Source organism: Giraffa tippelskirchi, chromosome 11, assembly GCF_054371585.1.
Source record: "Giraffa tippelskirchi isolate mGirTip1 chromosome 11, T2T-mGirTip1v1.2.pri, whole genome shotgun sequence".
Classification (NCBI taxonomy): Eukaryota; Metazoa; Chordata; class Mammalia; order Artiodactyla; family Giraffidae; genus Giraffa; species Giraffa tippelskirchi.
In genome coordinates this window covers 50,077,897-50,183,210 of record NC_137285.1, presented here as the reverse complement: position 1 = coordinate 50,183,210, position 105,314 = coordinate 50,077,897, and the positions used below count along the sequence as shown (strand labels likewise).

General features: G+C 36.9%; 3 protein-coding genes across 16 annotated transcripts; 2 read left to right on the top strand and 1 right to left on the bottom strand.

Annotated features, from left to right (window-relative positions):
* Window positions 1–4,221: 4,221 nt before the first annotated feature.
* On the bottom strand, window positions 4,222–69,856 carry NAA15 (N-alpha-acetyltransferase 15, NatA auxiliary subunit). 11 transcript variants are annotated; one of them, XR_014068627.1, is made up of 21 exons: window positions 69,778–69,856; window positions 46,166–46,250; window positions 43,919–44,023; window positions 41,461–41,618; window positions 40,079–40,213; window positions 38,696–38,849; window positions 35,477–35,596; window positions 33,858–33,953; window positions 33,594–33,700; window positions 31,291–31,363; window positions 29,519–29,613; window positions 28,538–28,707; window positions 27,296–27,452; window positions 26,295–26,423; window positions 24,861–25,074; window positions 19,955–20,148; window positions 15,063–15,171; window positions 12,946–13,044; window positions 7,713–7,859; window positions 6,682–6,779; window positions 4,222–5,668 (listed from the first exon to the last, which is right to left on the bottom strand). XR_014068627.1 is itself a non-coding variant. In XM_081540599.1 (20 exons), the coding sequence occupies exons 1-20, from the start codon at window positions 69,829–69,831 to the stop codon at window positions 5,468–5,470; spliced, it is 2,601 nt and encodes an 866-aa protein (XP_081396725.1). In that variant the 5' UTR covers window positions 69,832–69,856; the 3' UTR covers window positions 4,222–5,467. The 11 variants fall into 11 exon arrangements, 3 of the variants coding, with proteins under 3 accessions (XP_081396725.1, XP_081396726.1, XP_081396727.1); XR_014068626.1 differs by having other exon boundaries at window positions 7,713–7,900; window positions 12,907–13,044; window positions 27,300–27,452; XR_014068625.1 differs by having other exon boundaries at window positions 27,300–27,452.
* Window positions 69,857–77,965: 8,109 nt separating this feature from the next.
* Window positions 77,966–82,078, top strand: NDUFC1 (NADH:ubiquinone oxidoreductase subunit C1). The gene is made up of 4 exons (XM_081540606.1): window positions 77,966–78,054; window positions 78,587–78,690; window positions 80,657–80,736; window positions 81,930–82,078. The coding sequence occupies exons 1-3, from the start codon at window positions 77,988–77,990 to the stop codon at window positions 80,714–80,716; spliced, it is 231 nt and encodes a 76-aa protein (XP_081396732.1). The 5' UTR covers window positions 77,966–77,987; the 3' UTR covers window positions 80,717–80,736; window positions 81,930–82,078.
* A 3,332-nt stretch (window positions 82,079–85,410) lies between these two features.
* MGARP (mitochondria localized glutamic acid rich protein) lies at window positions 85,411–99,825 on the top strand. 4 transcript variants are annotated; one of them, XM_081540604.1, is made up of 5 exons: window positions 85,411–85,688; window positions 85,794–86,212; window positions 92,524–92,627; window positions 97,430–97,523; window positions 98,968–99,825. In XM_081540604.1, exons 3-5 carry the CDS (start codon window positions 92,577–92,579, stop codon window positions 99,417–99,419), a joined length of 597 nt encoding a protein of 198 aa, XP_081396730.1. In that variant the 5' UTR covers window positions 85,411–85,688; window positions 85,794–86,212; window positions 92,524–92,576; the 3' UTR covers window positions 99,420–99,825. The 4 variants fall into 4 exon arrangements, with proteins under 4 accessions (XP_081396730.1, XP_081396731.1, XP_081396728.1 ...); XM_081540605.1 differs by lacking the exons at window positions 85,411–85,688; window positions 85,794–86,212 and adding an exon at window positions 88,144–88,240; XM_081540602.1 differs by lacking the exons at window positions 85,411–85,688; window positions 85,794–86,212 and adding an exon at window positions 88,575–88,695.
* Window positions 99,826–105,314: the final 5,489 nt, after the last annotated feature.

Below are 105,314 nucleotides of genomic sequence, written 5' to 3'. Positions count from 1 at the left end.
CTTGAAAGAAAGAAAAATAAAAGACCAATGTCCAGGCCTGGCTCCAGGTAATTTAAATCAGAGCTCTGCAGGTAGGCCTGGGCACTGGGGTTTGTGACTTTTAAATAATCCCCCTGGGATTCTAATATACAACCAGGATTAAGTTTTAAAAGATTCAATTGCCAGTCCTAAGTAGGTTAAGATCAACTAGACCACAATTCCAGTTGTGATGAACACTGGCTATCTATAGGTCAAATGTCTAGAAATAATCACTGCACATCTCCACCTAGTGTCTCCTTACTTGTAATGACTAAAAGTGGAGATACTACGATCCATGGGGTCGCAGAGTCAGACACAACTGAGCAACTGAACTACCTACGATGCAGAAAACAGAGCCTTAAAGGTTAAGTGGTTTGTGTTACCAGTCTCCCTATACTGTTTGAAAGAAAAGAAAAACTACTGAGTGACAATCTTTGAAGTAACTTAATTCCACTGGACGTGACTGTTACCTGGCTGGTTGGTTGCTAAAGACATGAAGGATGAGAAGATTCACTGCCAACTAATGCCACAATGAACAGGCAATTGAGAAAGAGGATGGTCCTTCAGTCATCTGCTTCCAACAAGGCCAGTCACAACCACTCCTCTGACAAACTATAGGAAGAAAACCAAAAATCAGATGTGAGAAATTCATTCAACATAAAAATAAAATAAAATGGATCTGCGGTATTCTGAGGAAATCTCTGAAGACCAATAGAGAGGGCTAAAGGGAAGAAAAATGGGAATATTCTAAATCAATAGATTAAAGAAAATCTTTAAGCCTTTGCAAATGACCTGAAAGTTAATAGTGCTTTATTGCTATTTTCTACCATCTGTAGGCCAATATTCATAGCAAATTTCACAAAGATTTGAATATCAACTATGTACTTGCGTAGTCACTACCCTAAAATGTACCCAGTGTAGATTTCATACATCACATTAAAAATGGCTTTACATGAGTTTGAACCAAAGTATTAATCATTTGACACTGCAATTAGATATTTCTCTAACAAACAAGCATCCTAGCAGGTCACTGAAAAATACTATGAGAAATGGAATGCATCAGCCAACAGTAGGACTATTCAAAGGCAAATATTAACAGTTCAAAAGAAAGATGAGAGGTGGTTAGCTTAGTTATCCACTATTAAGAAACACCAAGAGTTTTAGAAGAATACTTTACAAAACCCAGTACCTAGACCAGATGTGATAAGGCATCAGGCACTAGACAATGGACTTGATAAACTTGCAGATCAAAGTAAACAAATGGCAGGTTTATCAAAGCTCAATGCTAGACAACTAGGGTAGACTGCAGACAGCCAAGAAATGGTGTGGAGACTTGGACAATTCACAGGTAACTAAATATAGAAGGCAAATTCAATTATTAGCCGAAAGCAGTCCATGGGATCCAGAATATATTCAAAAAATCTCTTCACTCCTATGTTGTTTCTGAAACTTTATACTTATTGAGGCCAAGTTGAGGATTTAAGCAACAGCACAATTCTTTATAATACAGATTGGAAATTTCCCATCTTTTCATCACTATCAATTTTTTTTTTCAGTTAAGGAGAACTGTACCAGTTGTATGAAATAAAACGGACCCTTTAGACACCAAAAAATGTGTATTAAAAAATGTAAGAACTATATTACAGTCTTATTAGATTGCAAAGTATCACCTCTGTTACAAGAAGCCTTGAAACAAGGTGTATTCTATTTCTTGCACATAGAACCCTTACAAATAGCACTGAGGATTAAAATTCCAAGTTTATCTATAGTTGACAGTTCAGTAAGTTCTAATTTAAATAGTACCAATTTTTCTTTCTTTGGCTATAATCCCAAGATGGCATCACTTCAAAGGCCAACTGGGTAAACCAAGAGGCTGGAAAACTCTCTCCTACAACACACTGCTTCCCTTTCCTTCTGCCCATTTTTCCATCACCATAAGGGAGGGTATGTCCTGATGGAGGCAGAAGTGTTAAATAGGCTGTGTAACCTAAAGTATGTACCCAATAATCTGTTTTATCAAAGTGAGAGCATTCTTTTCTCCAGAACCTCCTGCACACTACCAATATCCCTCTAGTAGGAGCATACTGAAAGGTGAAAGTGCAATTCAACAAAGAATAACCTTTTCCAAAAATGTTTTATTGCTACAAGTTGTGAGATTTCCAACCATCAAAATTGGAACAAAACTTGAAAGGTTCAGCCCCCAATGGGGCAGCATGGCCACTTCATGGGAGTTTTTCATGTAGATTTGGCAGTGGATTTAGCAAAGTTCAGATGTCAGCAGGATGGTATCAAGAAACCTTGCCTGTAACTTAAGAGGTGGAGCACAAAGTAGAACAAGACTACCTTCCATCAGAAAGGTCAGTCTTTCTTTGAATTCTCTTAGTAAGAGTAATTTCAAAGTTTAAGGCTGGTAATTAGTAAGACAAATATATACATATCTTGTAAGAAAATCCAACACTTCACTTTCAAACTTTTCCCAAACAGATGCTACACATGGTAGCTGAAATATTCCTAGAAATGGTGTACAAGAGACTTCCCTGAATTTATCACAACCTACCTGATCTAGACCACATTTTTTTGGCCTCTTCTTACAGCCACAGCTTTCATTTCACAGCTCTAGCAGCAATATATCGTGGAGTACAAACAACACTGTGAAAAACAAGGGAGTGATAAAACCCACAGGAAAGCTATCCACTAGTATCGGGACTACTTTTAGTCATGCCATTAGATCACCTTTATTCTTCTGCATAATAAATAGGTACAGAAAAATGTTGAAAATGCTAAAGACTCAACTATCGAATTAAAGCTGAGGAAAACTAACCTGATAGTCAGATTTTAGTTTTTAAATGAGAAATGACAGGAGTAGTAAATATAAAGAAAAACAAAAAGAACTTTACTTCTCCTATGTTAATACAGGTCAAGGGACCCTTTCTTTTCAAAAGGGTTGATAACACCAGTTCTTAGCAATAAACATAAGGCACTTGTTTAGATTACAACATCACTGCATTTTTCCTCCCACTTTTTTCCTAACCCTGTTTTCCCCCACAGCATCATTTGGAATAGAGTGAATGAGGCAAATGTGAGATGATCCAGTTCACACTATCCAGGGTAAGATAGCACAGTACAATGTTTTAGGGGTGATGTCTGGACATAAAATGAACCTCTGTCAATATCCTCCGAGACCAGACAATGTATCCACTATCAAGTAAACCTGAAAGAAAATAAAATATTTATTTAATAGTTCCAGTAAAATTGGGTTGGAATACAATATACATGTTAGGAATTCAGCTCCTCACGGGTGGCCTCTGCATCAAGAGTTCTTAGTACTTATGAATATTCATTCTAAGACAATCTACATCATTTGAACATTGTCAAGACAAATATAAGAATTTCATTTCAATATACAGTAGAGTTTAAACATAATTCACACATACACCCCCTATTTTATGGCTGGTGCCTCTTCCAAACACCTCATTAGTGGCAGAGGTAGCACTAGTGTTCTTTACCAACAATAAGAACTTCAGTTGCCACTCATAAGAGAAGTTGAAAAAAGTTTTGTTTTTTTTTTGCCATCTGTTAAGATGTTCCTGAGACAGGGCCAGTTGATAAACATAACAAAGCACTAGAGTCCAGTCTGTACTTGTCTTTACACCACTAAATTACTAGACTGGGATGTGGAATGCAGGTCATGTACTATGAAATGTTGAGTTTAGCACAACTGTTCAATCAGTAAAAGGATCATGTCTCCTGAAAATTCCCTTTAGAATATACTTTCTATAAACTAAAAGTACCACAAAAAGGTCAATTATATATACAATCGATTCATTTTACTTAATATCCTTATTTGCTGAGATCTTGCAAATGCAATGAGAATACAGAGCCTCTGGCTAGTTCTCAGTGTTTGGGTTTAAAATTTTAAGGCTCATTTTCTCAAACAAAATAGCAGTTCTCCCTTTTCCTTTCAAATTACTAATTGTATTCATAGTACCTGCTGCCATCCTAGCTCTCAAGGAAATCTTAATGCAGGAACAGCACTATGCTTGCTTAATGGAATTTCCCTGACACCAACACTAAGTCCATTCCAAAAAGTTCCCATCTGAACCAGCCTTACAACACATTACACTGCCTCTGGCTTGCACCTCTGTTTCCACCTGTGTATTTTCACAGAAGCCCAACACATATTAGTTGAAATATTCACACAACTGTTTTTCAAAACAATTTATTGCATCATATTTGGTACCTTATGTTTGACAACAAAAAGGAAATTACATCTGTAACTGCAGGAAAAAGAAGCTGGTCTGTTATTGAAAAAAAAAAAAAAAGAAAGAAATCTTGGGCCCTTTAAAAATTACAAAGTCTTGGGCTTGCCTGAAACAACTGAGCAAGAAATATATTCTTAGAAATGTAGGGCTTCAAGTATTACAAACCTGTGACACTGTGGAAAAATTCCAGAGGTATCTAAACTGCAGCACATTTTTTTCTGCATATCGTGAACAAGGCCTGCTGAGGTTTTTAACTATTAGTCTCTTGATCAGTCATAGAATGGTAGTCAGGAGTTCTGCTCTTTAACTTCAAGCCATGGTAGATTTTCTTTTTTCACTCTTGGGTGAAAAGTTCATGCTTGCTAATTAGTTGGTGCCACATCACAGTGCATTTGGTTCTTGCATTACAGTTTTAACAAGTTTGGCCAAAACAATGCTGAAAGGTTTGCATTGTTATTTTAGTTCTTCAAGTTTTAGTTAGAATTGAGATTGTTCCAACTGGTTCCTTCAGTTAAAAACTGTGGTACAAGAACACCAAACTGATCATGTACAGTGAATTTTGGAAACACAACAAGCGTATTGAACACCCTCTAGGTTTTCTTATAATTCTGCTTGGTATCTATATGTCCCAGCTTCTACAACATCAAGCATCTGTTGTAGGTTTCTCTGTAAATAGTGATTCACATTGCATACTTCCTATGGTCATAATCAACCCCGTAACAAAATCAGTTAGATGCTAAAGCCCCAACAACTCTTTGTGCTCAGTGAAAGAATCCAGTGCTAAAACAGCATTTATGCTGTCTGAGATATAGTAAAATCTCACAAGACAAATTTAAAGTAATATTTCTGCCACACACCTGCTTTGTTAGCTGTTAACAGCCTCCAGATTTTATATAAATTAGTTTAAAAACATGGGTGGGTAGGTAGGAATAGGATAAGGTATCTTTTTTTAACCCCTCAATTTTAGCAGCTTTTAATTTTTTAAGAAACTGAACCTATATCCTGTAATATGTTAGATATTTTATATATACTTTTTCAGCAGGATAAAAAACGTAAAACACTATTTGAAGGCAAGAACATTTACTCTTCTCATTCTGTGTAAGTTAGAGCAATGCAGCAGGTGCGTGACAAAAATATTATACACTAGATATGGTCCAAAGTCATTCCGTTTGCTTGTTTAATGATGTTCAAATTTCATTGGCCAGTTCTTCAGTTTCTGCAGAACTATCTCCATTAACTGTGATCTTCATATCCTCTTCATATCCAGGAGGCATGAAAGCCAAAGCGTAAGGGAAAAGCTTATGACAATTTGCTCTATAAACTTCAGCAGCTTCTTTACAGTCTCCTAGGCTACCATCACACAAGGCTTCTAATACCTCCATACATGTCTAGAGAAAGAAAAAAGGTCACATTATAATTTGCTGAAAAGAAAAAAAAATTTACTGTGAATTTATTGGACATTTCATTATCAAAAGGTTTCCAAAATGAGAGGCAAAATGTACATATTTAAGATATGGAAAAGTATTTACTCCCACTATGCATTACATTAGAATTAGTTTCCTCAGAACTGCAAGGTTTACACAAAAGGATGGATATACAAACAGGGTCAGGACTAAGGTGAGACAAGCAAGGTGTGGGGTGCTACATCCAAAGACACTCACTCTCAGCAAGTAACCTCTGGCAATGTTGCCTCAGCCTACCTGGCCCTGTGCGTAAGTGTTGAAATTTACATGCCACTGTCAATGACTACACCTACGTCTTTAAATTTTTTGGAGGCTCAGAGCCAGATGGCAAAATCAAACATTATTTTTTAACCTTCTATTCAAATTAAAAAGAACCTTTACAGTATGTCCACTGATACAGAAGGAAAGAGTCTCAGAAACACAAAGGATATACACCCAAGAAAAAATTTTCATGAATACTAATAATTCTTTCAATCAAACCCTTAAGTCAGTCTGCTTATACTTTTAAATGACTCATGGTGACTTGCATTTTTCATTGTTTTCTTTCTTCACCTTTTCACTTGGAAAATATTACAAAGTTTCCAGATATACAGTACCCCACAAACTTTGACTGTCTACGAGGTTCTAATCTAACTGAAAGTGGAAGTGTTAGTTGCTCTGTCCTATGTGACCCCATGGACTGTAGCCCACCAGGCTTCTCCGTGGAATTTTCCAGGCAATAATACTGGAGTGGATAGTAGCCATTCCCTTCTCTAGGGGATCTTGCTGTATATGTGTGCACACATATACAATCTTAAATAAATTTAAAATAAGTTTCTGAGATGGAGTCATAATAGTTTGGAGAAGAGTATGCATAAATAACAAAAAAATTAATTGGTGAAAATAGAAACAAAAAGAGTCAAGTAACTCTTACAAAGAAATAATGAAAAACTCTTTACCTGGAGGTTTCTGTTAGTGAGGGATTCATCAAGTGTTGTTGCCAACTCTATAGCTCGCTTCTGACTAGAAGGATCTAAATAATATACCATTTTGGCAGCTAAATGAGAGGGAAAACGGACATGTTTTATTTCAAGGTAAAACCAGCATTTTATCTTCTATCCATATAAAAAGCAATATCTATGTGCACACAGTGTGGCACTTTGACTAGAAAAATGGGAACAGCCATCTGAAATACTGTTATTTGAAAAAACAAAAAACAAAAACCTGAGAGAGTAGACCAGAAACAGTCTAACTGTCCAAACTAAGAGAATGATTAAGGTAAGAGGGACGATGAAAAAACACCAATATTTCTAATAATATTTGTCTCTGTGTGGTGGGACCATGGAAAGCTTTCTTCTTTCTAAAATGAACATAATTTGGGATTAAGGAGAACACTTGTGTGTGTTGACGGGTAGAGGGGTGTGTGTGTGTGTGAGTCTGGTGTGACGGAGAGGGGTGTGGAAGATACCCAACCTTGACAGGTATGAGCACACTGCTAAAGCACTACCCATAGGTCCCATCAAGTCTAGACTTGGGCTCATTAGCACAGACTCTTGCCAGATGATCTCTGCTTGTGAGATGGTTTTCAGGTGTTCAGCACTGTCAAGTTTGACAGCTTACATAAGCATGAGAAATGAAAGATGATGGTTGCATCTAAGTGAATTTTAAGAGCATGCTAATAAGAGAAAAAAAATAAAAAGAAAGATTCTCCTTCAGTGTATGTAATAGATAGCTAAATTCAGTTACACTTGCTTCTTTGTAATGCCTATGCAGAACCAGGAGAAACTACTAACCTTGATTCATAGTAATGATTTTATCTAAAACATTTAAAAACGTACAGGAGGTTAAGCTGCCTGTTTCACAGGATTAAAATGTGACATATACACATTTGCCTCTGCCATACAAAAAGTGTGTAACCTGTCAATGACCTACTACAGTAAAAACTGAAGCTGTTTTAGAGGCTGAGATAAGGACAAAATAAACTGATTACCTGATAATCTGTGTGGCAATGAATCAGAATTCCTTTTCAGAAAAGTTTCATTAAAGTTCTTTGGATTCGTTGCTCCAAAAAGACGATTCATTTCTTGTTTTAATACTGTTCTAACTGCATCAGGTAAATCTTTACTTTCACACACTGCTGAACAAATTAAAAACAAACTCTTATTAGCAGGTAAGATACTGATACAATTTGTGGGATTAAGAAATTATCTACCTGATGAGGTCAATGAAACAAAGCAATTTTATATACAAAGACTGGATAAACTTACTAATAATCCAACATTTAAAAGAAGAGCTAATCTATATAAATTTAAAGAATGTGTATCAGCAGAATAATCTAATAATTTTCTAAAGGCTACCAAATATAGTGCAGAAGATTAACAGAATTTTCCTCACCCTATCCCATCTTCTTCTATAACCAAGTAAACCATTAAAAATTTATCAGTTAAAAAAAAAGCCATGGATCTTTATATTCAGTGATTATGTGAACTGAGCTATCACTACACAATAATTTCCAAACGACCACCAAAGCATTTTCCTGTAAGGAATACACTGTTGTCATCATATGTTTTGGCATTTGGAGATGGAAAAACTGACTCTCAACCTCTCTGGGCTGAATCCTAGTTTGGTATAGACAGACAGTCTGGAGCTTTGAGCCAGACAGACCTGAGTATGATTTGAGCGTGGACAAATCATAACCTTCCTGAACCTATTCCTTGATCTGTAAAATTGAGATGATATCTAACCCAGAAGGATCACAGTAAGAAAAAGCTACAAATAAAATGTTATTGTTTAGTCGCCAAGTCATGGCTGGCTAGCCAGGCTCCTCTCTCCATGGAATTTTCCAGGCAAGAATACGGGAGTGGATAGCCATTTCCTGTTCCAGGGGATGTTTCCGACAAAGGGATCAAACTATATCAAACCCATGTCTCCTGCATTGGCAGGTGGATTCTTAAAGCTGAGTCATCTGGGAAGTCCCACAAATAAAATTGCTAATGACATAACAGATATTCCATATACTGTAGGTACTGTTTTTGTCACAGACTGAAGAAAACATAAATAGATTTTCCTTATGATTAGAACTAGTGTTGTGGCTTTCAAACTCCTGACTACAACCAAGTATCTGTACTCTGATGAGCACGTTTCCTATATACATAACTTATTAAGGGAAACAGAAGTTTCACAGAACACTGACCCTTACATTGTGCAGCACATTCTTGTATCTTATACTCTAATTTATTTCTATTTTAAGTTTTCAAGTGCTTTCAAATGCTTTCAAATGATAATGATCCACTCAACTTTTTTCATTTTCTCACTAACAGATCACTACCCTAAGTTTAAAAAACACTGAACTTTTGAATAGCAAACATTCAAGTGAAATATTCTACATGTAGTTAGTAACTAAATAATTGATTGATACGTGCCCTTTGTTGGTTGAACAGCATTTCTTCTATCATTCTTAGAACTGGTTAACTCAAATAAATGAGCTACTAATTAAAGAATTTAGCTTAATCTCCATTATGCCTGTATTTTCAACTTGGATTTGGCAGATTTATCAGTATTTGTCTTGGGGGTGGGGAATGGGCTTAGGAGTACAGAGAGAACTGGAAGGAGAAAATCTGTTAAAATAGGTTATAGCCAATTACAATGAACAAAAAATTACAATGTCAACAAACAGGTATCTATAAAATTGGTTACTTCTTATGGGCCTCACTGGTTTGCCTGAAATGCTTTCAGGACCCTTTATATATGCAGATAGGAAAGTAATTTTATGGTTCATAGTTGGAAACCATACTTTTCATGTTTTTCATCACTTTTATTAACTTGTTTTCCTCAGATTAAAAAATCTCAGAAAAATCAAAACTGCTATTAAAAAAGCCCATACAGTTAAAAATACACATATATAAATATGTATGTCTTGTGTTCAGGATATGTCAAAGAGGGAATATTTAAATAACTCCCAACATCGACTAATAGCTATTTCCCTCTTTTTTGTATTAATAGTTTATATTAATAAAGCATTCATTTATTTAACAGATTAAAAAAAGAATGTTTCCAAAAACACTTCCTTACTAGTTCACAAATTGTTCCTGGTAAACTCACTCAGTTTTCTCCTCTAATCACTAACCATGTAAACTGGAACTGCAATTTCCAGGAAGATATTAACTACATCAATCAACCAATCAATTCTACTGTAGCAAAATTTAGAATGTCCTATGGAAGGCGCAGCCTCAAATGTCCCAGATTTATTAAATAATCTTTTATGGGTGAATACTATTGGAGGCACAGGGAGTCTATCTAAATATTTTGTAACATTGACAAAAAACTAACCAAAAATTACCGACGTCTCAAGAAAGTCAAGAATCTCAGACTATCTAATAGTCTTCCATGATACATTAAACCTTTTCCAAGGGGCATATGAGTTGAGTCCTGAGATACCCTAAAATTAAAACAATGTTTGGTTCATGTTATTAGCAGACTGAATAAATTTAGTTATTACCAACAGTTAAAAGTCATATTAAAGAGAGGGCTGATTTTTAGCAAAAGGAGTTTCCCTGGGTTCCCAGACTAGCCAGCATTTTTTTGTTAATATTTCCGTAGAAAAGGATATTTTGTGTGAGATAATGATTACTCACTACTGGTTACAGTACAACCTACTAAGTGATTACTACTCAAAACAGCAAAATAAATAAATGACCATATTAATTAAGCAAGGTTTTTTTTTGAGGAAATACTTAAGTACAGATGAGAAATAATCTGCAGAGAAAAGGAAAAAATGAGTTGTACAAATGAGAGAGGAAAATAATGTAAGATTCATTATAGATTAAGGTGACCAAAAACTACTAATTTTAAAAACATTTAAGGGAATATAAACATGTAAGCGGAGAAGGCAACGGCACCCCGCTCCAGTACTCTTGCCTGGAAATTCCCATGGACGGAGGAGCCTGGTAGGCTGCAGTCCATGGGGTCGCTAAGAGTCAGACACGACTGAGCGACTTCACTTTCACTTTTCGCTTTCCTGCACTGGAGAAGGAAATGGCAACCCACTCCAGTGTTCTTGCCTGGAGAATCCCAGGGACTGGGGAGCCTGGTGGGCTGCCGTCTATGGGGTCGCACAGAGTCGGACATGACTGAAGCGAGTTAGCAGCAGCAAACATGTAAGCAAGTATCAAAACAAATGAATACCTAAGGTCCTATTTCTACTTAGAACTGACCAGAGATATAATTAAAATTGCCATAAGTTCTACAACTTTAAAAAAAAAAAGTGAAAAACTTGGAAGAGATTCTATCAATCTCATAATTAAAGGGGGAAAGGGACCTCCTATATAGTAAGTGACTTCATGGAGCAATTACTACTTACACTGGTAGTGTAACATTCTGGAGATTTGGAAGATGCTCATAACCATGCTAAAGTGAACATGAACTTAGAGAAGCTTCTACAACTGATTTCAGTATGGAGCCATTGTTTTTTCTTTTTCCTCCCTAATTTCTGGATAGGTGTTATTGTAAGGATTTCTTGTAAAGAAATTACTACAATGTAACTTAACATGACAAATGTGTTCCTGAAAGGTTACTTCAAAATCAAGTATTTTTCTCAAGAACCCAATATATTAATTAGTAAAAGGAACTCAGCAGGTTTACAGTAACAAAGATGCCTAAATTTAGTCAAACTAAGGATTACTTTGTAAATCTCTTCCTGACAATGATGTCATATAAATACCTGAAGCAGTAACAATAGCTAACATTAACTCCACTCAATTAATTTTGAATTTTAATGTTAGGACCATTCTTTGTTCTTCTAAAGTTCATAAGCATTTTAATTTTCTGAAACAACTGTTGCAAGAAGATGGTTATATGTTCATCAAGCCACACACTCATTAGAAGTATTTGCTTGTCACTTCCAATTTATATTTCAAAGGAATATAATTCTAACTCCATAAACTTTATATGTACTGTCTTATTATCTTTTAGGAAAGAACTGACTGTATAAAAATGCAGTGTGTATATATTGAAAATAGCTTGAATGCATTTCATCCTAACCGAAAATGATTTATGGCTGTTATTTCCAGCCTTAATTTTTTGATTCATAATTTCAAAATTTTTTTCTTTAATACCAAAAAAAAGACTAAAAAGAAACTTCCTTATTTTCACTAAATACAGCAATTACTTCTACTTTCTATAATATGACTACATTATTACTTTCAGAATTTTTAAAAATTGGGGGGAAAATCTCTATGATTTAGTTTCTGTAACAGGAAATCACTTTTTTGACAAGCATAAATATGATCTAAATAAGGCTTTACCTTTTCTTATAAGTCAAAACAATATTAACTGGGACAATTTAGAATTTTCAAAAGAATAATTGGGATACCTGGTTTAATCCCATTATTTTTATATAATGCATGGATTCACATGGGACTGAGTACTTAGCAATGAGACAGCTAATAGTATTTTCAAATTCTGCAGACTGTTCTACTAAACATTCAATTTCTCCTTATCCAGTTACTTAAAAACCAAAACAAAAATACACTACTTGACTACAGAAGTACTTTATTCTAAATTTAAAGCTCTGGTAGTAGAAAGAACACATGAAGATCTGGGCTCTCATTTCTGTTTCATTACTAATTATTGGTGTTATCTTAAATAAGTGATTTAATGTTTTAGCATCCTAGATTTCTCAACGATGAGAGATAATTGGCATAATATTCCACCTTTCATTTTCTAAAATTCTGTAGCTTTACTTCACATTAAAACTTACACATGGATCTTACTGACTAAACATTTGAAAAGGACAATTTGTTTTAAAGTTACTTTTACTATACATTTACTGACAAAAATTTTATGATTCAAATCATTATGCTAGAGACAGGTAAACAAGGAGATAATTTGTCAATTTCAAAGAGATTTTAAATTTTAGAACAATTAACTACGTCACATAATGAAATATGATTCAAAATTTCAACTTATTAACCTTTAAGAAACAGAAATAAAGATGATTCTCAAACATCTGGACTGAATGATTCTGTGTAAAAATCAGGTAACATTTCTAGCCTTAAAATAAAGACCTTCACCACAAAGAAAAGACTTTGTTTTTTCCCCAGGCTAACTTAATACACAACAGCTTTAAAATGGTTTGAGTTTATGATAAACTTGTATAAATCACTTATTCAGTCACTATCAGCTACTGTAGTCAAATACTTAAGTAGCAGAAAATTAAAACATACCAGTACTAAAGAGTCGAATCATACATTCATGAAGCCAAGGATGACTAGAATCAATAGCAAATGCTCTCTTTACTGATTGTAGCATCAAAAGAAACTTTTCTATTAAAAAAAAAAGATATATTTTGATCATTTAATAAAAAGAGATACTCTCCTTTATAGGACTAATAGTATCTTACAAAGAGAAAAACTCATTTAGAGGCGATCACATCTGGACAGCAATGTATGACTGAAGCAATTGACTTCCTCAGGTTAGCAATATTAGCTAATATTTTCTACACAACGTTAAGAAAAATGGTTTTATTAAGTATAACAAATTTAGATAGCATTCAACATTATTTGGACTAATGCCACATTAACAAAAAAATTTTGAAGCCATTTCACTTCTTAATCTCCTTTATGTAGTCAAATAAACAAATTTTTCCTATTACTTAGAAAATTTCATTGTTTACACTTGAAAGTAACATTGTTTACACCTTTCTTGTGTTCTGCGACATGTGAAATCATTTCCCTTCCACCTCACTGTTCCTCTCCAGTCAATCCCTGGCTTCTTTTCCCCATCAAAGGTAGAGTATTGACCAAGGTTATGTTTTTAATCACTTCCTAATCTTTCCCAATGCTATCTCTTCCCACCCCATCCCCCATGTTTCCCAAGCTTTAGTAGTGTCTCCACCTGATGGATGGAAAAGTGCACCCAAATACTCACCACAATTCCAAGTCTCATCCACAGCTGTCTTTGTTAAGACTTCTCTAATCGGGGACAATTCTCCAAATATCAAACTTTGAAACCCTAGGCTCTTCTGACAATTCCTTTTCCCTTAACCCCACACTCAGAAAGCTAACAACACGGCTGTGCCCTTTATCATTGCCCATTTCACGCTGTAGCAACGGCCCCCAAATGCTGGAGCGTGACTGAGAGATAGCACATAGCAAAGAAGCCAGCTCGGTAGGATTCAGACTGCCTTTCGCTACTTAAAGCAGAATAGCTTTTGTATTTTATACTTCGGGCTTTCATGCAAAAACATTTGTTTAAAAAATATTTGCTTAAAAGAGAGTTGTGTTAACTATTAACAAAACTTTAAAATTACTGGACTATTTATTAAACTAATTTTCCAAATTACTACAGGAGCACTGTGGAAAATAGAAAATATCGAAGAAAGCATTTTAATCACTCAGAAAGCATTTTAATCACTCAAACTCCATCAAGAGACAATCTCTTATGTTTTGATCTATTTTCTTAGCTAGTGTTCTATTTTACATATTCATATAAATATCTTCATAGAGATTAAAATAAACTATAGTTAGTTCTGAACCTTATTTTGAAACAATGTTATACAGTAACCTTCCCCCGGCATTTGATAATCATGATTTTTTGATGGATACTCTACAGAGGTATCATTTTATTCTATCTCTTTTAGCAGGACAGTTTTTGGAGCAGTAACTTTTGTCAGATGTTACTAACCAGTTTCTCTTTCCTTGAATACGTATCACCTTAGTGATAAAATTTTTTTCAATGAACCATTTGGATTACATCAATTCAATACCATAAAATCTTCTTAGTATCTATTACATATAGCTTATAACAATTCTAAATCTAGCAACCAAAATCCTCCATCTAACCTTTACCTGGCTTAGGCAACAAAGGCAACCTCAACATTATTTACACACACTTGTTTCCTCTTAATAGATATTCTTCCGTTCTGTGCATCTTTTCTTTTAGAGGTATGGTCTGTTCTTCAAGATACACCTGAAACATCGTGTCTTCTATCTGTAACAATGGCTAATAGTTGACATTATTTACTGCTTATCATGTACCAGACACTATTCTAAGATCTATGTATATTAGTTACTAAATTTTATCCACAAATGAGCATGATAATCACTATATTTCACCTTAATTTTAGTTATATATTGTACATCTGTTTTTGATTCTAATGCCCTAGGAGAGAGAATCACATCAGTGTACTTCCCCATAACATATTGTAAAAAGCAGGCCTTTCTTTTTGAGGAAGCTGCACTTGCCAAAATATCCTACACTGGCGAGGCCATCAGAATTGGCAACAATATTCTGAGAATAAAGTGATCAATTTTATCAGAGCCACTATTCCCTAATTGCCTACCTTTCCTAAAGTAAATCTCAAAGGCAAAAAGATGAGTTTCTATCTTGTTCTTCACCAAGTTCTTCAATGGCGTTAAAAATTTAATAGCTTCTTCCAATGGAGTTTCAACCTAACAAAAATAAGAGATGTTACACAAATGGAAGCAAGATTTGGGGGGGGTGTCAATTTACTCTTTCTACTTATTAAAAACATTTTTTCGGTAAAAACCACTTACCGGTCACCCAGAAATACACTGCCATATTTTACCCTCCCACAATCTAAAGGAAGGGGATTCTGAACTCCTCATTCACTGAGATTATACATTATCTGTAGACAGAAACAATCCAACAAGTAAAGAAGAAGATAAAATAGAACCAGAACCAGGAAAAGAAAGACAGTAAGAGAAACAGGTAAGGTAGCCAAGGGGGGGTAAAAAAAGAGAAGGGATGTGGAACAGGATGACAAGGGCTAAGAACTGTAGAGAATATTAAAGAATGAGTGAAAGTTGAGTATAATAAAGCTATTAAAAAACCGTACAATATCCATTCTGTGTTGCTTTGTTCCACTCCGAATTCTACAGAAATCCGTATTTATTCAAATGCCATACTATAGGTGCGGTGTCATTTGAAAAGTTGTATATTCATAGACTGCTGTTTCTGTCACCCTTTGAGTACTGAGACAGGACTAGCCTCTGTAGACTGGGGCCGGGATAGGGCACAACACAACACTATATTCGCACTCAGCACCTGGATCCTTATATTTGCCCTCTCTCATCATTGAGGCAATAACAATGTACCCTCAGTGGAATTCAGGTGTGCCATTCAGGTGGAATTCATCTGTCCAACATGATTCTGCCCATACAGTAATTTGTGGTTTCACCAACACAGATTTAGGCCAAGGAAATTATTATTAACAGTATTAAAAACAAAATCAAGTTAAACAGTAAGTGGTGTCTATAGGATTTACCTTGTACTAGTATGTAAAGCACCTAGTCATTATTCAAGGATATAAGCTCTAAACCAGAAATCAGTATGTGGCAATATCACTACTGTAATAGTTGTAGATATCAAGAGCAGAGGAGAAAATAGGGGCCCTCATAAGTACACCTTTCTCACACTGGTGAATATTCTGCTTCTTATTCCTATGACTCTTTTTTAATTAATTTATTTTTTATTGAAGGATAATTACTTTGCAGAATTTTGCTTTTTTCTGTCAAACCTCAACAACTCTATGTATTAATGAGTTAGAATTTGTGGTATACAGGGGAGAAATGGTTACCAGGGAAAGTAGAGAACTGGAAACTGAAATTACCACCTAGCTATAGCAAGCTTTTCATTCCTCAAGAAGTACAGACTGAAGTGAAGGTCACTGCATTGACCACGATAATTTACTGGAGAGAGACATGGCTGCTATCATTATAAAACAGAAACAAAAAAGGATATTGTGAAGTTGAATCATTACAAGCATTGGTGGTGGTAGTGAAAGTCACTCAGTCATGTCCGACTCTTTTCAACCCCATGAACTATACAGTCCATGGAATTCTCCCGGCCAGAATACTGGAGTGGGTAGCCTTTGTCCTCTCCAGGGGATCTGCCCAACCCAGGGATCGAACCCAGGTCTCTCACATTGCAGATGGATTCCTTACCAGCTGAGCCACAAGAGAAGCCCATTACAAGCACTACTGTGACTGAAATTGAGTATTTGAATTTAAAAAGAGAAAAGAGAGAAATTAATTCTGTCTGCAACTCTAGTAAATGAAAACATATGCCCTCAAAGGAGATGTGGATTTCTTGTCCCCACATGCTTCTGTGGGCCTCTCAAAGGTAAGACTTTGTCAAGTTAAATCTACATGATAAAATATTATGTACATAACCAAGACAAAGCTAACTACATTCTACAGCTACATATATATAATGCAGTAGAGAGTGATACAAACAAAAGCATATAAATAGGGATGATGTTCTACAACCAGTGCTTTAAGATAAAACTACCCTTGAAAATACCTGAAGTTAAGACACATAAATATAGCTATGAATATAAAATATCATTAGTTTGTGTTGTATGTATGAAAACCATATATTTAAGTATCAAAATCATAATCACTGTAGTAAGATAGTCACACTATGACAGGCATATAAGAACTGAGATGGCAGTCAAACCTCCCACATCTCAAACTCAAGTGGGGTCCTAATGTTCACTGAGATAATACTGGGTGGAACTGCCAGCATTATGTATACTCTTTCCTGCTCCTCTCTCAAAAAAAAATTACATCCAACCTTGAAGATCTGAATTTACGTAACTTAAATAGATGTAGAAAAGGACTATACTGTGTTGATGGCACTTAATGCCATTTAAGACATTTATGAGGGCATTTTCTTCATATGCAATTTTTTAATTTATAAACTGACCTGAAATTTAATCCAAGTGTTAAAATATGTGGTATAAGGGTTTATCTCCTTATATTCCCAACATAGCAATAAAAAGTTTAAAACTAGTTTAAAATTCAAAGTTTCAAAACTAAACACTACACAGGGACTTCCCTGGCAGTTCAGTGGTTAGACTTTGCTTTCCAATGCAGGGGATGCAGATTCAATCTCTGGTCAGAGTTAAGATCCCACAAGCCTTGCAGCCAAAATCCCAAAACATAAAACAGAACCAATAATGTAACAAATGCAATAAAGACTTTAAAAAATGGTCCACATCAAAAAAAAAAAAAAAATCTTTAAAAACAAAAAAACCCTAAACATCCTACAGACAGAATACTAAAGACTTATTACCTTGGATAAGGAATATGTGTGTGTGCATAATAGGAAAAAAAAAAAAATCCAGTTGAGATGAATGCCAGCCAAAGGCAAGGAGGAACAAAGGATGGATGGCGTGTGAGAGAACTCATAAATACCAACTAAAAACTACTGCCTCATGGTAAGCTGGATAAGCAAGCAATACATTCCATCAACCTTTCAGATTTACAATCAGTTAACTCAATATTAAGCTAATAAACCTCTTATTTTCCTTCTCTCTTTCTTAACTAGAGTAACTGCTAATTTAACAATGCTTTTATTTTATTTAAATTATCTTGATCTGGTGAACTAAATTTATCATTTACTACCTGGAAGAATGATGAAATATAAGATCACCAAAACAAAAAGAAACAAACAAAAAAAGCAACTATAGATTACAGACCCAGAATTGGCAGGCAGTTTTTAAAACAGCCTGCGATCCCCCTCCCGATTATGAGAGCTTGGTGTAAAATCTGGCCTTGCCACCACTTTGGAGTACAGGTGAGTGTGGATTCTATTAGATGCAGACATCTTGGATGCAGTCATCCTAGAAAGAGAAAGGTGTTACATGCCTAACAGGTAAGAACAGTATATACTGAAGAGGAGTCCATGAAACTGGGTGCCTTCCAACAGGCTCCTTCCAAATGGAGTCAAAAGTACTTTCTGAGTGCTTTTGCTATGCGACTTTACAGCCCTCTAGCTACAAATGACTAGACTATAACCTGACATCTGGCCCCAAAGCAGCTATCATAGGATAAACAAAGAAAATGGAACGGTGTATAAGGAGACCAAGTGCAAGAAATCTGCTATGCAGAGTACTCCTTATTAGACAGTAACTAAATACAAACAGATCCCCTCTTTAAACTATAAAGACAGACATAAAAAGTTACAAGAAAAAAAGTCATTAAGTCACGAGACAGAGAGAAAAATGGAAAGAATGATAGCAGCAGGCAGTCAGTGATGGTGGTAAAAGTGGTAGTAAGAAAAAACAGAGGCATAAAGATGGAAGGCCCCGTAAAGTTGGTATTATCCCTAAGAACTCTGTAGTTCTCCATGGGGCCTGAAAGGTCAATTTTCCGTGCTTCTTCACATCCCTGTATAGTCTTTCAATAAACTCCCAACAACAATAAAAGGGCAGTATCTTTGTTTCTAGAAAGCACAAAATTATTTGTCAATACAGCTTCGTGAAATCCAAGCTACATTTATCAATGGTTCTTAAATAGCAATACTGCTATGAGATATTACTGTCCATCTGCTAGGATATAATTCTAAAAGTATTTTCGAACTCTATTTGTTAGGTATTACAATTTTCCTTAGTTATAAAGCAATCAATGACTTTGAATTTTTATTTACTAATAAGGCTAAAACTCAACTCTAGGGTTATTGTTTACTCTATTTCTTAAACATAGGTAAGCATGCAGTTACTCGCACATGAAGTAGGAGGGTGTCAAGGGTCAGAAGAAAAGTGCATAAGTACGTCACTGATCAAAATGATTTACATGACAATGAATGCCTTGGTTTCAGTCTAACAGTTAAAAATGTCAGATATGCTTTTTGGCTTGGGGAAAATATTTGAGGACTTTAAAGATATTAGGTACAAATAGTTAAGTACAATATACTGTAAGTTGAAAACACAAATGAGACATATAGAACTCACTTTTGAGAAACTCAATTTAGACTATATAAAAACTTAAATGCTACCACTTATAACAGACACTACATTCTTTACACATATATTTTCTCTAGTGCTAACATCTTGCCTAGTAACTATTTTTCCTAGTCCCATTCTATAGTTAAGAAAACCATCAGAGAAGTTAGACAAAGTGTCTAAGATACACAGTGACATGTAAGAGCTAATTATGTGGTCCCAGACCAAAATGACTCAAAAGCCAAAACTTTCCAATATACCATACACAGTACTCAGAATCATTATTTCAAGTTTTAAATGTGACGTACAATCAGAAAAGAGAGGAGATAGAAGAGAAAGAGTAAAGAAAGAGAGGAAAGAAGGAAATCTAAAAATAAATCTCTTACTCTAAATTCTATCATTCAAACTGGCTGAAAAAGACTCTATAAAGACAATAGCTGGTCATGAAATTTCACTTAGTTGTGCTAAATACTATTTTTAAGTACCTTGGCCAGTTTCTCTGGAATAAGTTCTTCTTTTGGACCTCCAATTTCCTCATCATCATCATCCTTCTTCTTTTTCTGATTTCTCTGCTGCTTTTCTTTTTCTGCATTCTTTTTCTCTTCCTCTATCTGGGCTTTCTTTTGAGCTCTTCTTTGTTTATTACGTAGCTTCTTTAGCTCTTTATCAGACATGTTTGCTGTAAGCAGTGTTAACAAAACCATCAACGTGTTACTCAGATTTATAATGATCAATTACTACTATGTATTACTAATATTCATAAACTCCCATTAAAAATGTTTCATATTACACATGTTCATGTGCCTTTAAGAAGGCTGTATTTGCTAAAGAACATAAACATCTTCAAAAACTTTGTGAAACCAAGAGGAAACCTATTGTGACAACCACAGCAAAGCACAAAAGCAAGAGCTCCTCCAGCAAAATTAAACTACTTGCAGTTCTAAGAATGTAACAAGCAGTTTCAGATCCCTATGGCACTGTTATTACGCTTTAGTTATGCCTTCTCTAATCCTGTCAAACAGTGCTGCCACCATGCCTTACGTATTCTGCTCATCACAATACTTTGTCTATACATCTGTTTCTCTTTTAGACTGTGAGTTCCTTGGTGGAAGACACTTTGTTTTACTCAAAATCTGTGCTGTCAAGGCCTAGCAGCATACCAAAACACGCCGAAAACATTCAAATATTTGTTGAAGGAAGAATGAATAACTGTATACTAAATTAAAATGTGACATTAAAAATTAACAATTATTCTTTGGGGTACAAACCACAGAATGTCTTAAAAAAAGACTAGAAATCTCTGATAAACATGCTGTAATACAGTGGGAAAATTGTATTGTGTAGACTCAAAGCAATAAATCTGAAAGCCACGTATTCAATAGGTATTTGAAAAACACTTGTTAATAATGAGAAATGAAAAAATTCATTCTAAAATACTCTACCACTATGGTGACTTTTAAATATGCCCACAAATTCTTCCCTTCAAAAAGTAAAGCCTATTTCCCCTTCCCTTGAATGTGAGCTATACTTAGTGACTGACTAGATTCTAACTAATAGAATGTACTAGAAGTGAATATGTATGACATTCAAGATTAGGAAATACAAGCACTGTGGATTCCTCTTTGCTTTCCCTTGGATCACTCAGAGGAAGCCAGTTGTCATGTTGTGAAGAAACCCAAACCTCCTCATGCAAATAACCATGTGGCCAAGAACAGGACTCTGGCCATGAGTAAGCCATCCTGGAAGTAAATTCTCCAACCCAGGCCAATCCTTTGATGCCTTGGCTGACATCTTGACGTCAAGAAAAGAAAAATGGGTAATAGAAACCTGTGTACCGATGTCAATACAACATAGCTTTCAGTATGACTTTATAATAAGCTTTGGGCTTCCCTGGTAGCTCAGGAATAAAGAGTCCACCTGCCAAAGCAGGAGATGCGGGTTCAATTCTGGGATGGGAAGATACCCTGGAGAAGAAAATGGCAACCCACTCCAGTATTCTTGCCTGGAAAATCCCATGGACAGAGGAGCTTGGCAGGCTACAGTACATGCGGTTGCAAAGAGTCAGACACAACTTAGCAACTAAACAACAACAACAATAATAAATTTTAATATATGTGAGAACAAGACACCATGCCCACAACCCACCAAAATATTTTTTCAGAGCTTAGATCATGATATAAGTGACATTTTAAACATATGGATGACCTATTCAAATAAGTACTATTTCAAAGTCAGCAGTGTTTTATTTGGGGATAAAAAAGCCACCCTTCACCTCCCATCACATATAAAAATTATCTCCAGATAATCAAACAGCCAAATGTAAAAATAACAAAGAAAACATTATGAGAAAACAAAGAAGACATTTATAAATACATTATACATTTTGAAGGAGAAAAGCCTTTCTAAGCCAAGACCTAGAAGCCATAAAACACTAAAATAGTTTTGTCTTAGAAAAATTAAAACTTTTACATAATGAAAGACACCCATCATAAAGAAAAGTAAGACCTAAGCAACAAGAAGAAAACATCTGCAATACATAAATAAGGATTAAGATCCAGAACACATACAGATCTCCTACAAACCAAGAAGTTTCAAAATAAAATAGGTAAAAGATATGAACAGGTGATTCATGTAAGAAACCCAAAAGCAGGACTTCCCTGGTGGTCCAGTGATGAAGACTCTGCCTTGCAATGCAAGGGATTCGGGTTACGGGGAACTAAGATCGCACATGCGTCAGAGCAACTAGGCCTGCAAGCCACAGCTACTAAGCTCTGTGTCACAACTACTGAACCCGTGCGCTGCAACAAAAGACCCGCATTATGCAACGAAGATCCTGTGCGTAACAACTAAGACCCAAAGCAGCCAAATAAATAAATGATTATAAATTAGATGTTTTCCCCTGAAGTAACAAAAATGTAATGGATGAACCATTTTCAATGTTAGCAATAAAATAAAAGACAATCTCAATACACTGTTGGTGGCAACAAAAACTTTTATGGAAGGCTACACAATTCTCATAATCTTTGACCTAGTAATTTCCTCTTCTAACAATCCCTGCTAAATAAATATTGCACAATGATGACTTACAGGATGTTTACTTTAGCACTGTAATGGGGACAAGGGAACCCTCGTTCCAATTAACAAAATTTAAAATGTTGTACATTTTAGAACATTGTGAATGATATCATCCCATTTATGGGTTAAAAAAATAAAACAAGCAAAACCACCACAAGAACCACCCTGAAACTGTGCAGAACATATGTGCATATGAAACTGAAAATGGTAATTGTACACAAAAGAAATTGAATGCTTAACAGGGATAGCCCTTTGAAAGGAGAAAATCTTCAGGTAGGAGAAAAGTGAAGAGGGATTTTCACATTTGCTAGGTGTTTTTCTGAGTTGCTTTAACTTGTATATTCCAGAGTTAATTGCGTATTGGGACTTCCCTGGTGGTCCAGTGGTTAGTACTACACACTACCACTACAGGGGGTATGGGTTCAATCCCTGGTTCGGGAGCTAAGATCTTTGCATGCCACATGCGTGGCAAAAAAAAAAAAAGAGTTAACTGTATATTATTTGCAGAATTCGAAGAAGATGTGGAAGGCAGTTAGAGTAAATAGGAAAGTAAATAAGCAAAGCCAGAGGATCACTGATATCATCTTCAATTATACATTGTCCTATAGATTCTCACTAGCATTTTCTTTGCAGCTGAAGCAGTAACAACAGAGATTTAAGTGAAATCGGTGCAAGGGTTTCAATATGTGACCTTAGAATCTTATAAATTGTTTTTAGGTACTGTATAATAACAAATTAACAAAAGGATCCAAAGGTCTTTAGCAGGAGGAAAAATACAGAAAGTAACCAACCATAACCTTAGAAGAGGAAGAAACTCAGGACTGAGGAAAAAAATTCTCACACAGTTTTTATGCCCCAACTCCCGTAACATATTTGCCCTGAATAAAGTCACAAAATTGTTGGACAATTAATTTTTTTATTTTTTACATGCATAGGTCACGTTTATTCTGAGATCCTTTCCCAAATAATTTTTTTAAGGAAGACTTCTTCCTACACATCCTGACATCTTACTAGTAAAATGGCATGTTAAAAATGGTCAAGTTGGGAGAATAGCATTGAAACATGTATATTATCATATGTGAAACAGAACACCATTCCAGGTTCAATGCATGAGACAAATGCTCAGGGCTGGGGCAAAGGGATGACCCAGAGGGATGGGATGGGGAGGGAGGTGGGAGGGGGGTTCAAGATAGGGAACACATGTAAACCCATGGCTGATTCATGTCAATGTATGGCAAAAACCACTACAATATTGTAAAGTAATTACCCCCAACTAAAATAAATAAATTTATTAAAAAAAAAAAAGGTCAAGTGATAAATCACTGAGCAATGTTACTGGCTTAATTTTAATTCTAACCTGGGTACTAATGTTCAAGCAATATTTATCTTTTAGTATGTCATGGCTTGTGCTCAGTCGTGCCTCACTGTATTTGCGATCCCATGAACTGTAGCCCACCAAGCTCCTCTGTCTATGGGATTTTCCCAGCAAGAATATTGGAGTGGGTTGCCATTTCCTCCTCCAGGGGATCTTCTCAACCCAGGGATCAAACCCATGTCTCCTGCATTGGCAGGCAGATTCTTTACCACAGAGCCACCATATTAAGTTAAAGTTGATGAAATTCAACTCCTTAAAAGCTAATGATCTATGGCTGATTCATGTTGCTATTTGGCTGATGTAACAAAATTCTGTAAAGCAATCATCCTTCCATTAAAAAATAAATTAATTAATATTAAAAAAATCTAACAATCAGTTACAAATTCTTGCTTAACTTTTCAAGACTATAGTCAATAGTATTTTTCTTTTGTTGCTAAGAGAAATTCACAGAACAGCCATCACCATTTTCTAAAGCATGGATAACACTGTCCCACAATGTGCAAACAGAAAGCTCAGGAAAGAGGCTTCCCTGGTGGCTCAGTGGTAAAGAATCTGCCTGCCAATGCAGGAGACACAGGTTCGATCCCTGATCTGAGATGATTCCACATGCCATGAAGTGGCCAGGCCCTTGTGCCACAATCACTGGGCTTGTGCTCTACAGCCCACATGCCGTAACTACTGAAACCTGTGAGCCCCAGAGCCCTGCTCCACAACAAGAGAAGCCACCCCAACAAGAAGCCCATGCAAAGCAACTAGAGTAGCCCCTCCTCTTCATAACTAGAGAAAAGCTCTTGCAGCAATGAAGATCCAGCACAGCCAAAAATAAAATTATTTTTTTTAAAAATCATCTTTAAAAAAAACTCAGGAAAAATCTATGTTACACAAAAACGTAAATATACATATACACACCACAGAAAAAAATAACTCTTTGAATATTATACCTGTATCAGCTTCATGTTCTTTATTCTCATCTGTAAGAGGGCTGTCATGAAGCTTCAAATAGATCTCTATAGCAATTCTTGCAGCCTTGAAGTAAAATGGATGCTGTCGAAGTACATCTTCTAGCTTTAATAAGTCCACATATGATCTAAGGGTAATCTTCCTCATACAGTATGTATGAAAGTCAAACTGGTCATCAGTGATTTCTATAAAATGCTAACAAAATTATCTTTTTTATTATAGTGAAGTATAGCAACAGCAAAGAAGCTACAAAAATGAAAGCCTTGGAATTACTTGTTTCCAGGGCATGAAAATAAAAATCAGTAAAATTTTAAAATATTAAAAATTACAATAATTCGATTTAAATACTTTACATATCAATTAAGCAAATACAATAGGCCATTACCTAGCATAGTTTGTGGCTTACATTAGTGACTGAATTATTTGTTGAATGAAAGGAAACACAATGCTTTATTTTTTTCTAGTTATTTTATGTTTATTTGATGAATTCACATTTTAGAATATCAATAAATATCTTTTCTTCACAATGATGCTTTAAAATATATTTATTCCTTCCTTAATCATATTTAAATAAAGCTACCATCATAAATCCAACAGAATTTATTAGCATACATAATGGTGCAGTACAGTAGATTTACATGTTAAACATTCAGCTTTTATATTTAGAACAATCTGCAAAGGATTTTAATATGTAGTATTTAGCAATTTTTCTGAGAATACAAATCTGAATCCTATGCAATGAAATGTTGGTATGTGGGAGAGAAATTAGTTAGGAAGTACGTCAAGCAACTAGAAACTAACACATTTCAACTAACCTCTGGGATTCTGAACTTGTAGTAACAAAAGAAGCATGAATTTATATAAATTATTTATATATATTAAAAACATTTAAAAAAGTGAAAGCCAACTACTCGTAATAGAAATGACTAAAAAGTGAAAGGACTAAGAAAAGAATTAATTTATCAGAAAATGAGAAATTATATAGGTTACAGAAGTACTGTGAAAAGGCTTCAAAGCTTGTATCTAATATTTATCAAGGGCATATGGCATCACCAATCAAACTCACAACCAAGAGATTTCTGGCATAGCTTAATGAGCTTTGTATGTATTAATGAAGAAGCAGCATCAATTTGAAAGAAACATCCAAAAACCAATGAAAACACAGTCAAGATACAAACTTTCCATTAAGTTTTTTACATGAATTCTGACGGGAAGAGTAGACAATGGAGAAGTCTGCTGAATATGTCATCTATATTACTTTTATTATAAACTTTGAAAAATGTGAATAGTGATTTTTAGCAATCACTTGTTATGCATTAGGAAGTGAGAGAAAAGAAAAAACTAAGAGGATTTCCCCAAAACTGTCAATGGGTAACAGAATAAAATGAGAAACTTTTATGTATGTTAGTACTTACTCTCTCAATCTCATGACATTTCTTAAGTGCTTCACCAAATTTATTCATTGCCTTATAAGCTTGGGCACATTCTGTCTGGAACCACATGCACTGCATTTCATTTAAGTTCTCCACCGCTGATGTTCCTTCCTATATGAAAAGCAGACATACTCAAAGACAATTTCTTACCAAATACGTTATTACACGATAGGATTTAATTGATCTGAATTTTCAGAACAATTTTCTACTTTTTAAAACCATTCTCAAAGAGGGAACAGTTAATATGTGAAAGAAATTAGAATTATATTTCTAACCATTAAAAAACACTTGTAAATGATTAATCAAAAAGATCTACATAATTTTGGATGGAAAGTAATATAACAAATAGAACAGTGGCACATACTCAATTAATATGAGTATATTCACCCCTAAAAATTTCAACTGAACATATCTCAATATAAATCAGAGTTTAAAAACTCACTGTACAACCGTATTTGAAAAATGATGTGTGTGTGTGCTCAGTCATCTCCACCTCTTTTGTAACACCATGGACTGTAGCCCACCAGCTCCTCTGTCCACGGCATTTTCCAGGCAAGGATACTGGAGTGGGTTGCTATTTCCTACTCCAGGGGATGTTCCCAACCCAGGGATCGAAGCCTGGTCTCTTCCATCTTCTGCACTGGCGGGCACATTCTTTACCACTAGTGCCACCTGAGAAATGATGTTTTCTGTGCCTTTCTTTTTTTAATTCTTTAATTAGTTTATTTTCTATTTTTTAACTTTACAATACTGTATTTGTTTTGCCATATACTGACATGAATCCACCATGGGTATACATGTTTTCCCCTTTCAGAACCCCCTTAGAAATGATGTTTTATAGTAATACTGATTTCAACTTTTTTTGATAAGGCAATTTAATTAAAATCTTGATATTAAAAATATCAGAAGTACACTTTGAAAAATAAACAAGTTATACAAGTATGAACTTTTTATTCATAAACAAACAAAACAACCAGCTGTACAAACCCTTGTAAACTTGGAGCACATTTCTTCAGCCTCTTTTATCAAATTGGCTTTTAGCATGTATTTTGCACACTTGGAGTTGATAAATCTGTCTGCTGTGTCCAAGGCCTGAGCCTCATCCATCCACCTTGCAGCTTCTTTAATATTCCCAGCATGCTAAAGTAAGAGGGCACACACACACAAAAATAAGCCTGTCAGTATGCTGATTTTACTATGCAGGTAATTTCTTTCCTATTTATAAATAACTAAGACACAAATGCTTCCAAAGGTCATCTTCTATCTCTTACAACCCTAATCTATGTACATCCTACAATCTACTATAAGTTCTGATACCTTTCTGGCTATGTAGACTATGAGCTCTCTGACAGTAAAGATTTGTTTCAAAAATTTTGTCTACTGTTATAACCTCATTGGCTACGCACTACAACAGTGCCTGGCATACAGTGAATACTGAAAAATAATGCCCGAATCAAAGAAACTAATCAAAACCTTTAAGTGAGAACAACATAATTCAAGGTAAAGGTCACAACAGGCAAAAGGATGGCCAAATTTCTGCTCTAAGGACTCATGGAAACGTTACAATTAGGACATGCCGCAACGATCCTCATTCTTAATTCATCTAACTAGTCCATTTGGCAAAGCCACAAAACTAATGAGCATTACCTGGCATTTAAAAAGTGCTTTAAAACGTTAATTTAATTATTTTTTGGTAAATAAATTATTGGTTTAGAACTTCTTCCCCAAGAGCTTCAATTACTAAATTTCATTTGTATTAAAATTTTTTAAATGATACTAGAACATATGACTAGAGATTCTCAAGCAAGACACAGGAATTGAAGAGGCAGAGATAACATGTAAAATTCACGGTAGAAATCTCCAGTTTCATTTTATTAAGATTACCAGATACTGATACACGATCATATTCAGATGTTAAGAGAAACAAACATTTCACAGCAAATTTAGTTACTTTTGATTATTTATCTCTTTGCTAGTTAAAATCAAGAAAATAACTAGACATGTCTGTGCGAATGCATGGGAACATATATTATGAACAATCACATATATGAATAATCATGTGTATATTTGTATACATGTGTTGGTGTATATGTACAAATACAAATATTCCATGTGTTCTGAGCTATCCAATACATCATTTTTCTTAGAGCATTTAGAATGTAACATATGTTCTTAAAATTTATGTCTCATTACCTCATAAGAAAAAAAGCAGAAAAGATTTTTACCTTATAGATTTTAGCTTTCACAAGAAAGAGTTCTATTAACGTGGGTGTACTTTCAATAGCGGTATTTATATATTCCAGAGCAATAGATGGCTGACCAATTTTATCATAATGTTGTGCCAAGTAGTACTGGACCCAAAGTAATGTGGTTGGTGGTTCCTCTTTTCCATCATCTTTAAAGAGTGGGGGAGGAGGTGGAGAAGAATTAGTCATTATCTATATTAAAGAGACAAGCCACCTCAAAGTGGCTCTATCTTTATTAATAAGGAAAGTAGGTCAAATTGTGTTATTTATGCATCTAGTTATGAAACTAGCTCTAAATGTATAAGATCTTTGGACAGCACCACACTTTCTGGTCTGTATCATTATAGCTCCTAGCACAATGCCATGCTTATCATAAACATGGTAGATAAATGAGATCAAAGCTATAACAAATTACCTAAAAAAGAAAACTGGGGGGTGGGGGATAGAGACAACAAATTGTACTAGAACTATGGTCAGGATGTTATGTATGAGGGGGGAAAAATAAGAATAAAGAGAAAATTTCCATTAATGTAGGGTTAAAAAAAAAAAAAGAAAAAAAGAAAGCCATGACTGCTTAACTGGGTTTCTAGCTAATGTACCAAAATACATAAATATACTTGCGATGTGGTTATTTTTAATTCTGCTGATAAGATTCTTAATATAGCTTAATTTTATTTTGAATATGCAAAAATGCATACTTTGGGTTAAACTAAAAATTATACCAAAAAATGAGATAAGTAAAAATACTTATTCTGTATTTTAGTTCAGTTTTATTTTCATATACTCACAAGAAAATGTGTAAGTTAAATATACAACCCACACATTAAAAAATGCTTTTTAATACAAATTTCTAAAATCTAAAGAACTGTTATTTGCTTTCAAAGAAAGCAACAGATTGCTTATTTTTATCCTAGTAGAAGTAGGATGGCTCAGTGGACAAACAATAGGAGTGGAACTCACCAACTCCCGATCTGATAGATCTGCAACTAAAGTGCTGCATATTCTTGGGCATGTCATTGAACCTCTTCCACATTTGTAAAATATGTAGGAAAATGCTGATAATCAAAGGAACATCATGATGATTAACCAATGAAACCATGGTAACGCCTTCTAAAAAGTACTATTAAAATTCATCTGAGACCTAGAAACACTGATAACTCAATAGCAATAAGCACCCCAGGTCCCATACTGGGTTTTCCCACTGGAAGAAACAGGGCTCCTTGGGAAAACCAACTGATTACAGGTCTGCTATGGGCAAGTATACAAGATGAACTAGAATATTTCTTTATACCAAACTGCAAGGAAGCTATCAACTACTACCCTAGTATATGAAGGCTGGAACCATTTGAAACTGCAATGATTTAAAACATCAAATATGTTTAAAGCCATGAATTCAAAATAATACCTTTATAACACCTTTGAAGGATGCTACTAATAGTCAATGCACTATTTTGAAATTCATTAGTTTGAAAACTGGTAAAGAACAAAAAAGTAGGACAGGCAAAGGAGAAAAAACACCCTTTATCTTGCTTTTTTCTGTATAACCTGAAATGCTACATTAGCAGATATTAAATATTATAATATTACTAGTTTGTACTTTGTAACAGTTCATGCAACACATGAAATAAACACTTCATGCCTCCTGATCAAAGGACACACCACCACTTGTGGAATGATCTTGCTCATCCCTTTGTCTTTAAAACAAAAAGGGAAAAAAATCAAATTTCATCAAACCTGTAGATAGTCAGACCTGTCCATGTGAAGTTTCTGCAACGATGGAAATGTTCTAGATCTGCCCTGTCCAATATGGTAGGCATTAGATTTACAAAGCTATTGAGGAGCACTTGAATGTGACTACTGTGACTAATTAAATTTATTTAATTAAAAAAATTTAACAGCCCCATGTGACTAATGGCTACCATACTAGACTACATAGCTCTATATTTAACTTACAATGTATAATAAATCCAGAGGACAGAGAAACAACTTGTTAAGCAACACCATATGGGTATATTCAGCAAAAACTAGACTACAGAAAAAAGTTAAAAAAAAAAAAAAAAAACACCACACACACAAAACTAATAAATAAATAAATTGCAGGAAAAAAGAAAAAACAGAGGGGAAACTTACAGATTTATAAAAAAAAGTTAAAGAGACATATCAACAAAACTCAAAGTACAGACTTCATCTGGCTCTTCATTCAAATAAACTTCAGAAACAACAAGAAAAAATATTTTCAAAGTACCTGGAAATGTAAGCATGGACATTTTCCTTTGATATTAAGGAAGTGTTAATGTTCAAGTATGGTGATGCGATGGTTGTGATCTTTAGAATACTGAAATATACATGGATGAAATGATGTGATTTTTGGGGATTTGTTTTCTAATAACAAGGGAGTAGAGGGAAACAGGTAAGAAACGCAGATGAAAGCAGTTTGCCCATGAGGTCAAAATTACTGAAGTTGAGTGGTGGGTAAATGGAGGGTCATTATATTATTACATGTCGTTTTGGAGATGTTTTAAGTTTTACATAAAATTTTCAATAAGCTACTGTTATCATCTTTTCAAATATTTTCACATAATATACATATCAATGCATCTTCAAGGGAAAAATGTTTAAATATACTAAAGCTTATTGACTAAATAATGAACAATACTGACCTTCTGATCAAGAAATTCATAATATAGTAAGATTTTTAAGACTTTTTTAAAACATAAAACTTGAGCACTTACCATTGGGGTTAAATAACCGGCAGCTTTTTAGAGAGGTTTCATAACCTACTACTAATTCTTCTATGATTGCCACCTACAGTACAAACACACAAGCACACTTTAGTAAAAAAAAAAAAAAAAAAAAAAAAATTATTATATAGTTACTATGCTTGTGCAAAGCATATTATTTACCATTAGAGGGCTAAATAAATATTCCAATTCCCTCTCTCTTCTGATTCCACCCCTGGTCTCTCACATACACACCTTTTTATAAATCTCTTAACCTATGGGTAAAAATTTAAGACTATACACTTTTGAAGGTGTGTTTTAAGGCAAAACTTTTTTAAAAAACTTACTGACAACTCCTTTTCCTGCCATAAAATAAAGCATCAAGCTGAACTAGAAATCAGGAATAGGCTGGACAAAAAGAGGTAATGTTATAGATGTTTTTTTTTTTTAATCTTGGTTCATTTTTATCTCAATTTACATAAATAATACCCACAGTTAATATCTGCACTTCAGGAATCAAGAATTAAATACTGTGTGAAAAGAGAAATTCCACCAATAAGATGACAGCATCAACTCTCAATGTCATCATCCAGGGGAAACCATCAGTAAAACTGAAGCATGGAACAGTAGGTGGGTTTCTGAGGTCTAGGAGAATGAGTGGCTGTCCCAGTTCTAGTTTCTCTTGAGTCGTGACTATACTACAGACTCCTGGCTTTGTAAGAGATCTGTGAGTACTTTTAGTTTATAATTACCTTCTTTGCTTAATCCATCTATAATGAATTTATTACTACAGAAGCTCTCTTAAATAACCTCAACTTAACTGACTCAACATATTAACACCAGCTCTCTCCATTATCTCAGAAAACTGCGGTCACAGCTAGGCTATTCTGAAACGCCCATGTTCTGCTCCCATACGGTGAGCTACATGCTTACAAATAAGTTTTGTTTTCCCAAGCCTGTTTGAATTAGTTGCATTCATTATCATCATTGCAGAATTTAATTCAGTATTACATAAACTTAAGAAATGAGAACAAAAGAAAGAACTGTTTCTATAAGTTGAATGAATACTGTGGAAAGACTCAAAGATAAATTAGGTTGTTTTCTTTTTACCAATCTAGGTTTAAATAAGACAACCACAAAGGGAAAAGTCATAATAATATATGATTCTACGATCAAGACTGCTTCACAAGCATCACGTTCTCACTCTGCCAAAAACTAGAAGAAAAAGACCACACTTTATTAATGTGATTTAAGCAAAGGAAAAAAAAGTGAAACAGTCATCAATAAAGCCCATATCCTAGACCTCTCAACAAAAGACTGGCAAATAAGCACCCTTTCTGTGCACTGATTTCCCTGGTAGCTCAGTTGGTGAAGAATCCACCTGCAATGCAGGAGACCTGGGTTCGATCCCTGGGTTGAGAAGATCCCCTGGAGAAGGGAAAGGCTCCCCACTCCAGTATTCTGGCCTGGAGAATTCCATGGACTGTACAGACCATGGGGTGGCAGAGTCGGACACCACTGAGTGACTGACTTTCACTTAAACTTAGACTGTGCTCTAAGTGTTTAGTATGTTTAATCTGTTCCATCTTTAAAGTGTTTTGCTTTTTTTTAATCCAGCCAACATGTCTTGATGTCACTGCACTTAAAATAATCTAAATTTGGCTGATTCATGTCAATGTATGGCAAAAACTATTACAATATTGTAAAGTAATTAGCCCCCAACTAAAATAAATAAATTAATAATAAAAAAAAAGAAAACCAAAAAAATAAATAAATAAAGAGAAAATGTTTAATAGTTCATATAAAAAAAATCTAAATTAAGATTAAAACACACTTTAATAAGCATTTTGAATATTGTATACATAGCTGAAAGAGTAAACTGACTTACTGGGACGTTAAACAAACTCTTCTGACAGAATTTTTTTTCTACCAACTAAAAAGGATAAAGATTACTAAGCTAAAACTTAGTTTAGTTTAAAAACAAAAAATCACTTCTGGCTTTTACCATGAGGAGGCAATAGAGACAATATTGAAGAAATCACTACTGTACCAACTTTTCATACCTGTACTGATTTATTAAAAAGTATACACCAGAAACAAAAGATAGAAAACAAATAGGTGGTAAATTATTCAGCAAAGAGAGAAGACGATGAAAAGGAAATAAACAGAAAGCATTTAAACTCTAAGGGCTAGGAGGACTGTTAGCAGATTCACAAAGTGCGTACTATGAGCATGGGTAATCAAAAACCAATTATCCAAACACTGAGCAAAGAAATCATAGTTAAAAATAAAACAACCATTGTATTTTGCTTTACCTTTTCTTTATCTTTGTATAACGACCTCAAAGTATTGAAGACTGGTGGACAACCCTTGCTGAAGTTCATCCTTAGGAACTTATCCAAACATTCTTTAAACTTCTCACCTTGGAAGAAAAAAATCTTGTTGACTTACATTTACCCAGACAACTCTAACAAGGCATACCTTAAAATCTTAATATGCACACTCATATATTTAAGACCAAGGGCAGATACTATATACCATAATATCATTTTCATTCCTTTGCAATTATTCTCACTTACCAGATAAAAAGTTTAATGGCAGTCTTCTTGGCACTAATCCCCTGGGATATTTAGTCCAGGCCTCCTCATAAATTTTTAGTCGTTCTAACATATTAGCTGCAGACCAAAAAAAAATTTTTTCCTTATGTAATTATATATTTTTCTAGAAAATTACAAATTTCTGAAAATACATAAAAATTACCATATTAAACAGAAAATTTGAACATGGGAAAAAATATTCATAATCTAACCACCTAAATTTATCAACAATCATTTTAGAATAATTCCTTCTAAAATTTTCATATTTTAACCCACCATTACATAAAATACATGATTTTCCTTATCCTGTTCTGCTTTAGGTGGCCTTTCAAAATCTGACTCCTCTACTTAGTTCTAGGAAAGGCTCAGTTATTACGTTTTCATAATGGCTTTTCTAATGTTCTCTTCAGCCTCTTCTCTAACGTCTCTCCTTTGATTTATTTTGGAACTTTGATTTATTATCTATCCTCTGTCTTGATTTTTTCATATTTCTTTCATATTTTCTTTTACTTTCAGGTGAGAACTTTCCTTGTTCAATCAATCTTCCACTTCACTAATTTTCCTCAGGTATGGCCTCTCATATTTAATCTATTAAAAATTTTAAGTCACATCAATAAGTAGGTTTTGTCATTTCCCAGATTCCTTAGGTCCTTTCTCATAACTGTTCAAACTTCATTGCCTCTCTTCATCCTGGATTCTTCTGTGCTCTCTACTCTCCCTTTCACTGGCACCAATATTTCCATGCTAGTGTTACTACAGAGAATGACCTTCTTTGTTACAAGGTTTCTCTCACGTTTATCAATGTACCAGGAATAGTTCACTATCAGTTGTGTAGGAAATTTAGCTTCAGATTATATCATCCTGGATAAGGACTCTGCCTTTTTGTAGACAGCATGTTTCTGGGACTTGTCCTCACAAGTGGGTCCCATTCATGCGAGAGAAGGGTTGAGGGGAAGAGTCTCTGGACCAAGTTTATTTGTGTCCTTCTCACATAGGAAACAGTGCTTCCCTTTCAGCTTGGCGACATTCACTTGCCCTGGCAGGCCACACTCTGCTATAGCCACAGGTTACCACAAAATTATGCTTCCTCCTTTCCTTTATGGAATCAGCTCCATTTCTGTAAGTTAGCCTTTTCCTTTCACATTTCTGACACTGCTCTTCATTTGTGAATTTTTAAAACTTGTTTCCGGGACTTCCCTGGTGGTCCAGTGGCTAAGACTCCATGCACTCCCAATGCAGGGGGCCCAGGTTCAATCCCTGATCAGGGAACAAGACCTCACATGCTACAATGAAAATCGAAGATCCCATATGCTACATCTAGGACCTGGTGCAGCCAAATAAATAAACATATTTAAAAAAAAAAAAAAAAACTTGTTTCCAAAACTTTTTATAACTATTTCTATGAATTTGTAGTAGAAGAGAGGTTTCAGAAAACACCTCGCCTGCCATATTTAATGGAAATTCACAAATATACTTTTGTATTCAGATTTTGAACCAATTCTTAACCAGTTTTTCTAGTCAGCATTTTCAGTGAATTAACACAATTTATGTTAACAAAAGAAGCAATTAAAGCTTAGAAAGTAAGTTTTAATCAGTGTTACCTGGCTTGAGTGCCTTTTCCAAGCCTTTGTAATAGGCCCAGTTTTCAGGATTTCTCTCTTGCAATCCTCTGTAAACATCAGCCGCATCTTCCAAACGACATAATTGCAACAGAAGTTCCCCTGATTAAAAAAAAAAAATTGTATTAACTAAGTATGTTTATAACTTTTCCTCAAACTTTCTCTTAAAACCTCTTCAATATTGGGAAGTGGGTTCTCAACTCTCTTCAATAAGACTATTTACAACATTACAGTATTGTCTCTCCTTTTTTTAGCAGCCCCAAATGCGACAACTAATCTGAAAACCTAGGCTCCCTGGTTTACCAGTTTTAAGGTCTGTATGATCCCAATTATCTGCTTGCTGCACAAAGCTACCAGAGGAAGGCACTGGGGCACTGGTTTCATGAGAAACATATTAGCTCCAAACTCACATAAGCCTCAAACACTGCTCAAGAATCCTTTTCCCTACCTTAATGGGCTCCCATTCACCAAAGGTATTATTTTCAAGCCAAGACTGCACTTTTGCACCTTTTTTTATTATCAGATAATAAAAATGAACACTTATTGAGTGTGAAAATGACTTTTCAAATGTTTCACATGCATTAACTAATTCAATTCTCAAAGCTCCATGAGATAGGCTACTATTATTTGTGTCATTTTAAAACAAAGAAAATAAGTAAATGTGTCAAGGGTCTTTCAGACAGTTAACTGTTAAAGAGTCAGGATGTGAACCCAAGCAATCTGGCTAAGGTAACCCATATTCTTCTGTCTCTATCCTGAGTGGTTCTCACCAGGTCATTTTTGTCATCCAGGAGACATTTAGCAATTCCCAAGGAGAAGGCAATGGCACCCCACTCCAGTCCTCTTGCCTGGAAACTCCCATGGACGGAGGAGTCTGGTAGGCTGCAGTCCATGGGGTCGCTATGAGTCGGACACGACTGAGCGACTTCACTTTCACTTTTATGCATTGGAGAAGGCTATGGCAACCCACTCCAGTGTTCTTGCCTGGAGAATCCCAGGGACGGGGGAGCCTGGTGGGCTGCCGTCTATGGGGTCGCACAGAGTCGGACACGACTGAAGCGACTTAGCAGCAGCAGAGGCATTTTCAGTGTCACAATAAGGCGAGCGAGTGCTACGGCATCTGATATTAGCTACCAATACTGCTAAATATTATGCAACATACAGGAGACTTCAACCTCCAACATCTCGGTCCCAAAATGTCAACAATACCAAAGTTAACAGTCTGCTCTACACTGACCAAAAGACTACTTTACTAAAAACATAAATAATATCCTGCAACCTTTCTCCCATAGGCCACACCCATCCATATTTCCCTCTCATAATCTTTACTCACCTTTTCCTTGTAGAAGGAACTGATGGTATAACAATTAACAATGAAATTTTCTGTCTAACTATGCCACTCACCCACTCCAGGAAATTCCTAAATTATCCTGACCACCTGTCACTAACATCAATGCCTTTATTACTGAAAAGCCCAATGATTGATGATTCTACTTTTAGTTCCCTTCTATTCTCTTTATATTCCCTGTCCCCACCACCTGACTCACCATAGATATTCAAAACATATTCTGTGGAATGAACTGATAGCTCTGTTTCCTATTTCACTGGGAAAATGAAAGCAAGAACTCCCAAATTATCCACCACACTGTCACATCTACTTGTCCATACACTCCACCATCTCTAACTACTGTGGATGAGCTATTCATTTTGTTATCTAAGGCTAACCCTTCAATGTATCCACTAGATCACATCCCCTCTACTGTATCAAATATTCCATCTCATTATCCGGTGAGCACAATAAGTACAATCTACAAAAATCTTTTGATTCTGCAATCCTTCCACCCATCACTTCCCTGGATGTGCTTCCTATACAGCAAAACTGCTTGTCTGAGTCATTTATGCATGCTATCCTCAATTCCTCTACTTAAATCTCATTGAAATCTACTTGACCTGTTTGGGGTTTTACTACCCTCCTTACAAATGTTCAGAAAGTCCTTCTGGTAAGGTCATCAGTAACTTCCAAATTGCTAAAATCCATAGGTCAATTCTGAGTCCTCAGCTTGATCTGTCATTCTTCCTCACTAATAAAGTTATCAAAAGAGTAAAATAAAACAATGTACTTGAGTATTTTGAACAATGTCACGTATTTCCATAAAGAAACTGAGGCCCAATCTTGCCCCTCATCATATAGCTGGTTGGTAGATAATGAAGGAACTGAAACTAGTTTTTTTAATCTTATCATCTTTCCAATTAGTCAGAAACCTACTCCTTTATAACTAATAGACTGCTCAGGAATGATCAACTCATGTGAAAGAGGCTGTCTTGGATCTAGAGTTCACAAATGAGTTCTAGGCGCCTTGGACTTTCATTTTTTTTTTCCTTGCCACTAGCATTATTCTCTGCTGAATAGTTCATCAGGAGAACAATAGCTATATCCACTCAGCACACAGATACCACACTTCTCCAGTGTTCAACTTCAAAGGCAGTCAGAGAAATTTGAAACCAACAAACTTCAGCTGCCTGGTGTAACAAAGGCAAAGCAACATTTCAGATGGCAAGTCTTAGAAAGTACTCAATTACTTGTTGTTTTTGTTTTCCATAATCAGTTTCTAAACTTTTAAAACTGCAAAGACTCCTTTTTCACAGCCCTCTAATAAATGGTAACACTGGAGATCTTTATTTAAGGATCTACCCATCCTCCTATCATAATCCACACATACAAACCTGAATTTCTAGTTCAATTCATGTTTTCTATATTCAGAAAGATATTCATAAAGAAGCCTAGGAATGTCCCATGAGCACTTTAATGAAGTCTGATTTATCAATATATACTACTGACAATAAAGAAGTCTGTTGTACACATTCAAGTATAAGCAGTTTCTAAGAAACTTAATCCTGTCTTTTAAAATTGAGCAACTGCCTCCTGTATTTTAATCAAACTGTAATATTTTCAGATCAGATACTTAAATAAACAATACTACACTGAGTCACTTCATTCAACAATTTATTGTTCTCCATTACTTTTTCCTATAACAACATCTACTGTTTAAATGTGTATTTTCCTACATTACAAATTATCTGAAGTGCATGAGTAAGAAATAGACTTTGTCATCAAAGAGCTGTATTATATGCAATGATTTTTCAGTCTTGTTCTTTGTCATAGTTAAATATCAGAATAAATTACACTCTTAAAAAAAATACCTTTGGTTTCTTCTACAGCAAGTTTATCACAAATCTGCTTTTCATAGGTACAAAGATGTTCCAGGGCTTCTCTATAGAGACCCGCTTCCCGAAGAACTTGATTTTGATATAAAAGGAGTTCACTATATTCATAATCCACTTTATCAGGGGATGTCTACATATGGATACAAGGAATACTAACAGTGAGAATTTTATTTTCATATTAAAAATTTTTTCACACAGTTAAATACATACAAGAAGTCAAAGGATAATACACAGTATCAACTCATTTTTAAAAATTCCTAGATATCTCTCTAGGAAGCAACTAAAACTGACAATATTAACTTAAAACACACTGAATAAAATAAGAATCCATAAGTCCTTACATACAATAAATAAACAGGGAAGAAAGGAAAGCTTACTAAAGGTAGTATGTCAAATAAATCTAGAAGGAATAAGATAGAAAAATCACCATTTTGCAACTATCATAGGAACAGCTTATCCAGGCAAGAATCATAATCAATGAATTTTGCTAAAACTAGTGGTGAAAGTCTAATGAGGAAGAGACTACTCATAAAGCCTCACATTATTTATTAAATACAAAGAGAAAAAAATAACTGGTTTATAGTGAAGAAACCTGACAGTCACCACCTTAACAAAGAAATCAAACGGATCAGACACCACATGGCTTTTAATGTGGTGAACTGAGAAGGGCTCAACATCACTTCTGTAGTCTCCTGTCAAAGATGCATAACAATATCTAATACTGAGGAAACATCAAATAAGTTCAAATTGATGAATATTCTACAAAAGCACTGCCATGACTCTTCAAAAACACCAATGTCATGGAATAGAAGAAAGCCTTCGAAACTTCCAGATTGAAAGAGACTATAGAAAAATGGTAATTAAATGTAAGGTATGATTCTAAATTGAATCATGGAAATGAAAAAAAAAAATCCTAGAAAGGATATAAATAGGCCAGTTAGTAAATATTGAATATTGGTTGTGGATTAGATAGTAACAGTCTATCAATGTTAAATTTCCTAATTTTTTGATAATTTATACAATACTATCTATAGAGTTGACAACTATAGTTATTCTTAGGAAATTACCACACAAAAGCATTTTAGGAGTAAAAGAGCATGCTGTCTACAATTACTCTTGAATGTTTCAGGAAAAAATAGCTAAGTACATATAGAGACTATAAACTAAAAGTATCAAATATTAACAATTAGTTAATGTGACTGAACTTCTATTATGTTCTCTGTACTACTCTTGCAACTGTTCTGTAAGTTTGAAACTATTTCAAATAAAAAGTTAGTAAATCTATATACACTTCTTTGTCTTAGTTATACTAACTTAAGAATCAGACCTAGTTTACTAGGTCTAACTTCTGGTTGTTACCTGCTGTGTTTTCCTAAATTCTTCTAAAATCTTTGCTGCCATTTCATAATCTTCTAATAAATGGTAAGCAATAGCATAACCAATCCATGATGCTCTCTGTGCAGGTCGAAGTTGAAGTAACTGATACCTCGTTTCCTTTAAGGGAAAAAAGAACACTTTTTCTTAGGTTTACAAAGAAAGTAAATGTTCCTTAAAGATCATATTAACTTACAACAGCAACACAATGATGGAAACAATAATAAAAAATAGTTTTAAACATCCATATTGTGTAGCTTTATGGAAGCATAAAAATATTTAAGAAGCACAATGAAGCTTCCAAGATAATCTTAGAAGTAATTTTTTAAAAAGTTAAGACATAAGACATGGTACCCTTTATTACTTACTCTTCTACTTACTATGAGAAGAAAGAATGGAAAAGATAGTGCAAAGGTAAAAAATTTTTTAAATGCAGTGCCCAACTACTGAGTTAAGATCTACAGAAAGCTACTCAGTAGGTACTTCATGGAAAAAAAAAGGAACTAAATAAATCTGATTTAACAGACTGATTTTTAAGAGTTAAAATATAGCTATAGTGGTGATCATTTTGTAGTGTATAAAAATATCAACACACTATGTTGTGCACCAAGAACTAATATGGGCAGTTAAGGGCAGTTAAACTTCAAAAAAAAAAAAAAGCCAAATAACCAACTAATGAAACTCACAGAAAAAGAAATCAGATTTGTGGTTACCAGAGGTGGGAAGGGGGTAGATGGGGTACTGCATGAAGGTGGTAAAAAGGTACACACATCCAATTCCAAGATAAAATTAAGTTCTAGGAATGTAATGTACAAAATGATTAATATAATTAACATTTCTGTAGGCTATATGTAAAAACTGCTATGAGAGTAAACCTTAGGAGTTCTCATCATCAGGAAAAAATATAATTTTTTTCTTTTTGTATTATTTTATATCTATATAACATGATGCATGTTCACTAAACTTGTAGCAACATTTCAAATCATTATGATGTACACTTAAAATGTATACAATACTGTACATTAATTGTATTTGAGTAAAACTGGAAGGAAAAAAATCTCCCCTCACCGATGTAGCTACAAAAACAGAATGTTAGTCTCTATGGAGGTAAAAAAAATGTGTGTGTGTGTTTATGTGTTAATTTTTCACTAAATTAACTCAATTGTATACAGTAATCCAACTCTGCTTCACAGTAAAGTAACTTTTAAATCTGCTTAGTCCAGTTACAAACACAACCACTATTACAAGAAGGAGGCAAATTCAATTAATTTTTTTAATGGAAAATTTTGTTACCAAAAAGTACTCAAAAAAGTTTTAAATACATTAACAATATTTCCTCATTAGAATAAAAAAAATTCTCTACTTACCCTGTAACCCTCAAGATCTCGCATTTGAATCTGTAATAAAGAAAGGTCCCTTAAGATTTGAAGATTGTCTTTATCCCATTTTAGCGCATTTCTGTAACACTTAATGGCTTCATCATATTTCTTGTCTGACCTCTGGAGAAGGCCATAAACATGCCAACCTAAAGGATTTAGTTAAGGATACAACCTACAAGTCAAGAAATAATATTCCAGTAATGTTCTCCAGGAAACTCAGAAAGTTACAGCTGTTTATAAAATTACAAGCTTAAAAAAGAGAAAGAATATAAAGATAGTAGTAATTTGATACAACGGAGAACACCACAGCTTCTCAAGACAAAGAAAACTGGTCTAGCCTGCCTTACTTTACTGCCTTACTTAAATAAGTTAATTTAATCTTACTACATTTTCTTAATTATACAATGTAAATAAAGAGAAAGTCCATACAGCAAAGCATAGCAGTTTGGTGACAAAATAGAATAACATGTATAAAGTGCTCAGTGGCTGACCCAAAATAAATGGCTCAATAGATAGTAAGAATTATCTGTTTTTGAAAGAGAAGAGGTATTCATGACACAGCATGACATACATTAAAATTTCGTAAGTCTAGGAAGGAATACAAGTAAGTAAAATTACAGTAGGTCATACAACTGTACTACAAAGGGGGAAAATATGTACATAATCCCACTCTCCTAATACAGGTCTTTTTTCACTTTAGATTTTGATTATTGCAAATCACCCAACCTCCTGCAGTCTCTCTGCTTTCACTCTCACTTGCCAGAGTAACCTTTCTAAAATATACACAATCAAAAGAAAAAGGTCTACTTCCCTTTCCAGAAACTTAGTAATATTTCTCTCAGATCAGGTTCAAACTTTTCGATCTGACAACTTTTACAGCAAGAACCCTTAAAAGAGTCAGTAAATGCAGAATGTCTAGGGTGACATTTATAACTAAAAATACATATATAATGTTATAAATTTTATTTGAAAAATTATCTTTGCTTTTATAATGCAAATCTTCTCAGTTGGAATGTGGCTTTAAAAGCCTGAGATATACTACCCTTCAAAATCTGGCCCCCATAACCTATTTTCTCATTCAGCCCACCCCCATTTCAACAATACCCTACTGTTTGAGGACTTGTTCAACTCTCTAGAGCATTGAAACGCCTTTTAACTGCCTCTAATCTTCACCAGTGGCTCAGTGGTAAAGAATCTGCCTGCCGATGCAGGAGACACGGGAGATGTGGAAAGATGCCCAGGAGGAAGAAATGGCAACCCATTCCAGTATTCTTGCCTGGCAAATCCCATGGACAGTGATGCCTGGTGGGCTACAGGCCACAGGGTCACAAAGAGTTGGACAAGACTGAACACACAAGCACACACGAATCATCACCTTCTAAAATTCTATCCTCAAAATGTTTAACACTGCTAAAAATTTAAAGAAATTTATGTTCATCAAGAGGAACAGAATTATATAAAGCATGGCAAGTCAATAGAGAACACTACCTCAATATTAAAAATGATGGAAAGGTATCTACTACAGCCTTATTAATTAACCCTTTGCTTACCTTTATAGTTTCTGGTTACTCTTAACTCACTTCTGCCTTACTGGATTAGCAATAATTTTTGAACAAGCTTTAACATTTTATGTAATACTTAGAAGTGTTAAGCTCCTATCAAACGTCTTCCTGTACTAGGCTGTAAGATCCTTGAGAGCAAAATCCATTTTTTTTCTTACTTTATATTATTCCAGGGGGTGGTGAACACTTGAAAATTTGTTGTTTCAGCACTTAAAACTGTTAGCCAACAAAACAGGTAAAGAAATATTTGTTTAAAACTATTTAAAAAATAGCAACCCACAATTTTGTCTCTATCTTCCCTTAGACATTTGTACTTGTTCTGACTCTCACACTTTCCTTAATGAAGTAAAATTTATCTCATACAGTACTTAGCATTATCAGGGACTATGTTAAGCATCATTAAATCTTTACAAGACTACAGTGAAGTGGGTATGATTATTCTCATTTTACACATGAGGAAACTATGCTCTAAGATCACAGTTAAAAAGAAGCCAAGCTGAGATTCAAGCCTAAGTGAAGCATACTCCAAACCCCGGGCTTAATCAGTACGCTATACTTGACTTCTAACATGCCTTATCGTATATCCTTCTCCAAATTCATGCTATGATGAAATTGGCAGGGTGCCTCTTTTTTAAGTGTGGGAAGAGCTTTCACAGATATTAAAATAGGCAAGTCCCGTTTATCTGTAAATAGATATAATGTTAGGCCATGGCAAGTATACAAAAATGTTTCCTGAATGAAGGCAACTGATGGTACTCAACTGAAGAAAGAAATGATCTCTTCTTGAGTTACACAGTAAGAGAGATCTAAAACTTGACTCTCAAACTGCTGCCTAAACTCAAGCCATCCCAATTCAACCCTTAAATATATCTCAAAAAGGATACACACATGACTCTTCAAGTCATTTCTCAAACCTCTACGAACCAATTCATAAGCTTCTTCCTTTTTCCCCAAACAGTTCAATGTTAATCCTTTCATAGCCAGAGTTTCTATTTAAAAGAAAAAAAAAGAAAGAAGGAACTTAAAGATAACCAACAACAACAAAAAAGGTACTATAATCTCAAAAACAAATGTTACGTTATCTTAAGTATTTAAAACTTCAAGGAGATTATTGGGGAAATGTCCAGGCTTTTACAGAGTTAAAATATTTTTTAAATTGACAAATGAAGCAACTACACATATGTATAATACAGGCCTCCCTAGAATTGTTTTTTAGATAAAAAGATACAAAAATGCATGAATGTCTGGTAATGTATATGGTAACAAGACAAAATTATTTTCCATGGGATGACCCAATTAAACCACTCCTTTAAAGTATGGGAAAGTTAAATCCTGTAACAGACTTTATCTCTGTGAACCCAAGTTACACAGAAATTAAATTCACTGTTCAGTGATTAAAATATATGTATCAATTATCTACATTTCTGATTTTCACCATTTTAAAATGATTCTTTGGGATTACTATTAAAAGTACAAACTAAAGATGTCAGGCATCCATCATTCACAATCCAAAGAGCTGAGGAAAATACTAACTTTCAGAAAGGGAAAAACAATACTTCTAATTTTACAATGTATATTCTATGAAGCACAAATGAGTATAAAATATTCATTATGGTTAATTTACCTAACTTTTAGGACTACGAATTAAAATTTATAGAAAAATTAATTAGGGATAAAAGACAAGGATTAAAGATAGAAAGAATCAATATTTATAGTAAAATACAGATAAAGAAATGGAAGCAAAAAAAAAGAAAGAAAAAAGTATGTACTAATCATCATAAATCTGTATAAATTCAGGAAAAAAGAAGCAAACAAACAAAATATATTTGGTAAGTAGCCAAATTAGCAAGGTACTGTAGAAAGTAACACTTTGTTGTTAAACAGGTAAAAATCTATTCTTGAAAGAAACTCCTTCAAGTGTTTTAATGAAAATGTAGGTTGTAAGTTTAGAATAAATCATAACTTATTGCTGTTAAAAACTACTGCAATTAAATTATGACACTTCATATGCAACCTGATTTCAGATGTGTTCAAATATGAAGGGAAAGTGCACTTTAGAAACAATGAAAGCTGGTTCTATGCTGTACTCAAACTCTATGGTGTCTATACCACTAAAAGTTACATTACTGTTATGCATACTTTTGGAAAGAATATAAAACAACCTAATATCCAACTGGCTAGCAAAATTATATACATATATATATATGCCATGCGGCATGGCACATGGGATCTCAGCTCCCTGATAAGGGATGGAACCTGTGCCCGCTGCAATGAAAGCATAGAGTCAACCACTGGATGTTCAAGGAAGTCCCAAGCAAAACAATTTTTTAAGAAGGAAACAGAGAAAGAAAATTTTACATACTTAATACCCACTGCTTTCCATCTTTAAACAATGTTATTATTATAATGAAGTATGCAAGAGTAAAGAAAGCTAATAGAGAACTATGACTCTCTCTCTTCAATACTAAGAGAACATTATCAAATTTAAACGTTTCCTAACTGTACAAATCAGACCTGTGAAAATTCACTGTTCCTTTGTCTCTTCAAAAGTTTAGCTACAAGCTCTGCCTTTACCCTACAAACATCTCACTGTCCAAGCTTCTACCCTCACACAGGCTAAAGCTACATAAACTTTCAAAATATGTATAAATCATGTCTTAAACATGACTGTCTTGAAAAGCTAAGATACAATGCTCTAAATAAGAAGAAGCTGGTTCATGAGCAAAGGTCCAAATGGACACTGTCTGAATAACTTTATTGTAAGGAATAAAATTTCTTCAGCTCAACCAAAGTTGTCAAGCAAAATTTTCTTGTAACCATTTTAAATAAACTTACTTATTAAACTTAAATTAGTATATTTGTTTTACTAGGTTCTTTTGCCTTTCCTATGGTGCTAATATTCAAAGCAGGAATAAATCAGAACTCAAGTAGATTGTGTTATCACTTTCTCAACAATAAACTCAAACTATTAGTATTAAATATCTTCCCACAGGCATAAGAATAAGGTCCATTCTCTCTGGAAAATAGTCTTGGCAGCTGGGAGTAACAGAACCCATATAAGTGAAATCAGACAAGTAAGCAGAACCTTACCTACTTATGCTTACATACAAGTGTACTACATTTACACTTACCTCCATGCTCAGCAAATTTGGGATTAGAGAGGATTTGTTTACAGAATTTCAGTCCATTTCTGTACTGTTTATGTTCATAACACCTCTGTCAAAATAAAAAAGAAAAATTTAAGTTTAGTAAAAAATGTAAACAATTTTAAATTTGGTGCTAAGCTTTTGATTCTGTTAAACAGAACAAAATGATCTCGTTACTTCCATATTCTAAATTCCACAAAAATGCCAATTATACATATATATACACACATACACACATGGAACTCCCTGGTGGCCTAGTAGTTTGGATTTGGCACTTTTACTGCAGTAGCCTGGGTTTAATCCCTGGTTGGGGAACTGAGATCCTACAAGTCACATTCCACATTCAAAATTAAAAACAAAAAAAATGCAGCTATACTGAGCAACCAAAATTTAAAAAAAAAAAATAAACAGTTCAAATACAGAAAGTAAAAGGTATACAAAGGGACAAAACACACATTAGAAAAAATCAGACAAGCATTAGCGGACTTCAAAAGGTCCAACAAGTGTTAATATAATGTGAAAACTGGGGGGGGGGGGGGGGATTGTATTTTAAAATAACATTTTCTTTTTAACTGAAGGAAAGAAAGAAGTCTCTGAAGTCACAAGAGACAAACAAGTGCATGCAAATTAAAGAAGGGAGAAAAAGACACACACATGGTCAAAATGAAAATTCAAAGCCAAGAAATAAAGGTCCTTAAAAACTTCCAGAGAGGAAAAAAAACAAGTCATATAAGAAGGATATGTAATCAGGATAGCACTGAAAGTTTACTCTAAAGTAAAAAAGGTATACTGCTGAAAGTTATAAAATATCTACAGTCTTCAAAATTCAGAATTCCTTACCTAGCTAAATTGTCGATCAAGTATGTAAGTAAAATGATATTTTAAGGCTTCTCAGAAAGTTAAAATTTTATCTTTGCACTCTTCCTTAGGAAGTTATTAAAAGAAACCAAAACAACAAAAAAGACAACATGGGACTTAGTAAATAAGCAATTTAATGTAGAAAAAAGAACAACCACTCCAAAATGAAACAGGATGCCAGAGGCCACCATGGAACAGGTTTCTAGCAAGGTCAAAAATGGAACCTGTGTACTTCATAATATGGAAAATATTATTTATAATCACATGACAAAATACAGGCACATTTGGGGAAAATGACCAATGAGTCTATAGAAAGCCAACTGAATAAGTAAGACAGATTTTAACTCCAGGAAAAATAAAGGCTTATATAAGAAACTATGGTCTCAGTGTAATATTCAGCTCAACAATAAATAATACATATGTAATTACAGAAATGTAAATATTTAGTTCTGGTTTATCAAAATACTGTGATATAAGTACAATGACAGAATGAGGAAAAGACAAGTGAGCAAATGTGGTAATGAAGTTCTAAGTTCTTCTTTTCTATAAATGTATCAACATGTGCTTTCATAACAGTAATTTTTAAAGCACTATATTCATTACAGAAAATCTCTGTACCTTAAAGATATGATAATTTATGTCAAAATTTACTGTCCCAAGTTTAAACAAATTTTGCTCTTAATTTTTGAAACAATACACTCAAAATCTGGCTGAGATAGTTAATGCAAATGATAATAAAATCAGGAGAAAAATGTGTAGAAACAAAAATGTAAAATTTTACATTCAGCACCAAGAAATCAACTGGCTAAAGCTCAATGCAAAAGCCAACCACAAGGCTGTTCTACAATCAACTATGTACTCACCATCTCTATTTTATTGTTCACATCTCAAACCTAATATACAGTCCAAAACACAAATGATTTTCTCCCCCAGAATCTATTCTTCACCAAGTCTTTACCATCTCAAGAGATGCATTTCCTTCAACTCAACCTCATTCAGATGACAAAACAAGAAACCTAACTATCCTCTGTGCTTTCATCTCTGACACTTCCATCCTCTAATAGATTCATTAGCCCTAGTTTCTCTGCAATAGCTTCCTAACTCTCTGCTTCTCCCACAATCAACAGGCAAAGTGACCTGAGGGATAAAGGGAGGGGAGAGCAGAAGCAGTAACTTAACTACATACAGACAAAGAAACATAAGACTAAGCAACTATTTTCAGTGTTCCTATTTACTCAGCAGAAAGCCTAAAACAATGTTTTTCTTATAATAATAGTAAAAGTCATTAAAGGAAGCTAATTAAAAGCAACACCCATAACTTGTCACTGTTTTCCAGGAACTACATCAAGGGCTTCCCTTGTGGCTCAGTGGTAAAAGAATCCTCCTGTCAATGCAGGAGACAAGGGTTCCATTCCTGGGTCGGGAAGGTCCCTTGAAGAAGAAAAGGGCAACCTACTCCAGTATTCTTGCCTGAGAAATCCCATGGTCAGAAGAGGCTGGTGGGCTAAGAGCCCATGGGGTCACAGAAGAGTTGGAAAAGACACAGCAACTAACAACAACAAGAACATACATACAAAGAACAGTTTAAGTACATTGTTCTTAAAACCTTCAATTAGCTTTCTACAATTTTATTTCTGTAAAAATGTAGTAAGGCAACTTCCACTTTTGGCCACAGTGAAGTGAGGAGAAATATGTCCTTTTATCTTAAACAACAAAATGAGACAAAATGTATAAAATAACTGTTGTCAGACACTGGACAACAAGCAGCACAGGCTGTGAACCACTGAGGGGGGGGAGGGACATGATACACTTGGTAATGTCACTGCTTTACAGATCACAGCACGGCAAGAAGATCTGAAACAGAGCACATGACAGTCCTCAGAGATGAGACAAAAATGGTAGTTCAAGGAGGCTGAGGTATTCTGTAAGACAGAGCACTGAAAATGATGGAACTATTCAGAAAAAAGACATCCAAAAATCTGCATGGGGTCCTTCGCGCATCTGTTGCCAGAAATTACAAACCAAGTTAGGGACAAGATACCTAGAGAAGTGTTGGAGGGCTTAACGGTTGAGGCCCTCTCTGAGTCAGTCCCGGTTGAGAACTCTCTGCACCACATACAGAAATTGTATTAACGTTAAGTATTATTTAAGCCAAGAGTTGTCATCTTCTAACAGATCTTCCAATCAACAAATTCAAATTTTATCTCACCTTTTGCTTCTTTGCTTACTCAGTGCGTGCATGAGTGCGTGCGTACCTGCGTGATAAGTCAATTTGGTCTTGTCGGATTCTGTGCGACCTTATGGACTATAGCCTGCCAGGCTCCTCTGCCCATGGGATTTCCCAGGTCAGAATACTGGAGTGGGTAGCCATACTGGAAGATCCAGGGGATCTTCTCGACCCAGGGATCCAACCTGTGTCTCCTGCATTGCAGGCCAACTGAGCAATAAAAATGCCAAAAATAAGGTGACAAAAATAAACACACATAAAACAACTGGAAAATTCCCCCAAATAACTGAGTCTGCCAAATGAAAATTAAAAACCAAGCTCTATTTGAATATGAGATGCTATAGTACTTAGCTTTTTATTTTATCACACTTCAGAACAGTAATTATGTTTCAGTTCCTAATGATTATGTTCCCAATTAATGCAATTTGGTAGTCTTCCATATTGAAATTATACTCAATGCCACTAACTCAATTATCTTCTGTCAATGTGACCTGTAAAAATAATTAAAGATTGCACACCCTTCAGTGTGCATTTAAGGAAACAGACTTCAATCTATTTTTTTTCTAAAAAGCACTACTGCTACAACAGGTCACTCATTACAAATCAGAGTAGTAGTCTCACAGTTTGCTGGAAAAAGTAACAACAGATATTTAACTTACTTTATCCCAGAAAAATTCCTAAAAACTTCTGCTTTTGCCCAAGGATAAACTCTAATGGCATACAGGGTTTACAAGAAAAATAGGAAAGAGTGCATCATATTTCATTCAATAATTTCTTTCCTCCAAACATAAGGCCAGATATATGCATAATTCAGCTTTAATATAAGTGTCTGTCTAATCAAAATCCAATCTTATAAAAGCAGTCTTAAAATATAATAGAAGATATAATCATAAGGTGTCCTTTTCTTACATTAAAAAGATGTAAGTGAAAAAAAAAAAGCAATTTGCTTGTTTTTGCAACTCTCATGTAACACTATCACTAAGGTTCATTCTACAGACCATGGAAATAAATTTACCACAGTAAGATTCTTTCTTTTTTTTAATCATAAGGTTCTTAATATTGTTTTAACCAAACTTGTAGACTTAAATTAAATTTTTTAGAGAATTTATTTAGGGAAAAAGAGATGGAAAATACTACACAGTATATTGTGAGCAAAGATTTCACGTCAGTTCATTTAAAACAAGATTTGTAAAATGACACAGCGGGCAGACATATTAAGTCTTCACAGTAAAATCATCAAACTAAATAAAAATACATGTCCACAATCCTGTCTCTGAAATTCTTGTATATGGAGAGTTCTTGAAATTTCAGAATTATGAATAAGGGTCTCCCTCCCTTAGCACGCAATGAATGCCGTAGTATTCTATTATTCACCTGGCTTATATTAATTCAAAATTAAACATAATAGTATCAAAATATTAGAACATTGTAGACTGTTAGTTTTCACTAACTAAATTTTAAAATATCAACACTGCTACAGAAACAGTAAAGCAAAACAAGACATAATTAAAACAGAATGAACTGTTCAAATCCCATGTGCTAAATGTTGGCAACATACACTGAGACTCTTGCTTCTAAATGTATAGGAATAACTGATACAGCTGATGCTCCTGCCAAGCATGAAACTGGTTAAGTAAATAAATAACTATTCTCAGTCACTGAACAACGGCCAACACAGAATTGTGCACTTTCAGAAGGGAAACAAGGTAAATCTCAAGAAAATCTTTTTTTTTTTTTTTGCCTAGAGGCATTTTCCAGACTCTAGAACAGAGAGGGAGAACAAAACCAACACGGCAGTCTTACTGATCTAAGCAGGTATCGGAGTGAGAAACTGCCTGAAAAGATGAAATTTATAGAGCAAAGTATCATCAAAAAGAACTGTACAGATATGAAGTTTTAGAAATCTGCACAAGAGTCTTGGTCAAATATTAAATTGCTCAGGTACACTGCAGAATTCTACTCAAGCTGGCAAAGAATAACTACGAAGTAGCATGAGCTAAACAGCTACTGATGCTTATATATGGCCGGGAGACGTCTGAGTGCCAAACAGTTGGGCTTCATTAAATACTCAAAACCTTAGGAATAAGGATAATCTAGACTCATTTTTACTAAAGCTTAAAAATAAGAACAAGCTGATGCACAAGCAAATTAACCACTTGCCAAAACAAAACTTTATTATAAAAGAACAAGATTCAGACACTTAATATCCTGGCATCCATAATATACATCATGAAAAAACAGGAATCATTAGAATAGTGAACAAACAGGAAATTGTGACCCTGACCTGCAGAAAAAAAAAATCAATCAACAGAAACAGATTCAGAAATAATGGCAGAAGTAGCAGGCAGACTTTAAAAGTTACTGTTACGTATTATTAAAGGATTGAAAGGAAAACCATGAACATAATCAGAAAACAAAACAGGAAATCTCAAGAGAAATGGAATTATTAAGGAATGGAAATTGTACAATAGAAAAATATAGCATCAAAAATGAAAAGTTAATGATATAGGCTTAAAATATTAAACACTGTAGTGAACCTGAAGCTGGTGCAGTGAACAAAACCATGACAGAGAACTTAAGTGGCTCCATGAACTTGAAAACATATAACAGAAACAATCCAAAAAGGAAGATGAAAGAGTAAAATGAGAGACAGAACACAGAACTCCTACCTATGGCACAATATCAAGTGGCCTAATGGCATAACACATACATGTAACAGGAGTCAGAGAAGAGGACAGAAAAACTAAAGTGGGAAATATATCAAAATTGCAAATTTGATGAAAACTCTAAACCTACAAATCCAAGAATCTCAACAAACTCCAAGCAGAATGAACTAAAAGAAAAAAGAAAGAGAAGAACAAAACAAAACGCAAGCTAAAAAGAGAGGCACATCACAATCCTAAGGCTAAAAAATAAGGACAAAAGAGAAAATTATGAAAGTAGTCAGGAAAAAAACCTGTATTCTAAAAGATCTCCAATTATCATCTCAGCTTCTACCTTAAGAAATTTAGAAACATAAGAGCAAATTAAACTCAAAGTAAGCAGAAAAAAACAAAAATAAAAAGAACAGACTGAATGAAACAGGAAAAAAGAAAAAGGAAATCAGTGAAACCAAATGCTGATTATTTGAGAAGATCAATAAAACTGATAAACTTCTAGCCAAATATGGGCATGATCACAGAAGTATGCAGCAGAGCAAAATAAGGAGAACCCCAGCTTTCTAGTCAGGGAGCGAGACAAGGAGCCAAGGAAACAAAATATCAGAATCACAAAGGAGGTGGAACTGGGGAAAGCAATCTCATAAAGATGTTTATGAATTCCAGGGTTCATAAACATGCATGGATCTGATCACAACACCCAAGACTTTGAGAACTAAACCAATAGATACATCATGCAGCCTGCAGACCAGCTACTGGATGGCACATAAGCAGGTCAAAGCCAAACAGTACTATAAAGATTTTAAAAACTGAACTGATGTAAGAACTACAGTCCATAGAAATAGTTGGGGCTTACAGCCTGAATCTAACCAGATTTGCTAAAACAAAATTAACATTCCCCAAAGGATTTAAAACAAGACCCAAAGTCTGATACTAATATTCAGAACATCCAGGATAAAATCCAAGATTATGTGGCATTTGAAGGACAGAAAAATCTCAACTTGCATTGAAAAAAAAAAAAATCAACCACACAGAGACTTCTATTCAAGACTTTAAATTAGCCATTATGAAAATGTTGGAAGAAGTTAACTAGTGAACCCTTTGCAACATCTTAAGAGGAGATGAGGATAGAACTCACTGTATGGACCCAATACCAGAATGGAGATAACTGGAAAGAATCATTGTACAGGAAAAACAGATCAATAAAATGTATCTAATCTGGATAACAGAAAAGAGTTTTAAAAACTGGTGGTGATTTAGCCGTTCAGTTGTGTTCAACTCTTGCGACCCCATGGACTATAGCCCACCAGGCTCCTCTGTCCATGGAATGTCCCAGGTAGGAATAAAGGGAGTGGGTTCCCCTGTCCTTCCCCAGGGTATCTTCCCAACTCAGGGATCTGAACCTGCTTCTCCTGGATTGCAGGCAGTCTCCTGCATTGCAAGCAGATTCCTTACCACTGAGCCTCCAGGGAAGAGCAAAGCCTGTTTGCCAAGAATCCCAGAAGGGAACCCTCTAGGTGTCCTGGAACTGTCCATCAGCACCTTGGCTCAGTTGAGGCACTGATAGCAATAGATCATAGTATCTGAAAGTCACAACTTTAAGATTTTTTTTGTCATAATACAGAAAGGAAAGGAGTATGTCAAGGCTGGGAAAGGAGTATGTCAAGGTTGTATATTTAACTTATATGCAGAGTACATCATGCAAAATGCCAGGCTGGATGAAGCTCAAGCTGAAATCAAGATTGCTGAGAGAAATATTAATAACCTCAGATATGAAAATGACACCACCCTTATGGCAGAAAGTAAAGAGGAACTAAAGAGCCTCTTGATGAAGGCGAAAGAGGAGAGGGGAAAAAGCTGGCTCAACATTCAAAAAACTAAGATCATGGCATCCGGTCCCATCACTTCATGGCAAATAAATGCGAATACAATGGAAACTGACAGACTATTTTCTTGGGCTCCAAAATCACTGCAGACGGTGACTGCAGCCATGAAATTAAATGATGCTTGCTTCTTGGAAGAAAAGCTATGACAAACCTAGACAGCATATTAAAAAGCAGAGACATTACTTTGCTGGCAAAGGTCCATACAGTCAAAGCTATGGTTTTTCTAGTAGTCATGTATGGATGTGAGAGGTGGAGCATAAAGAAGGCTGAGCGCTGAAGAAATGATGCTTTCGAACTATGGTGTTGGAGAAGACTCTTGAGAGTCCCTTGGACTGCAAGGAGATCAAACCAGTCAAATCCTAAAAGAAATCAGTCCTGAATATTCATTGGAAGGACTGATGCTAAAGCTGAAGGTCCAATACACTGGCCACCTGATGTGAAGAGCCAACTCATTGGAAAAGACTCTGATGCTAGGCAAGATTGAAAGCGGGAGGAGTAGAGGACGACAGAGAATAAGATGGCTGGATGGCATCACAGACTCGATGGACATGAATTTGAGCAAGCTCCGGGAGATGGTGAAGGACAGGGAAGCCTGGCATGCTGCACTCCAAGGGGTCGCAAAGAGCCAGATGTGACTGAGCGACTGAACAACAACAAGAAAATCATTTCGCTGACCCTTGTAAAAACATTATTTCTAATTTCACTAATAACAATATGGAGGGTAAGAAATCTCCACAATAGTTGGCTATTTATATACATAAAATAGTTGGATAAGCTGTGAAAAGTCCAGACCTATTGCTGAAAGGAAGTTCATCCTCTTTTTCCAAACCCTTGTTACAGGAAAAAAAGGTTCCCTAAGATGTGGGAATGTGACATGGCAAATAAAAGAATCTAGGCTATTTACGTTAATAGAAAATAGTGATTAGGTGATTTAAAATAGAAGATTTAAGATTATATGTAACACAAATATATATTACATACCATTTAGATTTGGCAGTAACATTACATAGTCCAAGTGCAAGTCGCTCAGTCATGTCCGACTCTCTGCGACCCCATGGACTATACAAACCATGGAATTCTCCAGGCCAGAATACGGGAGTGGGTAGACTTTCCCTTCTCCAGGGGCTCTTCCCTACCCTGGGATTGAACCCAGGTCTCCTGCATTTCAGGCGGATTCTTTACCAACTGAGCCACAAGGGAAGCATTACTGTTAACATTAATCTTCTTTAGTATTAAATATACCTTTCCATCGTTTTCTTCAGTGCAAATTTTTTCAAAATTGATTAAAAGGAATGCAGCCTCAAATCAAGCTAAATGATAAAAGCAAAATTCAGCTTTAAAAGTCAGCCATTTTGAAATGATGCGTGCTGCTGCTGCTGCTAAGTCGCTTCAGTCGTGTCCAACTCTGTGCAACCCCATAGACGGCAGCCCACCAGGCTCCGCCGTCCCTGGGATTCTCCAGGCAAGAATACTGGAGTGGGTTGCCATTTCCCTCTCCAGTGCATGAAAGGGAAAAGTGAAAGTGAAGTCGCTCAGTCGCGTCCAACTCTTCACGACCTCATGGACTGTAGCCTACCAGGCTCCTCTGTCCATGGGATTTTCCAGGCAAGAGTACTGGAGTGGGGTGCCATTGCCTTCTCCATAAATGATGCCTGGGATTTGACAAAATAATCCAGGGGGTAGGGATCAGAGATGAAAAAGAATGCACTGAATCGTTGTTTTCATATGCTTGAAATTTTCAAATTAAAAAGTTGAAACGAAAAAAAAGAAAAAGAAAAAGTTAAAAAGAAAACAAGCCTTAGATATGTTAAAAGCAACTCAGGAAACATTTATTTATTAACTTAATAAGAGCCTGGCTGGCACTTAGCAGTGCCAGTGTCCTGTAACTACTTTAGTAGTCCTGCTTCTGTAGAGCAGAAAAGTATGGAGAAAGGGCACCTACAGTATATACACTCAAGAGCTACGGCTATTTAACATTTTAATTAGTTAATATTAAATAAAATTTAAAAATGTTCAGCAAAGCTCCTCAGCTACACTAACCACATCTCAGGTGTTCAAACAACCACATGTGACTAATGGCTAACGTAGTAGTAATTCAGATATAGAACATTTCTATCACAAAAAATTCTACTGGACAACACTGCTCTAGAGTCTAGAGTTCAATTCTTAGCACTTATCAGTTCTGCATCACTGGTTTAATTAAATTCATTAGCGCTTCAACTGTGTCACCCGCAAAATGTGGACATTAACGACCTTGCAGTGTTAAGGTGAGAAATACAAATGTATATAAAGAATCTGAGTAAGTACTCAATAAAATGTTTATATAAAGTACAGTATCTGTTCTGGCTTACAATAAATATTTAGACCCAACCAAGTTTGATTACAGAAACGTGAAAGCAGAAACTGAATTACGACACACAATCAAGAGGAACAAGGTCTCTATTCTGAGGTGACGTTAATGTTCTATCAACACATCTTAAAAGGGGCATAGGCTGCAATGGTCTGTGATCTGTCAAAACTAAAAGAACAACAACAACAAAAAACCCTAAAAGAACACTATGCTCAAGACAACTAATAAAACAATACACTTAAAAACCTGTGCATTTCACTGTAGGTAAAAGTGTGTGTTAGTCACTCAGTCACGTCCAACTCTTTGTGACCCCATGGACTGTAGCCTGCCAGGCTCCTCTGTCCATGAAATTCTCCAAGCAAGAATACTGGAGTGGGTTGCCATTCCCTCCTCAGGGAATCTTCCCAACATAGGGATCGAACCTGGGTCTCCTGCACTGCAGGCAGACTCACTGTAGGTAAGTATACTTTAATTTTTTAATATTTTTAACCTCTGAAAAACTGCCTTTATCCCTCCTTTCCTTTAATTCTTTTAGTTGGAGCTTCCATTCACAGACAATATGCTATCTTTTTCATATCCTACAGTTTCTGTCAAACTATTACAATCATGAAAACAAACTTAAGGATGATTTCTTCCCCTTCTGGTTTTATACTATTTTAAAAAATAATCTTGTCCTACTTCTGTAATAAATGTCATCTAATGCAAGTGGTCACAGAACTCTTGTTGGTACCAGCTCACTCTACCGAAATGGTTTTAGTTATATTGAGCCAAACTCTATCTCCTTCTAATTTCTGTTTACTGCTTCTACCCTTAAGAGTTCAGTTTTCTCTCATTCAAGCTAAACATCTTTGTTCTTTTAGCTGTTTCTCACATGAAAGCATTAAGTCCTCTGACATTTTGTGCCACCCTCTGAGGTGGATACAATATTGTTTCCAAACTTGTATATTTTATTAAAACCAGTAAAATTTTTAAAAAAATTAATTTAAATGGGGAAGCTTAATTTTTTAAAAAATAAACCACTTTTTAAAACTCCATCAGTATTTCACAGAACAGAAAGCATTTCAAAAATCCAAAGTAAAAAGTACACAGTCTCAGAACAGAGATAAAAGGTCTGTGAGAACTTTACACCAGTATTTTTGTAGTGTGTCAGCATTAGGGAGTCATCATTGGTCTGCATCACTCCAAGTTTTGGGTCTAGAAATTAAAATTAAGATAAAGTCTTACTAGCAGCAGACGTGAATGTGACAATCATCACCTGCTCTCTAGATACTATAACCCTGTTAATGCATTGTGAAACATGCCAGACTTCCCTTACCTTTCTTTTTTGCCCCATCAGCATTAAATTATGTCACTTGAGAAAAGAAAGTTGAATGAAATTTTAGAATTCCTGCTTAATATGAGTAGAACTCTGCTATGAATGTGAGTGTTTAGGGACAGGACAAAATTCAATATTAACTCCAGGTATATACATATGATTAAGAGCCAGCTATTTAATTGTTCAGTTGCTAAGTTGTGTCCGACTCTTTGCAACCCCATGGACTGCAGCACACCAGGTTTCCCTATCCTTCAGCATCTCTTGGAGTTTGCTCAAACCCATGGCCATGGAGTCAGTGATGCCATCCAATCTTCTCATCCTGTTGCCTCCTTCTCCCCTTGCCCTCAATCCTTCCCAACATCAGGGTCTTTTCCAGTGAGTTGGCTCTTCACATCAGGAGGCCAAAAGCATTGGAGCTTCAGCTTCAGCATCAGTCCTTCCATTGAGTATTCAGAGTTGATTTCCTTTAGGATTCACTGGTTTGATCTTGCAGTCCAAGAGACTCTCAAGAGTCTTCTCCAGCACCACAATTCAAAAGCATCAATCAGCACTCAGACTTCTTTACAGTCCAACTCTCACATCCATACACGACTACTGAAAAAACCATAGCTATTTAATAGAACCAAATTATTTCAATTGTAAATAATCCCAACAAGCTTAAGGAAAACAATGGCGTGGTCATGGGGACACAGAAAGAGAAGTACAAGCGATTACTCAATTATATAAACATAAATTATAAATTATTTTAAAGCAAACACTATTATTTTCCAGCATAACACATAAAAACAGAAATGAATTATTTATAGGATAATGACTGGCCCCTAATTTCTAAACATTACAGAAGTCCTCATAAGAACCATACAGGCCAAGCAAGAAAGCAAATAAAATCACCCAGAGCATTACAAGAAGATGAGACAAATAAAAGCTAACTTACGTATAAGTGCATAAACATTCAGGACCAGAAGCTCCAAGTTTCAAAAGGAAATGTTCAAAAGAAGAATACAGCAGGGTCCTAGTGGTCACTGAATATGGGTTATATTAACTAGATTCACCCAAGTTCACCCAAGTTCACTCAAGTAAGAAGTCCAAAGGGAAAAAAAAAAAAAAAATGATAGAGAAGTCCAAAGGAAGTACTGACAGACATGATAGATGAGAGCAATGACTACCGAGGAGTCAAAATGTAGAGGCTCAAAAAGTCTGTATGACCAAAGGTGACAGTTTTAGTAAGGCACAGCTTTGGAAGAGGAGACAGCTTGAAAGGAGAAAGTGTCATTTGAAAGTTTGATGGAGAGGGCAGCACTGAAGACAGAGGCCTACTAAGTCAGTACAGAACAATGGGGGAGAGGAAACTTATTTTATTTTTATTTATTTATTTTAATAGTTTGATAGTTTATGTTATTTAGGCTGTGGTTGGTCTTCAGTGCAGCACATGGGTTTCTTCAGTTGTGGCGAATGGGTTTAGATGCCCTGTGGCATGTGGGATCTTAGTTCCCCAACCCGAGTCCCCTGCACTGGAGGGCAAATTCTTTACCACTGGACCACCAGGGAAGTCCCGAGGGGACTTATTTTAAAAACTGTATTTGACTGTAGCAACAAAGAGGGTATTCCTGAACTAAGAGATTGAAGAAACCACCCAACCTCACCCCAAAATAAAACTGTCTGTATTGCTAGTACAGTAAAACCCATCACAAATAACCTGAAGAGAAAAAAAGAACTCAGCATCTATACCAAATTACTTACATAGGATTTTTAAAAGTGAAAAACTTGGGCAGATGAAAACACACCAAAAACTATAGCAATAAAACTGAGGAAAGATGTAACACTCCATCACAAATCAGAAATAATTAAAAAACAGATACAGACATAAAAGAACATCTCAAATCAAATGCTCAAAATTTTAAATAGAGTGAATAAAAAGTTTAAAAAACAGGAACAAAGTGAGTTTAAAATAGAAAAAAAAAAACCATCTCAGAAATGAAGACTAAATTATAAGAGATGATATAAAAGAACTGAAGGAAACAATATAAAACAGATGCAAAGATCTAATAAGCAAAGGTCACTGAAGAATGAAACAGCTGAACTAATATTTGAACTAATATTCAAAACTACAATTAGTGACTCAAAGAAAACATCAATCTACAATCTGAAAACACATACCAGGGAAAATTTATCTAGAACAGTCAACCCACAGACATAACTAAGTAAAATAATTCAATTTTACACAAAAAGAAAAACTCACATCTTCAAAAACGACCACATCATCAACAAAGAAAAGAAAGCCAGGTTGGCATCAGCAACATATAAACAAGACAATGGCAGGGCAATCATTTTTAAGAAATCTAAGAATATGTGAGTCAAGCTATCCTTCAAACATCAAGACTGTAGGAAAACAGTTTTAACATCTAAGCCCTTAAAAGGTTTCACAAGCGCGGTTGAGGAATCTCTACTAGACAGTAAATTTCACCCAACCAAGAGACGATAAAACTTCAGAAAAAGGTCAGTCACTTAATATTAACTCTATTTATAGAATTAAATCTAAAACAAAGGTATTGACGAGAGTAGAATATACATAAAATGGCATGTTCTCACAAAGTAATAAAGTCAGAGGAAAAGAGACTAGAAAAAAAATTGAGTAGAGTAAGTTCATTCACATATTAATAATCACAGCATAAAATTCCCTCCCCTCCACAGCCCTAAATAAGAAAAAAGAGAACTTAAAGAATTTTATTTTTTTTGGCCACACCTGCAGCTTGAGGGATCAAACCTGGGCCCAGAGGGTAAAAGAGTCGACTCTGAACTTCCAAGGACTGGAGTGCAGAGTCAGCTGGACTGCAGAGTCAGCTGGACTGCCAGGGAATCCCCAGGAATTTGTAAAAGTATAAATATAAAAGTAACTCACTAAAACAAAAATATAAACCTCCTTAAATACCAAAAAATATACAAAACAAAATAAAAATATTTTAAAAAAATTACAAAATAAGTAACGTAAAACCAAGATAAGGTCAACTCGTGAAAAAGGTAACATCTTTAACAGACTACACCTATATTATACATTTACTAACACATACACTTTAGCACTTACCAAGGACTTTTATACATATCTCACTACCTGACCAGTAAAGTAGGACAGAAAAATACTGTTTTCTCTTTTTACTCAAATTTACAAACTAAGGCTTAAAAAGCATAAAAGATAAAGTAAAGCAGAGTCAGGATTAAAACCCATCATCTTAAAACACAAACTGAAGAAACATGTAATATTTATTTCTGCTTTGAATGTGTTACTTCAGTTCAGTTCAGTCGCTCAGTCGGGTCCGACTCTTTGCGACCCCATGAATCGCAGCACGCCAGGCCTCTCTGTCCATCACCAACTCCCGGAGTCTACCCAAACCCATGTCCATCAAGTCAGTGATGCCATCTAACCATCTCATCCTCTGTCGTCCCCTTCTCCTCCTGCCCCCAATCCTACCCGGCATTAGGGTCTTTTCCAATGAGTCAACTCTTCGCATCAGGTGGCCAAACTATTGGAGTTTCAGCTTCAACATCAGTCCTTCCAATGAACACCCAGGATTGATCTCTTTTAGGATGGATTGATTGGATCTCCTTGCAGTCCAAGGGACTCTCAAGAGTCTTCTCCAACACCACAGTTCAAATGCATCAATTCTGCGGCGCTCAGCTTTCTTCACCGTCCAACTCTCACATCCATACATGACCACTGGAAAAACCATAGCCTTGACTAGACGGACTTTTGTCGGCAAAGTAATGTCTCTGCTTTTAAATATGCTGTCTAGGTTGGTCATAACCTTCCTTCCAAGGAGTAAGCGTCTTTTAATTTCATGGCTGCAATCACCATCAGCAGTGATTTTGGAGCCCAAAAAAATAAAGTCTGACACTGTTTCCCCTGTTTCCCCATCGATTTCCCATGAAGTGATGGGACCAGATGCCATGATCTTAGTTTTCTGAACATTGAGCTTTAAGCCAACTTTTTCACTCTCCTCTTTCACTTTCATCAAGAGGCTCTTTAGTTCTTCTTCACTTTCTGCCATAAGGCTAAGTGTTACTTAGCCACCCCCTTTCAAAAATCTTTAGAAGGAATTAGCCTGAAACTTTTGACATTCTGGGTACAAAGCTTCTTTGAACAAAGAAAATGTCTGAAGAAGTTTAAGTCTATTTAATGGCAGTGGCAACTGAGTTGGCAACGAATGTGACACTATCTCAGGTACTAGATGTAAGAAGTTCTGGTTTAGTAAGTGACACACAGCAGAGTGAAGGAAGAGCTACTCAGACCCAGGCTGCGTGATCTCTAGGTTCACGTTTGGCCACTTCCAGTAGAATACTAGTTTTGAAAACATGTATTTGCTCCAACACTATTGATACTTAGGGGTATTTTGAGCACAGTAAATTTGAAGTTTGCTTCTGTAGGATTTGTCTACCAGAAATACTAGGTGAATCAGAAAACTGCACTCAGCTGAAGTGAGCCGACCAGGCACGCACAGCACTGACACACACCTCAGACGTCTAAGCCCCCTCGGTTCATCTTGTGGGTTACAAGTCACACCCATCCACCTCTGATGTTACAACTTTCTCTGAGATTTAAGGTAACTTTCTTTCCATCACTTCACAGTAATTCACCAGCTGCAATCCTTGACATCCACTTCTACAAGCAAACTTCCAAAAGGCAGTATCTGTATTACAGTATTTACATATTTGTTAGCCATTTTACATATGTAAAACTGTGCTTTCAGTTTATTAGGTTCTTACCTTGGTTTCTAATTTGTTATTGATGAAGTTTTTAATTGTTGTGGCCCAACTCTATTTTTCCCACAAGCTCTGTGGGTTATTACCTGATTTTAGTCAGCAATTGCATAATGCACTGACTTTCAAGAACTTATGTCCTGATATAGCACAACTGACTGTATATAAAGCAATTAGAAATAACTTTAAACAATGCAATCATAAGCATTGTTTACACTTATAGCAATTTCTTCAAAAGAATAAAACAAGGTTTATATCAGCTAATATGAGGGTGGAGGGTTGGGGGGAAACCCTAGCACAGAATCTAGCTCAAAACAGATGAGCAATAAATGCCAAGTTACATTTTCCCTTTCTTAAAGATTCGGACTTAGTTCCAAAGCACTGATAACTAAAGGTGAAAAACAGGACACCATATTAAGTGAAAGCCATTAACATAGGAGAAAGTTTTTTTTCTTAAATCAGACCCACCGCGTGTGGAAGCACCAGCTGCAGGGACGTCCCCCAGGTCTGTAGCTGCAAAGCAAACTTTCATTTCCCCTTCCACACACTATCGGATAAAACTCCTCTTACAGATTACACACGGAAACGTTCAACTCTCTCCTCTATAAAAAAATTAATCTTTAAGATTAAAATTATCACCAGCTTCAAACAAGATTGTAATTGTCCCAGGAGGTTTTAGGTGAAATTTCAAAGGATCTCAACTGAAAATGTGTTCATATTATTATACTTATGAAAGAAAATCTCAGTGGAATACAGCATATAAGATAACAAAAACACTAACATCACCATCATTTATTTCTATATTGCAATTTACATTTTACTTTTAAACAGCCAAAAAGATTGCTCTTATTAATCTATAATGGATTAATTCCATAATAATGGAATGATTTTAGTTTCAAATTAAGTAGTGAAAATACAATTCATACCTTACCCAAAGGGGGGAAAAAAATCACATGCAACAAATCAAAACTAGTTTTGGGGTTTTTTTAAGTTACAACTTTAATACAAGTTTGTACAGCACGCATCTTAAACAGCTTAAATGTAAATGTACTGCTGACATTGCAGGGAAATTCCCAGTAGTCAAGAATAAGGTTTTCCTTCCCTCCGTATTCTACTATATACACTAAGAACCGTCAGTTGTGAATCTTCACTTGTTCTTCTTACCATCAACATTGGCAACTGACATTATTTCTGAGGTCATTTTTCACTAAGAATCTTAAGTTCTTCTCTCTTCAGTAGGGCTACTGCCTACTAACAGAGAGCAGAGTTGTATTATCATTTATATGTGAATGCTGACAGTTGGCTAGGCTCACTGATTAAATGGCTTGCTCTGCCACACCAGCTTGCCAGCAAGCCGTTCTCAAATTCCAAGAATTCAATTTGATTTTTAAGTTTTCTAAAAAACACCCACAAAGCAACTCTAAATTACAAATGTTCTCCCAACATTTTATATTCCTGTCTCATAATACCATATACACTGGTCCTCACCCCTGACTTTATCAGAATCAGTTTTAGAGCTTTATGAAACTACAGATGACTGACCCAACAGGGTCCACATGATAAACATCCTCATTTAATCCAGGTACCATTTTTTCTCCAATGTTAACGTAACCAAAAAAGAAACAACAAAAATTTTCTTACGCTTTGTGATGGGAGAAAGGCCATGTAAACAAACCTAATACTATGATTCATTCATAAATACAACTTGCAAGGCCTTACCAAGTAATACAGGTTCTGTACAATTACCTCATATAATACCGTATTGTACAATGCCAAGGCTCAGGTTAACTCCCTTCTCCAAAAACCTTTACGCGAGCACAAAATCCAAAGATAAAGATTTCTCTCTCTTGCCCTGTGGTCACTGTCTTCATGCTCACTTCATGCAAAAATATATACTGATTAACAAAGTCCCTATTCTCATAAAACCTACATCTTAATTATAGAAGACATGTGATAAATTACTTGTGTACACACACACACACACACACACACACACATCAGGTATGTCAAATAATGATAAGGAGAAAAATAAAGCAAGGAAGAAAATACAGAGATGAGTTGAAGAGGGCTTTTGGTCAAGGAAGGCCGCAATACAACATTTAGAGAATATCTGAGCAGAATTCTACCAATAAAAGGAATAAGAGAAGAAATGAGCCATGCAGGTATCTGGAGGACAAAATTCTGAACAAACAGCCTCTGTGTATGATCCCTTCTATAACCTAGCTTTTTATGTCCAAAAGCACTTTTATGAACAAAGAAAATAAATTTGATCAATGCTTTCTAAGAAATGCATTATCAGAAGCAGAAATATTAAAGTAAATAAGAATGCACACTAAACAAAGAGATCCCTTCCTTCTGTTAAAGCCAGTTGGCCAATAGCTCTCCTGTCCATCAATCAGAGCACCATGTCTGCCTCTGTGGAAACTGCTTTTAACCAGTCTTCAAAGTTACCAGCTGGAATGGCAACTCTTTATCATCAAATAACTTAGTTTGTATAATCCCCAGTAAAGGTTCAAGACTGCAGGGCTTTGAAACACTCACAGAATCGAACATTAAATTCAGGTTCCTATTAGCTTTTGTCTGCTTTTCTACACATATAGTGTTGTCTATTAAAATCAAAAACTAAAATGTAGTCATTCATTTTTTTTAAACCAGAATACTCTATTCCCAAAATATCTGCACAAACAAGTATTGTAATCTACTCTCTTAACCCAAAAGCATCATTTCTTAAATATTTCATGTTTCTAACACCATAAAGCATTTAAAAATATATATGCTTTGTCAATTTACATGAAGACATATACTTATGTGTTTGTTCACTGTACACCCGTTCCAGTAAGAATTTAGGATAGAAAGTTAAAAGAAAACAAATTAGTGAATTTGCAACATTATCAGTTTTTTCTTCTCATAAGATTTTTTAGACTTTTTATTAAAAGCATTAAAAAATAAAAACTTTAAAAGTATGTTGTGCCTTATAAGAATATAGTGTTTACTAAGAATATAGCTATATTTACATTATAGCAAAACTGCATTTCGTTTTCTAATTCACCTTTAAGTAAATTCAGTCTAGTTCAAATGTTTGATTACCTACTGTATACAGAAGAAAGGGGACTTCAGAGCAGCTAAAACTTTGTTCCAATTTTTTGTTTTTATTATATTCTAAACACATATAGTACAGGCAAAAGTATTAAAACCAATTTCAAGGTTACTATCCACAAAACTATTATTGTCACACAGTAATTAAAGTCAGTTGACCTTCCCATGTGCATATGGAAATATCCTTGTTAACAATTCCTAATTTTAATTTCATGTGCAACTCAATCCAACCTACATATCATTACCTGTAGAAACAGCACTTTTTCCAAAAGCAATAACTAAAATGAAATAATTTACCTACAATATTTTAGGTACCCACAACCTGTGTAGCCACCAACAATTATTAAAAGTCCTTTTAACTAATAAAGAACTAGGTGGGTGTGGTGTAAGTGCCCTGAAAAGAGTTTCAACCCTCACCCTAGCTGTTAACCTCAACCTCAGTGTGTTCCTTAATAAACATGTCCCTATCTTGAGATGCTCTGTGACTAGAGAAGTATTCTACAACTGCACTGTCCACTGTGGCTATGTGAATTTAAATTAATTAAAATTAAGAATTCAGTCCCTCAATCACACTAGCCATATTTCAAGTGTACAAGAGCCACAAATGGTTAATGGCTATTCTAATGGACAGAACAGATATAGAACATTTCTATCATCACAGGAAGTTCCACTGTGCAATACAAAGAGTAAGTTTCCAATAAATTGCAAATATTATCACCATGCTATGCTAACTTCTCTTACCACTTTTCTAGGAAAGAAAAATTTTATCCATTAGACTTTTACCTAAGGACATAAATCATTCAGACTATAGTCCAAAAATAGATTAATGCTGTACATATTTTAAGTACTTCCAACTTAAGATTTTTTTCTTACAGCTCACATTAACATCTAAAGAGAAGAGAAAATAAAGCAAAGGCACTAACAGTCACCAAATTAGCTTCGTTGCAAGGTATTAGGGTATGTCCAACTACTTTTCCAAGTGGGCTAAAATCTATAAAAGATGTGGATTTCACTCTACCCTGGCAATCTCATTATTCCTACGCTTACGCTATATCCCAAGAAAGTCATGTAAAGATCTGGTAAAGCCCCTCAAACTATTTAGATAAACAAATAGCATCATGAGTAGGCAAATACACATTTTCTAATAACTCAGTTTTCCAACAACAAAACACCTCTGGCAAACACAAATAACTCTTCTTTACAAAACTTCCACATAATATCACATTAAATTCATCACCTGCTCTTTCTATAGACAAATTAAGACATATTTTGCAGACATTTTGACCAACTCATGGTAAGGCTTTAGCATTTTAGAACACAGTAGAGTAATATGGGGGGGAAAGATAGGCCAAATATGCAACAAAATTGAATTTCAGATACCAACTAGACTAGTAGAAGCCAGGAAAATCCACTACAGAAATTTTGAAATTTTTTTACACACCGACGTGTAAACCAGGTTTCTTTTGAAAAATTAAGGCAAAAACATACTACATTATTTTGAAATCAGTGTTTCAAATTTTTAAAAAATACAAACTAACTTCATTCTTATACAACTTTACTACGTACAAACAAGCAGAATACAACTAACAAAGCACCAGCTGAAAAACTGAATGCTAATGGAAGGATTTAACAGCTACTAACCTAGCAATGCTTGATTACAAAGTATTAGAGTATGTGAACTTTTTGGGGGGAGGGGGACGGGGTTGAAATTAAAAGCAGTAACTACTACAAGTACTGAAGAAGCAGAAACAATTTTGCAAGAGCAAATACTAACCACACTTTGGTTAGTAGTATTGTCTTCATTTTTAATGTAAGAGAAGAATAAGAATATTATATTCTCTTTCATTTAATGATTTTTACATTTCCTCTGCATACACCTTATAACAAGGAGCCCTTACCGCCTTGATTTTAGCAATGAATTTAAGGGACTTCCTCCACTATCACCACCAAATAAATTTCTTTAAAAAGTTTAAGATGTTTAATCAAAAATTGTTATGCTATGAATGGTAAAGCAAACTGTGGTACATCCACATCGTAGAATTCTACTCAGCAATTAAAAAGAACAAACTATTGATACACTCAACAATCTGGATGAATCTCAAGGGAATCTGGTTACACACACAAAAAGGCTAATCCTAAAGTCATGAACAGTATGACTCTTTTCAGTAAACATTCTTCAAATGACCAAATTATAAAAACAGAGAACAGATTAGTGGTGATTGCCAGAGTCTCAGGTTAGAGGAGATGGGAGGAACAGGAGAGGGTGCGGTTCTAAAAGGGCAACAGAGGGATCCTTGTGCTCGTGAACTGTTCTGTATGTTGACTGTAGTGATGGTTATATAATCTACACGTGTGGCAACACTGCAAAGAACTAAATATACACACAAATTAGTACAAGTAAAATGGAGAAAACTGAATAAGACTGGCAGATTGTATCAACGTTATGATATTGAATTATGGCTTCGCAAAGCAGTAGCAGTGGGGAAACTGGATAAAGGGTACAAGGTAATCTCTCTGTATTATTTTTTTTAATTATGTGCCACTCTACAGTCAACCTCAAAATAAGTTTTTTTTTTAAAGTGCTGCCCTAACAATTAGGAAAATGTAATAAACTGGATATCAGACAATACTAGGGAGTGATTATTAATGTTATTATGGTTATACAAAACGATATCCTTACTCTTAAGAGGATGCTTGCTGAAGCATGTAGGGATGAAGATCAGGCCAGCAATTTCCTTTTAACTCTTGTATACGTGTGAGGACAGAGAAAAAGCAAATCTGGCAAAATGTTAACTGTTTACAAGAATTTACAAGGGCTCCTTGTACTCATCTCAACTTTTCAACTTGAATTTTTTCAAAGTAAAGAGTTGGGGAGGAAGATTAACGACAAACTACCAGCCTAAAACTATGTTACAGTCGAACCTACACACCAACTACTCCTTTAAAAGATTTAAAAATAAAATTCTCATGAAATAGTGATACAGTCCTACATACATTCCATTTAGTCTAAAAACCAAAAAATTGGCAATAAGGATTTCAAGGTAACTAAGAGTTACACCGTACTGGATGTGACTTTCTTACATGTGTTTCCATACTTAATAACTAAATCTATAGGCATATGGATGTTTTTGTAAAATCGAAGTTAGTTCAACATGGGTCTAGAAAATCCAGGTCCTTGGAGTTGTTATACTCTTCAAACAAACGAAATATATTTAAATCGCAAAAGGAAAACACTAACACTTCCGTAACACACACTTCAAATTTTAAGTCTTAAGTTTGGTTGTTGTTGCTCAGTCTCTAAGTCGTGTCCGACTCTTTGCGACCCCATGGACTTCAGCTCGACAGGCTGCAGTTTGGTAAACGTAGTTAATTCTTTCAAAGAAATGTCTGCATGAAAGCGGCAACCCACCCAGCCAAACAAAAGCGTGCTACAGAGTGTTAATTATAGCACCTAAGCTACAAGACATTCTACAACGTAAACAGTCCCTCCAAACATCATCTTATTAATATATCAAAAAAACAATACAAACTGCACACATCTGAAATGCAGGAAATTATCGAGCCTGAGCTACCGTCAAAAAGATCCATTTCAAAAGTTCTCTTCTCTGCTAATTTCTTGCATCCGTGTTAACACACTTCAGTCTATAAGAAACCCTCGTCTAGAACTTCTCAGCTAAAAGCTCTCAACTTTTCACTTCCTACTGGACCGCCCCCTCGCAATGGGCCCCACCTCCAAGGAGGGTGATGGGGTGGGGCTGTTTCCCGCTCGGAAACTAAGAAATAAATGTCTCTTCCCTACTCCAGAAAGGAGAGAACGAGAGAGGCCGAGAAGCTGGAGACGCAAGCATCCCTGCTGACTACGAGGGTAGTCGTTTAGAAAGCTTCCTCTCCCCTTCTGAACGCCTTTCTTCCTTCCCTCCTCCCAGGTCAATCACTGACCCCGAGTCGGGCGGGGACAGGTGAATCCCAAGAGGAGAGGAAGAGGGAGGGACGGACCATGGAGGGAGAGACGCGCTTGGGCAATGAATGAGCGGTGCGGCATCCGCACCACCTGTTCCTTCCAAGGGTGCCACCCTGGCCTGCCGGCAGCGTTCCCACACCAGCCGGGCCGCCGCTCCGGCCCCTGTCGCGCGCTTCCCTGCTGAAGGCAGGCCTCTCCTCCCTTCGCTCGGGACGAGTGGGAACCGGTCGTCTAGAAGCTGGGAACAAGGGGCCTACTCCGGAACCACGGCCTTCGGAGCGTGGGGACGGGGAGGAGGAAACCTGTGGTCCCGGGCGCGCAAGCCGAAGAGGGAAACCCAAGGAAGGGACGAAGGAGTGCATTCGGCCTGACTAGGAGTACGAAGGCGGGGTCCCGGGCGGGGGTGGCCCGGTGCCCGGTGGGCCGAGGTTAGGGGTGACAGGCCCGTGTACCGGCTAAATCCTCCTCACTGCCGGCCCGGAGCCTCGCACTTACCAGGATCCGCTTGAAGAGCGCGTTCTCCTTGGGCGGGAGGCTCACGGCCGGCATCGTTCCGGCTCCTCCCGCTGCTCCCGCCACCGCCCGGCTCGGTCAGCCTGTTTGTCCGACCGCCGCCGCCGCCGTCGTCCTGGCTGCTTCAGCCTTGATTGCCCAGATCCACCGCCGCCACCAGGCCTCAGGTGTCACCGCGTCGCCCAACCCCGACACCCCCTTCTCCTCGTAGTCTTTTTTTCCTTTCTCACTTAACACTGCCGCCGCCTCCCCCCCCCACGGGTCTCCGTCGGCGGTTCACGTGGTAACTGAACAGACCGACAGAGGCAGCCAAAATGGCGGACGCCGAGGGCTTTCCCACCCGGGTCACACCTACTAGCGCGCAGGCGCGATGACCTCCTTTCCCCACCTCCTCTGTCCTGGAGCTTGCTGGGAAACCTGGAAGCCGTCAGGCTCGCGGAGGCCTCAAGGGTCTCGACAGGTCCCGCCCATCCTTTCGGTTTCTTGTCTTGGAAGCGTGGGGAAAGTGACCGGCTGTGGTTCCGACCGCCTCAGCATCGCGTCGCCACTGCTAATTGCTAGATTGGCCTTTCATTCATTGGGTAGGCGCTCCCAGTTTGTATAATCAGAGTTTGAGCCTGAACTGCTGAAATGCGGGTGTTCAAGAAGCGCTGTGTTTGATCGTGAACAAAGTGCCTGGTTGAGCAGCAGAGGCGTAGGAGACTTGTAAACTGATACAGAAAGGATGGAGCTTAATGGAGTCTGAAAAGCGTGAAAGAGTTAACCAATTAAATGGGCCTGGCTGGGGTATCCGTGACTTACTTTGCCACTTTAAGAGGACCCTAGGAAAGATAGTCAGCCAGATCATATTTGCACTGCCAGAGAAACGTCTGAAGGTTAAAGTGTGTGTGTTTATTTTATCAGTGAGTTCATGCTATGCAGTGTTGAGTAACCTTGGGGTAGTGAAGAATTCAAGGTCACTGACTCCCCTGGAGCTGGCTTCAAGCAAGTGCTTAATACTCTGACTGCCCGTCACTAGAAATCCTTAAATCTTAGGAAGCCCAAGAGTATCTGGCAAGGATACTAGAGAACTGCTTCAGTAAGCAAGGTCAGACTGGATACCGGATAGAGCCTCTTCGAAGTCATTTCACTAAAAATCGACAGTGAAACTATTTTAAAAGTGGCATTCTATCAATGACTACAAATTTTCACATCATATGAACAATTTTTTCCTTGACTGTTTTTGATTCTCTCTCTCCAAATCCTGAATTCCATCAGTAGTAGCATTCTTTACATCAAGTCGTTAAATAATACTTCCAGTAGCTTTGATTTTTTTTAATCATAGTTACACAGATATTTTGCTGGTTTTGGCTTGCTCTTTAATGCGCCATGGAAGGCGTGGGTTGAATAAGATGTTTTCCTGTGGAAAAATCTGGGACTAATACTTGAGTTTTCTGGCTGTTATCTTGAATGCCCTCTCCTTTTGCCTGGGTCACCAGTAAGATCGTTGCAGTCAAATTCCAGAATTTCTTCAAATTCTGTGACCTCTTTAAAAGTTTCATTAAGATTCTGGGTATAAGAAGCAGTGTTTGAGTTTTGAAATATGACCAGTTTTTTTAACTTTAGTTTTAAAAGAAAAAAAAAACTAAGAACTAATTAAGAATTCATAAAAAAAAGTTGTTATTTAGTGATAACCTTCAAACTTCACACCCTCCCCAACAGGTTTTTCAACTATCTGAACTATTAAAAAGTAGAAAAATTGTGTAACTTAAGGTGATAATTTTAGCTTAGCTTCTCACTCAGGTTTCCAAATCTCTAACTTCATATCTGAAAGTACTTTTAACAATATTATTTGCTATATTTTTCTAAATTTCTCCTGTAAATAATATTCTTTTTACACCATGGGGGAAGAAAATTTCTGATCTTTGAAACACACAGTAGTTTCCACCGGAAGCTGAAACTGAATAGATGAGCCAGCAATATAGTTTGGCAAATATGTTCCTTTTCAGTTCAGTTCAGTAGCTCAGTCGTGTCCGACTCTTTGCGACCCCATGAACCACAGCACGCCAGGCCTCCCTGTCCATCACCAACTCCCAGAGTCCACCCAAAGCCATGTCCATTGAGTCGGTGATGCCATCCAACCATCTCATCCTCTGTCGTCCCCTTCTCCTCCTGCCCTCAATCTTTCCCAGCATCAGGGTCTTTTCAAATGAGTCAGCTCTTCACATCAGGTGCCCAAAGTATTGGAGTTTCAGCTGAAGCATCAGTCCTTCCAATGAATATTCAGGACTGATTTCCTTTAATATGGACTGGTTGGATCTCCTTGCAGTCCAAGGGACTCTCAAGAGTCTTCTCCAACACCACAGTTCAAAAGCATCAATTCTTCTGCGCTCAGCTTTCTTTATAGTCCAACTCTCACATCCTTGGCTGATGACAAATAACAATATTTAATACTCAGTGAATACTAGTCTGATTCAACATTTATGTGAGTTACATCCTCGTTCAAATGCACCTACTGATAGTTGGACCACAGTCCGTGATTTGATAGCCTGAACTCAATAAAAAGTCTACTTTGATAGATCACCACTATTTGACAAATAGAAATCCCATTTAACAGGTTAAACTCTGAATGACAGCTATGTAGGGAGTTAACATAGCCAAGGCTAGATGTGAGGTGGTGATGATGATGATAGTGGTTAGTTCATTCATCTTACCCCATGCATATCATTTTGTGATAAATCAACCATAACCAGATGGCTCAGAGGTAAAGAATCTGCCTGCAATGCAAGAGCCACAGGTTCGATCTCAGGTAGGAAAGATCCCCAGGAAAAGGAAATGGCAACCCACTCCAGTATTTTTGCCTGGGAAATCCCATGGAGAGAGGAGTCTGTTGGGCTCCTGTCCATGGGTTGCAAAACAGTCGGACACAACTTAGCAACTAAACAACAACAACCATAAATATATAACTTTGCAAACTTTAATTCTACAAAAGGGAAATGTAGAGTGAAATTCCTCTGTCTTCATATATGTAAGATGTTCTCTATTAACACTTTTAGATCTTTACATATTTAAATTTTATGGAAGGAAATAAAAAAGAAATCTATGCATTTGCCACTCAACATTTACAAAATATTAACATTCTGTAATTGCTTCTTTCTTTTAAATAAAAGCTTTCAGATACTTCGATCCCTCTCTAGATTCTGAATTTGATGTATAGTACTCTCATGCTTCATAAATCAATAAACATGTTATTGTTGTTCGGTCACTAAGTCATGTCTGACTCTTTACAACCCCATGGACTACAGCACGCCAGGGTTCCCCGTTCTTCACTTATCTCCCAGAGTTTGGTCAAATTTATGTCCATTGAGTCAGTGATGCTATCTAACCATCTCATCCTCTGCTGCCCCTTTCTCCTTTTGTCTTCAATCTTTCCCAGGATCAGAGTCTTCTCTTTCGCATCAGGTGGCCAAAGTATTGGAGCTTCAGCTTCAGGATCAGTCCTTCCAATGATGACTGCTCAGGGTTGATTTCCTTTAGGATTGACTGGTTTGATCTCCTTGCTGTCCAGTTCAGTTCAATCGTGTCCGACTCTTCGTGACCCCATGGACTGCAACAAACTAGGCCTCCCTGTCCATCACCAACTCCCGGAGTTTACTCAAACGCATGTCTGTTGAGTCGGTGATGCCATCCAACCATCTCATCCTCTGTCATCCCCTTCTCCTCCCGCCTTCAATCTTTCCCAACATCAGGGTCTTTTCCACTGAGTCAGTTCTTTGCATCAGGTGGCTAGAGGATTGAAGCTTGAGCTTCACCATCAGTCCCTCCAATAAATATTCAGGACTGATTTCCTTTAGGATGGACTGGTTGGATCTCCTTGCAGTCCAAGGGACTCAAGAGTCTCCTCCAACACCACAGTTCAAAAGCATCAATCCTTTGGCACTCAGCTTTCGTCGTAGTCCAACTCTCACATACATGACGACTGGAAAAACCATAGCTTTGACTAGACGGACCTTTGTTGGCAAAGTAATGTCTCTTCTTTTTAATATGCTGTCTAGGTTGGTCATAACTTTTCTTCCAAGGAGCAGGTGTCTTTTAATTTCATGGCTGCAGTCACCATCTGCAGTGATTTTGGAGCCCCCAAAAATAAAGTCTGTCACTGTTTCCATTGTCTCCCCACCTATTTGCCATGAAGTGATGGGACCAGATGCCATGATTTTAGTTTTCTGAGTGTTGAGTTTTAAGCCAACTTTTCACTCTCCTCTTTTACCTTCATCAAGAGGCTCTTTAGTACCTCTTTACTTTCTGCTATAAGGATGGTGTCATCTTCATATCTGAGGTTATTAATATTTCTCCCTGCAATCTTGATTCCAGCTTGAGCTTCATCCACCCCAGCATTTCACATGATGTACTCTGCAAAGTTAAATAAACAGAGTGACAGTATATACACAGCCTTGTCATACTTGTCAGTAAACATGTAGGAAGTACTTTTATTTTTCTATACTGTTTTCAGTTCTTGCTTTACTTTAACCCTCCCTAGGAGATGTGAGTTGAGTAAAAAAATCTGGGACTAAAAATTTGGTTTTCCAGCAACACAGATAGACCTAGAGATTATCATACTAAGTGAAATAAGTCAGACAGAGGAAGACAAATATATGATATTGCTTATATACAGAATCTAAAAAGAAAAAAAAAATGATACTAATGAATTTATTTACAAAACAGACTCACAGACTTAGAGAATGAAATTAAGATTACAAGGGGTAAGTGAGAGGGGAAGGGATAGACTGGCAGTCTGGGATTGACATGTACACATTACTATATTTAAAGTAGATAACCAACAAGGGCCTACTTTTTAGCACAGGAAACTCTGCTAAATATTCTGTAACAACCCAAATGGGAAAAGAATTTGATAAACTATAGATGCATATATATGTAAAAACAAAACAAAATCATGATTTTTTTTTTTTAAGCTTCTAACTCTAATCCTTCCCCTTTGCCTGGGTCATAAATAAGGTGTCAGCATTCAAATTCTAGAGATGCTTAAATGAATGTCATGTAGCAGCTTCTACCAAAATATAGCTATTAGCTCCTGGATGGGATTGCTTCATCAGGATTCTTTTCATGATGGAGTTTCACCTACAGCTGCCTACTCCAAGTGTAGGGTTCCATCAGCTCTAACACGCTGAAATGTGCTTATACTTCATCACTTTCCCAAAATATACACTAGTAAAAGGATACAGGGGGCAAAAGAAGAAAACAGCCTTTTCCCAATAGCAGCAGTGAAAGTTAGTAATTTGCCTAATGGGTCTGTATGTGTGTGCGTGTGCTGAGTCACTCAGTCATGGCTCTACGCTCTGACTAAATGTGGCTTCTGTTCCAACTTGTTGGAGTCTAGCAAAAGCTGTGTCAGGACAAGCTTCCAAGGGATGGTGTAGAAAGGATATACAACTGACAGGCTGCTGAGTGGACAAGAAGCCAAGAAGTTGAGAACCAACAACTGACTCAGCATGTTAGTCGGGTGGTTTGCTTACTTGAGCATGAGCGCAGGAGGCTCAAACTAGGTTACAAACTATAAAGTGACCTACAGTGTAGCGATCTATAGCCACCAGTTGAATGTAAAAAGGAACCAAATATCAAACAACTATTTTACTCTTTGGTCAATAATTTTTGGTTAAAAAATTTTTCAATAACATTGCTAAAAAAAATAGAGAAGGAAAAAGAAATTTGCTAACATTTATTTTGCTTTTAACATGAACCTACATGACATTATGTTTAAAAGATTAAAGTATTAAAATTTATTATTTCTTTAGTTAGTTAGTTCAGTCACTCAGTCATGTCCGACTCTTTGCAACCCCGTGGACTGCAGCATGCCAGGCTTCCCTGTCCATCACCAACTCCCAGAGCTCGCTCAAACTCATGTCCATGAAGACAATGATGCCATCCAACCTTCTCATCTTCTGTCGTCCCCTTCTCCTCCTGCCTTCAATCTTTCCCAGCATCACTGTCTTTTCCAATGAGTCAGTTCTTTGCATCAGGTGGCTAAAGGATTGAAGCTTGAGCTTCACCATCAGTCCCTCCAATAAATATTCAGGACTGATTTCCTTTAGGATTGGCTGGTTGGATCTCCTTGTAGTCAAAGGAACTCTCAAGAGTCTTCTCCAACACCACAGTTCAAAAGCATCAATTCTTTGGTGCTCAGCCCTCTATAGTGCAACCCTTATATCCATACATGACCACTGGAAAAACCATAGCTTTGACTAGATGGACCTTTGTTGGCAAAGTAATGTCTCTGCTTTTTAATATACTGTCTAGGTTTGTCATAGCTTTTCTTCCAAGGAGCATTTTTTAATTTCACGGCTGCAGTCACCATCTGCAGTGATTCTGGAGCCCAAGGAAATAAAGTCTGTCACTGTTTCCATTGTTTCCCCATCTATTTGCCATGAAGTGACTGGACCAGATGCCCTGATCTTAGTTTTTTGAATGTTGAGTTTTAAGCCAGCTTTTTCACTCTCTTCTTTCACTTTCATCAACAGGCTCTTCAGTTTTTCTTTGCTTTCTGCCATAAGGCTGGTGTCATCTGCATATCTGAGGTTATTGATATTTCTCCTGGAAATCTTGATTCCTGCTTGTGCTTTATTCAGCCCAGCATTTCTCTGCATATGTACTCTGCATATCAGTTAAATTTTCCACAGTTTGTTGTGATCTACACAAAGGCTTTGGGATACTCAATAAAGCAGAAGTAGATGTTTTTCTCGAACTCTTGGTTTTTCTATGATCCAACGGATTTTGGCAATTTAATCTCTGGTTCCTCTGCCTTTTCTAAATTATTTCTTTTACCTGTACATATTTTTACATGGTCTTCAAACATCAGTTTGAATTGAGAGCTAAATGCATTAAAAATTTTGATTCAAATGTAAAAGATAAAACCTACCAGTCAGTATACTAGGTATCAAGTTCAGTTCAGTTCAGTTCGGTCGCTCAGTCATGTCTGACTCTTTGCGACCCCATTAATCGCAGCACGCCAGGCCTCCCTGTCCATCACCAACTCCCAGAGTTTACCCAAACTCATGTCCATCGAGTCGGTGATGCCATTCAGCCATCTCATCCTCTGTCGTCCCCTTCTCCTCCTGCCTCCAATACTTCCCAGCATCAGGGTCTTTTCCAGTGAGTCAACTTTTCGCATGCGGTGGCTGAAGTATTGGAGTTTCAGCTTCAACATCAGTCCTTCCAATGAACACCCAGGGCTGATCTCCTTTAGGTATCAAAGAGATCAGCAAAAGCAAGTTGTTTGCAACTACCAGATATGCTCTAAGCTTCCCAGGGACCTATAGCATAGGTGTTCTGTTACAGATATAAAACTGAGGCATAGAGGTTAATTTGCTTCCAAATCATGTAGAATGGCTCTTTGAACTTGACGGTTTGAGCCTGCTCTGCAGCTCTTGGCCTCAGGGGTCTGTTTAAACCTGTTAGGTGGGGTAAGGAGGAAAGATCTGGAGTCTAAAAACCTCAGTCCAAGAGTCCCTGTTTCCCCAAATGTGTGATCTTGAACTGGTCAGGGCACTTCTAAAATATTAGGATTCTCTTTTCCTCACAGGGTTGGAGGATTTACTATGCTACTGCGTATAAACAAACTCTGGGAACTGTAAGAGGTCCTTTCAAATGTAAGGTATAATAATAGGTCACCTTGGATGAATAGCTTGTCTTCTTTGAGCTTCATCTATAAATTGAGAATAACCACGGCATGTTATGTGACTGTTGTGAAGGTGAAATGAGACCATGCACATGATGGATGCATATAAATCATATGATGGATTAATGCACAGTTCCTGGAACACCAAAATTAATCAAACTGATACTATTCAACACACCTTCATTTTCAGTTATCTGGTTCATGTAGGAAGATTTTGGTAAATTCCTAGGGTGGGGGTCTGAAATAAACTCTCAGAGGACAGAGAAGTGGCTAAACTACTTTCTCCCGTACCCCCTCCCGCCTTGCAATCATCTCCTTCCTAACCCCACGTTACAGATTGAGAACTGAGGACAAGGGTCTAAGGGGACCTGGCTTTAACTGCAATTCTCAGGGTTAGGCCCCCATACAGCGTGGCCGCCGAGCCACGCAGTTCCGCGCCTCCACCCGCCAGGGGGCGCTCGGCCCGACGTCTGTCCCGGGAGCCGCGCGGCTGGAGGAGGCGGAGCCCAGGAAGCCAGGCAAGATGGCGCCGTCCGCGTTGTTGCGCCCATTCTGGAAGTTGTTGGCCCCGGCTAGGTTCCCGAGTGTCTGTAAGTGTCCTTCCTCGAGCAGGCCGTCCCGAGCTTCCAGGCTGCCGCTCCCAGGGTGAGCCCAGCCCTGTGAGGGCAGGAGAGGACTGCGCCCGGGCTTGTCGTGCAGTGACCTTCGCAAACCTCGTCCTGGAGCCCACGCCTGCCTCCAACCGCGACTCTCGGCTCCTCATCACCCGCCGCCCACCTTCCTCCCAGTGCCACCGACCTCTCTGGGTCTGTGCGAGTGGACTTAGAGTCCCTCCTCCTGCAGACAGGGGAAAGGGGAACCCTTCCGGGGGCGCTTCCGAGTCGTCTGAGGGTTTGCAAAAGCCAATATAGAGGGTTTGAAGGCGTCCTGGACGACAGAGGCCACGGTCTGGCCCAGCCGGAGGCCCAGGGAGACTTACTCGACCTCTCTGAACCTCTCCGTGGCTGTCTAAATGAGGAAGTAGAAGGGGGCATGAAATGCGATTACACGCATTTAAATGTCAGGTTTATTCCTACAAGGCGGTAAGTTACAGATTTGGAGACCCTTTCTGTCCCCTTTCAGCTTCATCGCGGTCAAAGTTCTACATTCGGGAACCGCCACATGGCAGTCCTAACTGGCTGAAAGTTGGATTGACCTTGGGCACCTCCGTTTTTTTGTGGATCTATGTAAGTACGTACCCCCTTCAATCGTGCTACTCCAACACATTGGAGAGGACAAATACCAGTGTGAGATTGAATGTTACGTTACGGAGCAAATCTCCCATATGATAGGATATTTATATAGCTTGCTAAAAACCGATTTCTCCATGAGGGAAATCCTAAGGACTAAAAAATGTTAAGATTTCAGAGGCAGGTATGCACTATTATATTTAAAATAGGGAACCAGCAAGAACCTACACTATAGCACGGAGAACTCGGCTTAGTATTCTATAATAGCCTAAATAAGAAAAGAATTTGAAAAAGAATAGATACTTGCATGAGTATAACTGAATCACTTTGCTGTACACCTGTAGCACAGCATTGTTAATCAAATATAAAACAAAACATTTTTTAAGTGTAACCAGTATGAAACTTAGGTCATTGTTCCTTTGCATGGTTTTGTAAATGGCAGTTTTACTACATATTATTTATCCTTTATTTCTTAATGAAGATGGAGACAGGTTGAGGTTTTATGAAGGCACTTTTTTCAGATGCCATAGGGACAGATCGTAAGTGAAAAAGAAGGGGGCAACAGAGGATAAGATGATTGTATGGCATCACCGACTTAATGGATTTGAATTTGAGCAAACTCTGGAAGATAGTGAAGGACAGGGGAGCCTGGCATGCTGCAGTCCATGGGGTCGCAAAGAGTCAGACACGACCTAGCAACTGAACAACTAATACAAATTAAATCCCATTAAATTTATTAGACATAAGATTTTAACAGTGTCAATACATTGTTGGAAATTATACCTTTTTGTTTACTGTATGCCAAATGCTTTACCTATGAAAACATAATCTTTTCTAAATACAACACTATGTGGTAGTACTATTATTATTGACCTTTTATGGATGAAGAAAACACTTGGAGAAATTAATTTGCTGAACCCAGTTCTCCTAGCTACAGAACTACACTGTAGACCACTGTGAAATGGTGTCTCTCTATAGGTAAGTTTTTTAAAAGTTGACCTAAAGTATCGATGCTCCGTTAGCATTTAAATTTTTTGTTTTGTGGCTGATGGTTTTGAAATTTCCTCCACTGCTGCCCACCTTCAACTCCTAGACCTGTTATTTGGGATTTTTTTCATTAAAGTGGTTCAGCTCCTTGACATGGAAAGGAGTAAAAGATACTGAAAGTCACTTACAACTTAATAACAGTAACTAATCCTTTTTTAATGAAGAAGGAAATGGCAACCCACTTGAGTTTTCTTGCCTAGGAAATGCCATGAACAGAGGAGCCTGGCTGGGCTACAGACCATGGGGTCAGACAGGACTTAGCAAGGGGAACAACAACAATCCTTTTTAAATAGTGTTTGCTATAATGTAATTTTGTATGTTCTTAAAGTTTTCCTAAAAAAGAAACATGTTGCTGAGAGCTCTGATTGGTAATGAATCTTTGCAACAAATGTCACCCTGTATTAAGGCATTGTTCCAATTGCATAATCCGTTAGACAGTTGTTCTAAGAAAGTGGCTGCCCCCATGATATCTACTTAACACGTATATAATTGGGGAGTGCAGGTTGGTCATTCACTCACAGTATGAAACTTACAAGGTTAGAAGTATAATACACATCCACCAACCTCATTTAATAACCAAGTTCTGCTTTGTCATGTTGGTTTGGCCCCTCTGTGGTAAGGCATTCCAGTCCATTAATTACCCACTGAATGAAGTAATTTATTTGCAGAAGTTGAATTTAAACTTTGGAGGGCTGCCTTCTCAAATTAGTATGTCAGATTGTGGTGAAAAAGTATATATCATTCATAGTTTTCGGACTTTTTTATCCCTTAACCTTTTATTTCTAACTACAGTAGTTGTAATTCTTTTAATCTGTCCTCATTTCTTCTTGTGGAATATAAATATCAACTGTTGGTTTCCTCCTTTTAAGTTGCCAGGAAAATTACATTTCTGATTTTAACTGTTACCTACTTCTAGCTCATCAAACAACATAATGAAGATGTTGTCGAGTATAAAAGAAGAAATGGGTTGGAGTAAACTTTTGAAATACTAAAACAGTAAGTATACAATTTTATAGGATGAACAGATGATGCAAGTTAATTTGACCTCTTTAAATAATGTGTTTTGCTTGTTATTTTATCAGGTTTATACTTTTCAGCACCTATATTCTTGTCTTTGAAAAATTTATGAATTTTTAATACCCTGATTCAAATATCTCTTAGCATAGTCATTTTTAACCATTACGCTTTGACTGCATTCAAAGGGGAGAAGGCAGTGTCAACCCACATCAGTACTCTTGCCTGGAAAATCCCATGGATGGAGGAGCCTGGTGGGCTGCAGTCCATGGGATCGCTAAGAGTAGGACTCGACTGAGCGACTTCACTTTCACTTTTCACTTTCATGCATTGGAGAAGGAAATGGCAACCCACTCCAGTGTTCTTGCCTGGAGAATCCCAGGGACGGGGGAGCCTGGTGGGCTGCTGTCTATGGCATCGCACAGAGTCAGACATGACTGAAGTGACTTAGCAGCAGCAGCATTCGAAGGAAGTTGTGCTTAAAAATGAAACCAAAATCATATTTTCTTAAATCCAATAGTGCTGTACACGGTGCCTTTCTAGCACTTAGGACACATTAGCATTGCTTGTGTATGTATGTATTAATATATCTTTGTCATATTCCACACTTGAGTGTAAAATTCGATGAAAACAGGGCATTCAATTGTTAAAAAATTTTTTTAACTGCATGATGATTTCGTTATTATTGTCACTACAGCTCATACCTAGTTGGACAATTCATAATAAAACCTAGCTATGTATATAGGTGCCATATTTCTGAAAATCCTTTTAAAGAAATCCTGTATTGATCCTTTTGTAAAAGGAAAAATCACTCTTCTAAATCTCAGCTTTCATGGATTAGGTTGATTAAACTAGATAAGTTAGATCTGCTGAATAATAAAATAGTGATCACTAATGTACTTATCACCTTGCCCATTTCACTGCTTCAGTCAACCAGTCAAGGTAAATATGAAATGAGTATTTAAATTGAAGCCAGATGCTTTTCCTATTCCTGTAGTTGGGATGAAAAAAAAGTTTTTTGCTAAAACTTAGATAAAAATGAGGAGTTGATATTCTTTGTGGATTTGGTTTTTAAACTTTCCCTGCTGCTATAAGATGAATTATTCAAAATGTCTAATTTTAATATTATTTTTGCTGGTTAATGCTATAGCTTTCTTTTCTTTTTTTCATTATAGGTATGTTCCATATAGTGATTATAGCAGTTCCTCTGGATTCACGAAATCTGTTGAGTTGTAAACGTGAGAGAAAGAATTACGTGTGAATATATGTCAAGTCAGCATTTGTGTTTTACATGATTAAATTAAAAATACTTCTGTATTCTTCAGATTATGTATATTGTGACAATGTATAGAATGTCAATTCTAAGGTAAATTATTAAAAATATTTTAATGTAGAAAGTGCCATCTGATAATAGGGTCAGTGATAATTAAGGACACATTGAAAACTTTTTAAGGATATAGATTTTAAAAAAGTCACCTCTGGAGGATTTACTCCTTGTATCAACTTTTAATTTCTAATCAAAACATTTATTCTTTAGTGATTAGGGTGGTAGAGCTACTCCTATTCTATTGTCTAAAATACAAAAGAACCCAAATACTGTTTTCTTCTAGAGGAGAAAGTGAAGGTGAATCCTCTCAAAAGAGTTTCTTCTGATTCCATTTCCTTGAGTTTGGATGCTTTTCATTTAGGTAACAGTTTGTACACTATATGGCCACACAGAGTTTGTGGCCTCTTTTTGCTAACATGAATTTCATTCAGTGAATAGCAGACTAATTCAAAAAGTGAGGGAGGCAGGGTTGGTGGAAGTTAATAGACACAAATTAACACACACCTCATTTATCCCTCATCAGAACCCTTTCTTATGAATCAGTTGAAACTTCTTTATATGCCATTTCATTAATTTAAACATTTAAATGCACTATGAATTTAAATTATTATTTGTATCTCCATTCTGATGTTGAATAGAAAGTTTCATTGGCTTTGTGTGTGTTTGGGGCTCTGGCCAGCACTTATTCTGGGAGATTGATGGCCCAGTGTCTTTGGAAGTCACTTCCAAACATAAATTCACAGTTAAATTATTTCAGAATAATATTTAATCCAGGTTCCGTGAAAGACCAAATATAATAGTAACTATTAGCATTTGTCAGTTCAGAGTTTTAGCTGGTAGAAGTGGAAAGGACCTTAGGGGTCATATAGACCAATTTCATAATTTTACATGTGCAAAAACCAGAGATTAAAAAGTCATTTGCCCAGCATCATTGGAAAGTAGAATAATGGATCCTTAAAAATGACCATGTCCTATTCCCTGGACTTTGTGTATATGTTAGGTTAATATGGCAAAGGGGAATTAAAGTGGCATATGGAATTAAATTTGCTAATCAGACATACAGATAGATTATCCTGGATTATCTGGCTGGGCCTGATATAATCACAAGGGTCCTTATAAGTGGAAGAGGGAGGCACCAGAGTGTGTCAGAGTAATGTGATTGGAGAAGGATTCAGTCAGCTGTGGCTAGCTTTGAAAAGGGAAGCTAGCCAAGGAATGGAGAAGGCAAAGAACTTATCCCCTGGAGCCTCCAGAAAGGAACTCAGCCTTGCTGACACCTTAATTTTAGCCCAGTGAGACCCATGTTGGATTTCTCACCTACAGAAATATAAGATGATAAATTTTTGTTGTTTTAAACCAGTAAGCTTGTTAGCAGCAGTAGGAAACTATTATTGTCACATGGTATAGGACCCAGAAGTCAGGTATCAACTCCCAATTCAAAGAACTTTAAAAGAAAAACTTAAAATTCACATCCCTAAAGGAAACAGAAAACTCTTAAGACACTTTAAATTCTGAAAGCTGGTAGCCTTGGTTGGAAATAAAATACAGCTTTAATAAGCAGGATCTACTGTACATCAGGCCTTGAAAATATTGCTACCCTGGGTGGACTTCGATCTTGATTGTGCCAGTGTAACCACATGGAGAGCCGTCATGAAGACTGGGGCTGTCCAAAAGAATCTTCTGCAGCGATGGAAATGTTCTGTCTGTGCTAACCAATGCAGTAGCCCCTACTTCCATGTGACTGTTGAGTGTTTATTTCACTTTAATTCTTTAAAATCGCCACACGGCGCTGGTGGCTGCAGTATTGGACAGTAGAGGTGCGGATTCTGAGTAACACCTCCTGGAGTTGTGCCTCATAGGGGCACTGGTAGAAGATGCTTTCTAAACTGTTGAAACCTAACTCAAATTATATTAAACTAAAAAAACTTAAGAGGCTACAGAATGACTCTAAGACCCCCGTAACAGGCACGCACTTGTGCCCAGGAATAATTGAGGCCTGGAACTCAAATGTCATCAAGACTTTTGGTCTTGGCTCTGTTCTCTGTATATCTGCTTTATTGCCTTTGCACACAGACCGTCTCTTCCCCAATTCACATTGTAAAGAGAAGGCCACAGTCAGTAGCCCCTGGGTTTACACCTCAGTTTAAGAGAGAAGCTGAACTGAACAAGAATCATTTTGATACTAAATTCCTAAGAGAAACTTGGCCAAATGACAGTTCCTTTAGCAATAACATAAAAGAACTTCCATAAAAAAGAAGATGCAGGCAAAATCGTATGTCCAATGCTGTTAAGTTTTTTAGGTCATAATCAGGCCTTTTTTTTTTTTCAAAAAAGGAGGTTAGTGAATAGATGAGAGGAGTGCTGAGGAACCTCCAAGAATAATTAAATTACCATCTTGATTACCCTTTCTCCTTCATTTTACTGAAATATTTTAGCCCATTAAAAGGGTGCTTATCAGCACCTTCTCAATTGCTCGCCAATTTGTCTTCCTAGATACTTTTTTAAAAAATATTTATTTGGCTGCACAGGAGTCTTAGTTGTGGCACGTAGCATCTTTAGTTGCAGCAGGTGGGATCTAGTTCCCCGACCAGAGATTGAACCCAGCCCCCCAACCCCTGCATTGGGAGCACAGAAATCCACCACCAGGGAAGTCCCCCTATATTCTAAATTGTTTCACTTTATATCCATATTGATCTGTTTAAAGATTATAGCCTAGGGATTTAATATTAAGAAAAAGCTGTTTCTAGCTTTCTGTGGAGCCTAGGAAATCACTTGATCTTTGAAAATTGCTTTTAATTATATGGAACTTAAGCCTTGAATAAGTATTAATATTGTCAATAGAGGATTCTTAAAATATATGTTTTCAAAATTAATATCTTTTGTCAACAATCACAATTAGGTGGAAATTATTAGACAAACCAAGTTAACTCCAACCCTGGATTCTTGTTTTCCCAACAAGACAAAGAAAAAATGTCAAGGATGTGCTCAAGGGCAGCATTATAAACAATGTGACTAACAGCTGGGAAACTTGTCTGAGCCTTACAGTCATCTGTAGCAAAGACCTACTGTTAAAATTCTCTCAGGGTTCTGGAGAAACGGCTTGCCATAGAGTGAATTTGACAACCCACAGGCATGTCCTCTCTTGGGAAGTATTTCATCAAGATGTGTAAAAAAGGTTGACATCAAAATGGAAAGCCACATATCCTACAAGAGCAGTAGAGTAGGTAGCAAATTCCCGTTGATCCAAGAGGCACAAGCTTAAAGCTAAGATGAAAAGAGATCTAGAGAAGTGGCGCTGTTATCTCACAGTTCTCGCCTCTCTCAGCTAGGATGGCCATGTCCAACATAGAGGACACAGTAAACTCCCCACTGGACCTGACTGTATGACGAGATGGTGGAATATAATGGATCCTGTCATATGCCCACTGAGCGGCTTCAGCACATCCTGAGGGAAACTTGAGCTACCGCTTAGGCTGGAAGTCAGAATCTAGCACTGCCTCCCCCAACTAGCTGAGCACGTTTTATACCTAAGGTGCTTTTGAGCTTCCAGCAACCCTATGACGAAAGGAATTACTCACATTTTACTGAGACCAGTAAATTAGAACAGGTATGTGACTCCCAAACTCAAGACTCTTAACAACAGTGTTATACTACCTTGATTTTTTTCATGTGTAATAAAAGGATAATCAACATTCCTCCGCCTACTCCTTAGGCTTGTGTAGAGAACAAAGTACAAAGACAGACGTGACAACATGTTGGGAAAAATTTTAAAGCCCTACGTACATGTGAGTTGGGCTTCCCTGGTAGCTCAGCTGGTAAAGAATCCGCCTGCAACACAGGAGACCCTGGTTTGATTCCTGGGTGGGGAAGTTCCCCTGAAGACAGGATAGATGACCCACTCCAGTATTCTTGGGCTTCCCTGGTGGCTCAGACATTGAAAGAATCTGCCTGCCATGTAGGACACCTGGTTTCAATATCTGGGCTGGGAAGATACCCTGGAGGAAAGCATAGCAATCCACTCCAGTACTCTTGCCTGGAGAATTCACATGGACAGAGGAGCCTGGCAAGCTACAGTCCATTGGGTTGCAAAGAGACACGACTGAGCGACTAAGCACAACACAGCACATACATGTGAGTTATTTTTGTACTGTTTGAATTAGTTGGTTTGCATTGTTTAAACCAGTTTGGCTCTAACCAGCGCTCTTTTACATTTATTATTGATATCTGGTCAGAGATATCTTTGTGATCATTGACTTCCATTAATGGGAGGCTTGGCAGCCACTGCTGAGAAAAAATGTTGCTTCCGTGTCTCTGTAACCTGAAACTGTGAGCAGTACCAGAAATCATATCTTGTTCCTTGAAGAACGCCCTGGAACACCAGTGATAAGATACTCGGTAAATACTTGTGAGATAGATTATAACCAGTCCTCAGTATCTAGAACATGCATGTTGTAGGCATTCTGATAGATCCTGTGTGAGTGTGAGTGACTGACAGCAGGTGGCTGCTGTGGAACCTAGGGATGATACAGACAAGCTCAGTCTATACTGAGACCCTGAGTCTACACTGGAATTCTGAAGGGAGAGGTCTAGAATGGTGTTCTGGGAGCCATTATCATTTACAGATGTTTACTCAGAAAGAATCCTGTTTTAGGGGAGCTGCCAGTACACTAAATACCAGTATAATGTATACACTAGTTCTTTTTTTTTTTTAGCTGTGTCACCCGTTTTGCAAAATCTTAGTACCCTGACCCCGGATTGAACCCAGGCCCCTGACAGTGAAAGAGCCTGGTCCTAACCACTGGACTGCCAGGGAATTCCCTGACATTCTTTTTTCCCCCCCTACATTAATTTATTTAAATGCATTTACTGCCTTTGACTATTTCCTCTCCCTGGCAACTTTCAAAATTCAGCCCTAAGTAGGCCAAAGAAAGAATGAGCTATAGTGGTAGACAGATTTTTTTTTAAATCAAGCAGCACCAAATTGGAAATGGTTAGGAGCTCTCCCCACTGATTTGATTCTATTTGTCAGTCTGTTCTATCTGCTAGAAGTTCATTCTAGGATGTGTGCTTGATGCTGGCCAAAGGCAGCAAGTGTACTAATCTGCATTTTGTTATATTTCAGGACTACCTAACTTCTTGGTGGAGGGTCTGGGTCTAGCCCCATCTTCCTGGCTTGGAAGTCTAAATCAGACCTCTCATTAACAGCTTACCTAATTGCTCTTAAGATTTAGTCGCTAGGAATAGCTCATTATTCTGAGAATCAAAAAAAACCAGTTCTGATCATTGGCTTGTACTCTTTAAATGAGAGTATATTAAATATTATTAGAATTGGGTTAAAACTAGAACCTCTGAGGAATGTTTAGTTATTTGCACAGCAAATGAGCAAATATTTTGCCTGTAATATGCCAAGAGAACTTGGAACTAGAAGGACCATGTTCATGTTTTAAAAAAAGAAGTCACCACCTGGTTGTTTGCTAAATGGAATAATTGCCACCTTCCTCAGAGGGGTGAAATGAAAATTAAAGGAGAAAAGTATGTGAAAGTGCTTTGTAAACTGTCAAGTGCCAAGCACGCATAAGGGGTTATTATAGTAGGAAATGGTCCCTTCCAAAGGTTGATCATTTCAGGGAAGTCCCAAAGATTAATCATTTAAGAAATGTCATAAGCATAAATCACTAGTTTCCGTATTAAAACTATGACAGATTCTTGAAGACACAATGAGGAAAGTAATTGAAATTTGGAGGAAAAGTCTAATTAGTGTTTTTAATTGATTTGGAAATACTAGTTTCACATCCCAGAGAAGGAAATGGCAACCCACTCCAGGATTCTTGCCTGGAGAATCCCGTGGACAGAGGAGCCTGGTGGGCTGCTGTCCATGGGGTAGCACAGAGCCTGACACGAGTGAAGCGACTTAGCAGCAGTAGCAGCAGTTTCACATCCCATAGAGCAATATGCAGCACTTTTGGAGATTATATTTAAAAGTCATTGTAATAATGAATTGCCTAGAGATTCAGCCATTACCTGGGAATTTTCTTAGGATTCTGAACATCACCCAGAGCACCAGTGGAATGCTGAGGCTGTCTCTCGCTTTGAAGTCTCCTGGGAGCTTGCAGCTACCCTTTCCACTCCTAGGAAAGCTAGTGAAGTACATGAGATAAAGTGGGTTCCGATTTCATGAAGCATGATCAGTCATGTCTGTCTTATTCCAGATGCGAAGTTCGAAACATTTCCAGTCCATTCGGAGTGGAAGATAAGGCAGTGGGCAGTGGGCAGGCAGATGACAGCGACCTAACGGTTCCCTATCCCGATTCTGAGTTGCCGCCGTCAGCTGAGTTCTCAGGCCCAGGAGAAAGCAACAGAGTCTGGAGATGGGGTTGAGAGAGGATGGTGCAGAAGACCAACCCGTACGCACATCCCCAGAGACCGCCCGGGCGGGGCGGACAGGGGTCGGCGCCCCTCCCCGGGGCGGGGCTCGCAGCCCCGCAGCCGGCTCAGGGCTAGAGAGGCTGCTACGCTGCTAGCAGCTGGCGCGATGTACCTCCGCCGGGCGGTCTCCAAGACCCTGGCGCTCCCACTGAGGGCACCCCCAGGCCCCGCGCCGCTCCGGAAAGACGGTGAGTCCCAGGTGCCGACCGGGGATCCTCTCCCGGCGTCCAAGCCTGAGGACAGGTGCCTCGCGCACAGATTGCGCGGGTGCCTCCAGTACAGGTCTGCCGTTGGTGGGTCAAATCCATCCCCGGGCAACAGAAGCCTGAGGTTGATGGGGGAGAGATGGGGGAGAATGGCCGGGAAATCTCCCCGAAATTCTTGGAGATCTTGGAACTAGGGAACCTTTCCAGCGCGGGCTTCTGAATTCGGACTAGATTTCCTGAGTTCGAATCTTGATCTTGGGCAAGTGATTTAAGTTTCCTCAACTAGTAAATGGACAACAATTGTGAGTTTTAATGAATTATTATGTAGTTAGAAGCGCTTAGAAAACTGCCTAGCTAACGTAGGCGTAGCTTCCCACTGGTATTGATACAGGGACCAAGGCGTTCTCCATCTTTACGAGGAAGGAGAGGTATTGGTGGGCAGATGGTCACAGATCTGCGGGCCAGGCGGGTTGCGGGAGGCAGTGTCGGTCCAGTAGAAATAAGGTAACTGCTCTTGAGAAAGAAACTCTATACTTGGACAGGGCTTGGCCCGCGCGGGCCGTGGCATCCACGCTGAGGAAGCGGTTTCGTCGCACCTTCCTTGGGGGCTGCAGAGAAAACTGGAGCTCACCAGCTGTTCGACTGCGTCGCCCCTGGATCTGTCACCCGTAGATTTTCTAAAACACTTCCTAGAAGTGAAGTGGCAGTGCGAGTTGGAAGCTTATTAAATAAAAATCGACACGTAGGAAAGCGCCTAGCATAGGGCCCGGGGCATCGCAGATGCTTCAGTGTGAGCACTGAGTGCATCTTTCCCGGGCAGCCGGCGACCCTGGGCCCAGGTCCACGCTCCCGGGGAACTTCTGCCCCGGCCGGCTCATTCCTAGTCCCCATCCATCTCCCTTGTCTTTTCTGTCCCTGATCGGGGCGCCGGCTCTTACACAACCTCATGGAAAAGTCTTAGTTCTCCCTTCACTTTGCCTGTCTCCTAAAGGCTTGTGCTGTAGCTTTAGCATAGTTCGTGCGTTGGAGTCGGGCGGCGGGAAAGAGAAAGACTCCGGCGGAAAATTCCAAACCTGTGGTGGTGATAAAGGGAGGGAAGCAAGGTCTGCCTAACTAGCATTGTTTTTCCTCTTAAAATGCTCCTGGGAAGAAATTGCCTCCACTAACAGAAATAAGGAGACTTCGTTTTCCTTGATCTTTACGCCGAGTAAGATAGAGCAGGTTTTTCGCTGGTGAAATAAGAGGAAACCATTCATTTGAAATTTCTGAAGATAAGGGGACTCTTGTGATTGGGGGGGGGGGTGGAGGAGACAGATGAGCCTTCTAACCGTGCCTTTCGCGTTATCTCACCGCAGCCCCCACCGGCCACACGGACACGCATATATATCTTTTTTTTTGGTAGCTACACATATTTCAAATAATTACGTGGGGCAAAAGAAAAGCAGTTTTAAAATTCTAAATAAGTTAGCAATACTGGTTGTAGCAGTACTACAAAAAAATTTTTTTCTCATTTTCACCTAATTACTTTTTTGATTTATTGAAGTATTTTCAGAACTGTTATTGACTGAAAATTGGGCTTTGATCATGAGCATTAACCTTTTATTGGTTCTCTCAACTTTGATGAAAAATGTAATTGATTCAGTTTATTGAAGGATAAAATTTTTACTGTGCCTCATCAAATTTTGTTCTCTGGTTTTTGCTTTTTAAAATGTAAAATTTTAATGAGTAAATAAATTAGGTTTATAGTAAATCACTGGAAAAACTCAGAAAGGCAAAATAGAAGTCGGTGATAAATCCTAACACTTAGTGAATACCACTGTTTATTTGTATTTTAGTATACACAGTGTTCCACACCTTTTTTTCTCCCTGCATTTTTTTCTTTGTACATTGCTTCCACAAATCTGGGATAGTCCTATAAAGATTACTTTGCTTAACTTTTCACTTAATATATTGTAAATATTTTCTCATATAGTCTTCCGCAAAAATTAAAATATTTATGTTTCACATTATGAATATGCTAAAATTTATCTAATCCTTACTGAATATTTCTTTCCCATTTTACTGCTTTTTTGAATATGTTTGTCATAATTGTATTTGTATTTGTCTTTACTTAAACGTCTGTAATTTTCTCTATTTCTTCCTATTAAAAAAACCTTTATGATATTTATGCCTGGTTGCTGACTCTGAAAGCTACATATTCCCTATTTAATAACAGATGTATTTTTAAACCAACAAAAGCTCCACTAGAAGTTAAAGACTCAACTTTTTACCATAGCCTCTCTGGGTACATTCGTGAAAAAAAATATATTTTTTTCTAAGCAATGATCATTTTTATCCAAACTAAGAACGTATATACAAAATCTTTCCAGTTTTGCTACTACAGAGATTTGTAGTTTTTGAAGATGTCTTAAGATTTGCTTTCTGCAAATCAGAGCTTCTTCCTGGTCCCCACACCCTTATTCTCTGTGTCAGGTCACATCAAAATACTTTGCATTTTCCTCATCACACAACTCTCATGCTTTTGCACATGCTCTGCCTTCTGCCTCCAGCGGGATTTGCCCTCCCCTTATTTATCTGACAAACTCCTCCTTTCACCAAAAGCTAGGTCATGTCTTTTCAACTGTGACAGTTACATTGAGCTGGCTAGCTGAGTTCTTTCACTGCATTTTCATGCTGTTGTTGCTTTGGCTTTCATAGTTCATCTATTACATCATTTGTCATACTGCATTGCAGTTATTTCCCTACGATTACTTGTCTCTACATCTTTTCCTTCTTTTTTGAGGCTAGGGACCTTGTGTGTTGTGCTTACAGTCATATTTTTGTTAAGATTATTTAATTAATTTGTTTATTTTTGGCTGGGCCTCAAGGCATGTGAGATCCTAGTTCCCCAACCAGGGATTGAATCCACACTTTATGCATTGCAAGTACAGAGTCTTAACCACTGGACTGCCAGAGAGGTTCCTTCAGTTATACTCTTAATGCTTCTAACAATGCCAAACACATAATAACTGTCCAACTGTGTTTGTTAAATGAGTGATAAATGTCTCTACTTTTTAATATTTAAAATAGAGAATTTTGGCTTTAAGTTTCTTCTAGCTTTGAGTTTATTATAAAAAATTTCAATTCCACAGCATACGGTAAATACAAATTCTAGCGCTACACAGTTAATATATTTAAGTAGAGTAGTATAGTACCTTATCTATTTCTATTTGTACAAAATTGCCCTTCTATTTTAGATATGAACTTATTGGCAACATTTGTCTTTAAAAGTTTATATCTGCCCATCTTTAAAGGTTTTATATTAGAAGAATTAAAGTTTCTTTCTATGTCTACATTTGTGTTATAGATTTATAGAAACATGTTGGATTTCAACATAAATTTTTATTTAACACATAAATTTTAAGCACAAATTATTTAATTCATTTTAAAAAATAACCTTTTCCATTGAATGCTGCAGTATAGTATAATATATATAATAAATGGATTTCTTTTGCTAACCTGTATTTCATTTGACTGTTAAAATTGTTTAGTGCTTTTGTCATTTCTCCTTACTCACGCCTGCATTCCTCCTAAGAAAAGCATGATGCTGAGCATCAAGATGACAGGTTTCATAAGTAATTATCAAATCAGATTGAGAAAAATGTCAAGGGGAATTATTGACCTATCTTGTAACACTGTATTCCTTTAAGCTCAAATCAATTGATGTTAATATAGTCTATGCTCACTGAGGGGAAAAATTTTTTTTCATATAATCATTTAAAATAGTTTTGCCTATGGTGGAGCTAACTGTGTTTAAACTTGTTTTCTTAGCATCTCTTCGCTGGATATCATCTAACAAATTCCCTGGATCATCTGGATCAAATATGATCTATTATCTGGTTGTAGGTGTCACAGTCAGTGCTGGTGGATATTATGTAAGTGATTAAATAACCTTGGTGTTCAGGAATTCATGTATTTTACAACCTGTGGTAAGATTCAAAGCAGTGTCAAGATCAGGACCTAGGAGTAATTGAATATACAAGATTATGAAAAGAGAATTTAAGTATAAAATGCTTAATACCACTAAGTATGGATGACATCTGGTAAAAAACAATGTTATTATAAATACTAGTAGTACTAATAGCTGACATTTGAGACCATGTTTCAGATTCATGACTCATTTAATAATTACAACAATTCTTTAAGGTAAGTACTATTAATAATATTCAATAAGAACTGTTTTGAGAGAGAAACTTTTTAAAAAATAATAGACTTTATTTTAAAGACAAGTTTTAGGTTTACAGAAAAATAAGCAGGAAGTGCAAAGAATTCTCATATTCCCCCTTACCCCTCTGACCCGCTTTTCCTTATCAACAACCTCCCTTTAGTGAGCTACAGTTTCTTACAACTGATGAATCAATACTGATACATTGTTATTAACTAAAGTCTTCAGTTTACATGAGAGTGCACTCTTAGTGTTGTACATTATATGGATTTTGACAAAGATATAATGACATGTATTCACCATAATGGCTTCCCTGGTGGCTCAGCGGTAAAGAATCTGCTTGCAATGCAGAAGTCTCAGGAGAGGCAGACTCAATCCCTGGGTCAGGAAGATGTCTTGCAGCAGAGCATGGCAACCCACTCCAGTATTCTTGCCTGGAGAATCCCCATGGACAGAGGAGCCTGGTGGGCTACAGCCCATAGTGTCACAAAGAGTCGGACACGACTGAAACAACTTAGCATGCACACATGCACATTCACCATTTCAGTAGCATACATTCTCACTGCCCTAAAAATCCTCTCTGCTCCAAGTATTCATTCTTCCTTCTTTCCTCACAATCTTTTTATTGTGTCCATAGTTTTTATTAGCTTTATATTTTTTTTGTTAAAAAGTAATATTTATCCATATTTTTAAAAAAAATTCAAAATACCCACATCTATAAAATCAAAAGAATGTTTTCCTGCCTGGTTTCCCTTATTCACTGCCTGCATGCAATCACTATAAAACAGTGCTTTTAATAGTATGATTTTGAAGCTAAAAAAAAAAACAATAAAAAAACTGAAACAAGGAATTCCTCGGCAGTCCAGTGGTTAGGACTCAGCACTTTCAGAATCGTGGGCACAGTTCAATCCTTGGTCAGGGAACTAATTCCGAAAACTGTGCACTGTAGCCAAAATAATAATAATAATTCTATTAAATTGAATCATTCCTCATTTTGTCATAAACTTTCTAAATTGAAATCTAATCTTTATTATGAATAAAAGTAGAATAAGTATTATTCTTCAGAAACCATAAGACTACACAATCACTACATTTTGGTTTGACACTACAGAAATATACATAAAGGGATTTTTAGTCTTAATTACAAGCAGTTTGTAGGACTATGAAGACAATGAAACCAAAACACATATTCTATTCTTCAGGAATTTGAAAGCCTCAAGAATCTAGTAAAGTTCAAAGATGTCATTTTTATTATTGTCCTCCTCTAATCTCGCGGCTTTCACTCTTACCTAGATTCCTTTGGTTTTACCATCTTTCCACTGCTTAATATTGAATTCACTGCCCAGAGCTACTCTAGTCAGATATAGGCCACTGGATAAAACAGATTAAACTAGGTCATGTGATTATGTGGGAAGCTGGAAGACTGAATTTCATCTGGACATCACCACATCCATAATTATGCTTACTAGTGTCAGAAATGAACCTCTCCAGTCCGCTAAATCTTTCTTTGCAAAAGCAGTAGTAAACTGGACGGTTAGAAACTGGCTACTTCTGAGAGCTCTTTCTGAGCTTGTTCTCTGACAGTGGGAGTGGAAATTGGACAAGGCGATGATCTCTAAGTCCCTTTCCACCTCTAAGATTATATAGTTTTAATTTTGAATGCTGGAAGCCTTAATTCTGAAGAATCTTAGGGTACTTTCGGGAGGAAATACAGAATGTGAGTCACTCCAAAAACCTGTATTCTTATAATAGTATTCTACTATATTAGAATAATATTATTCTATATTATTCTAATATAGAATAATAAATTCTACATTAGATTTAATCCAAATTGAATCTACAGATGTTCTGTAGCCAAGAACATTTTTTCATTTCCAAGTAAAATCTTCTACTACGAGAGCCTCTTAAAATCTGAGAAAGGCCCAGATCACTTCAATTGTTTGAGAGTCAGCTATATTTTTAAAAAATTATTTATTTACTTCTGGCCACCCAAGCGGCATATGGAATCTTAGTTCCTCAACCAGAGATTGAATCTGCACTCCCTGCATTGGAAGCGCAGCATCTTAACCACTGGACCACCAGGGAAGTCCAAGATCTGGATATCTTGAAAAACAAAATACCAGACTGGGTTTTAAAAGCTGTGGTAGATTTTAAATGCTCACATTTAATAAATGTATAATGTCATTTGGAAATTATTTCCAAAGTCTAACTCTGAGACCCTCTCTTTAATTGATCTTTCTTCTACTCTGCTTGATTACGTTAGATTTTTAAAAGCTAGATCCCCTAGGTTACACATGAGTGTGAGTTATTCTTATATCTCTTTGATTCTGCTTTAACAGCTCAATTGTGTGTTAGCCCCTTGAACAATAAAACTAATGTCCTTGGGATGTTGCTGCTGGGATGGCCATTTCAGGGCCATGAACTTGGGCACAGGTTCAGCTTTACCGTACTGAGAACTGACTCAGCATACTAGTCCTGTAAGCCGTCAGGATCTCCCACCCCACTGGGAAAATATTCCTTGCTTTTATACAAAAATGTTGACTCTCTTTCCTGCTGATCCTGTTTGCTCTGTGTATTTCAAAGCCAGATGGTTCACATCAGAATTCACCAAACCCTGACAGTTGGTTGCTTAAGGGCCACTTTTGCATCATTTTCACTATGAGCTTATACATTTTCCATTTTCATAGTCTAATTTTAACATGCTAAGAAATGGTTTGTAATTTGCATAGGAAAACTTTTAATGAAATATAATGATTTATGATTATTAGAAATTTAGAAAATGCTACATATAAATTTGTTTTTGTTGTTTAGTTGCTCGGACTCTTTTGCAACCCGCCAGGCTTCCCTGTTCATGGGATTTTCCAGGCAAGAATATTGAAGTGGGTTGCCATTTCCTTTTCCAGAGAATCTTCCCAACCCAGGAATCGAACCCATGTCTCCTGTATTGCAGGTGGATTCTTTACTACTGAGCCTCCTGGGAAGCCCCACATATAAATATACAATTTTTAAAATTTATCATCCTACCACTAAGAGAGAAATCTCTACTAACATTTTTTAAGCTGAGATAATACAAACAATATTATCTAACTGGTGAGATTTTCATTTTTAAAATATCATTTTCTAATATGAATACAGGCCAGAGATTACTGCTTGAATTGGAAATGAAAAGATGCCTGTACATTGTATCTAAGGTTAAGACAGCTTTATTCCCAATTCTGTTTTGCAAGTAACCTATGGCAGGCCATATTTCTGCTTTTAATGACTAACCCTAGAAATCTTCACTGGGGTCTACAAATCTGTCATTTTGGAAGATTTTTTGAAAACTTCTTATTGTGAGAGAATTGAGTTGAGTTTCATATGCAGTTGTAATAACTAATACCGAGACAGCTTATATAACTTTCACCTCATTTCCCCTGGGCCAACATCTCTCCTAACTATAATACAATATCACAGCCAGGAGACTGACATTGATACGATCTGTAGACCTTATTCAGATTCCATCAGCTTTACGTGCACTTGTGCATGTACATGCATATGTGTGCGTGTGTGAACACTTAACTGCATGTATTTAGTCCTAAGCAATTTTATCACGTGTGTAGATTCATGTGTTTACCACCACAGTCAGGAGACAAAACTATTCTATCACCACAAGGATTGTCTTTTGTAATTGTGCTTCTTTCCCTCCTGCTCTCTTCTCCCTTCCTCCTACTTCCTGGCAACCACTAATCTATCCTCTATTTCTATATTTCTTGCCATTTCAAAAATGTTACCCACCCCTCAAATGACATTAAGTAGATGGAATCTGAAGGTATGTAACCTTTTGAGACTGGCTCTTTTCACTCAGCATGATTTACCTGGAGATTCATCCAAACTGTTTCCTGTACCTGTAGTTCACTCCTTTTATCTAGTTCATCCCTTTTATGGCAGAGCAGTATCCCATGTTATGGATGCACCACAGCCTGTGTAACCATCCACCGGTTGTAGGACTTCTGGACTGCTTCCAATTTTTTGGCTATTACGATTAAAGCTACCATGAACGTGTGTGTTCTGGGTTTTGTGTGCACATAAATTTCTGCTTCTCTGAGACAAATGCCAGGGGATATTTTTAAATGCCTATCAGAGTATTTTTACTCTAGCATAATTTATTATTTTCTTCTTTGTTTTTATCTACTTTGTGTGTTTTCAGTTATCTTTGACCTCTCTCAAAGCATTTCTTTCTTTTCTTTTTTAAATTTAATTTGGCTGTGAGGCATGTGGATTCTTTGCTTTCCCACCAGGGATAGAACTTACAGCCTCTGCATTGGAAGGGTGGAGCTTTAACCACTGGACAACCAGGGAAATCCCTCTTTATTTTTAGAAAGCATTCTACTTAATGACAAAGATTTCCAAAGGGGAAATAAAAGAATAGATAATGTGTATTGGTTTTTCCTGTTTGAACTGTAAATACCTTTAAACTTGGCATGGTGAACCTTCTTGCTCAAGAAATAAATTTAAGCACACATTCACTTTCAGACTTACAAGAGAGTCACATCAGGGAAGGCCAAACACAGAGATCATGTAACAGATTTGAAAGAAAAAACCAAAGCGGAGTTACATCCACCTCAAGGTAAAGTGAATTCACTATTTTCTTTTCCCTTGAGGCACTGATTTTCATCATCATAGTCTAGCGATGAACACTATTTGATTTTGCCTTCTTTACTTAGTCCAGAATGGCTCTGGGTAGGAGTTCGTTCAGAAAGGAAAAGTCCAACCAAAGCCTAAAGACGTTTTGGATGAGTGTGCTTGGTAAATGAAAATACTGTACATTTAAACTGCTGACCAGCACCTTTGACTTCTTTGTGTGATGATATTACTTTTCCCCTACTCAGGCTTCCGTTCATGCAGGCATAAGCTTGATCTTTCATTTCTCTCGTTATTTTTTTAAGTCATGAAACTCATTTTGTTTCAATTTTGGCTAAGACCATCTATGTGCAGTGACATTAGTAGAGTCAGTCATCTCTACTGAGTCCGTCAGTTCAGATGATTGATAAAATGGCAATTAGTAAAAAGAGAAACTTCACATTTTCACCCTAATGTATACTTTTTGCCTTAAAGTGCTTGCTTTATACCATACTTTCTTCCATTTCAGCTATAACGTCATTACTATCAAATACTGTGATCACTATTAAGGGACAAGGAAAATAGCTTCTCATGGACCAGTTTTAACCTTTTTGTCATGAGAACAATAAGAGAATATCATTAAGAAACATATTGAATGAGATGGTTGTCTGTAATAATACTAAAATACATCATTTCAACAGCATTTCTTTGGTTTTAACCCTTTTCATATATATTATTTTAGTCAATCCTCCCAATAACTTTGTTAGGTAGATATTATTAATATCCCCATTTTACAGGAGACAAAACTGAGGTTGAGGGAGGATTAGTGACTCTTCAAAGTCATCAGTTAGTCGGTTGGTTATTTTCCCATGTTATTTCACATGACACATGGCCTTTTTATTTTCATGACCTGTATTTGAATAAATAATACATGTAAATTATTATTTTTTAAAGTTCAAGAGCTTCCAAAGGAAAAAAAAAAAGAGTTTCCAAAGGATTTGCAAAATAGCAGATCCCCCATTTTTCCTCTCCAGAGGCAACCAGTAACACCAGTCTCTTTGTGTCCCCCCTGGAGAGTCTTTACAAATATAACTATTTAGGTTTAATCTTACCCTCCTTTTGTCCTATCACAAATAGTACCATATGTGTACACTGCTCTTTTCCACTTAACAGACTACATTGAAGACCATTTCATATCAGTACTTATTGATTTGTCTCAGTTTTTGATTTTTATATATTTATTAAAAAAAAAATTGGGGGCGGCAAGGCAGAACATGCGGTATCTTAGTTCCCTGACCAGGGATGGAACCCACACCCTTGGTAGTGGAAGTACAGAGTCCTAACCATTGGGCTGCCAGGGGATTCCCTGACTCAGCTTTTAAGATGACTGTAGAGTGTCCACTGTATTCCCATGCTCTTTAACACTTTTTTTAATGGACTAAATTTTAAAGGTGAAAAAGAGAACCTTGTGGGTGCTGAGGAAGCCAGTTTAGAAGCCCCTGAAGTATCTTCAGCGGAAGCTTCTCCGGTGGTTACTGAAGATATTCCTGACGCTCCAGCTGTGGTCGTAAAAGAGGCTCCCCAATGTCCAGATAACGCCGAGGCTGCGCCCGCGGAGACCGTGGTGGTCGGGGCTGAAACTCGGCCAGAGGCGACAGAGGCGACAGACGCAGCGACAGGGGAAACCACAGAGGTCAGCGCTGAAACGACATCAGAGGTCACGAGCGCAGCTCCGGAGGAAGCTGCTGCCGCGGATAGTGATGAAGGTACAACAGAGAACGAAAGCTGCGGTGAACGTGCTGAACTGGAAGAAAATTCTCCAGTTGAGTCAGAATCCTCTGCCGGGGAGGATTTACAGGAAGAAGCCTGTGCTGGTTCTGAGGCCGCCTCAGCCCAAGGCTGATCTCATGCTGAGTGACACCTCAGCAAAAAATGCCGTAGAGGGGCTGATAGGTGTTTTTGTAGTTTTAGTAACCCTAGATTAAAAAAAAAAAAGGCTTTTTTTCTGGAAAATGGTATTGTGCCTTGAGGATTTTTGGTTTTGTTATCTACTGATCGATTTCAGAATGGAGAGATTTGAGATTTTACATGTCTGAATAGTTTTCTGCTCTCTGGGATCAGAGTATGACATGGCAGTAAAGAGCTTAAAGAGTCTCATCTGTGAATTTAAATTTTATGTGACAGAGATTGAGCTATCTTTACGACCTGCATTCACATTAATTTTGCTATAACTCTACCTTTCTTTAATGTATGTAAATCTAGGTTCTTCAGTTTTAATTTGAACTCTAAATAAATTTGGAAAATCTTTAGTGCTTCTATTATTATTCACTCACATTTATATGTATGAATAGTATATATTAACATGCACACATATAACATCACATGAACATTGCAGTGTTATCAAAGAAGACATAATCTATGGAAAACTCTGTGTATGGCAATATGTGTATCCTTTCTCCCATCTATGTTACATGGGGGCTGTGCCAATATTTTCCATATTGGCTTATTTCTCTTTGAGCAATGTTTATTGAGGACTTACACTTCCTGCTAGCGATCATTCATTCATTCCCATATTCAGCAAGTATTAACTGAGCACTAATTTACCAGGCACCATTTAAGTGCTGAGATTAAAAAAAAAGCAAAAATTCCTGCCCTTCCCAGCTCATGTTCTAGGGTATATATATTAATAAATACTCTGTGCTGAACTTAGTCTCTCAGTCATGTTGCTGTCTTTGTGACCCCATGGATTGTAGCCCACCAGGCTCCTCTGTCGGTGGGAATTCTCTAGGCAAAAATACTGGAGTGGGTTGCCATGCCCTCCTCCAGGAGATCTTCCCAGCCCAGGGATCAAACCCAGGTCAACGGATAATAAATAGTAAGCAAGATAAATAAGAAAACCCTAAACAGATATAAATAATAAACAAGATAAATATAGTCTGTTAGATACTGATAAGTATTTGAAAAAAGTAATGAAAGTAAAGGAATCGTATGTGCTGGTTTAGGGGTGGGAGTTGTCGTTTTAGGTAGTGCAGCCAGAGAAGACCTTACTGAGAAGCTGTCTTGTGAGTAAAAACCTGAAGGATGTAGAAGGGACCTTGTCCTAAGGACATGGGAAGGTGGAGAGCAGCAGAAAAATTTTCCAGATGAGAAGACTAAAAGGATCTGAAGCATGAATGTGTTAAAGAATTTGAGGAATTGCAAGGTGGCCAATGTGTGGCTAAGGTGGAATAAAAAAGAGAATAGTGAAGATGATTTCAGGGAGAAAGAATGGTTCTGCAGGGGTGGGCTAGATAACTCAGAATCCAGTACAGTTTTGGCTACGCAAGTAAGTTGGGAGGTTGCAGTGGATGCTGTTTATGCTCTGACTAGATCCCTAACTGGGCCGGTACATACACTCCCTGCTGCTTGAGTGTAACACACCCCCCCCCCCCCAACCCAGTGGCTCACAGTGATGACTGACTACCATGCTGGTACAAAAGGTGGGGCCGACACTGTGGGACAACTCAGAGCTCCTCAGGAGCTCAGGTTGAAGCTGCTTCCCAGTTGCGATTACATCATTGCTTGGCTTTTTCTCCTGTTACATTTTGCTTGCCTCCCTCCTGTTCTCCTGAGAGCACTCCTTTAATAAATCACCTGCCTCCAAATTCCTGTTTCAAGCTGTTGCCAGGAAATCCACCTAAGATAATTGTACGAAATGTCCTAGGAAGCAGACCCTAAGAATAGGGCTCTGAAATTGTATTACTCGCCAGCTAGATAGCAATAAGGACCCCATCACTGGTGGCGGGTGGAGGACCGCTAGTCCCTGGCCTTCTGTAACAGTGTGGTTGCTAAGATGTTCACTCAAGGTAAAGTAGGGTAGACTGTAGGTGGAAGGTGGTATACTGGCTGATTTAATCCCTTTGGAATTTGAGAGGTACCAAGAAATAATAACTAGGACTTAATCATTGCAGAGCAACATTTCATTCTGAAGTACAGAATGTACCTGGGATTTGTTTTGAATTTGCCTCAATACCAATTCTGCATTAGACTTGTAAGTCTAAGGTCTATGCACAATGAAGGGATGCTATTTCACTCAACATTCTGTAAGATGGAGCAGAAATACTACCCAGTACCACTCTTACAACCTCAAAATACACACAAAAATGCATTCTTCTCCACTGTTTTGGTTAGGATGGTTTCTGCTGCAAATAACAGAAACCAACTCAAAACTGAGTAAACAACGGAGATAGTTACTATCTAACCAGCTCTCCAGAGGTCAGGCAGCTGCCAGGTTGGTTTATTCTGTGTCTCAGTTGTCAAGAACCAGGTTATTTCTATTATTCTGCTCTACTATCAAGAATGTTTTGGCTTTATCCTTGGTTGGCTTTCCTTATAATCACAGGATGAATCACCGTAATTCTAGGTATTTTATTCAGCCACAATAATGTCCACTCAGTCTTTCAAAAACAAGAATTTCCTCATCTTAAAAAATATATATGTATATATATATATATATATATTTTTAATGTTGTGTTGTGGAAATTTTCAGACCAAAAAACATAGAGAGAGCAGTCTAAGAAATTCTCATGTGCTCTCACTCAGATTTACCAGCTATCAACTCTTGGCAAATCTTGTATTCGTAGTCTCACCCACTTCATCTTCTGCCACTACCACTGCCTGTACGTAAAATAATAATAACAATTATTATTGTTATTAGATAATAACAATAATAATAATTATCTAATCAGAGAGCCAGTTTCCTCAGCTGCCTCATAAAGGATTTTCTCCCCACCTTCGGTTTGTTTTTTGGCTCAGAATCTGAAGTCCACAAATTGCAATTGGTTAATATATCCTTAAGTCTTTTTTCTATAGGTTCCCCCTTCATCTCCCTTTTGTTTCTCTTTGTAATTTTTTTTTTTTTTAATAAACTGAGTCCTTTAATCTGTAGAATGACCAGATGATTCACAGTATGGGTTTTGCTTATTGCCACTACATGTATTTTTTTGGTTTTATTTTCACATGTTCTTCTCCCTTGTACTGCCTATAAGTTGGTGTTTAGATCTAGAGGTTTGATCAGATCTAGGCTTATTGTTTGGACAGGAATACCTCATAGGTATTCACACTTCCATCGGGGCTTACAATGTATAATTGTTTTTTTTCTTTTTGATGAAGTCATCCATCCATTATTGGAATCATCCATTATTTCACTAGCAGTTGTAAAACGGTGATATTGTAATTTTATCATTACGTATTAGCTGGACTACTTCTATAATGGAGAAATTCATTCACCAACTCTGATTATACTGAGGTAGATTTCATATAGGAGAAAAATAGATTAAATACTTGGGCCTTTCTTTTTTTTTCTTTTTTTGGTGTGGACTATTTTTTAAGTCTTTATTGAATTTGTTACAATATTGCTTCTGTCATGTTTTGGGAAGTTTTTTGGCCCCAGGAATTGTGGGCTCTTAACTACCTAACCATGGATCTTGAACCAGCATCACCTTCACTGGAAGGCCAAATTTTAACCACTGGACCACCAGGGAAATCCTGTATCTTTCTTTTTATTTCCAAGTTTAAAAACATGATGGCTCCCCAGCATGCTCCATAAGTGACCAATACATTATTTTTTATGATCATTGTGAACTCAGCAATTTAAACATAAATTATATGCTTTAATCAATTGGATTTATTATTCTTATTAACACTCAGATTTCCCATCCTTGACAAATGAGAGAGTCTTAAATGGGCTTCCTGACTTTTACTCAAAACTAATAGTCTTTGATAGCTTCTTTGCTTTCTGTATATAAAAATCCTATCCCAAACCTGGAATCAGCTATTTCTTTAAGAAGCCTTGCTTCTTTTTTAATGTGACTGTAGTATTTAAGGATTTAAGTATTGAAACTACAATCTAGGTGGCTTAGGGATGTCCATTGCTACTGGATTGGTCACTGTATCTAGGCTTTTAAGTAGACATAGTCATGTCATTCCACATTCCCCCAAACAGCACTCTATGTGAATACTTGTTTCCCGTGAGAGTATATTGTCAAATGTTCGGATTTTTGCTCACTTGATGGATAAAAAATATCTAAGTTTGGGTTTAATTTGCATTTCCTTTATTAACAATAAGGTTGAACATTTTTTCATTTGTTTAAGAACCATGTACATTTCTTTTGTGCAAACTATTTGTTCATATCTCTAGTATATTTTCTATATATATTTTTTTATTTTTAGAAGCCCTTTATGTAACAGAGATAGTAAATTTTTGTCTATGATGTAGACAAAACTATAAATACTTTTTAAGCTTGTCATTAATCTTCTTCAATTGCTTATAATGTTTTTGTAATATAAGAGATTTTTAGTTTTTATGTAATCAAATTGATTAATCTTTTTCTGTATTGTTTCTGAATTTTGAGCCATGATTAGTGTAGCAGATTGGGGAAAAAAAAAGTTGCCACACATTCTTCCCTTGTATGCACACTCCTGTGAAGTGTGACTTTACATCTCTTTCTGTCAAGAGATGGGGACTATTTTTTTTACCTCTTTGAATTTAGGCTTGCCTTGTACTTTGCTTGGTAGAATGCTAAGAAAGTGACCTCATGAGAGTTCTCCCTCTCTTGGATCTCTGAGACCACTGAGTGGAAAAGCCTGGACTAGTCCATGAGGATGAGAGACCATGTGGAGAGAGAGGCCCCGTCTATCACTGGCACCAGCCCCAGGTCTGTGAGTGAGGTCCCCCTAGATCAGCCATGCCTGATTGCTGCAATTGTGAGTGACCCAGGCAAGACCAGATAAGAACCACCCAGCTGAACACAGACCAAATTACTGGTCCTCAAAATTGTGAGCAAAAAAGATGGTTGTGTGTTAAGCTGTGAATCTGGAGCTGTTTAAGCAGAGGTGTAGTTAAGATATTTGGAAATAAAATTTTGAATTTGGTGCAGCCCAGCTTTTGTGTGTTGCATTTCACATTCGTTAACTGGGATGAAGAAAGAACTAGCTGTGCCCAGCAGATATAGAATTGATCTGGCTTAACCTCCGGGCCAGCTGTTGCCTTTTCTGAATTTTTTTTTAGAACTACTAAATGCCAAGTGTGACTGTACACAGAGGATTTTTTTTTCTTTTAAAACAATATTTATTGAAAATAATCTTTTCAAGTCTAACAGCAACCTATATTTTATTAACTTTTTTGACTTTAACAACAAGTGTAATGAAAGCTTAACAATGGTATTCTATAAGCAGCATTTTAATGATCAGACCATTGACTGATTTTAATAGAACAAAAAGATGCATTTAAAGAAAAACTCAAAATGGGAGAAATATAGAGTGTGGGGCCTAAAATGGAAAACCCATTGCAAAAGATAAAAATTGGCATCAGAATCGGGCAACCAAGTTACTTCTCTTTGATGAAGACAGATATAAAGGAAGAGTAAGTTTAGGAAAATGTAACACACATTCTAATCAATGACATGCTCATGAAATTTACATATTAGTTTAACTGTTGAAAGAAATGTATGGAGCAGTCTTGAACAGTGGATCTGAGGTAACTACTCTGTCCAGTTTTTTAAAATGTGAATTTTCTATTTCAAAGTACAGTGTATTCCACGGCCAGCTTTTGTGAGTTGAAGCTGAATTCAAAGAAGATTAGTTTCTGGATGTGTTAGTAGTTTCTGTGCCAAGTATTAGTCCCGTCAGATAGCATCTGTTGACCAGAAGCAACACTGTCCTTTATAATAAAGCACATCATACAATGTTTTCCCTCAGTTAAAAATCCCTCTAAAGAAATTTCTAGAAAAAAAATGTATTTACTTTAACTTTGGGGGTA

Excerpts from the sequence above, each read along its gene's own strand:
- NAA15 (XM_081540599.1), bottom strand. The coding sequence starts at position 69,831 with ATGCCGGCCGTGAGCCTCCCGCCCAAGGAGAACGCGCTCTTCAAGCGG. Across the intron at positions 46,251-69,777 it reads CGCTCTTCAAGCGGATCCTG|AGGTGTTATGAACATAAACA; the intron begins GTAAGTGCGAGG and ends TTATTTTGACAG. Across the intron at positions 15,172-19,954 it reads TTCCAGAGAAACTGGCCAAG|GTTGAAACTCCATTGGAAGA; the intron begins GTACTTAAAAAT and ends TATTTTTGTTAG.
- NDUFC1 (XM_081540606.1), top strand. The coding sequence starts at position 77,988 with ATGGCGCCGTCCGCGTTGTTGCGCCCATTCTGGAAGTTGTTGGCCCCG. Across the intron at positions 78,055-78,586 it reads GGCTAGGTTCCCGAGTGTCT|CTTCATCGCGGTCAAAGTTC; the intron begins GTAAGTGTCCTT and ends GTCCCCTTTCAG. Across the intron at positions 78,691-80,656 it reads CCGTTTTTTTGTGGATCTAT|CTCATCAAACAACATAATGA; the intron begins GTAAGTACGTAC and ends ACCTACTTCTAG.
- MGARP (XM_081540602.1), top strand. The coding sequence starts at position 88,614 with ATGTACCTCCGCCGGGCGGTCTCCAAGACCCTGGCGCTCCCACTGAGG. Across the intron at positions 92,628-97,429 it reads TCAGTGCTGGTGGATATTAT|ACTTACAAGAGAGTCACATC; the intron begins GTAAGTGATTAA and ends ATTCACTTTCAG. Across the intron at positions 97,524-98,967 it reads GGAGTTACATCCACCTCAAG|GTGAAAAAGAGAACCTTGTG; the intron begins GTAAAGTGAATT and ends TAAATTTTAAAG.